Source organism: Kogia breviceps, chromosome 1, assembly GCF_026419965.1.
Source record: "Kogia breviceps isolate mKogBre1 chromosome 1, mKogBre1 haplotype 1, whole genome shotgun sequence".
NCBI lineage: Eukaryota > Metazoa > Chordata > Mammalia > Artiodactyla > Physeteridae > Kogia > Kogia breviceps.
The window spans coordinates 115,629,803-115,773,981 of record NC_081310.1 but is presented as its reverse complement, the minus strand read 5'-3'; the positions used below and the strand labels follow the sequence as shown (position 1 = coordinate 115,773,981).

The following is a 144,179-nucleotide window of genomic DNA, read 5'->3' as shown; positions in this document are numbered from 1 at the left end:
TGAAAGAAAAATCTGATCTTACACTAAAGAAATCAGGCTTTGAGCCAGAAGAGCTGAGATTCACACCCTCAGGTGTATTTAGCATCTCTCAGAACCCCTCATCATATAGATGTCTTCTCCCCAGTCCATTGTGGACCAGATCCTATGTTCTTTGGACACAGGGAAGGTGAGTCACCTTCAACAAGACAGTGAAGAGCTGTTTGGTGTCAGCTGGGCTGCCATGATTTCCAGGATACTTCTAATCAATGTCCAGCCCATAGAAGTTGTACTTCCTCAGAAACTATACGGCTGGATGAAGGTCTGGCAGTTCTCAGCAGTGGCCACCATGTTGGAGAATCTGGAGTCAGTAAGTCATTATGATCTTAGTGGCAGAGATGGGCTTCAACGAGGACTCTTTCAAAGGCAGGATTCTATTATGCGGCACTTGGGGCTGAGGTAGGGGTGGGGTGGGGGGACACAGGAGGAAACAATAGTGGCCTAAGCTCCTGGGTCCTCTGTCTTGTCACTTAGCCTCCTGTTTGTCCAGATGCTTATTCAGTTGTTCAGTCGTTCATTTGACATTTGGTAGTGCTGGGGTATAGCGGTGAATAGAATAGAGTTTCTGCCCTGGAGGAGCTCCTATAGAGGAAGGTATAAATAAGTAGATAGGCAGTTAAAATACAGCGTGGTAAGAGCTGTGATAAAGGAAGGACAGACTTCAAAGAGAGCTCTGACCAGAAGGTTATAGGATATCGAAACTGATACCTGAAGCCAGAGGCCACCCACTTCAGAGAATTCAGAGCCCTTGGAGTTTGGAAGAGACTGAGTAATCTGGGAGCAGCGATTCTTCTGTGAATGCAAAGTCTTACCCCTGGGTTCCAAAGTTCCAGCCCCAACAGATAGCAGGGTTTTCAGTTCCCTGTTGCTAGAGATAGAAAGATCCCAATGTAAATAAAATTCCACAGGCAAGGAGATGTCATCAGCCTGTCAGTCTCTCCACTCTCGTATCCCACACCTGAGCAGCGCCAGGCCTGCCCCATTACCAGTCTCTGATCTCGCACTGAGAGCAGAGCTCTCTGTAGGAGCAAAGTACTGTCTTACTCTGGGTACCTCCAGGACACAGTATAAATGCTCATTGAACAGGTTCCTGTTCCTGGCCTTGCCAGTGGGCTGGTGGATCATGGTTCAACAGGAAGCTTCAGGGGAAGACAAGGCAGGGCATCCTAGGGAGGATGGAAGAACCTAAAAGTAGTCCCTTAGCACAGATGGTAGAGGGGCTGGAGCTGCCAGGATACACTAGGCCAGAAAGCTGAAAGTCTGAGACTCTTAAAGGAAAGAACAAGGAATAGAGGCAGTAGAAGTGTCTACCATTTACTGAGTGCCTACCAAATGCCAGGTACTTTACATGCATTGCTTCTGTCACCCTTACAATCCCAATAGGCAGGAACTATTAATCTCACTTTGCCCTTTAAGTGATATTCAGAGAGCTTAAGCAATTAGTTCCAGATCACCCAGCTACTAAGTTTGGCAGAGCCAGGATTTAAACCTCACTCCTCTATTCCACGGTGTCTCCCAGCAGGCACCCAGGTCCTGTGAGCTTGATCTTAAAACCTACCCACTGGATTCCCAACTGGACCAAAGTGTCAATTAACCTATCTGATAAACTGATCAGGCATTCCTGAGTTCTGCCACTTACTAGTTCTGTGGGCTAAGGAAAGCTTTTAACCTCTCTACAGTGCAGTTTCCTCAAGCTTAAAATATCTTTTAAACTTTACCATGCCTACTTCCTAGTGTTTGTTGTGAGGGTTACATAAATAATAAATGAAAAGCACCTAGCATAATGTCTGCCTCACCCAATTCATTGATAGTCACCCAGTAAATGTGCTAAATGTTTAATTGGCATGAGAACCATCTCAGGTTAAATTGACAGCTAGCCCATAGGTTGGTGTGGGTCTGTACTGCAACATGGCAACCTCCAGGGGACTGTATTCACAATGATTCCCTTGTGGATGGCACCTCATGGGACACATAGCATTCAATGCAAAGGATCTGCTGAGAAAATAATCCAGACAAATGACAGCAACCTGCCTCTCCTAGGGAGAATGATGCCAATAGCTCTGCCAATGAGGCATGAGACTGATTGCAAACAGGACTCAAAGACTAGGCATTCTGGTGTTGGTGTCTCTAAGGACTTCTGAAAGACGCATGTGAAAACCTCCAACCCAGCTCAGAGCCCAAGCCCAGAACTCACTAGTACTTGAGGCCATTGATGCTGGCATAGAGGGTCTCATCATTCCACTCAATGGTTGTGATCTGGTTGTTGGTCATGCCAGTGAAAGCAAAGAATGATGTGTGTGCAGAGACAAGGGTCCACATTCTCGGGCATGTAGCAGGCAATCCCAGGACGGTACTGGCTCCAGTTGGTGAAGTAACAGAAAATTTTGGTTGCTTTGCCTGGAATGGCAGGGAAATAAGAGGTGGCCCCTGCCCTGACTAATATCCCTTGTCCCCAGGGCACCCTGGTACTCCCCATCCTCACATGGGGCACTTAGCCAGCTGCAGCAGGAGGGCCAGCCCTAAAGAAGAAAAGAGATCTTGGTCAGAGGGTAGCAGGGTCATTCTTTCCCTGGCTGACATGGGACAGCACTCGGCAGTAAATGGAGAAGGGGAGCTGGGGCTTGGTACCCCCTCTGCTCTCTAAATCCTTTCCCAACATGGACCGCTGCATGATGATTTCAGGGAACGTAGTTAATGTAGCCATTCGGTGAGCTACCTCGAAGCTCAGATGATAGTGAACAGTTCAGGAACCAGGAACGCTCGTTGTTATTCATTCAACATACTCATATTAAGTACTGGGTTCTGAAGACAAAAAGAAAAACTAGACAAGCTCCCTGTCCTCAGAGAACTCTGAGCCTGGTGCGGAAGTCAAACCTGTAAGCACAACCAAACCTCAGCTCAATGCAATGAGACAAGTGTTAAAATTGAGATATGCATAGGACATTATAGAAAACAAGTCAGGGAAGACTTCCCAAGAGAGGTGACATTTGGACTGGGCTCTCTGTTCTCCCTCTAGGCTCCTCTGGGATTTGTGCTTTCTTATCCTTATCACAGCATGTTTCACCCCCAAAGCACTAATTGTTTATTGGTCTGCCCACTAGAATATGAACTCCCTGAGGGCTTACACCACTGAATCCCCTTTATCCAGCCCAGTGCCTGGCACATGGTCAACTCTCTATCCATATGTATTGAATGAACAGACCCTAAAGATAAACCAAAGTGGTGGAGAAGGGCAGAGGAGGCACCAGAGGTGGAGAAGGGGAGGGCAGGCAGAGGGCCCCCTTCGGTAGCCGTACCCTTCACACCGAGGACTAGAACTCACTTTCCCAGAACCAGTTTCACTCTACTTCTCACCTGAAATTATGCTCCTAAATTTTATTTCCATCCAAGCTACCCAGTTGTACCCAGGATGCGCTGTGCTGTCTGACTCAGTGACCATTCTCGTTGGGCTCCTACCCACAGCTGCGGCGTCATCTCTAGGGATAAGTTAGCACTCGAGGAACTGCATTAGCTCTTTAAGGTCTTGTCTGCCTCTCTCCCTGGAACCCTCACACCTATCCCCAAAGTACACATTCAGAAAAACCACTGCCTCATCCAGTTTTCTGCTAATTGTTCCTGTTAGTAGATTAATCCTTGGTCAAGTGTATGCACTGAGTTCCCGCTCTGTGGCTGGCAGTGAGGAGGCATCACAGAACATCAGAACTAGAATAGCTAGCCCAAGTCCTCCATCACCCTACATAGGGAAATGGCCTTGTCCCGCTTCACCAGAGTTATCCATTTTCTTTCCCATCTGAAGCCCTTGGGTGATTAGCGGGCCCTTTCTTCCTCTTTCTCTCCCTCTCTTCCTTCCTTCCTTCCCCCACTATGTTATGAACCCAAGGAATCTGCAAGAGAGAAAGGGGACAAGGAAGCCTTGGAGCATACAGAGTGAGGGTGGAGGTAGAATAAATGGAGGATAAAAAGCAGATACTCTGAAAGCTCAACTGGGCCGCCTGGGACAGACTCACTGGCAAGAATCAGCAATTTCCCCTTTTTGATGGGAAGTGCTCATTGCGAGTTCCAGGGCTGAATGGGCACTAGACAGCTTTTTATAGGGGGCACCAGAGGCCTTCCCACCCCACACCTGGCTCCCTTCAGCAAGCAAGGCTCCCTTCCTCTGACCCAGGAATAAAGGGGTAGCAGGGGACACGTGGCTCCCATTTATCCTCTGAACCTTATCTGTGTTTTCCTTCTTGGGTAATCAACCCCAAGACACAATGGAGACTTGGTAAGAACAGCCTTAAAAGGTTATTGACTGAAACTACGTTTAGGAAAATGGTATATCTGGCACAGGTATAAGGCCGGCCTAGGGTTCAAAGTCATTACAGGTCACAGTAGGCCCTACATGTCCAAAGAGACCATCTGGACTCTAGGGGAGGAGTATGGACAAGGGAAGTAAGGCTGCCATTTGACCAGGATTTATCCATGGCCAGACAATGGTAGGTAGCCCTGCCCAGCCTCCAACTCCTTGATTCCATTGTAGCAATAGATGTCAGGTAATGGCTACCAGTTTGTGACGTTTCACCAAGTTTGGAGTGAGAAAGCATCACTTTTCAAACTTGCTTCTGTTTAACTGAAGGTTGCCCGGTTTACAGAGGATGGAGGAAATTCACGGGGCACAGACACTTATAGTTAGGCTTTGATTCAGGCGGGAAAAGCAGCAAGGCCTGGGACAAGGCTCCAGGGAGCCATAAAAATCAGAGCAAAGACAGCAGCAAAAATGTCCATGGATCGAGGCACTGAGAATCACAATGTTTTAGGACCTGCCTCCCTCCCTACACTCCACTCCCAGGCTAACTTCCCAGACAGAAGGGGATGCACCTACAGGAAGCCCACTATGAGGCCACATCACAGATGTCCAGACCACATCTCAGGGTCACTCAGCCCCAGAAGGCAATGAGAGGAGCAAAGGTGTGGTTTTACCTCTAGCATTGACACCAGCCCCAGGACACCCACTGAGTCTGACTAAAATCCCAGTTGGGACGGGTGGCTCCAGGCAACACCTGCTGCTTAGAGACCTGCTAGGTGAGTGTTCAAGGTCTTCTGAAAGATGCTGATCAGACCCTTGGGAACTTCTAATCCAGAACCATTTAAGGGCAATCTGGGTTCACAGAGAATACAGGAATTGCTCCTACAGACTTCAATATAAGTATGACGGGCTGCTGGCCCTCCCATGGTTGTTATCTACAGTGTCCCCTGATCCTTCCCAGGCCTTTGACTCAGTTGGCCTCTAGTCATTGACTGCCAAGCACTTGAGGCATTAACTGACTGGAATTGGCCAGGTCTTGAAAATAGTAATAACAGCTAACATTCATTCAGCACATGCAATGTGCGAGGGGATTAAGTCATTTAATCCTCAAATCAACCCTCTGAGGCAGATTATTGTCATCCCCTTTACAGACTGGGGAAACTGAGATTTAAGGGAAATTAAGTAAACTGCCTATGGTCACACTGAGAATAAGTAGAGCTGAGACCCAAGCAGAGACAGCCCGCCTCTGGGGCCTGGGTTCTCTTGCTCCACCATCCCTCACCCACACCACCCCATACAACCCGCACATACAGCTCCTCTTTGGCAGAGGACTCCTAGCAGAGTCTGGGGCTGGGGGAGGGGCGGGTAGGAGGTTGATCTGGGTTCCTCTCCAATCTCAGCTAAACAAAAGGCCCTAACCTCCTTAATCTACTCCTGGATATTTGCAAAGCAAAGGGTTGTCTCCTCACAGCAGGTGTGAGAAAGGAATCCATAGAGTTCAGGGCTTGGAGCCCAAGACATGGACCTTTGATGGACTCTTAGGCTCCATGAGAGGCCAAGGTTACTGTGTTGGACAGCTGTCCATGATAATCAAAGTAACAGCAGACACAAATAATGTTTTTGATGTGTCACGTACTAGCCTAAATTCTTTGCAAATATTACCTTACTTACCCCTCACATCTCCGGCAGCAGGCACGCTTATTATCCCCATTTTTCAGAGAAGACTGGAGCACAGAGAAGGTAAGTAACTTGGCCAAAGTCACACAGTAAGTTAGTGACAAAGCCAGGATGTGAATCCACGCAGTCTGACTCCTGACTGTGCTCTTAATCATTTCACTCTTCTGCTTCTCAAGAACGCAACAACCTGAGGAAGCAAAGGACTGAGCCAGAGTTAGAAAACAAGAGAGGTGCCCCAAACAACGTATACCTTATAGTAAGAAGATCTGAGCTCTGGGGCAGCATTTAGGGGGCCTTGGGCACAAAGTTCCTCATAGTCTCCAGCAGCATTTGCCACCCCTGTTTTTTCCTACGTACATCTGATGTTTTCTCAAACATAAAGGAATAAATCCCCTAGTACTCCCACTCTCTCACCTTCGGATCATGTAGCCACCTCTAAGCCCCTTCCTCTGCAGAAATTCTGGTGCTGAGGCAGGAGATAGATGGGCTCCAGGCTAGGCACTTACAACTAGCCTCCTGTTCATTTTTCTTGAGGAAGGAAGCAGGTGGGCTTTAGACTAGATATTTACAACCAGCCTCCTGTTTGCCCTTCGAGATGGAAATAACAACAGGAACAAGGTACATAGCTGGACTTTGCCTCTTGTGGACACTTTAAGATAACAGTTATTTATGGCAGGGACTGAGAGGGGCTAAACCCTGCTTGAGTAAAAGATCAAGAGGTCACATATTTCCCATCCTTGGGTCAAGGGAGATACTGCATAGGCACAGAAAGTCTCCTTGTTGGTCAAAAAGGAGGGGGTACCACCCCAGAACAGGTGCTGCCAAGGCCCGCCATAGGCCTCTCACCTGGAATCCATCTTGGAAAAAGTAGTGCACACCTGTTGGGGAGGGTCCTAGGACAGGTCAGGTGTGGAAAAAGAAACCAGGTAATTGGCCAAAGGTAAACAAATACCCAGAAGAACTGCCGGATATAAATGACTTAACCACCTCTTTACTGCACTCCTCATTAGGGAGGACAGCCCACACCCTTTCTCTGCTGGTGTGTATCTTTGCCCTGTTTCTTTCTTAACTAAACAAACTGTTTCTCTGTGGGCTCTCCCACTTGTTGTACTGTGTCTCTAATAATAAACTTTGTACCTGTTTTTACAGTTTTTGCCTTGCTGAGAAATACATTTTTCAGTGGGAGCAAGGGCCAGGGGAATTTTGTTTCTAGCCTCTAGCCCCTGGTGGTCTAGTGGCTAGAATTCCTTGTTTTCATCCAGGTTACCCAGGTTCAATTCCTGGTCAGGGAACTAAGGTCTCACTTCAAGCCACCATTCACTGCTGTCTCTCCGAGATCAGTGCTGCCACCACTTAGATATATGATCTTACATTCCCTGAGCCCCAGTCAACTCATCTGCAAATTGGGCTTAAATGCCTCCTTCAGAAGCCATGAGGATTAAATATGCAAATGAACGTGTTGTTCAAAGTTTAGGATAAGGGACTTCCCTGGCGGTCCAGTAGTTAAGACTCTGTGCCTCCACTGCAGGGGACCCTGGTTCAATCTCTGGTTGGGGAAATAAGATCCCTTATGCCACGCACCCAAAAAAAGAAAGTTTAGGATAAAAATCATTTTTCAATAAGGAAAGGATTGTAAGAATAGTGGGAGAATGAGGGGAAATTTATTTATTCTGAAATTAGGGTGTCTGTACTCAGAAACAGCCTTAGACTTCAAGCAGCCTTACTCCCTGCTTCGGGCACCATGCTTTAGAGGAAGAATTGCAAACTTTTCCATAAAGGGCCAGATAGTAATACTTTAGGCTTTGTAGGCCATACTAAATCTGTTGCAACTTCTTGTCCCTGCCACTGTAGAGAGAAAGCAGCCATACACAATATGTAAGCAAAAATGGGCACAGCTGTTTTCCCATAAAATCTGATTTACAAAAACAAGCAGTGCGTTAGATTTCACCCGTTGGCCGCAGTTTGCTACCCCCTGCTTTTGATGGCTCCATTCTTGTCCTCTTCCAGCTGCACCCGTCACCATGAGGTGAGAAGACTGCAGGGCACATCCACCTGAAGCCCACATCCCTGCTCTTTTAACCCTAATCCAGATACCCAGGACTCCTGTCCAAATAGCCCAAACAACCTGTGCCCACTTTCAGGGCCTGCACAACCCTTTTTCCTGGTCCCATAATCCTGAGTGTGAACCACAATGCTAGTGTGAACACAAGTGCTAGAGGATGTTTGTGTGTGTGTGTGTGTGTGTGTGTGTGTGTGTGTGTGTATGTTGTGGTGGGGTGGGGTGTAGATGAACCTTGGATGCAAAGTGTGTATGTGAGGTCCTTGCTCTGTGGGACAGGGATGGAGATGGGAAGAGAAGGGTGCTGCACACGGACTGGGAACCAAGAGCACAAGCTGCTGCATGCTGGTGCAGAATTCCGAGGAGTCGGAGAATTCTAAATTCAAACCTGGTCTTTTAGGTCATTGTGAAATCATATTTGTTAAGAATATAAACCATATTTTAATACTTGGCTCGGGCTTCCCTGGTGGCGCAGTGGTTGAGAGTCCACCTGCCGATGCAGGGGACACGGGTTCGTGCCCCGGTCCTGGAGGATCCCACATGCCACGGAGCGGCTGGGCCCATGAGCCATGGCCGCTGAGCCTGCACGTCCGGAGCCTGTGCTCCGCAATGGGAGAGGCCACAACAGTGAGAGACCCGCGTACCGCAAAAAAAAAAAAAAAAAAAAAAAAAAAAAAAAAAAATACTTGGTTCATTTCAATATTTAGACATATGATATGCAGGCCTCCATTTGTACCCCAGCCCTGGATGCCACAAATCATGAGACAGGACAACCTTATACCAGAAGGTCAAAAGATTGCACAAATGAGGCCACACTGACTGGAGCAAATGCTTTTTTCATTTTGCTTCAGGACAACAAGTGAGCAGCTGCAGGAGAATAAAGCCACGCCCAGTCTGAAGTCTGAGAGAAAGTCAAGGGGTGGCTTGGAGGAGAGACATCTGGAGAGCCTCTTCTAACCTCTGAGAATCTCACTCAGGAATTCCCGCGGAGGAGGAGCAGGCAGCTCCTTGCCTGCTCAGCTATGAGTTAAACCTGGATATAAAAGAAAGACTATTTCAAAGCCCAAGTCAGTAACCTGAGGCCTGAGTCAAGTTACTAAGCCATAGATGTTCAGAGTTGGAAAGCTGTTGCCCAGTCATATAGTCTAGGAGATTTCAAACTGTTCTGGGCCCTTCTCCAGGACAACATGGCCAGTCCTCTCCAGTTGTCTGTCTGCAGTGATTCCCAGTCTCCTGCTCCTCCACTGCACACAGCTGGTTGGTCAGCAGCGGCTCTCACCTGCACAAGAGGATATGCTTACGATTCATCTGGGGAACCAGGCACCCAGGGATGGAGCAGAGCCAAACCACCTGCCGTTAAGGCAATAGTGGGCTTGGTCATCAATGTTGACCATGAGACCTCCTGAATGCCTAAAGTAAGATCAACTGTGGATGTGGAGAGGGAGGGAGCTTTACTAACGACTGAGATTGGATTTCTCAGCAGTGAGTGGGGGACATAAAATCAGATTTATTCTGATTTAGAAAATTAAAACAGGCTGATGATTTTGTGGTGGAGTCAATGTTTATGCTCACTCTATATGAAAAGAAAGCCCTTATCTTAATAAATAGTAAACAAATTATTACTGTTATATTTTTAAAATCTATGGGAAACCCACCAAAAGGACAGAACCAGCCTAATCAATAAGGAAACAAGGCAGAAGGTCCAAAGGACATAAGAATGGATCAATCCAAATATGTGAAGATGATCTCCCCCAGTCTCCTGTGTCCCACTCTGCCCAGCTCTCCGCCCACTCCCAGCCTGTCCTGGACTCTGTTATCTTCCTAGGGAGCCAAGGCTTCTCTTGACAGCTTGAACGAGGGGGTAGGAGCCCTGGCTGCAGGATTTGCTGGTAAAGTCATCCATGTCAATGGACCAGATCATGGCCCCTCTCAGGTTTAGATTCTTTAGGAACTGAACCTGAGGGTTCAGAAGGACATACAGAGGTTACAGGAGACTGTTAAAGGCCCAAGACCCAAGTCAGGTTCAGATGAGGGTTTGAGCTTAGAGTGCAGAAGTAGACTTATAGCCTATGAAGTCATGGATTCCCTGAAGGGAAAGGTCGCTTAAGGAGGCTTATAAAATGAAGAGAAGGCCACCCACTATTAACCACTTCTCATGGAATAACCACACCCTAGCTTCAGTGTTCTTGGAGGCTCTGAAACACTAGAGGCTCCCGGATGAGGAGTAGGAACTAGGAAGCCACTAGCAAGATTTGAATTACAATTGGGTTGTCAATTACATTGATGCCTTTGTCCTGCTTTAAGCCTGGAAGGCAAACAAAGGTCTTAGCAAGATCTAAGAACTGGTAGGGGCTTCCCTGGTGGCGCAGTGGTTGGGGGTCCGCCTGCCGATGCAGGAGACACGAGTTCGTGCCCTGGTCCGGGAGGATCCCACGTGCCGCGGAGCAGCTGGGCCCGTGAGCCATGGCCGCGAGGCCTGCGCGTCCGGAGCCTGTGCTCCGCAACGGGAGAGGCCACAACAGTGAGAGGCCCGCATATCGCAAAAAAAAAAAAAAAAAAAAAAAAAAAAAAAAAAGAACTGGTAGGCTCAGAAATTTGGAGTCTCCTAGAGAGGTAATCCATGAGAAGGACGGAAGGGTTTGTCCTGAGATGATCAACCAGGTGGGTAACTACTCTGTATAGGCACCAATGTCTCCTTTGTTCCCTATCCCTTCTCCTCTTCCTACCTCCTCTCCACTCCTCGCTTCTCCCCTTATTCTTAATTCTTCCTTGCATCTTTTCCACCTCTCCCACATGTACCATAGGTGCTCACAGGTGTGGCTTAGAGTCATTACTAGGTTTGAGCCACAGAGGCCACTGGATCCCATCCAAGAAAGGAGCCCCAGAGGCTTCTTTCCTTCCACATAGACTACTACTACTACTAATTTGACCTCACACCCCATTCCCCACCCGCATGAGTGTTCTGCTGTCCCAGAGCCTCTTGCCTACCTACCTTGGTTTCCACTCTCTCCGCATCATCATAGCTCACCCACTGGTTTCCCTTGACTGCATAGGGAACCTGATGATCCTGGAGCTTCGTGATCTTGGCTCCTTTCAGGAACTGGCAGATCTGGCAGGGGAAGGAGGAACAAGATGGTCAGTAATGGGTTCTTCTTGAAATTTAGAAATAGAAGGGGCAGGTAAGACACTAGGGTCTTGAGGACAACAGAATCTTCACTCCAGGGATCAATGAGAGAAATGACCAGATACAGCATACAGAATGGATGGTCCAAGGTGAACCTTTGGGAACTGTTTGTGCTAGGTCCTCATCAGGAGAAGCCACCAACAGCTAGAGGGCAGACAGTACTTGAGTTCCACATCAGACCTCAGCACTGACCAGTAAATCTTCCCATTTCTTCATTGGCAAAATGGAAACTATTATGATTATGTCTCCTATACACCTATCTTACAATATTGTTGTTAGGATCAAATGAAGTAACACACGTTAGGAAAAACACAACTTTGAAAACAGTAAAGTGCTTTATAAATATGTAGCGTTACAGTGACAATCACCATCATTCCCCCCCTTGTAGATTATCCCTGCTTCAATCCTGCTGCTCTCCCTCTCCCCGTTCCCCTTCCCAACATGCCTGTGTTGGGATCCCCACTTTTATCATCAGCTATTTTCTCTTTCTGTGAGCGTAAGTAAGAGCTACTAAATGAGATAAATCTTCAGTGGAAAAAAATGTATTTTAAGGTCACGTAGAAAACTCATTTTGGATCTTGCTTACTTTTTTTAGATTATTTATACTCACGTTTGCCTCAAAGAGGGTAGAAAATGGAAAGTTGAATATTTAAGCAAATACCAGTTTGTCAAAGTTATGATGATCTAAGGTGGTAAACTGAACAATCAAATTAAATTTTCCATGAAATAGGGGAGTGTGTATCCAGTGGTCCATACTAAAATCCTACCAGCAGATTCTGAGCACTGACTTCTCTTATCCCTTATATTAAATGATTCAGTGAGGACTACCATGGTGACCCATGCCCCTTTGCCCTTACCAGCTGAACAAGGTGCCTCAATCATTCCCCTGTGTGAGAAGAGAGGAAAAATTGAACATTACACTCACTGAGTACCTGAGTGGATGCCAAGTCCCTCAATATGGGTTTATAGCTTGCCCACGCCATTGACAAGAGGCTAGACTAGGACTCCAAGGGGAAACCAAGATGTAGGATATTATTCTTTCCTTACCTGATCCAACTCCTTCCCATCCTTCAAGGGCCAGCATGTATCTCTCTTCCGCTGTTACCCATCTTTGAACTCATGATCCTCCACATTGTCCACTTAATCACATCTCATTTTGCAATACCTACATAATTTTATTAACTATTATAGTTATCTTTGGGGTTTTTTTAAGTTTGTTTGTTTGTTTTTTTCTTTTTTTTTGCCACACTATGCAGCTTGCAGGATCTTAGTTCCCCAACCAGGGATTGAACCTGGGCCCTCAGCAGTGAAAGCACTGAGTCCTAACCACTGGACTGCCAGGGAATTCCCCATAGTTATCCTGATTTTAAACTCTTATTTAACTAGTTATATTATGAATGCATTCTACATTCTTTCCACCTTGACAGTAAGCCCTTTGAGACAAGGATGAAGAATTACTTATTTCTAGCTCTCACAGTACCCAGACTTTGTGATATGGCAGGGTCCCAAGAGTTTCTGTTGGTTGAATTATTGTTTGATTCTTAGTGTTTCCTATGCATTAAAAAAAAACTTTTTTTTTTCTTCAGATTGAGGGGCAGAAAGAAATGATGGTCTAATCAGCCGAACACCTTTGATTGTTATCTCTGTGATGTTAGGTCTGTCTGACTTCCAGACAGAATCTGACACATTTGACCACTTCTCTCTTCTTGAAACACCCTCTTCTCTAAGGTCTTTGGCACAGAACAGTATGGGTTCTGCCTACCTTCTGTTGATCTCGTCAGTTTCCTTAATGGGCTCCTCTTCTGCCTATCTCTTAGGTGCAGGAGGTCCTTGGGTTTTGTCAGGGCTCACGCTTTGGCTTCAAATACCATCTTTATGCTGATGATTTTAGAATCTACATCTCTAGCACAGACTGATCTCCTGTGATCCAAACCCATATACCTAACCACTCACTTTTTATCTATATGTCCCGCAGGCATTGTCCCACTTGCTCCTCAAACTCAGAATGACCAAAACTGATCTCACGATTGAGACCAATGCCCACTCTGCTCCTTCCTATCCCAACTCAGTAAAAATGCCGTTACCATCAACATAGTTGCCCAAGTCAAAAACCTAGGACAGTCTCCCTTTTCAGTCTCCCATACCTGCTCCACCCATCCCCACTCCTCACTAGTTCCACCTCCTCTCCAGATGTCAGCTAACGTCACTTCCTCCAGGAAGTATTCCCCGACCCCCTCCCAAGTCAGAGGGAGGAGCTTCTCTTACATGCTCCAATAGTACTCCATACTTCCCTTCCCAGCATTCAGGATGTGATACTTTATTATTGTCAGATTGAAGCTGGAACCCCTACCCAGAGACGGGGCAGCTGAAGGCACAGGGTGGTTCCAGGTACCTCATAATAAGCCAGGAAGCCTGAAAACTTGGTGATGGGGCCAGCAGCTCCAGGACCAGAGGCAGGGTCCCCCAAGGTGTTTTCTGCAGAGGTCAGTGGAGAGGAACGTCCATACATTGGAATGCCCATGACCACCTTCTCCACAGGCATTCCTTTGTTTATCCAGTATCCCACAGCATATTTCTAGAAAGAGAAGTAGACTGAGGCACAGTGTGTATGGGAAAGAAAGGTGTCAGACCTCCTCAGTCCCAGGGCTTCTGATTAAAAGCCGGGAGGACCCTGAAAGCAGCAGCCCCTCAAGAGCTTTCATCTGAACTAGAATTCTTAAGCCAGGAAGTTGATTCTTAGCTGCCCACACAGAGGGCACCAACAGCATTTAAAATCCAAAGCTATAGACAAGATACTGGTATTTTCCAGAGGACATATCCTTTGACTTGTATCACTTCCCACTTCTCACAACACCTCCCATCCCCAGACAGATTTAGAGTCTTGACTTCATCTGTTTCAATCAATATTAAATTGAGGATTTGGTTCCTGCATGTATCTCAGCAGCACAGTGGAGGAGATAGCAAAACTTGAACTATTATCTGAAAAACATGGTAGAAGTAGGTTTGTAACTTTATTCTTATATTTCAGAAGTGCTCACAGTGATTAGAAGAAAAGCAAAGATATCTCTTTTAGGGAGCAGTTGCATCTGATGTTCTGGGCAGGAGCCTCCAATTTTAGGAAAGACAAACATTCTTTAGAAATTTAGAAGCAGGTCTGTGCATTACACATTTTTAAGTATTGCTGCATAGCACCTGGCACAAAGCCTGGCATTTACCTAATAATAATGACAACGTTAATATACAACAATAATTATTGCAACCATTAGGTCTTTTTTGCACATCAGCACTACCTAAACAGTTTGCTTGCATTGCCTGCCCTCACAACTTCATCCTTAGGTTGATTCTGTTATTTGCCTCATTGTGTAGTTTTTTTTTTTTTTAATTGAAGCATAGACATTTTAAAAATTGCCTAAAAAAGAAAAATAGAGGGCTTCCCTGGTGGCGCAGTGGTTGAGAATCTGCCTGCCAATGCAGGGGACACGGGTTCGAGACCTGGCCTGGGAAGGTCCCACATGCTGCAGAGCAGCTGGGCCCGTGAGCCACGGCTACTGAGCCTGCGCCTCTGGAGCTTGTGCTCCGCAGCAAGAGAGGCCACGACAGTGAGAGGCATGCGCACCGCAACTAGAGAAAGCCCTCGCATAGAAATGAAGACCCAACACAGCCAAAAATAAATAAATAAATAAATAAATAAATAAATAAATAAATAAATAAATAAATAAATAAATAAAATACAAAAAAAAGAAAAAGAATAAAAGAAATTGCCTGAAGTTAAGCAACTTTCATGCAGCTTGCATATAGCTAAAGAGAAAGTCAAACCAAATTTGTTTATCTCCAAAGTCCTACTTTTAACCACTAAACTAATATACAATAAGTACTCAAATTATTTATTGAATAAATGAATGCATGAATGTAAGAATGAATGAATGAAGATATTTTAAATTGAATCAAAGATAAGCAGGTATTAGGAATGAGAGAGAATTTGGGAATCAGATGGATAGTTGCCATGAAAACCCATTAATAATTAAAAGGAGTTCATGGTGAGGTTAACGCAGAACCAAATAAGTTAGGTAGGTTGATCTTTTTTCTTTATGTGTGTAGAAATTGCTTTACTACATATTCTACAAGTTTTGAACTGGTAGAGACTTTAGAAATTAATTAGGTCAGCCCGCTGATTTCATAGATGAAAATATTCAGTATAAAAAAAGGGGAAGAAAAAGACGACACTTACTGGTCGATAACTAAGTCAGGCACATGACATACGTTACCTCATTCGAAGTCTTTGCACGCACCTTATGAAGTAGATGTTGTGATATACATCTTACAGATGGGTAAACTGAGCTCAGAGAGGTGTGTTAACTTTCCCTAGGTCACTCATCTACATAGATCTTCTAATGCTACTTCTTTCCTCTGCTTACTCCAGCTGTAAAGAGTACTGACCTGCTGCACGAGAAAGATGTCTTATCAGACTTCTCATGAAAGCGGAAAGCCTCTGCTGACTGAGATTAAGATCTCTCAACTTTTTAAAATGTTGGCACTTAAAAAAAAATTAAAGCAGAAGAAATTCAAAATTAGATTAACTGCATTTAAAAATTGCAAAAAACGGTGCCTTTCTTCCTTACATATTTGTATTTATTTAGCTCGATGCAAATGGAGTATCATTTTCCTATGAATAGGAATTATAATTTATAATATATGTCTCATATTAATAACTATTTTGTTTTTAAGCAAAACAGATCTGATTGCCCCTATGCTGCTTTGTACTTCCAGGCCATCCAGCTGTACAACCATGACCCATGAAATTGAGGTCCACTGATGGCTTCTGTTAAGGACCTAGTTTTATGTGGGAATCACCTACCTGACCCACCCCCATGGTACAAATTCAAACCCTCAAAACACGTAAACCCTTAAAAAAAATTGCATCTCCCCACAGTCCATTAGGTGAAAAACCTTCATGTAAATAATTGAAAGTTTACCAAATACTGCTTCCAGTTCAGTTTCTCCCAGGACTTAAGTATCTGAGCTTGTGTTAAGCTCCTGCAGAGTTCCTTCCAAGACGCAAGAAAATATAGTGCTATGCCTCAACTTGTGACAAAATTCACATCAGTTTTGCCATCTAAGCCAAGGGGGGACCTTTCTAAAGCCTAATTCAATGTCTCTTTTCAAGAGGAGGAAAAGCAGCGAGGATTAGAAATTACACGGCAGAATAAACAAAAAATAGAGATATTGTGGTCTTACCCTTTGGAACCAAACAGATACCCTCCAACGGACAAGAGAATTTTCAGTTTGGGATTCCTGGAGTAGAAGAATACACTGATTATTTCTTTACTGGCTGCCAGGGAAAACTTTGCCTAAAGGGTTAGGACTAGAATATGGGTAAGTGGGCTCCAGCTGTTTAGCAGCAAGTTCAGTGAAGGGATGAGGCATGGGGGAGAAAAACAGGAAGGATCAGATTATACCCAAGGCAAAACACTTGAATAAACGCACAGTTGAATGAATGGAGCTAGAAGGTCTTAGGCACAGTTTAGAACTATCTTCTCTCCCCCAAAACCCACCCTGGATGCTCCCCACTCCCATCCTACTGACTTGGTTTTGAGACTGCTGATGGTCTGGTAAAGCATCGCATCATTCTTGTCCTTGATGATGACCTTGTTGTTACTGATGCCGGCGAATGAGTAGATGAGGTGAGAACATAGGAAGGGGTCAGTGCTCTCAAAGGTGAACTTTCCTGGTTCCTGCCTGTCCCGTGACCAGTTGGTAAAGTAGCAAACCAGTTTGTAGGCAGACGCTGGAGTAGAGGGAAGAGAGCCAATGGGGAACCTAGTGAGGTGGCCTCAGAGCCCAGAATGCCACAAGTTTCTCCCCAAAAAGCCATGGCCTCCTTTGCTTATTCAGCCAGAGCCTCTGAGGGTCATTCAACCTGGGCCCTCAGTTCTGGCTCTTGAGCATCCAGACCCCAGTTAAGAGATACAATGAGAGACAGAGATATCGTCCATATGGAAAACATCCACAGAGCACTGAGATTCAATGTGGATGGATGGATGAATGACACAGTAATATCAGTGGATTAAAAGAAGAGAAGATACACACAACATTGAAGTGGGTGAGAGAGAAAGACAGAGAGAGAGGCTCAAAAGATAGAAGCAGAGCCATGCATGCGCAAAGAGACACACAGGACAAAAACTCAGAGTCATCAATATGTTAGTGTCAGAACCTGGCAGAGTCATCAAGAGAAACAGAATGAAGCAGAGATACAAACCAAACATCAGAAAGGACACAGCCCAGGGGACCCAGGCAGTGGTGACTCATTGACTACTTGACTTCCTGAAGAAGCAAGACCACTAAAACTGTAAGAGGTGGGTGAGAAGGAAATCTGCTAAGCCACACCTGGTTCTCTGTCTCAGACTGTGGCAATGAGTGTGTGGGTGTGCCTACATGCAAGATATAGCTACACTTCCTCTGGGCACTCCAGGGATAGCTACTGAGGTCTCTTTATAGGGCCTTGAGGTCCCCAGCTCCTGGGTGCCTTGTGGAGTCTACAGCCCTACAGAGAAACACTTTCTCAACTGGGAATTCATTTGCTTATTCATTTATCCAACAGAAATTAATTGAACCACCTGCTCTGTGCCAAGTGTTGTCCTGGATATTGGGGAAGCTAAAATGAGGTTGATGCTGTCCCTGTACTCAGGGAGCTCACAGCCTTGTCTGGAATTGAATATAGTTAAGGTGACCAAATAGTTTATCATCCAATGGGACAGTTTGGAGGGTGAAAAGGAGCATTATTAATCATTTCCCTGGGGCACCAGCTTGAACCAGAACTCTCCTGGGTGAATTGAAATGAATAGTCACCGTGTGTACACACAACTAACTCTTAAAACAAGGCAAGGTGAATTGAGGATTGTGAGCTGCCTCTGGAAGTGCGCTAAGCCTTCATTGACTGAGGTCATGTCCCGCCTCTTCTCCACAGGACACCTCCCCTGGGAGAACTGATGAGACCATTTTATCCTTAATTCACCCTCCTAAAGGGAAGGAAAGGGCAGGACCCTGGTGCTGGAAACCACACCCAAAAGGCAAGACTCCTTGAACTATGAGCCCCACCCTGGGGACATTGTCTAGACTTACCCACACTAGGACATTTGGGGGGGTGTCTGAAAATGGAGAAAAGGGCAGTTAAAAATGAGATAAAACTTTGGATGACAGCTGTTGGGGCTTGTGCCTTCTCCACAGACTTTGGGGCTGGGAAACTGGATTCAAGGGTTCTGTTCTCCTGATTCACATCACTCTTAGGGAACTGGTCCTCCACACACCTGCTAAGTGGGTAGGAGAATTCTGGTTGCCACATCTGCTGTTAAGTCAGTCTCCAGGCCCTTCTTCAAAGTGCCAGCCCCCCTGTGGGCTGCTCCCCCAAGGTCTCAGAGCTGAGACCTTCAACAGGGAACTTAAAATGCTCTTGCCATTTCCAAGTTGGCAGGCATGCCTTGAGACCACAGGCAGGAAGAAAGAGGGAAAGACACGATGAAACGGCTCCTTTTCCTCCATAAGATATAATCCATCTCTGCCCAGAAAACTTCCCTTCTTCACCCATAGCCCTGTTTATTTAGTCTCATCCCTACCTTCATCCAAATTCCCAGCCACCATGAAAGCCAGAGTTTTGGATTAGAACTTCAGAGTTGAAAGGGGGATTTTAGAAAACATTTATCCCAACAGATCATTCTGAAGACAGGAAGTGGTGAGGCTCCCTAAGGTTTTAACATGTGCAGAAAGCAGAGCCCATGAAACATGGGACTCCCAAGACAGTGCTCGTATATCACAATCTGGATAAGAGGCGGCTCTGTGAAAATGCAGACTGAAAACACTCCTGATTGTCTGAAGGGCTCTGACCACGGCTGCTCCCTTGCCCATCTAGTAAAGATCAGATGGTCCCCTAAGGCAGTTGCTTTGACTCGATAGGTTTTGATAAGGAGGTGAAAAGAGAGACTAGTGTCCCGGGAGAAGAAGATGACCACTTCTTCCATAGGTCTATGTTACCTAGGTTACCTCTTCTCTCCTCATTAACTTCCTGCTGAATTTTCAGCCCAGAGCTCACCTGCCCAGAGAGACAGACTTCCGGTCCATGGTGATTTCTCCCATATCCCTGGTCAGCTTCCCTGGGATGCCTCTGGGTCTGTTATGCCCTAGAGGTTTCAACAGCCTCTCTTATGGGAAGGAAGCAGGAAGAAGTCCAGGAGATTCCAGAGACTTCCCTTGGCAAATCTGCCTTATGAAACTTTCTGGCAATGAGACCCAGATTTGTGCAATGCCAACTGTCAAAAAAAAAGCTGCAGTGGAGACAACCACTGAGAGGTCCTTTTCCTCCAGTCTCACCCTGAAGGGATCTGGTCTCTGAGAAGGGAGATGGTACTCTGGGTTGCCTCCTCCTACTGCTTTCTGGCTACCAAATCCCCTTTCTCCATCATCCAGGATCTGTCTCCTTCTTCTTTTCCTCACCTCCCTCCATACTCACATCACTTGCAGCCTGCATATTCTTGATCATCTAATCAGACAGTGCTACCATCCCAGTTGGTTGTACCCTACAGCTCTTCTTTACCTGATACCACCCAATGATGCCTTCTCTATGGAACCGTTTTTGCTTCTCCCTGAGCCCAGGGTAGCTTGCTCCTCTGCTCACAGTGCATTGTATTTCTTCTCATGTCTCCACACTGTACTGTAGTGCACTGGTGTACATGTCTACCTCCCCAACTTGACTGTGTAGTTCTTAACTACAAGAACTAAGTGAAACAAGAAAAACAAAAACCTCAACAAATATTTATTGAAGATCCTCCATTAATTAGAATTGAATTGTACCCCAGATTCTAAGGTGCAGACAGACTCTCAAGGCCCTACACGATCTGCTCCCTGACTACCTCTCCAGTCTCCTGGCTTTCTCTGTGGGTGTGTCTCTGTCTCTCACTTTTCCTGACTCTGTTCCCTTGCTCTGTGTTAGTCCCAGGAGACTTCTCTCTGGCCTTGAGCCTGCTGTTTCTCATATATCAGACATGGGCCATGCAGAAAAGAGAAATGGCCTGGGTCCATCTTAAATTCTGCCCAAGGAAGAGCCATATGACCCCAACAGAAAAAGTCTGCTGTTTGGAGGGACATACTTGAAAAGCAGGGACAGATGGGAATCAGTGGCTGGAGGAAAATGCACACATTCTCTCAGGAGGGAAAAATGTCAGCTTGAAACATCTGCCAGGCCCTGGAGGCATGAAGCCCTCTTAAGCCCACACCAGTTAAGTGACAACTATCCTATTCCTCTTGCCACTCTTCTCCCTCCCCTGGCTTTGACTAAAGCTGGTTCAGAAATCAAAATAGCAAGATGGAAAATGAGGGGGTGGAAGAGTAAAGCAAGAAAAGAGAAGAGGAAGGTGGGTTCAAGCAGCATCCCATAGCAGGCTGGTCTGGGGAAAAGGATCAGATTTAACATTCAGTCAAGTTTGGAGTCTTGGTTATCATCTGGGACTGGCTAGTAAACTGAATTGTGTTTGTAACTTATATTGACTGTAGAACTTTTATTACCTGCAAGTCAGAAGAAAAATCCAGGAAGAGGGTAGAACCATCTCCATTGAGCAGCAAACTTAAAGAGACCAGAGCCAAAAGTAAAGTTGCTTTGATAATTCTAACCGGTACGTCCTGCTACTTCACTGTACCGGCCATACTTGTTCACCTTTTAAGAAATCTAGTGTTATGTCCAAATAGGAGCATAAAATATTCACTTTCTTTACATTTTTCCTATTTAATATACCTAGATATCCTTCCAAATCAGTCCGTATCTAACTCAGTCTTTCTACTGGCTTCATTGCATTCCATTGTAGGGCTATACCTTCATTTACTTAATCACTTCCTATTGATAAACATTTAGCTTATCTCTAGATACTTTTGTTATTTAAAACAAAGCTAAAATGAACATCCATGAAAATATCTATTCTTTATATGTGTAGGAGTCTATCTCTAGGAGAAATCCCTAACCGTAGAATTGATAGGTCAAAGGGTATTTGAATTTTTAAATTTTGAGAGTTATTGTAAAACTGCCTTTCAAAGACTGCACATCTTTCAACTCTGTTATCTCTGCCAATTTCATAGGTGACAGATGTTACCTCATTGTTTTAATTTGCACTCTTTTAAATGAGTGTTATTGTTTACATTTATGAATCATTTGCATTTCATTGTCAGAGCACTGCGTGCATATTTTTTTGTCTACTTTTCTATTGGATTTTCCTTTTTATTTGAAAGAACTCTATACCATAAGTAAATTAGCCCTGACTTTATATATAAAGTTTATTAGAGCTTTGTCAAATGTGTTGCAAATATAAATTTTCTTAGTTTTTTTAAAATTTTGTTTGTGGTGCTTTTGCCCACAATGTTTTTAATTTAGATGTAGTTAAAATCAATCTTTTTTTAAAATTTTTTATGAGTTCTGGCTTTGGTATCTTGCTTAAGCAAACGGGCATTTTAAACCCAAGATTATATTTTTAAAAATTAGTTATGTTTTCTTCTAACATTTTGTCATTTATTTTTTACATTTTGGTCTTTGACCTATATGGAGTTAATTTTTTCTTTAATGCATGTGGATGGAGCTTTTTTCCCAAATAGCTAGCTACATGCTTTAATATTATTTATTAAAATTCATATTTTCTTAACTGATTTGAAATGCTAATTTCAGGTAGCGAACTTACTAGGTAAGTTTCTTTATACTCTGCCCCTATATTCTGTTCATGGATGAATCTGTGCAGTTTAACACTGTAGCACATCTCATATACACTTTTGTTTCTGCTTTTTAAAATATATAACATTATATTATGTCACATGCATTTCTTGAGAACATTTACTTTTGCATGGGTCCACATCTAAAGGGACCCTCTCAGATGAGTTAGATGTGAAATATAGACCCAAGATAATAAAATAAAATAAAATAAAATAAAATGTGAGGGGCTTCCCTGGTGGCTCAGTGGTTGAGAGTCCGACTGCCGATGCAGGGGACACGGGTTCGTGCCCCGGTCCTGGAAGATTCCACATGTCGCAGAGCGGCTAGGCCCATGAGCCATGGCCGCTGACCCTGCGCGTCCTTAGCCTGTGCTCCGCAACGGGAGAGGCCACAATAGTGAGAGGCCCGCGTACCGCAAAAAAAAATAAATAAAATAAAATGTGAACTGGAGTCATTTTTTATGGTTACCAAATCATAGAATATTAAAGCTAACATTCATCATGCCATGTTGTAGAGGGGGAAAGTGTACACTAAAAGCAATAGTTTTAATTTTGGAGGAGTTAATATTGAGTTGACCTTTAAGATACTAATAGGCCAATAGATTAAATGAGTTCTTGAAGCCATCCCTGGATGAAGAGAGGGGGTCAGGATGGAGAAGGATACGACTTGGATCCTGAGAACAGAACAGGATGGAGAAGGATGGTTGGCTTTTCCTTTGGTGCAATCAAAGAATCCAGAGGCCTTGTAATTTCCACGTTTTCCTTAATGATCATGCAGCACTTCTGTGATCAGGAAGAAAACACAATAATTGTCGCTTTTTAAAGTGCTTGGATGTGCCCTGGAACAAGATAACACTTTTAAAAATGTATCTGTGAATTAGAGAAGAACTTGGGCTTGGTCATGTTTTTCTGTTGTATTTTATTTCATTTTTACATATAAAAAGCTGTGCATAATTAATATATACAACTTGATGAGTTTGGAGATAAGTATACACCCATGAAACTATCACCACAATCAATGCCTTAAACTTATCCATCATGACCAAAAGTTTCCTCCAGCCCTATTATTATTACTATATTGTGATAAGAACACTTAACATAAGATTTATTCTCATAACAAATTAAGTCTATGATATTGTTAACTATATATACTGGTCTCTAGGACATACTCATCTGTGTAATGAAAACTTGGTACACTTGACTAATACCTTCCTTTTTCCACCTCGCCCCAGCCCCTGGCAACTACCATTCTAGTCTCTGCTTCTATGAGTTTGACTATTTTAGATTCATTTTATAAGTGGTATCATGCAGAATTTTTTCTTCTGTGTCTGACTTACTTAACTTAGCGTAATGTCCTCCAGGTTCATCCGTGTTGTCACAAATGATGGGGTTTCCCTTTTTTTAAGGCTGAATAATATTTCATTGTATGTACAGACCACATTTCTTTACCTATTCATCTGTTGGTGAATGTCACCTCCTTGTCTCGGCTATTGTGGATAATATTCCAATGAATATGTGAGTTCAGGATCTTCAAGATCCTGACTTCATTTCCTTTGGATACATATCTAGAAGTGGAATTGCTGGATCATGTGGTAGTTCTATTTTTAATTATTTGAGGAAACTCCATACTGTTTTCCATAGTGGCTGCATCAATTTGTATTCCCACCAACATTGTACAAGTGGTCCTTTTTCTCCACATCTTCATCAACATTTGTTATCTTTTAGGTTTTGTAATAAAAGCCATCTTAAGTGTGAGGTGAGGCATCTCTCTTGGTGCTGTGTAGGCTTGGGAGAGAGGTGACACAGGTAAAATAAAACTGTCCCCCCTACCCTCTTCAATGTGTCTTTTTTTCATTTCTGTGTTCTACCCAGGTTCTGTAATCTCCCACCTGGATTCTGGAGCCCTTAGGCAGGTATTTTCATCTATGAATGATTGCCACATAGGTGTTTCTGTGGGGGAATGAGGGCTGAAACCTTCTATTCCACCATTTTGCTGTCTCAGTCATATTTATTAACGTTTACCATGGAACTTGATCTGTCAGGAGTTCATTCCTACCTGCTCTGCTTCTCCATGGCTCCAGAAGCCTACAGAACCTGAGTCAATATGAAAATCACTCAGCTCAGCCCATTGAGAGGGGGTCAAGAAAATGGTGTGGAAACTTTAACTTTCTTCTGGTTTCTTCAGTGAGGTTTACAAAACACAGCAGAGAAAAATATAATTATTATGTATAATATTAACATTATGCATACAAAAGAGTTCATTCTCCTTGCAAATTAAAACGAGACTTTGGAAACATTTTTGTTTGTTTGTTCATCTATTTGTTTAGGAGAAAGCAGTATGGAGATCTGAGGATTTATATAGAAAACCAGTGTGCTTGTTTTTTGGGTGAATACAGAGCTTCATAATTTTGAAACTAGGGTAGATCAATGTTTCCCAGTAGTTGTCATTGGACGAGTGCTGAACTAACTACAGTCAGAGATAGGTAGCCTGGGAAAAGATAAATTTGAGTTTATTCTAAGATAATCACATTTGCTTAGTTAGAACTTGGTAAAGTAGGGGACTTACTATAAAAATCAGAATTAGGTTTCAATAGTTTCAGTAGAAAAAGATATATTAGGACCTTTTCAGTTGCTTATAATTAGTCAAATAAACTAGATTTGACTTATAGAAAATTTCTTATAGAAATTTTCTAGTACTTATAGAAGACTTTCTGACATAGGGCAACCAAGGTGTGAAAAATAACTAACCATGTCATCACTGGATGTTGGTGCCTCCATGTTTCCCAGGCTAAAATCTATGCCCAACATAATGTCTGAATTTGTAACTTTTAGCAACTAATTTTATTAGGGTCCTTGATTTGTAACCAGTCAGAAATGAAAGTGATTCCAAGGATTACCCTGTCCAGCAACTTTTACACTGAGTTTCGAGGAGTCTGGAGTTCCCTGGGTTCCGACCAAAGGCAGCCTTGTGGGAACAGATGGTTCCAGGCACCCATACCAGCTTCAATTAGAGTAGTTTCATTTTTATGTTTGTATACATGGAGCTTCTCTAAACTTACATTTGAAGAAAGTGTTCTGGAATTTTCAAAACAACAACAACAATTTTGAAAACTACTTATCAATTTTAATTTCCTCATTTTAGAGAAGAGAAAATCATGGCCCAGAAATGTTTAATTACAGGTCCAAGATCCTACACCTAGTTAAAGACAGAACCTGGAATCAAAACCCCAACCTCCTAATTTCAATTTGGTATCTTTGATATTTCCACAAGATCACATCACCTAATCTAGTTTATTTGACTAATAATTTATTCAGTTTGAACTGAGGTCTTCCCATCCTATGGTGAGTATTTCCTGCCTTGCTAGAAAAGGTAACCCTAGCATTTTGTGAGTGTACCTGTGAATTGCACACTGGCTTGCATTTCTTTGCACATATTCATCTCAGTATTTTAATCAGTTGGCCAGGCTCATGGACAGTATCCTAAAGAATGTAATTCAGGATTCATCTGTTCTTTCCTGCTATTATGCTTTATTATGTTGGTAGAAGACATGTATCTTTTTTCTCCCTTTATTTTAATTCTGGAAAATAATAAATTTGCCCCCAAGACTAAAAGACCAAACATAGTTTGGTTTTCATTATCAAGGTCATGACATTTGTGTGCAGACCTTCTGCTTAAACAAGTCTCATTTCAGGTCCAAGCTGTGGATTCTGTCCCAAGCAGGGTCTTCTGCTCCATTGTCTATTTTGACTCAAAGCCTAAATTAGAGATATTCCTTACTAGATTCATGCTCTCACAAGAGACACTAGTATGTTCTAAACTCAAAGCTCCACTGTGGAAGAGAAGGAGAATATGGGTGGAAAGATTGAGGCCTGAGCAGGGAGTAAGTTTTGCAGTCACTCACCATCCAACAAGTTCAGCAAACTTTATGTGAAGTCGACACTTTGCAATGAACTTTTAGAGGCCTATAGGGGATGCATGTGATCTGCCTCAAGGAACTTGTACTTATGAAGACAGATTTGTAAATACAGTTGACCATTGAACAACACAGGTTTGAACTGTATGGGTCCACTTATGTGCGAATTTTTTTCAATAAATACATACTACAGTGCTACGCAATCTGTGGTTGAATCTTCGGATGTAAAACCATGGATACAGAGGGCCAAATGTAAGGTTTTATGTAGATTTTTTACTGTGCAGAGGGCTGGCATCCCTGAGCCCCACGTTATTTAAGGGTCAACTATACAGCTAACTATAATACTATGGGAAATGAAGTACAGGAGTCCCTTCTCATCCATGGTTTTGCTTTCCCTGGTTTCATTTTCCATGGTTTCGGTTACCTGTGGTCAACCAGTGTCTGAAAATATTAAATGGAAAATTCCAGAAATAAACAACTCATAAGTTTAAAATTGAGAGCTGTTTTGAGTAGCATGATAAAATCTTAGGCTATCCCTCTCCAGCCCACCTGGTGTGTGAATCATTACTTTGTTCAGCATATCTGTGTTGCATCCGCTTCCACCCATTTAGTCACTTAGTACCCTTCTTGGATATCAGATCAACTGTCCTGGTATTGCAGGGCTTGTGTTCAAGTAACCCTTATTTTACTTAATAATAGCCCCAAAGTGTAAGAGTAATGATGCTGGCAATTAGGATATTATCTTACTGTGCCTCACTTATAAACTAAACTTTACAATAGGTATGTCTGTATAGGAAAAAGAAAACACATAGTATATATAGGGTTCAGTGCTATCCACTGTTTCTGTCATTCACTGGTGGTCTTGGAACTTATACTCCGTGGGTAAGGGGGGAATGCTGTACATCCTAAACAGAACATCAGCTTTTAAACTGTATAAAAGAAAACCAGTTCAAAATAGATTAATGGAAAGTTTATGTCATCTACTTTATAAATATTAATATGATATGGTTCCAGCTTTCCAATAACTTATGTCCTTAGGGGTGGAGACAAATGCATAAATGAATTGTTCCTTTGCACCCAAAACTGAAAATTTGAAAAAAAAATATAATTGTAGCAAATTTACCCTGCACCAAAACCCTAAAGAAAATGAAAGGATATAAGAAAGTATATAAAGCAGAAAATGAAAGTACTTAGTCATTCTCTAAAGAAACCACTGTAACAGTTTAGTATATATCATTCTTTTTTCAATTAATTTTCATTGGAGAATAGTTGATTTACAATGTTGTGTTAGTTTCTGTTGTGGAGCAAAGTGAATCAGTTATACATATTACATGTATCTACTCTTTTTTAGATTCTTTTCCCATATAGGTCATTACAGAATACTGAGTAGAGTTCCCTGTGCTACACAACAAGTTCTTATTAGTTATCTGTTTTATATATAGTACTGTATATATGTCAATCCCGATCTCCTAATTTATCCCTCCCTCTCCTTTCCCCCTCGGTAACCATAAGTTTGTTTCCTACATCTATGACTCTATTTCTGTTTTGTAAATAAGTTCATTTGTTTCATTTCTTTTTTTAGATTCCACATATAAGCGATATCATATGATATTTGTCTTTGTCTGACTTACTTCACTCAGTTTGACAATACTTAGGTCCATACATGTAGCTGCAAATGGCATTATTTCATTCATTTTATGGCTGAGTAATATTCCATTGTATATATGTACCACATCTTCTTTATCCATTCATCCCTCAATGGACATTTAGGTTGCTTCCATGTCCTGGTTATTGTAAATAGTGCTGTAATGAACATTGAGGTGCATGTATCTCTTCAAATTATTGTTTTCACCAGGTATATGCCTAAGAGTGAGATTGCTGGGTCATATGGTAGTTCTACTTTTAGTTTTTTAAGAAACCTCCATACTGTTCTCCATAGTGGCTATAGGATATATCATTCTTAACTCTCCTCTTTCTCTCTCCACACACACACACACACACACACAAACACACACACACACACACACATACACATACATACACTCACCAATTTGTGATAAAGCATCCTTATGTGTCACCAGTGAAGATATATCAATTTATATGCCTTTTTCAACAGCTACAATTACCCACTCATGGATGTTTTAGTTTCCAAATTTCACGATTACAGTAAATACTGCAATGACATGAGTTTGTACCAAAAAAACGTGCATTTACTACTTCTATATTAGTCTTCAAAATGTTCCTCAGTTTACACTCCCTCCTACAATATGTGGAGTGGGCCCATCACCCCCATTCTAACAAATAATAGTTATTATCAGTCTTTTATATATTTTATATTAAACAATAATGCCTTATTTTTAATTTACATTAAAATTAAACATTGATCAATTATGTTATTTGTTTATTGGCCAATACTATTGCCTGCCCATTCCTATTGGATTGTCCTTCTTTTTGGTATTGCTTTTTAGGAGTTTCCTCTCTATTATATACACATTAATCTTTTCTCTCTCATATTTATTTTATATTTTTCCCATTTTGTTCACTTTATATTTTGTTTATATTATCTTTGTGCAATTAAAAATATTTTTTGAAGTCTGATCTGTCAATTTTTATTTATAGCTTCTGCATCTAACCCAGGAAAAAGGGTGTAGGTGAGACTTGTGTCAGATGCAGGATGAAGGAATAGGGAATAAAATACACATAGAACAGCAGTGTAAATGGAATGGAGGACTGTGGCTAGAGAATGGCTGCAGTCCCCTGGGAGGAATGGGGCTGGCTTCTTTCAGAAAACAAGCTTTCAGACAGGATTAGAAAGAGGACATTGGCTTTGCTAAGGTGCAGAGAAGAGTCAGAAATGTGCACTGCAGCCAAATCTCAAGCAAGTCTCCGGGTGGGAACAAGAGTGACTGAGAGACTTTATGAGCATCATAGGAACTGAGAATCACCAGATGGGGGGAGCATGAGGATGTACATTTTGGTTATAAGACCAGATTTCAATGCCAACTCTGGGTCAGCTTGATTTACAGACACTTAGGAAGGGAAGATCTAGCTCTGTTTCAAACCCCAGGGAAGACCTAAATCCCTAAAGGTGGAAATAACTATACTTATTAACCCAAGGTTTGGTCAGAAATATGCTTTTCAGGGATTTGCTTGAGGAGGAAATTTAGAACTCAGTTCTGCCACAGGAGGAAATAAAAATGAAGGATGTATCAAACTACCAATGGCATTTTTCACAGAAGTAGAACAAAAATTTTCACAATTTGCATGGAAACACAAAATACCCTGAATAGCCAAAGCAACCTTGAGAAAGAAAAGCAGAGCTGGAGAAATCAGGCTCCCAGACTTCAGACTATACTACAAAGCTACAGTAATCAAGACAGTATGGTACTGGCAAAAAAACAGAAATGTAGATCAATGGAACAGGATAGAAAGCCCAGAGATAAACCCATGCACATATGGTCACCTTATCTTTGATAAAGGAGGCAAGAATATACAATGCAGAAAAGACAGCCTCTTCAATAAGTGGTGCTGGGAAAACTGGACAGCTACTTGTAAAAGAATGAAATTAGAACACTTGCTAATAGCATACACAAAAATAAACTCAAGGGCTTCCCTGGTGGCGCAGTGGTTGAGAATCTGCCTGCCGATGCAGGAGACACGGGTTCGTGCCCTGGTCCGGGAAGATCCCACATGCCGCGGAGCAACTAAGCCCGTGAGCCATGGCCGCTAGGCCTGCGCGTCCGGAGCCTGTGCTCCGCAACGGGAGAGGCCACAACAGTGAGAAGCCCGCATACCGCAAAAAAAAAAAAAAAAAAAAAAAAAAAAAAAAAAAAAAAAACTCAAAATGGATTAAAGACCTAAGTGTAAGACTGGACACTATCAAACTCTTAGAAGAAAACATAGGCAGAACACTCTATGACATAAATCACAGCAAGATCTTTCTTGATCCACCTCCTAGAGAAATGGAAATAAAAACACAAATAAACAAATGGGACCTAATGAAACTTAAAAGCTTTTGCACAGCAAAGGAAACCATAAACAAGACAAAAAGACAATCCTTAGAATGGGAGAGAATATTTGCAAATGAAGTAACTGACAAAAGATTAATCTCCAAAATTTACAAGTAGCTCATGCAGCTCAATATCCAAAAAACAAACAACCCAATCCAAAAATGGGCAGAAGACCTAAATAGACATTTCTCCAAAGCAGATATACAGATTGCCAACAAACACATGAAAGGATGCTCAACATCACTACTCATTAGAGAAATGCAAATCAAAACTACAATGAGGTATCACATCACACTGGTGAGAATGTCCATCATCAAAAAACCTACAGTCAATAAATGCTGGAGAGGGTATGGAGAAAAGGGAACCCTCTTGCACTGTTGGTGGGAATGTAAATTGATACAGCCACTATGGAGAACAGTATGGAGGTTCCTTTAAAAGCTAAAAATAGAACTACCATAGGATTCAGCAATCTCACTACTGGGCATATACCCTGAGAAAACCATAATTCAAGAATAGTCATGTACCACAACGTTCACTGCCGCACATTTACAATAGCCAGGACATGGAATCAACCATGTCCATCGACAGATGAATGGATAAAGAAGATGTGGCACATATATACAACGGAATTTTACTCGGCCATAAAAAGAAACAAAACTGAGTTATTTGTAGTGAGGTGGATGGACCTAGAGTCTGTCCTACTGAGTGAAGTAAGTCAGAAAGAGAAAAACAAATACTGTATGATAACACATATATATGGAATCTAAAAATTTTAAAAAGGTTATGAAGAACCTAGGGCCAGGACATGAATAAAGATGCAGACATAGAGAATGGACTTGAGGACACGGGGAGGGGGTAAGGGTAAGCTGGGACAAAGTGAGAGAGTGGCATGGACATATATACACTACCAAATGTAAAATATACAGCTAGTGGGAAGCAGCCACATAGCACAGGGTGATCAGCTCAGTGCTTTGTGACCACCTAGAGGAGTGGGATAGGGAGGGTGGGAGAGAGACACAAGAGGGAGGAGATATGGGGATATATATATGTATAGCTGATTCACTTTGTTATACAGCAGAAACTAACACACCATTGTAAAGCAATTATACTCCAATAAAGATGTTTGAAAAAAAGTGGAAAATAAGTGGAATGGGCAATACATATGTTTTTATTGAAAAAAAAAAAAGAAAGACGGATTTTTATTAGCGAGTGAGGAAAGTGAGGCACTGTCACTTGTCTAGGTAGAATTCTGGGTCCAGGCCCTTGCACTTGGGCTGAACCACCACCAGCCTGGACTGGGAGAGTGCCTTGGCAGCAGGAGGCAAGGGGGAGTAGCGCCCTCTGGTGGTAGTTCGTGGGTGGCTCAACACCTGGGCTTGTGGCCTGAGAAGGTGCTGTGTCCCCCAACCCCTCAGTCTCTTGCTGGGATAGAGAATGTCTCCCAAAAGCTGGGAGGGTGAATGGGGATATGAATAGGGATATAGTAATGCGTCCGTGACCCAGATCACTGTGGAAATAGGTATGGACTGAAAAAATGGACGAAGCAGAGGCAGAACGCCAGGAAGTTAGAAGGGAAAAATGTAGAAAAAGGATAAAGAAATGTTCTGTTCTAAATATGGCAAAATGGGTTTTTCTTGTTTGTCCCAACTTGCACACATTCCTGAGGCTTGGCACCTCCCACCTTGCTTTCTGGGACCTGGTTCAGGCCTACACTTGGTGTAACAGAGGGGGCTTTTGTTAATGTGCCTCAAGTCAGAGGAAGAGACAGACTCTTTCAGCACGTCAGCCTGGAGACACATGGGATGTGTGCTGAGAGAGGCCCAACTACAGGGCAGGATGCTGGGAGGGAGGCTAAATGAGGCCAAGTGTCCATGAGGGGGAGGGGAGAGAGCAGGTTCAGACAGAAGTATTTGCTCCTTGGTGAGAGGAACTGGCCTGTGACACACCCAGAGGATCTAAATAGAAAGACTCAGCCCCCAAAAGAACTACCCACCTCTCTAAGAACCCCTTTTGCTTTTAAACCTGAACTAAAAATGTCTTGCCCATTCTTCTGGACTTTGTGTGTGAGACAGGACTATGGTAAAGTAGTTTAATCATGGACTCTAGCCCTTCTCCCTTCCACTAATTGGAGTGTAAGGTCAAGACTGTTTCTTACAGAAAGAGACTCACAGACATAGAGAACAGACCTGTGGCTGCCAAGGGTGAGGGGGAATTGGGGATGGATGGAGTGGGAGTTTGGGGTTAGTAGATACAAACTAGTATATCTCAAATGGATAAACAACAAGGTCCTACTGTATAGCACAGGGAACTATATTCAATAGCCTGCGATAAACCATAATGGAAAAGGATATAAAAATGAATGTATATGTATGTATAAATGAATCACTTTGCTGTACAGCAGAAAGTAACACAACGTTGTAAATCAACTCTACTTCGATAATAAATAAAGACTGTTTCTTGCTTCCCTGCTCTCCCCCCCCCACATATTTCTAGGACTTGTGCTTCAAACAGAATAGGATCTCAGGGCTTCCCTTGTGGTGCAGTGGTTGAGAGTATGCCTGCCAATGCAGGGGACACGGGTTCGAGCCGTGGTCTGGGAAGATCCCACATGCCGCGGAGCAACTAGGCCCGTGAGCCACAACTACTGAGCCTGCACGTCTGGAGCCTGTGCTCCGCAACAAGAGAGGCCGCGACAGTGAGAGGCCCGCGCACCGCGATGAAGAGTGGACCCTGCTCATTGCAACTAGAGAAAGTCCGTGTGTAGCAACGAAGACCCAACACAGCCAATAAATAAATAAATAAATAAAGTCATTATTAAATAAACAAGTGTAAGAATAAATGAACAGGTCATTCATCTGCGTCCTTCCAGCCGGCTCCTGTCCACAGTAGGTCCACCACTGGTAGTGCGTCATTGATAAATGGAGGAGTGAATGAGTGACCTCTTGGGACCCCAAGTGGGTGTTTGCTAAGCTGGAGAGGAGCTGAAAGCTGTTGCATAAAGACTTGACTAGGTTGAACCACTGGTGGGAACTGGGCTCAAATACAGGATGTGGGCTGAGAGCTTCTCGCCTTCCTAGTTTTGAGGGCAGGGGTGGAGCTCTGATAGTGCCTCTGAGTTGTCAGTGGGCCCTGTGCGGGGAGCTGCCAGATCTGAAGAATTGAAAGTTAGGGGAGGTACAAGGAAAAGGACGTAAGCACCAGCCAGACATGAAAGGAAGCTGTTGTGAGGGGCTCATGCCCTAGAAGTTGGGGCCAGATTCCTGGAGGGGGCCTGAGATAATCATACATCACCTGTCCATGGACCTGCCCCAACGTTTTGCAGACACAGGCCAGGGAAGAGGAAAGTCCTTTAGAGAATAGGGACAATAAGATGACCTCTCGTGTGGGATTGCCTGTGGGGATTAAATTTGATCACACATATGAAGCATTTAGTATAGTGCCTGGATCAGAATATACACTCCATAAATATCTAATGTTATTTTCCGATATATTCTGGATGTTCATTTCAATTTTCTGTCACACTGGTAAAGCGGGGAGGTGGAGAGTTGTGAGGGGCCAGAACCTGTGTATCAGGGTGACCTTCCTGTGGGGTCATCACTCACTGCCTGACCTTGAGGTCCTGGCTGCAGGGAACCTGGACTCTATGTAGCTGCCAAAGCCCTGTGGTGGCTTCCTACGTCACAGTTTAGGTAGTCTGGCTACAGATGTGGAGTCAGAGCTTGGGCACAAGTCGTTTATCAGGAATCATCACCTGTGAAAGGAAGGGAGAAGGGGCAGGACTGGACAGAGGGTGAAGCTGAGTCATGACGCAGCCTTGACAAAGCTTCCGCCAACCTGGCCAGGAGCTCTAGAACAAGTGGTGTCCATCTGAGTTGTCCTGCTTCAGACTAAAATACCTGGACCTTTGTCCTCCCACCTAATTTTGTCCCCAGATGTGGGCTACCCTGGAAAGGGCATGACCTTGGGAAAGGGGGACATCTGTATGTGAGGCAGACCCTGAAAAACCAGCAGCAGGAGGTGTCTGCCAGTGCCAGTCCCTTGAATGAATGCTCCTGGAGAAAAGAGGCCTTTCATTTGTGACCCTCAGCCCCTTGGGTCCTGACGCACAGAGGCAGATGTTTATTACTCTGCTTATTTTTTGATGAATCCCATTTGCTTAGGTGTTGCTATTTTTGGCATAATTTCCTTGACATGGGCTCATCTTGCTGCATGTTGGCGTGAAGGGCCTTTGGGGCAAATCTGAAGCAGATGTCCAAGTGGAGAGAATCACAAAGCTCAACCCACTGGCTCATGATGGCATGGGTCTCCATCCTTCTAAATGGTCTGTTACATGTGGGCCTGAAAGAACTTTCCCAGCTAGTCTGAAAGAGGGGTTGGGGAGGTGCTGGAGGGGAGCTGGTTGAAGGAGTCAGTATTCCAAATGTCAGAAGACAGGGACTGAGGGGGAGAAAGTGCTCCGAGGAGCTAAGCTGAGGGGAAAATTATATGGCTTGCGCATAAAGAACAGCCTGAGAATGTAAAACACCTGGACACTCCTCCTGGTACCAAAGACTGCTTTGTCTTAGGCAAATTATCTCCCCGCTCTGAGTTTCATTTCCTCTACCACGTGCCAATGTACTTACACTCAACTTCACATCCTAGTAACTAGCACAGAGGCTGAAATGCACTACACATTTAGGAAGGGTTTGTGACCAAACCCTAGTTATGACTGAGTAACCCTCGTGCCATAAACTAGAGAAGTAGTTTAAATATGTGAAACCATTATTTGCAGGCAGTAGGCAACATGCAGTGCGGGACTGTGAACCCAGACAGAAGGAAAGCAAATGAGGTGAACCCTACTGCTCCCCCGGATTTCTGCCTTGGGACCAATTCCAGATTGCAGCACAAGGAAGGGGGGCCTATGAAGAGCATGGTGGTCTCACTGAGCTGAGAGGACAAAGATTGGAGTTGGAAGAGGCTGGGATGTATGGAAATTGTGCAATAGCATCCCAGAGACAAGGGAGCAATACAGAAAAAGAGCTTCAGAAATCTGTGTGGTTCCCCTGAATCTTTGCTGAATGCCAAGCTGTACGTACAAAGGGTGAAACTCCAGAAGAATGGATGAAGATCCATCACCAAGGAAAAAAACACCACTAGAGAGCTGAAAGTAAACAACCACTTGAGACTATCCCTAACAAAGCCTGAACACAAGTTGCAAAATACTCAAGCCAATCTGCCAGTAAATTGACTGCCTGCCAACAAAATCTACACATTCAATGACATAACAGTTACAGTGTCCAGCATCCAATAAAAAATTACTAGATATGCCAAAATACAGGGAGGATGACTAATAACCAGGATTAAAATGTGTAAATAAAAACAGACCTAGAAAATAGAGATTGACATGCAAAGGCCTTAAAGCAGCTATAATAAGTATATTCATGGACTTAAAGGGAAACATAAATATAACTGACAACTAAAGAATTTTACTCACCGTCTAGCTCTACGATGATTGAGTCATTAGCCACTGAAGTCACTGACCTTCAACATGCCCTGAAAGGAGTTTAGGGCAGAGATCAGGAACAAGGCACACTGTGCTCTGGGAAAACGGGCAGAACAGGCCTTCAGAGAGTCAGATATTTTCAGGAGAAAATTTTATGAACCTGGATTCTTGCATCTTTCCATACTTAGAAAAGCACTAATCATAGCTGTTCCTCTTGACTAGTAGCAACCTTCTACCAAGATGTGTGCTTGATTGCATGTACCCCTTCTCCAAAATCACATATATGCTGGCCTCCCTGCTACCTCTTCCAAGCAGTTCCTCAGAGCCATGTGAGACACTGTCTCCAGGATTATAGTCCTCAGTAAGTCCCCAAATAAGACTGAAACTCACATCTCTCATACTTTGTGTTTTTATTTCAGTCGATGTAATGAAGAGAGAGATAGAAACCGTAAAAAAATGGAACCTCAAGAGCTGAAAAATACAATATTCAAGATGATAAATTCACTGGATGGACATAAAAGTAGATTAGATTCTGAAGAAGAAAATAACAGTGAACTTGAAGGTGACGTAACAGAAACTATCTAAAATCAGGAGTGAAATCATGCAGGTGCCCTGTAGGTCATTCTAAGGAGTTTGGCTTCTAAGCTGAGTAACATGGACACCATTGGAGGGTTTTGATGAGAGGAGTGATACCGTCTGACTTACATTTTATGGAATCACTTTGACTGCTGTGTTGAGAATAGACTGAAGATGCAAAAGAACAGATACAGGTGATCTGTCAAGAGAATACTACATTATTCTGAAAGAGGAGGGTGGCTTAAATCAAGTAGCAGCAGGGGCAACGGAAAGTGGTTGAAATCTGGGATATATTTTGATAGTAGAGCAGATGGGATTTTTTCCATACACTGAATTTGGAATCAAGATTGATGCCAAGATGCATATACATTAATGGCTCTCAAGAGCCATTAAATGTTTCTTGAGAGCAAGAACAATATATCAGTCAGGACTGCATTTAGATACATATGACAGAAAACCTAAGGACATAAACAAATGGAGGCTTGTTTCACATAACTGTTTAGACCAGGGATGGTCAGCTACTCAAGGTTACCATTAGTGTCCCAGGGTCTTGCTATCTTTCTCTTAAACCATACATAAAAGATTGTATCTTTGTCCTTTTTCCTGTGCCTCATGGTCCCAAGATGGCTGCTGTACTTCCAGGCACGATGTCAGTATTCCAGGAAAGAAGCAATGGCAAAGGGACAAAAGGGACCTTGCCAGTTGAGTTTGTCCCTTTTTACCCAAGAAAGCAAAAACTTTCTTGGAAACCCCATCCAGCAAACTTCCCCTCATATCTCATTGGGTCATGTAGCCAACCTTAGGAGAATGAGATTACTATGTTTGATCCAGGCAAATTGCAATTCATTCCTTATGGCCAGAGTAAGAGATCTTCTCTCCCTAAAGTCAAAAGATTTCTACTGGTAGCTAAACACATCGAGGTTCTATTGGCAGAGTAGAAGGGGCATGCTGCAGGAAGGATGTTAACTTGGTGATGGACAATTTCTATCATAGATTGCTTTTTGCAATTTTGTTACAAAACCGCCCCTTCCCCCCAGCCCCCACCAGTGTTTAGCAGATGTATATAATAAACATGTACTGCTATGATGCTGGCAAGATGGCAGACTGATTTTGGAAGACTTCATTAACAAGCTGATTGAAAGAAAGACACAGGAGGAAGATGGAGGGGAGAAGGGTGGGCATATTTGGTTTCAGATTGTTTGAAAAATGGCCTGTGAGGTGTATTCCACTCCTGGGGACTTGGATTAATATGTCTTTCTTGCCAGAAGTTTGAAGCACTGGAGAAATCAGTCATTTTATTTTATTTTATTTTATTTATTTATTTATTTATGGCTGCTTTGGGTCTTTGTTGTGGTGCATGGGCTTCTCATTGCGGTGGCTTCTCTTGTTGCGGAGCACGGGCTCTAGGCACGTGGGCTTCAGTAATTGTGGCACATAGGCTCAGTAGTTGTGGCTCACGGGCTCTAGAGAGCAGGCTCAGAAGTTGTGGCACCCAAGCTTAGCTGCTCCGAGGCATATGGATCTTCCCAGACCAGGGCTCGAACCTGTGTCCCCTGAACTGGCAGGTGGATTCTCAACCACCAAGCCACCAGGGAAGCCTGAAATCAGTCATTTTAGATTTCTGAATGTAGAAATATCTAAGGATCTTCAATGAATTACAAAGTCATACATGATCTTCAGGGAAAAGTCTGTAGAGATGGCACGCCAGTTTGGCTCTCTCATTCATTTTAGGTTATCTTGAGGAGCAAGGGAGATAGGGAAGTGTAGAGTGAAGAACCACCAGAGTAGCCATGAAGAAAAAATAATAATCAATGTTATATTAAAGTTGGAGATAGAATTCCTTCTGGAGAAGAATTTTATTGTTGTTGTTGGCATAACACTTACCTAGTCGCTCAATTCTGAAAAGTTAGGTCTCAGGATCTGGTTTAGAGAGCAAAAAATGAAACAAATAAAACAAAATTGATTTGCAAAATAAAGTGAGAAGAATTTTGAGTTCTGACTGGCTGCACAAGAGGAGAGATAAAGGGATCCTGGGAACTGGGAAGCAAAGGGGAAAAATTAAAATGGATGGGAGATAGTTATGTAAACCTCATAGCCAATGCACTTTATACCCTCTCCCCACACAGCTTTCAAATGGCAGAGCCAGGATTGAAACGCAGAATTCAAAAGCCTGGTGTTCCTTCTACCTGCAGTTTCCCCCAGTCAGCACGAAGGAGTTCAAGTTTGAGCCGGGAGGCGGTTGGTTGGTCATTCGCAAACTCACCCTTCCATCTCCAACTATGGAAAGACTTTGAGGTGAAGGCCTACCTCATGTGTGACTTGAAATTTCAGGTGCTCTGGCAGGAAGCCCATGACCTTGGGGAACAGACAGTTTCCTCTGGTTAGTGCTGTGGGTGAGAGTTCCACCTCCTTGGCCAGAACAAGCTGGTAAACAACCATAGCCCCTCCTCCTGCCCCCGGGTCTCTTGCCACCAGGACTCTGTTGCTAGGGCAACCGATACTTTCCATTTCCTGATAAGCAGGGGACTGATATCTGGGCCCCTATAGAATAAGTACCAATTTGCATTTAGTTTCCTTTGTATATTACAAAAAGGAAAAACAAGAAAGCAAAAATAAAGTCCGTTTTAAGTGCACAGCCCCATTCACTATGGGACCCGGATGCTCCTGGGTTCTCACGTACTCACAACCTGACTGCTGCTCAGACCTCAGACCCTTCATGTGGTCCATGAAGGTGCTGAGTACTGTTATGTTCTGCTTCCTCTCAGCTGCAAGAACACTAGTGAGCTCTGTTATACATACCACTGAAGTATATGGCAAAAATATTAGCTCGGGTATTCCAATTACTCGAAGCATTTTCATAACTAAAATCTCCCTTGGTCCTCACAAGAAGCCAGCAATTTGCATTGGTTGTGGAAACTCCTCTGAGCGCTGAGGGGCTACCTCCTTGGAGCCAGGTTCAAGTTTGTGTGGTTCAATCCACAGCACCCAGAAGCGTGCCTGGGACACAGGAGACACTCAGGAAATGACAGCTGCATGAAGAAATGTTAGAGTGAGATGTAAAGTGAGGAGAGAAGTGGAGAAATGATGAAGTAGGCTGTAGTTTTTTTTCCGCTCTTAGAAGAGTCTAATACAGGCATCCACCCAAGGGGAGGCTGGCCCTTATCCTTGAGTCGATGTGTCATCCCAAGAGTGCGAGCTCCCTGAGGGCACTGAGTTTGAGTGGCTGTATTCAGCAGAGTCGTCTGGGGACAGGTGTCAGTTTGGTATGTATAGCTAAATAGACATGTGGGCACCTATGTGAGTATATGTATGTGTACATACATACACCTATATGCATCCATCTAGTTAAATATGACCGAGACATAAGATAAAATTAATATTTTCTGCAGGAGCCAAAGGGAAGGAAAGGAGAGCAGTCTCTGAGATCCAACTGGGCAGCCTTGGTTGTGAGGGGGATGGCAGCCCTGCCCCCGGCCTCTCTACCCAGCCACCTTTCTCTCTTCCCTCCAGGTCCCTGCCCACTGTGACCTTCCGCCTTTCTTCACATACTTGTCTTTCAAAGCCTTTCATCATTTCCTTAGCTTCCACTACAGGATGGCCATGGTCAAGGTTGTTCAGCACAGCTCCTTTCTGAACTGGGCAGGCATAAGGGGAGAGGAAGAGACCCATGGGGGTGTGGGGCTCATATATTCTTAGGCTCTGTTGTTATGGTGAATGTGGACAGCTGGGGGTCAGTGTCATTAATCAGTCAATGAACAAGTATTTACTGATCTCTGTGTTCTAAGGCTGTGCTGAGTGCTCACTGCTTTCTGTGGTATCTGCTCATTAAGGGAAAAAGGGGGGAAAAATGAAGACAGTTATCCATCAGATCCCTTCATTGGGCTGAAGATCAGGGCTTGGACAGAGCCTGTCCTTAGATAGCCACTAATTAGCTGTATGATGACAAGGCTACACACACACACACACACACACACACACACACACACACACACACACATGCATGCACGCACGCACGCACACACATGGCCCGGGAGGCCACGGACTGGCAGACTCTAAGTTCTCAAGGCGAGGATTTTCCTATTGCTGAGACTGTGCCTGCAGAGGTAGCAGCCCTTGACAGGGCCAGCCTGGGGCATAGGAATGCCTCTGATCCTGTTCCTTCTAACTGGACATTTTACAAGTCTAGGTTCTTTCTATCAATAAATGCCCAGAATATGGTTAATGAGACAAATGAGACGTCGAGAAACAAAGAGGGTATGGAACAAAGAGATTTCACTGCAGGCAATAAAGGCATTTCGTTGAAAACTAGACAAGGAGAAGAGAAGTTCAAATTAGTCAATCAAAATTCACATGGAAGATATCTCAGTAAAAGTGTTATAAAAGGTTACGGTTCAAAATATCAAAAAGGTGATAGAAGATGCACTATATTGCAAGAAAATGTATAGGATTGAAAAGACTTAAGAAGAGTTCAGCTTATTTATGGCTCATCTAGAATGATCTTAGAATTACTGTGTAATCCTTGTTTAGTTATCCAGAGTCTCAGACCAAACTCTGATTCTGAAATGTCAGTTACTGTAGTCATGGAACTGAGGGTTTTTATGTTTCTCTTGGTTGGCTGGGAAAAAAAATGTAGTTCTGGGAAAATGTACAGATAAACAAGGAGACAATAAATAGAAGACGGTGGGATCAGTACTTTTGGTAAATTGTGTTCATTCAGGTAAAGTGACTTATCTTCATGGTGTTGCTCTGGTTATCTTCTGTCTGCTTGCCACATTTAGCAGGTCGATATGTTCGATTTGCAAGACTCATTTCCATGTTTAGAAGATTTGCTTGTTGGATTAATAAGTCTTCCCTGCCAAAAGTTTGAAGCGTTGGAGAACTCAGTCATTTAAAATTTCTAAATGCAGAAATGTCTAAGGCTCCTCGATGAATTACAAAGCTGTACATGATCTTCAGGGCCCCTTCTTTCCCCATACAATGGTGAATGGTGGGCTTATTTTCCTAGCATTTCAGTAGAACTGTCTGCCTTATCTCCAGGGGATCATTCACATCTCTGAGGACTTTTAGTAGCTGTGACACCGATAATGATGAGCCTCTGTCCCAAACAAGAAAAAGCAACAACAATGAAACCCGCGTAGACTTTGGGGAATTCCTCAGTGTGGAAGGTAGGGCAATTTGAGGAGCACTGAGCAGACTGACCTGACTGTAATCACACAGGATATCTGTCTGAGGACATCAGGGAAGGCTTTGAGGGCCAGACCACTTGTCAGCTCCATAGAAGAGTCCACAGCAACTGCTGGTGGACTCATCGGCAGTGAGTGGCTCAAGAACCTGGAGATAACGTTCCCATCTGAGTGTGAATGAAAGGTTCACTTTACCTTGCTGTGTGACCTTGCATCTCTGAACTTGTTTCTTCATCTATAAAGCAGAGATAGTAACACCTAGCTCAAAGGATTATTAATAATGCTGATTTGAAATAATACTTGTAAAATGCTTAGCATTGTTCCTGGAACATATAAAGAGCTCAAACCATGAGAACTGTCTGTTCCTATTAAGTGAATGGCCAAGGAGAACCGGGAAGCTCCTAAGTTAAAATCAAGGTGTTAGGACTGTAGTTCCCCACAGCAGATATGTACTAACCATGTACTAATGTTGCAGTCATAGTATTGGGAGTTTATTCATATTTATTCAACAAATATTTATTAAGCAGATGCTTGTCAAGGACATTGGTTATGCCTATTGGTTGCTCAGAGCCCTAAATAGTGATGAAAGATACTTTCAACTTCTTACTCTTTGTTCTTTTTCTTCTGAATGTATTCTGTATTCAGAGAGGCTTTTAAAATTTAAGTAGATATTGTTAAGTGAAAGAAGCCAATCTGAAAATGCTACTTGCTGTACGATTCCAATTCTATGACATTCTGGAAAAAGGCAAAACTATGGAGACAGTAAAAGGACCAGTGGTTGCCAGGGATTCCAGGGAGGGAAGGAGGCATGAATAGGTGGGAACACAGGGGATTTTAGGGCAGTGAAACTACTCCATATGATACTGTAATGGTAGAGACATGTCATTATACATTTGTCAAAACCCACAGAATTTACAAGACCACGAGTGAACCCTAATATAAACTATGGAATTTAGTTAATAATAGTGTATCAATATTGGCTCACCAACTGTAACAAATGTACTACATATTGATAATAGGGAAACTGTGTGTGAGGGTGGGAGTGAAGGATATATGTAGGAATTGTCCATACTTTCCATTCTATTTTTCTATAAACCTAAAATTGCTCTAAAAATTAGTCTATTTTTTTTAAGTAAGTAGAATTTTCACAACTCATTTTATCTCCCAGTCCTACCTCCTGGAGATTAGATTTGATTCCACAGCTAGAATGCATGCTTCTCCTTCATGTTTCTGGACTGTTCTGTATTTCTCTTAATCTCAGCACCTCTACGTTATATCTTTCCCACAAGAATGTAAACTCCGTGAGGACAGGGACCGTGGCTTATTCATCTTTGTGAGATCATGTCAGTCTTCTCTTCAGACCTCCCAATGCCTTCCCTTACCATGTGCTTTGGGTACATTAACTCATTTATGCATCCTTAAAGCAACCCTATGAGGTAGGTCAGTATTATCCCCATCAAATATGAGAAAATCAAATCACAGAGAGGTTAAGAAACTTGTCCAATGTAACAAAGCTAGTAATTGGCAGAGCTGGGATACCAACCCAGGTAGTCTGGCCCCAGAGTCTGCAGTTAAAAGTACCAGAAAACTCCAAAGTGTTTTGAACTGCAGGCTACACACATTTGGGGTGATGAAATCATTTTAGGGTGCCCTAAAAAAGCATATTTTTAATGCAATAATAGAATGGAAGAAAAAAAGCAGAAATACATTGCATATAGTAGGAGTGGTATTGTTTTGTGAAGCTTGTGTTTTTTGTATATTACCTGTGTGTGTATCGTGTCGGATGCCATGTAAAATGTACTTAGAAAGCTCACCACCTTAATCCGTAGGAAGAGTTGATACCTTGGGTAACAAGAAGCGCAGAGCTGAGGCAGCTCCTGCCAGCCCAGCTGTACCTGGCTCTGGTCCCCTTACTCTGAGAGCTGGTCTGCCCTGTTCTGCTGCATGTGCTGGCTTCATCTCAGCAGTTCCTGTCATCATATCCAAACTCAGTGATGTCCAGAGGCAGAAAAATACCATCCCTTCTAGAGAAACCTATACCAGAAGTCCCTGGCAGATTTCCTCTTGACTAGGACAGACACTCCTTACCTTTTACTGGGCCAGAGCTGAGTCACCTGCCCACTACAAATCATTCTCAAGAAAGGAGACTAGGACCGCCATGATCAGATCCCACTGATCTGATACACCTCTGATCAAAGACTCATCCAGCAAAGAAAGAGTCAGAATGAGTGTTAAGCAATCTAAGTGTTAGCCCTGATAGAACTTGGAAGACCAAAAATGTTTCAAGTAATTTTCTGTCTCCTTAGAGGTAGACACTAAGGGTAGACTACTCCCCTAGTCATTCTCTCATTTATTCAATGTTTACTGAGTATCTAATGTGTGCCCAGCACTGTGCTAGGCACTGGGGACACAGTGTGAGCAAAAGAGACACGACCCATGCCTCCTGGGGGTGATTCTAGAAAGGGAGAGAATAGCTGAAAAACTAATTTCAGAAATCCATGTTTAACTATAAATCATTAAGTGTTTTTAAGAAAACAAAGGAAAGAGTGTGATCTGAGGTTGTAACCGGAGGATATAATTTAAATGGGGAGGAGGGGGGTCAAGGTTTGGTCAAAATTGTCCAAATATAGAGCAGAGATCCTTGTCCAGAAAAGAGGTTTGAGAACTTTGGCTCCAGGATTTCTTTGTGGGAATGTAAAAGGTAGTCTTTGTGGGACTTCCCTGGTGGTCCAGTGGTTAAGACTGCGTGGTCCCAATGCAGGGGGCCTGGTTCAATTCCTGTTCAGGGAACTAGATCCCACATGCAGGCTGCAACTAAAGGAAGCGCATGCCACAACTATGACCCGGCACAGCCAAATAAATAAATAAATGTTTTTTTTAAAAAAGGTAGTCTTTGTTTCCAGTACTCAGAGGTCCTTTGCTAATCCTTGCTATTGTTGATTATTCCTAGCAGAGGCATGGGTCACTGTTCAAATTGTTTCTCACAGGAGATTAGAAACCAAGACTCCAAGGTGGCTTGAAGGACAGATAGTTGAGCTTCTGTGCACCTCAAGCTGTGAAGAAGAACTGTAAAGGACTATGGACAGTGTTATTCTGTACTGAAGGACCCATTCTTTGGAGGTGTTTTGTTGGGTTTGTTGTTGTTGTTCTGATGCTTTGTGCCAAAGGACAGGATCACATTCAGGGGCAGGGCTCCCTCCGAATGTAATAAACCTTGCCACTGTAGATCATTCTGGAATATGTGAACACAGAGACAAGGCTAGACTCAAGGGCATTTCCACTGAGGTCAAGTCTGCTGGTCCTTGCAACATGGGGGCAGCCCTAGGGGCAGGTTGAGAAGTGCCAGGACAGGACCCCTCTGTGGACCCCAAGAGCAGTGATACTTCATTTTTAAGTTCTCTGTTTTGTGATATCCTTTCTTATCAAAGCCATCAGCAAAATCGTAACAAATCTTATTTCCTGACTTCAGCTATCACCATCCTGAATTGGAGATAGGGCCAATGTCCAAGTTTGGCAAAATGGCACAGGGGAGACAAACGCATAACTGAGGAAGGAGGAAGTAATAGTTTGGATCCCTACTATGGACTCTGATGACAAGCAACTACCAGAATTGGTTTGTGGAACGTGTAAACACTTCTTAAAGGTTGCCCGGAAATCCCCAGAAAGGGAAACCTGGTAATAGACAGTACTTCTGCAATTAAAAGAGATGATTTGAGACTACAGTGTTTGGGGCATTAAAGAGATATGTGAAGTTTGGCCATTTGGATTACAAATCTACTCTTTCTAGTTTTCACAAGTACCCTGAAAGTGATTTATTTATTTTAGGAGAGTAAGGTATGGGACATGCCTAACCCAAGGCTGCTGGGCAAGTAAGCATCATCCTGGGGCTAAGTCCATGCACCCAAGGTCATTCTGTTGTGCCATGCTGCCTCCCTGAATAAAACTTACATATGGGCTTCCTTTCAAGACCTTCAAGAAAAGAAGGCTGGCTCATTTTCTTCCACTCCACAGTCAAATTCTGGTAGAACAGGCAGAGGGATAGAGAGGGAGGAAGCAACTGTAACAGGGAAGAGCCAAATCTGACTCCATGTTGAATCTGTTTCTTTTACTTTAACTTTTGCTTCCCGTTGCTTTTGTTCACTAAAAGGATACTGTCTATATACAATGGCCTGCCTCGGGAAACCCTGCCCCTCTGCCTGAATGTTAAACCAGAGTGCCTTTGTTCAGAGAAACATCCTGACCCTGTCCACCTGTGGATGGATGGCTGCAAGAAAGAAGAAATGAACACATTCCCTTCCCAAGGATGGCCATTCCAGGGGACATTTGGAAAACCATGGCCTTTTTACTTTACTTCCTCACCTCCTCCCCATCTCTGTGCTATAAAAGAAACTGGCCTCCAAAGCCAGATAGGACAGTTACTTTGAGACATTAGTCTGCTATCTTCTCGGTCTGCCAGCTTTGCGAGTAAAGTTGTGTTCCCTGCCTCAACACCTCGTCTCTGATTTATTGGCCTGTGGTGCGGCGAGCAGAGCAAGCTTGGACTCAGTAACACAACTACAAGAAGAAAAGGAGGAAAAAAATTTCTTCTAGTAGAAACTGAGGCCTCTTATTTTATCCTTTAACTTCCCACTTCCTCATCTACAAATTAATCAACATCTATACCCATTTCCCACAAATAAAGCTCTTTTTTCCATTAAAAGCCAGTCTTCTGCCAAAGTCTCCAACGTCTACCTTCTCCCCTCTCTCAGATCTTGTTCCACCTGCCACTCTCTTGTACTCTTCATCTCCTTCCCCCGGCTCCTGCCCCTACGCTCATAAATATGCTCTCATCTTTCCCATCTTAACCCACCACTTTAAACCCAAATCTCCCTCTAACTATGGACCAATTTTTCCTATTGTTGTCCACACTTCTCAAAAATGTAGATTTATACTTGCTAACTCCACTTACTTACATCCGAATAATTTCTCACTTCATTCTCAACTAGCTTATGCCTCCATTTATGTCATCCTAATGTCCTGACGGATACTTTAAAAAAAAAAACGATTTAGTCTCATATACATAGAAAGAAGTACATGTAAGCATACAGTGCAAAGAATGACTACACCTATGTATCTGCCAAACCAGGTTAAGAAATAGGACATTGATGGCCCAATATTGTCCTTATATACAAGGGTCATGGTGAGAGAGGAGAGAAAATACTGATTATAAAAATCCTATGAATTCCTAAGAGTCTTTACTACATCGTGGAGAACTCCTTTTTGAATTCCTCTTCTCTGGAAAATGCCTGTTGGCTACCATTTTGTTCTGAGGGCTCTAGTTACCAAAAGAGATAAACTAGAGAAATCAGTAACTTGACTGAACAGGACTCTACTCCCTGCCCCCAGATTCAGAAGTTAAGCTTTATTTATGAGAGCATTTCTCATAACACTACCTTGGTTGCCACAGACAGAAAAAGCTGGGTGGAGAAAAATTATTAAGCCCTTTGGCAGTGAAACAAATCATGATGGGAGCAAGGTTTATATTTCCAACTGGCAAATAACTTCACTATCACAGTATCACCAACTGAAATGGTCGTGGTGAGGCAGAAAACATCAAATAAACGAAGAGAAGACAGGGATAAAAAGGAGCAAGGTAAGGCATGCGAAAGCCACAGCTTGTACCAATGTTGCCCAATTTTTCATTTTCATTGTAATAGTTCATAATCAAAGGTGGACAATAAACCATCTAAAAGATGGATTGTATATACTTTTAAACACAAAGGCTCATTTTGATTCACACTTAAACTTTAAGAGACATACATCATCCTGAAATCCTTTAATAAAAGTGACAGATAAATGAAAGTAAATGGCTTGATGTTTATTAAAGAAAAAAAAAAGAAAGAAATAGGACACTACTAGCACCCCAGAAGCCCTATGGTATTCTCCCAATCATTACTTCCTCCCTCCTCCCTAACATAGCATCATCCTGACTTCTCACTCCATATATTAGTTTTGCTTGTTTTTAACTTTACATAAATGGAAACTTACATTATGTCCTCTTTTGTGTCTGACTGTCTTGCTCGACATTATATTTGTATGGTGTAGCCATGCTATTGCATGCAGTCATGGTTTATTCATTCCTACTGCTGTATCATACTCCATTGTAAGAATATGCTGCAACTCATCTGTGTCATTGTTTATGGACATTTGAGGTTATTTACAGTTTGAGGCTATTTCAAATAAGATTCGACATGAACAGTCTTGTACATATCTTTTTGCTGTACCTATACACATATTTCTTCATATGTTTTTACAGGAAGGAAGTAGTTTGGTTAAGGTCACCATAAAATAGGTTGGGAAAATTAAGGCACAATTATGTTCAACCAGTGGGACAAGTTTATCATGAACAACTACTATACTTACACAGAGATGCAGAAGACATGAATGCAGAGCCAAGAGAAGGTACTTGAGAAAGAGATGTGTCCTCGTGTGTGGAAATTCACAGAGAATAGGGAACAGAAACAGACTGTGTAATTAAGTACAAAATTGCATAGGCCCAGAGTAGAGGCAACTTTTAGAACCTCTGGGCTAAGACTAGACAGTTTAATACGAGGGCTGGATTACTCACTCTTGCTCACCCATAGTCTGTGACAGAAGAGTCACCTGGAGGCCATGCATGGGAGAGGAAGGGGGATGTAGGTCTGGGGGTCATTTCTATAGATCCTAGGCATATTTTTGCCACAGTGTCTTCTTCTCTCTGCCACCCATACCTGAAACAGAGGCTAAAACCTCTGTGAATGGAGAAATTTCAGATGGACTCTGCACTTCCTCTATCTGTCCCACCCTACAGGTCCTGGGAGGCAGAGGGGAGCCAGGGCAGATCCCCCAGGAGCAAGAGGGGCTTATCAGATGCAAATTTTCATTTCTGACAAAGGAAGCTTGAAATTTGGGAGTGTAAGGAAGCCAATGAAGGTGAGAAGAGCAGGGGAAAAGCTAAATGGCTCTATCGGGATTTGGGATTAGAAGAAGGGGAGTGTGGCTAGCTGCAACTGTCATCATCACTATTATCATCATTATTATCGTCATCCCTTAAATTTGTATCATATAAGAGTTTACAAAGAGCTTTCTATTCCTTGACTTTCACGTCTCTGCAGGGTGGCAGGGCAGGGATTACTCTCATTTTGCTGAACTGCCCAAGAGCAGGCTGGATGGAAGGCAGGGTCAAGGCCCTAAGCTGCATCTCCAGTCCCTCCTCAAGAGCCCACAGGGCCCAGGTCCTTTCGTTGGGGGAGTGGAATAGGGAAAAGAGCAACGCAGGGACACGGGCCCCAAGGAGGAGAAGGACAAATATAGCAAGAGATCTGGAAATGTCCAGAGGCTAACGCAGTTGCAGGGGGCGAAGTGGAGAGGTTGGAAAGATTTGCCGACTCCGAAAACTCTGTCTCCTTCTGGGATAAGTCCCCGAGCCACCTGGAAGGTATAGGGATGCCCACCGGGCGGGCACTCCCCGCGCTTGCCGCGGAGGCAGAGGGTGACTTTGTGGCGAACCCGAGCATTTGCGGACCGCGGGGCTCAGAAAGTCAAGCTTCCCGGGGCGCCCCACAGAGGGTGGGAGCCAGGTGGCACCGCCCCTCCCGGACGCGCGTCGAGCGCGCTCTGTCACCCCACGCAGCCCTACCCGGCGCCCAGGGAAGACCGGGCCCGCCCAGGTGCGCCGGGGGTTGGGCCGGAGTCCGGAAGGTGTGCCGCCGCGTCCCAGCTCGTCCCCCTCTGCCTCTCCCCCGCGGAAAAGTGAAAGTGTCTGCCAGCCGAGGTCGCGCATTGGGGGGCGGGGCCGGCGCGGACGTGGGAGCGGGCGCCGGGTACTCCAGGGGCCATGGATGGGCTCGGCCGCCGCCTCCGAGCCAGCCTGAGACTGAAGCGCGGCCGTGGGGGTTAGTGCCGGGCCGGGGCGCGCAGGGCGAGGGCGCGGGCACAGCGGGGGGACAGCGGGCCAGGACGGGAGGTGACAGGGACGAGGGGCCAAGGCAGGGCGGTGAGGAGGGTTGCGATCGATCGGGGAGCAGTCTGAGGGGCATTCCGAGGGGTGCTGGGCAGGGGTCAGGTGAGCTTGAGAGAAAGGGAGCCGGTAGAGGTGGAAACGGGCTGGTGGGGAAGGGGTCGGCGGTCAGAGGAGAAGCCACGCCAGCAGGGGCAAAGGGGAGGTCGCCAGCCAAAGGAAACCGTTGTGGGGCCCCGGGGCCACGTGTCCTACCAGCCAGGAAGTTTGTGGGGCAACCGCAGGGTGCCTGCAGCTCCCGGGCCGCGGAGCCCGCAAGGGAGACACAGGCTCAGCCCCTGGCCGCCCGCCTCCCCGCGCTGCCCCGCCTCCCCGCCCCCGGACTCCATGCGTGGGAGCCCGTGACTTTGCCCCGCACACAGACGCCGGCCACAGCACTGCCCTTCCCCTGCGACGTCACCCCCCCTCCCTCCCCCAGGGGCAGCGAGGAGCCCTGGAGAGTGTGGCCTCGAGCAGAGCTGGGATACAGCCTGCTCAGCGGCTTCCTTAGAGTGTGCGAACCCGACAAGGCAAGCAAGCCTCCCTTATCCCTTGGTCCCCCATTACAGAAGGAAGAATGATTCCTCCCGTATAGGGTTGTAGGGATTAGATTAGAAGTCAATATTCGTTTCCTTTCTTCTCAGCAGGGGCGCTGGGCTTTGGGAGGAAGGGAATTAGGAATTCATTCATTCTTTTTCATTCATTCAACAAATATATATTGCTGCTTACCACTGACCAGTCCGATGGATGAGCAGCCACAACCCTTAGATACTTTGTCCAGAGGTCCCACCTTCTGAGAAGAAGGAAACCAATTGGAAAGTAAGCAGGGTTTATATCAAGACAGTCCACCCCTTCTAACATTGGCGGTCAAGAGACTGAGTGAGACCCCCTCTTACTCCAAGCCCCAGAGCTAGGGAGACCTGGTGTGGGGGGTGGGAATCAGTGCTCCTGTCATTACCCCGGTCCCCCACCCCTAGCCCTTGCTGTCCTCCCTGAACACAGGTTTCCAGTATCTATCTGGTCATTCCACCTGTACTGAGGCGGAGAGGTCTGAGACCATGGGTGGGGACAGATGCCCGGGAGTGTGCCGTGGCAGGAGCAGATACAGGGTGGGGCTGGTGGCCTCTTTTCTGTGGAGAGCACTGGCTTGGTCTTTCCTGGTCTCCCTCGACCCTCAGAAGCCTGTGTGAATGGAAGGGATCTGCTCCCTGCAGCCCATTCCAGTTGTTCCCAAAACAGGGCTGATGACTGTGCCTGATGACAGTGAGGGACTGTAAGATGTGCAGCCAGTATTACCTGTCCTGAGGTCTGGCACCTACCGGGTAGGAGAGTGTGCCTTCTTCACCTTCCATACTATCCTCCACCTTTCCTGGGAGTTCCCCCGCCCTCTTTTGTCCTTTTGGCCCCAAGGTAACTGTGGGGTAGGAGGATATGTGTGTGTGTGTGTGTGTGTGTGTGTGTGTATACACACACATGGGTGTAAATCATCCTGATGGGAGGGTTGGCAGTGGTGGTGGTCCTGGGTCGAGAGCAGCTGAGCTAGAAGAGGAAGGGCCAGCTTTCCAGATCAAGGTTCCAGAAAGTCCCTTCACCTATATTCCAGCTGGTTCTGGGACTTTTGTAAGAGGGCTGTGGGAGGTGCTTCCTGGTGGAGGAACAAGTGTAACCAGACTCCTCACTTCCCTAGAAAGGGCGTCTCCCTCCTAAACTGAAAATTCAGGATAATAATTCCTTTCTAGGGCACTGGGGATTAAATGAGAAGACCCATATTAAACGTGTGTTTGATGGAGGTTTCGTCTTCTGTTGATAACCCCCTTTGAAAGGGGGAAGACTTTTTTCTGGATTTCTTGGTCCTCAGCCCCAAAGTTCAGTAACTTCTTTTGTTTGCCATTGTGAGTTTTGCTGTTATCTTGGCTCTTCTGATAAAGCAGGAAGAAATGGGCTGAAAATGCAACCCAAAGGATTTAGGGAAAGAAATCATTTCCTGAGGTTCTGGAATGCCCAGGGAAAAGATTTTGCTTCTCAAGGCCTTCTGCAAACAGGAGGCATTCATATTTGTGGGATGTTTGGCGTGTGCTGCATCCAGAAGGCAGGAGTATGAACATGAAACTCTCATCATTCCCACCCCCAACAGATTCTGTTGTATTCCCCAAATAGTCCCTGAATTACTCTGTGCCTCAGTTTCCCCATCTGTATCCGGAGATGCTTGTTTCTCAGATTGGTGGCGAGGATTGTGCAGCCAGTCTGTGCAGGTTGCAGATAAGGTGTGGTGACAGATCCGAGTGTTCCAGGTCAGTGTTCTCACCATTGCAGTGAATGTAACGTTCTTTTTTTTTTTTTTTTTTTTTTTTTTTTTGGCTGCATTGAGTCTTTGTTGCTGCACGCAGGCTTTCTCTAGTTTCAGGCAAGCGAGCAGGGGCTACTCTTCATAGCAGAGCGCAGGCTTCTCATTGCGGTGGCTTCTCTTGTTGTGGAGCATGGGCTCTAGGCGTGTGGGCTTCAGTAGTTGTTGTGCACAGGCCTCAGTAGTTGTGGCACACGTGCTTAGTTGTTCCGCGGCATGTGGGATCTTCCCGGACCAGGGCTCGAACCCATGTCCCCTGCATTGGCAAGAGGATTCTTAACCACTGCGCCACCAGGGAGGTCCCTACAGTGATTAAAACATTCTTATTTACTGTGATCCTTGATCTCCCCAGGAGTCATGGCTGGGCCACTGAGTACTGGCTTTTACTAGTCCACAGAAGCCAGGTCTGGAGCTATTAAGAGCAAGCAGCTGTGTCCCCTATTTCAACACCACACTTTCTTCCAGAGGTCTATTAATTCTTTGCAGGAGTGACAGACACTGGCACCAAACCCTTTTGCCTCCTAGCTCCTCTAGGAGGCAACCTGCGCAGACTGGCTGCACAATCCTCCTCTAGAAGGCAAAAGTCCTTCTCTCTTACCACGTGCATTTACACACTCAAGGGTTTATGTGAGAATACCAGGTGATTTACTGCTATTCTGTCTCTCTTCCCCAGCCTCCAGACACAGCACCACTGGAGCCCCAGGGCCCAGCTGCTCTGCTCTTAGCTTGTGCAGAACTGTTGACCTGGACAAACCAGGAAAAAAGACTGAGCAGGAGTGGGGGTGGGGTGGAGATCACCCAGATGCTTTCCACTCCATTGAGTGCCCCTCAGGCTGCTGATGCAACCAGCCCCCTACTGTAGGCCAGGGAGACTGTCCTAAGTCAGTGCTTCCTATCTGAGAGGAGGGATTCTTTGCTGGATCCCTGGAAAAGGTCCCAGTGAGACGTTTGCCTTAAGACATATTGCAGGGGATGAAAGATGCACCATTGTAGATCGTGCTGAGATATCAGGAACTCTCCAACCCAGAGATGGACTTTGCTCTTTATTTCACCACCAGGAGAGGAGGCTTTTAGGTTCATGTTGATATCCAGGAATTCTTCTTGCTAGAACAATTTCTCCACCTAAATAATGAATGAGGTCAAGTCTATTGATTTTAATCAGGGGAGGCAGGGGCAACCTTGCTGCGAGGAGTTTTTGGTCCCATGCTCTTGCTTGCAGCCTTGAAGTCCTGGAAGTCCCAGAGTGCAGCAGGGGGCCATGCAGAGGTTATCTGCTGCCATTGACCGAGTTAGGAAGTGAAAGGTCAGGAATCAGTTATGGAGATATAAGATCCCTGTCCGGGGGCTGGCAAGGCATTCTTCACTGTCAAGAGGTTGTAAATAAACCCATTGCACAACCTTCAGCCCAGAATTAAAAGCCCTTAGCCCAGAAGCAGCTGGGCTCTGGAGGTGTTTGCCTATGACCTTTTCTCTCACCACACCCTGGGGCTCTTGGGAGGAGCTGAGGTCTGAGCTGCAGTACCAGGATGCTGCCTCTGTCAGTGCAGGCGTTCTGCTGCCTTTCTGGGTCCTGTCGCACAGCCTTCTTGCTCAACCATCGGGTGCATAGGATGGAAACTGCTGTCCCCCGTTTGGAAGACAGCACAGGGCTTGGCTTCATAGCGTTGTGGCTGGAGACTGAAACGGCAGCCGCTTTCTCAGGCTTTCTGTAGCCAGTCTGTTAGAGGAAAGGGAAGCACTCCATGCCTTACAGGCCCAAGAAGATGGAAAGACAAATGGTAGGCGGCATACTCAGGCACTTCCGCAACTGGCTGCCTCGACACGGAGCAGGTCTGGACTGGATTAGCTACTTCTTTTTTCCAGCGTGGCCCTCTTCGATGGGGCTGTTTCTTCCTTGAAATACTTCTTTTTCTTCTTTCTTTTATATCTCATCCTTACCCTGGTTCCCCATGTGACTGGGCCAGGAGGTTTCCCCTGTTGGTTTTTAGAGCCGGTCATGCCCTCTGTGGGGTTTGGTGTGGTTACAGCCACGTGGCCCTTGGCCTGTTCCGATTTCTTAAGTCCAAGTCAACTCGGGGCATACTGTTTCACTTAGGCAGAGTTTCTGCTACCCTGGGGCCTCGGGCCTCCCAGGTGACCTCCTCAGTATATTTCCTTGGCTTCTGAATCAGTGACTTCTTTCCTCCTCTAGGCACCCCCCAGTGGTTCCAAATGTCTCAGGCAGGCACGGAAACTGCCCAGTTGGCTCTGATCCCGTGCCGGGACCTGAGGTGCTGGGCAGGCTCCAGGGACCTCGGTGTCGCTATGATGGCCTAGAGGTGCTGAAGATGCTGGAGCCTCACATCCTCCACTCAGGGCCTGGATCAATGAGATACTAATGGGCCCTGGTGTCTTGGTTTCAGGACCTCCCCAGGATAATCTGGGGGAAGTTGTAAAGGAACCAGAAAGGGCCCAGGAGCACTGTCTACCCAACTTTGCCGGAGGGCAGCACTTCTTTGAATACCTCCTCGTGGTTTCTCTCAAAAAAAAGCCTTCGGGGGATGATTATGAGCCCACAATCACCTACCAGTTCCCCAAGGTAAGGATTGAAGGAAGGGGCAATGGGGGACAGAGGATTCGGGTGTTTGAGAGGCGATGGGTGTGGGGGGGTGCCCTCTCCCCACTCCCAGCTCCCCACCCTGCGGGAGCTCCTCTGGAGCTGCCCTGAGCTCACCGTTCCTGTTTCCTTCAGGCCCAGCCCTGTTTTCTCTTATCACCCGCAGAATCTAGGTCTGGCCTCTGTAACGAACTGACCTAGGCTCCCTAGCTGGGAAACTAGGCTAGTTTTTCTGCCGTTTGGGGGACCTCCTAGTTCTTCCAAATTCTATGCTCAGCCACCCTTCTCTGTAGAGAAGCTTACCTTCTGCCAGAGGTCCTTGCAGGAATCCCCTCCCTGGGGTGGGTGGGAGGGAAAGGGTGTGGCAGGCACATAGCTGGTGGCCACAGCCCAAGCATCAGGCTCCTTCTTGTCTGGTCCTGCAGCGGGTGAAGGGGTGGGGTTAGGGCATCTTTCTCACTAACCCTGTCAGTGAGGTTACTGACCTGGCTGCTTCTCTTCTCAAATGCGGTATCTCTCTGATGCGGTCCTCCCAGGAAGCCGGGAGGTCTCTGGGCCTTTCTGTATTCAGCATGGTCCTAGCCCCTTTCCTGACTATGTAGATCCTTAGGATACTGAAGTTCAACTCAGGTTCATGTAGACTTGGCCCGGGAGGGGCTGTTTCAGCCTTGGGGTTCTTCCAGCCAGACCCAGAATGCAGTCTCTGTGCAGTGATGGGCACAGAGGCATGCTTTGGGTCCCACACCAGTGGAAAAGCTTATTCTCAGACTGCTTTAGAGCCTCCAAAGTAGCCCGCCAGCCCCCAAGCCCTCTCCACCTGCTCCTACCTCCACATCCACCTGTCTCTTTTCCCATTCCTTGTAGCGAGAGAACTTGCTTCGGGGACAACAGGAGGAGGAGGAGCGGCTGCTTGGAGCCATCCCCTTGTTTTGCTTCCCAGATGGGAATGAGTGGGCCCCACTCACTGAGTATCCCAGGTAATCGCTCGGCCCTGGGACGGGGGAATCTGGGATTGGAGGAGAAGGGCGTGGTTCCTGCACCCCCCTCAACTGGATTTCTCACCAGCTTCCTTCCTGATGGGGAGGGGCTGCAGCTGATTCATTTCTAAACATCTTGCCTGGGACATCTTGAGGCAAGAGAGCTCAGGTAACCAGGTTAAGCAGTCCCTTCTAACAGAAGGGCAAGGTTCTTTCACTTGTCCTAGGAGCTACTCACTGTGTTTTGACTGCCTCTGGCAGAAGATGGACTTAGAAGAAGTCCTTTGGCCTCTAAGGAGTCCCTTATATGGCAGAGCCCTTTATACCATGAGTCCTGGAATTTGACTGCCTGAGCTCAAGTTTTGGCTTTACCACTTAGGAGTTGAATGACCTTGGATAAGAAACACTCCCTCAGAGTCTCAGTTCCTTTAATTTTAAAGTGGGAATAGTGATTGAACCTACCTCAAAGGGCTGTTTTGAGAACTAAATGTGATGATACATTTAGAGCTTGACACCAATAAGCACTTTAAATAGATTACTGATGTTATGAGTACTCTCAGGATTAATCAGCAGCTCCCCTTTATCCTCCTCACCCGCCTCAGCCCTGCTCTGATGCTGACTGCCTTCCTGCTTTAGAATGTAGTGAGCAGGGACTTCCCTGTTGGTCTAGTGGTAAGAAATCCACCTTACCATGAAGGAGACACGGGTGTGATCCCTGGTCAGGGAACTAAGATCCTACATGTCACAGGGCAACTAAGCCTGAGACACAACTACTGAGATCTCATGTCTCAACTAGAGCCCGCATGCTCTGGAACCTTTGCACCACAACTATGGAGACCACTCACCCTGGAACCTGCGTGCCACAGCTAGAGAGAGAAAACCCAAACGCCACAACTAGAGAGAAGCCTTCTCACCACGACGAAGAGCCTGCACGCCACAACGAAGAACCTGATGCAGCCAAAAATAAATAAAAATAAATAACTAAATCATAAATCTTAAGGAAATAAAAGAACCTAGTGAGCAAGTGAAAACCAGGTCTTGTCTGCTCTTCCTCAGGGAGACCTTCTCGTTCGTTCTGACCAACATGGATGGCAGCAGGAAGATTGGATACTGCAGGCGCCTCTTGGTTTGTGCAGCTCAGAACTGCCCCCTCCTCTCTGCATCCTGTTCTGCTCCACAGCTGGGTTTGCTCAAGCCTCAGCCGCAAAAGCCAAGGCTCCCTGGCAGAGGTGGTTGTAAAGAGAGCACAGCTCAGTACCTGCTGCCATGTTAGTGCCCTGTGCCACCTCACAAGAATGGGGACACACGCCCCTCCTCACCCATCCTGGGCACCTTTGCTGCCATGCTTTGGTCTCTACTCTCCCCAGCTCTGGGGGAGGCTTCATTCTAACCCGCTCCCTGCCCTCTCTATCCAGGCCTCGTTGACTTGGCCCCTGCCTCCCACAGCCTGGCCTGGGATTTGGACCACGAGGCTCAGTCCTTGGGCTCTCGAGTCACTTTCGTAGCGCCCTCCTCCCTAGCTGTTTCCTCGTCTCTACAACACACTCGCTCCCTCTTTGCTCACCCCTGATAGTGTTGGTGCCGATGCAGGCAGTGTTCGCCCTTGAGCCAACCAGCCCCCTCAAGGCCATTTTCTTTGGATTTCGGTGACCGTTCTGGCCTCCGTGCTGCCTCTCCCATGAGTGGGACCTCTGCACAGCCAGGTCTTTCTACCTCCAGCCCACCATTCACCATGGATCCCCAGCCCCAGTCACCAGCCCTGTGCCCCATCAGCCCCAGTTGCGTAGAGGCCCTGGGGAGGCTGCAGCACTTAAGGAGCCTGTCCGTCCCTCCCTAGCCCGCCGGCCGTGGTCCTCGCCTCCCCAGGGTGTACTGCATCATCAGCTGCATTGGCTGCTTCGGCTTGTTCTCCAAGGTAGGGATTCCTCGGGGCGGGTTGGGCCTGTTCAGCCTCCAGATCCGCCTGGCTGCCTGCCCTGCCCGTGCTCCCTGTGCTCCTCCCCCACAGCCGGGGTCAGGCGAGGCACCCTGGGGAGATTCAGGCAGAGAGGTGATTGGGCTTGACTTGGCTTTAGGGAAAAGTAGGAACTGAAGCTAGAAAGCCCACTGCTCCCTGTCTAGTAGGTAAGAATGCAGCTGGAGAGGGACATGGGTAGAGCTCCAGGTTAGGAATTGGGAGTTCCAGTTCCTCATCTGTCAAATGTATGTAATGATCCCTCACTATGGCGAGCTGCGTCTGACCAGCAGAATAACAGTCACCACACGCTAGATTCTTCTCGTATCACACTTTATTGGAGTACAGCTTGGTTATAGAAAGATGGAAGGAAGACGCCGCAGCCTTAACGGCAGCTGCCTATATAAGATTCGGGGTACTGTGCAAGTCTTTGACTGGTTCATATCGGAGGCATGGCCACGCGTCGCCTTCGGACTGGTTACTGCTCCAAAACCTTGTTAGCATATTCCAACGCATGCGCACTGGCTACAGGATGGATGATTCAGCTTTTTCTATCCTGCTTTGCGGCAACACTTTGCCGCGCCTTTGCCGCGCCCCACACCTCACCTTCCTATCTCATGGGTTGGTGTGGGGCTCAGATGACATGCTACATGAAGAAGACAGAATACTAAACAGATATAAAGACAATTATACAGTGGGGCTTGGGGGACTCATGCTGACTCCTTCCAGGGTAGAGGGGGATGTTGAGGTCTCCAGGACTTCTGCTGGAGCTAATTTGAGTGCTAGTACACCTGAGCTGGGATCAGAGAGCAGTCCTTCCGAATGGATGCAGCATGTCTTAGTGGCCAGAAAAGGGCATCAGTGTGCTCTGCCCCAGGCAGGTCCCTTGAAGGATGAAGGTAATGTACATCAGCCTTGGCTTGGGTGGATGGTTCGTTCATCTGTGCAGGGTTCTGTGGATGAAGGCCATCCCTGGACCTGGGGAGTCTCTGGTGGAAGTTGGAGGGCAGAGTGGCACCCAAGAGGCCCAGCTTCTAGTCTCCCACTCCATCTAGCACAAATGAACATGGTACCATCAGGGATGACGAGTTTACTCTAGAATGACTTCCTGGGGAAGGTAGCTCGTGCTGATGTTAGGAGAAGGAAGGAATACGGATCGGTAGAGAGAAGATGGAAAGAAGAAGGCTAGGAGAAAAAGCAGGTCTTGGGCAGGAGGTAAACAGCAGACTGGTTTCTGCCAGGGAGGAAAGAACCAGTTAAGGATTGGCGGGAGCAGCCTCACACATGAGATCTCAGCTACCAGCCTGGGAGCATCCCTTTGAGTCATGTTTCCCGTGGTCCTCTTCCGTACAGATCCTGGATGAAGTGGAAAAGAGGCATCAGATCTCCATGGCAGTCATCTACCCATTCATGCAGGGCCTCCGAGAGGCAGCCTTCCCTGCTCCTGGGAAGACCGTCACCCTCAAGAGCTTCATCCCTGACTCGGGCACTGAGGTGGGTGAGCAAAATGGACAAGCCCCTCCCTGACTGCAGGGGGCTTGTTCCTGTGGCACCTCTCGTCACAGTGCTCCCGTTCACCAGGTTAACATGCCGAGAAACTGAGCCAGACAGGCACCGGGGCTTGGCTCGAATTATTGGCGGCAGAGCTGAAAGTCAAACCCAATGTTCTAATCCTCCCAATCTGATGCTCACAAGGACCTAGTTACTGTTTAAGCCACCAAGACTTTTATTTATAATAAATAAACCATGTAAGCTGAGGCTCCTGGTACTAGAATGGCCTTTGCCGCCAGCCACCAAACTGCCGCTTTTCCCCATTACCTCACTTATCTTCCTGTGTCTGTCCTATATCTCTACTTTATGGCCTCCACGGGTCTTTTCCTTATCACACATCCCCAACCCTGAGTCGCCGCCCATGCCACAATGGGGAAGCTATTGTTTTAAGACACTAAGCAGACAAAGCAGCAAGTAGAACATTTTTTTTAACATCTTTATTGGAGTATAATTGCTTTACAATGGTGTGTTAGTTTCTGCTCTACAACAAAGTGAGTCAGTTATACATACACATATGTTCCCATATCTCTTCCCTCTTGCGTCTCCCTCCCTCCCTCCCTCCCTCCCTCCCTATCCCACCCTCCCTCCCTCCCTCCCTCCCTCCCTATCCCACCCCTCTAGGTGGTCACAAAGCACCTAGCTGATCTCCCTGTGCCATGTGGCTGCATTGTTTTAAGAATTCCAGTCCTGACCCCTGGTACTCTGGACAATCTGTGTGTCCTCTGCTTCCCCCTATCAGAATAAGGGGAGGGGCTAGGCTTGTTCACTTATTCAAAAAATAAGTGTGGCAGGCTAGCTATGCACCAAGTTATACTATTTTCTGGCTACAAAGCAGTAAATAAAATGAATGTGGTCCCTGACTTCATGGAGCTAAAAGTCTAAAGACTTAAATAAGTAAACACACAAATAAATAATTAAAAATTGTATGATTGTGATGAAAAGAAAACAGGATGCTACATGGGAAAATGATGAGAAACACAGGTTGACACCTTGCATTAGGTGGCCAGTGAAAGCCTCTGAGACATAAAGGAGGATAAGAATGAAGAGAGAAAATATTGTAAATCAACTATACTTCAATAAAAAACTCACAAGTTAATTTTTTAAAAAAACAGTGAAAGGCCACCCAGGGGAGGGAAGAACCTCCAGCAAGAAAGAGCATGACATGCTCAAGGAACAGAAAGGAGTTGATGTGGGGAAGCGAGGTGAGGCAGGTGGTGAGAGAGGTGGGCCTTGTGGGCCACGTAGGGGATTATAACAGTGTCATCCTCAGAGTGTAGGGAAACCGTGGGTGGGTTTTTAGCAGTGGGGAGGCACGGTCAGATGTACTCCTTTGGGGAAGATAGGGTGGAGGCTGGTAGAGACCCAGCTTTCTGGGGCTTGTGTGATTTTTCAGTGTGGTGACTCCCCCTCTCTCTGGTTTCCCCACAGTTCATTTCGCTGACTCGGCCCCTGGACTCCCACCTAGAGCACGTGGATTTTGGTTCTCTATTGCGCTGTCTCAGTTTTGAGCAGATTCTTCAGATCTTTGCCTCTGCAGTGCTGGAGAGAAGAATCATCTTCCTGGCAGAGGGTCTCAGGTTGGTCCAGCCACCGAGTGGGGTCACCTGAGCTGACTGGCATCCCTGTGTTCCAAGGTATAGACCGGAGGGTTCTCAAAGGAAATCAGGCTGTAGGATCTATGTGCTCCCCACCCTCCTGCCACCCTGCCTTGATCTGCACTAAGCCTAGAAATTAGCTGTTATAATTCCCTGTATCTGCCTCCAAACTTGATCACTGCCTAAGCCTGAAGGAGGTTTGTGATTTAGCTCTGAGAAGTACATGAAGTATTCCCATGACAGCCCAGGAGGAGACCAGTTAGGGTGGATGCAGACATGATTCTGCTCTTGAAAGGCTGAGGGAGGACAGGGCAGGAAGTCATATAGTGGTATGGAGGTCAATCACACTATCCTTAGTGGCAAACACATGTCATCTGTCCATTTAGTCACTCATTCAACAAACACTTATTGTGTGTCAACTGTTTACCAGATGCCAAGCATCAGGAAGATACAGACAAATAAGACATGGTCCTAGACCTTAAGGGAATGTAGAATTATCCCCATTTGAAAAGAAAGCACAGGTATTGAAATCAGCAGAACAAAGTTCAGGTTCTTTTCCTCTACCTTTATCTACATGGTGTTCCTTAGGTTAGGTTAACTTCTTGAAGTCATGATCTCCTTATCTGTAAAATGGAGATCTGTAGCTACTTCATAAGGGTGTGGTAAGGATTAAATTAAGTAATGCACATTAGGTAACTAGCACTCTACCAAGCACACACTGGTAAGTGCTAGCTGTTTTTCTTAATAATAAGTTCATAGCTGAGTATATCCCTGTGTATAGTTGAAGCAGAATAATATCATGTCTTGGTCTCTACCTCTTAGGGGCTTCAAGTCTGAGAAAGACATGGGGAGATGTGTGACAGAATAGAGAAGGGAGAAAAATCGTAAGACAGTAGAACATTGACCTATTTATGTCTTGGGATGGAGAAAGCTGCTCATATTGGGCTGACAACCCTGGTTTTATCTTTTAGGGAAGAAGAAGAAAAGGATATTAGGGACCCAAGTGTTAGGCCAGAGGGCCAGGTGAATGTCATGGGTTTTAGAGGAAAGGAAGCTTGGGCAGGCAATGGGGGTCTGTGGGTTGAAAATTCTGTAAAAATCAGTGATAACCAAAAAGGCACCAGTTGTAGGCCAATCCTTGTGGGAAGTGGTGTAATCTTTTGCTTTGGAAGTAGCTCTTCCACTCTCTGGCCCTGTAGGGAACTGAGAAGTTTCTGTCACAGCTGGAGCTGGGATTCTGGCCTTTTCCCCCTAAGATCAGTGTTTAGGAAGTGAAGGGGACTCTGGCCTGGACATGGGCAAAGGCCTGCAAGACTCATCTCTCAGGTGTTAACTTTCTTCAGGGAGACTCCACCACTCCCCACTTCCTTCCTACACTGAGTGTTTCAGATCTCTGCAGCTCAGGCAGGAAGGGGACTTCCAGTCAGCCCAAGCCTTGGCGGGACTCTCAGAGACTCCATCTTTCTAACTCAGGAAGTGCGAGCTCCATACCGAGAGCTGAAACAAGGTTTCTGCATCTGTGTTTTTTTGATTGGCTTTGGCTTTGGGGTAATTTGGAGAAATGAAGAAACATGAAAGCCAGTGGAAAATAGAGAAGACAGAAAGGAGGGTTGTGTGTGTGTGTTGGAGGGGTAAAGTGGGGAGGGATTGGGGGAGCTGGGCCCAAGTTGTGACTTAGGCAGTAATTACACAGGGAATGCTTCGTTGGGAAGGGTGGAGGAGCCACTTCTGTGGGACTTTCCGGGTAGGAATTGCTGGTCAGAGGTTCCTGGAATCCAGGAATTTCCCAAGCAAACTCAGGCACCAACCTGGTAACTTGAAATAACCACGAGTGGTCAGAGGGAGCTGTGAGAGCTAAAGACTCAGGATGAGACATAAGGAGGAAATAGGCTTGACCTCTCTGCTGCACCCCAATGTTTACACGTTTGTCTCCTTAACTACACTGAGTTCCTTAAAAGCAGAGCCAGTCTTATGCTTCCTGGTAGCCACATCCTTAGCACAGTGATAAGCATAGAGAAGGGACTCGAACAATGAAGACATTTCTTCTTCCCTTCCCTTTTAGAGTCACTCCCCTGGCACCCCCCACCCCCCGCCCACCACGGAAGTGAGTTGAGAAGACTAACTGGGAAAAGAAGGATCAAACAGAGGCCCCATCCTTGATGAGAGGAGCCTCAGCCTCTCCCAGTTTCCTTACCTTTCCTCCCAGCTACAAGTAGTCACAAGCTCTGTGACAGGCATGGCTCCCAGACTTGCTTTTATAGGCAGCATGAGCAGCTGCTGTCAGTGGTGGGCTGTAGGGGTGGGTCCTTGGGGGTGGAGGCGCAGGGAGGCTCCTCTGACTCTCACTCTCTGTGCCCTGTCCCCAGCACACTGTCTCAGTGCATCCATGCTGCTGCGGCGCTGCTCTACCCCTTCAGCTGGGCCCACACCTACATCCCTGTTGTCCCCGAGAGCCTTCTGGCCACTGTCTGCTGCCCCACTCCCTTCATGGTTGGAGTCCAAATGCGCTTTCGGCAGGAGGTTATGGACAGCCCCATGGAAGAGGTATGATGCCACAAGAAGAGGGCATGATTTGGAGCCAGGCAGACCTGGATCCGGATCCCAGCTCTGCTACTAACAGCTGGGTGATTTTGCTGCAAGTTGTTTAACCTCTTTAAGCCTGACCTTCCTCATCTGTAATATCAGAATGACTATGTTCCGTTCCTAGGGATCCTAAGGGGAAAAAATCTGCATAAAGCACCTAGCCTGGTGCCTGACATATAGCTGATACTCAATAAGTGTCTGCTCCCTCCTCCTGAATGATTTCCTTGGGCTTAAGGGGCAGCACGTGGCTTATTCAGGGCTCACTCAACTGTCCTAGGCCAGCTAGTCCTAATGAGCAGGCCCCAGGTGTCCCAGTTTTCTTCTGAATGGACGAGCACAGCTGGTCTATACAACAGCTGGTCTATACAACACACACCCCACTGGGGGCTGTTCATGGTGCTTAGAAGTGAACTGACATAGCGTTCCTGCAAACAATGAGTCTTGAAACTGCAGATTATTTTTTTGTAGCAAGGGTCATCTTTCTGATTAGCTCAGAGCTCAGTTGGCTAATGAGGATATAGGTCCAAATTCCCTTTGATCTCTGTCAGCTTCTTATTTCTTGGCAGTGCCTCCAGATACACCAGAAAGCTCAGTGGTGAAAATAGGCATTAATAACACAAATCTATCTCCAGGGTTGGAAGAACAACTCAAAACATGTGCTTTGCTTGAGTTATCAATAGGAACTTTCAAGAGATAGCACGTGATTATAATTTCAAGCCAGAAGAGCTACTTAGGTTTGTCTGCACGGGCTAACCACTGACTCCCTCTGTGTAGACAAAGGGCCTACCAAGGGGAGAGGCAGGGCCTAGTAGTAAGCTATTGAAGGCTTGCAACCCACCCTAGTGGGAGGACTTCCTCCATTTACATAAGAAGTATCTGAGGTCCAGAGAACTCAATTGAGTTATCTGAAGCCACACAGGCAAGGATGGAATCTAGCACAGCTAGAACCAAAGCCTTTCTTCCACAGAGTGCTGCTGGGAGGTAAAGAAGCAGGCTCTGTTTCCCTTCCTTGCCTTGCTGACCCGCTCAACCCTCCTCCGGACTGCTGAGTACACATGCCCTTTGAGCCAGTATTTGCCTTGTGACTAACTGGGACAGAGTATCAGCCCCATGTTTAGCAATGACTTAAAATGCCCCATACCCAGAAGTTATGAAACTTCCTGATGCTACAGCCCCATCTCCTCAGAAGCTGTGGCTCTTCCTCTTCCTGGCCTGGCAGGAAGACACCCGAAGGCTCCTCAGACTCCGGCTCCTGCTCTGTAAGAGCCTTTGGCCTATTTTATTCCTCTGCAGCTGCTCCGTGAAATGGGCAGGGGGTGAGGAAGGGAGAGGGCTAGGGGCCAGGGAAGGGGAGGGGGATTCCCTGACTCCCCACGTCCACTCTCTGGCAGGGATCGCTTGACAGACAGTCTTTCCAAGTACTGGAAAGACTTCTGGGAACAACTTCACAAAAAATTTCTTCACACACTCTTACCTCCCAGCCCCCGAAGTAAACAGCCTGCCCTGAGTGAAGACATCTGAGCCTATGTATACAAGTGGTTTCAGGCCTGAACTAGTTCAACTTTTCTCCCTTGATGATGGATAATTACAGTGCTTGCTGTCTCTCGGCACACCTCCCAGTTCCTCTCTTTCTTTTTATTTGGGAGAAGGGAGCATGCAGGGATCACTCACCCACCTGTCAAGACCAAAGATCACAAACTGAAAAGAGGGACCCAGCAGGCATTTAAATGGCCAACACAGGCTTTGGGGGATTATGACAAACTGCTGAGCACAGGCCTTGACTAAAGGGGGCAGCTGTAGCTCAGTTCCATCTGTATGTGGATCAGTGTTAGAGCTCCTGACTTTTCAGGAGAAGCCCCAAATCCAAATTTTATGTGAAATTTTCCAATTTAAATATTGGAAACTAATTCAATTATTTAAATTTCTCTGAGGCAAAAAGAAACAGATCTGTAGGTTGGAATCCAACCAGCAGGATGCCTATTTGTCATCTCTAGTCTGGACTGAAGGCCTCTCAGGCAATGATGGAGCTGATACTAGAGCTCAGGTTTCCCAAGTTCCAGCCCTGTGCTTGTCCTACCTGCAGCCTATAGACACAGGTTACTGCCTTTCCTTCCCTCTTCCTGTTGACCCAGGGCTCATTTCCTCCTCTTGGTGTTTCCTGCTGGAAGGCCCAAAGCTCTGTGGGAGTTTTAAAAATGGAACTCCAGGCAATTGTACATAAAAGTTGTAAGCTTTAAAAAAAATCAAAAGATGTCCATCCCTGTCCTAAAGCTGACCAGAAGGAAGGGAGTTGAAGGAGAGTTGTAGGGAGAAAGATGCAGTCCCAAGGACAGCACAACCTAGGCTTGGAAACTGTTCTATTTGTTAGCAGTATCACCTCAGGCAGCTTAGCTCCTTTGGGTCTGTTTCCTCATCTGCAAAACAGGCACAGTACCTGCCTCTACAGGAGCATGGGGAAGATTAAATGAGATAAAGTGTGCAAAGCATCATGTGTGCCATGTACTAAATGTTGCCTATATAGAAGCCATTACCATGATCAATGTTTTATTAAGGGAGTGACTGGCTATGATTTACCCATATTGTATATTCCATTTTCCTTAGCTCTCTCCTGTTTCCTGCTTCCTACACCCTCACACCCTTTTCCCAGGAAGGAGGGGGTGGTGAGAAAGGAGAGTATCAGACAGGAAATGAGAATCGAAGGTGCTGATTTTATTGCTACTTGGGCTGAAAGTTGCAACCACAGGCAGAAATGGAGAAAGGGGAAGAGATCAAGCAGTTCTGTGTTTTTTTTCAGGTCCTGTTGGTGAATCTTTGTGAAGGAACCTTCTTAATGTCAGTAAGTGTCTGGGTTCAGATCCCCTGCAGACCCACCACCAATTCAATTGCTCTAGTCTCACTGATGTTCCACTTTAACAAACTTTAAGTACTTTTGTTGAGTGAGAATCCATGCTAACAAGATCTCTCCTCTTTCAAGGAGCCCATGACAAAGACAGATGACTTCACAAGGCAGTCGGTGTTAGTGCCTTTAGGGCAAGGATATAAACCAAGTACCAGAGGGACAGAGAAACTTGCTAGTGTTTAGAGTCAAAGCTTCTGTTGCTTCTCTTCTATGTGGCCAATTATCTGGGGGTGGGGGGTGGGGAAAGAATGGGGTATAGAATTCATCCCCATCTCACACTCTCTGCCAATACTTCACTCCACACTTCCTCCCTGACTGCTTAACCTTTGAGCTGCCTCTGTTGTCTCCTAGGTTGGTGATGAAAAAGACATCCTACCACCCAAGCTTCAGGAGGACATCTTAGAATCTCTTGGTCAGGGGATCAAGGGGTCACAGAGTAAGTCCGAGGCTCCTCTTATTTTGGCTTTCTCCTAAGAGCTTGAGGGCATGATTCCCAATAATTTCCTTCCAGAACTAAAACAAATTCACTCAGCAGTCCTGGGCTAGTCCCAGAGGCCTTGATTCTAGGGCGAGTATGAGATTTTATTCTTCTTAAGCAATGGTGAACCCATATCTAGTCTCCCATTTTAATCAGTCAATCAGTAGTTATGAATCCTACCTCACCCCTTCTCCATGAGCTTTCAGCTTGCAATAAAAGCCACTGGAGGTAAGAGTGGGTAGTTTCATCCTTCCACTATCCTGAGATGGTCTCTGTTCCCTGCAGCTTCTGAACAAATCAATGAGCATGTTTCAGGCCCTTTTGTGCAGTTCTTTGTCAAGACTGTGGGCCACTATGCTTCCTACATCAAGCGGGAAGCAAATGGGCAAGGCCACTTCCAAGAACGGGCCTTCTATAAGGCTCTGACCTCCAAGGCCAACCGCCGATTTGTGAAGAAGTTTGTGAAGACACAGCTCTTTTCCGTTTTCATCCAGGAAGCTGAGAAGAGCAAGAACCCTCCTGCAGGTATACAGTGACAGGCCCCTATCAATCCAAGCCCAGAGGGTCACTGCCTCCAAGTCAGGTGTGGCCCTATGATGAAGAGGAGGGGGAGGAAAGAGCATTTCTCTCTAGAGGCCCACAAAAATAGCTGTAATCTTACCAAGTGGGGCTGGAAGGAAAGAACCTGAAGCCTAAGAAAATGCCTCCTGGGCTGATACTTTTGCAGAAGTTGCTGTTCATCAGCCAGCAGGAGGCTGTATGCTCTTTGTTTTAGTCTGGAGCTAATTCCTACTAATTATTATTTGTTTTAGGCCCCCTCTGAGGCCAAATCAAATACCTGTATCTCCAAAGGCCTGTGAGGGCTTGGGCATCCTGGCAGGAATGTGGGTGTAGTCAGGGAACGTGGACAGCACAGAGGATATTCCTGACCCTCACTCCTGAGCTCACCTTAAGTCTGCCTGGCCAGATTAGATGTCTCTAACACGTGTATCTGAACCCACAGGCTATTTCCAACAGAAAATACTTGAATACGAGGAACGGAAGAAACAGAAGAAACCAAAGGAAAAGACTTTGAAATAAGAGCTGTGGTGAACAAAAGTGACTAGACCTATAGGCCAGTTGTGGACTTTGGCCCCTGCCGGCATGGTAGGATGTGAAGCTCTCAGCCCCTAGAATCCACAGCCTTCTTCCGAGTCCTGGTAACCAGGTCTCGCTTCAAGTTGGTGTCTTGAGTTTGGGATCCCTGGAATCAGCTTTCTCAAGACTTTGGAAGGCTCTGACCTCTGTGCTCACAGAGCTGGGCACAAAGCTGCCTTTCCTGCAGAGGTGACACCGGGCAGGAAACAGTAGTAGAGGTGTTGTAGAGTCTTAGAAGTTGCTGTAACTGCCCTCTTCCAGGAACCTCTCTTACAAAATCCTCAAAAGAAGAAAGCAGTTGTGGCCCAAAGGCTCAGTTTCTCCACATAAAAGAAGAGGTCTGTGGACATGTGAGGATAAGAATAAAGACGAAAATCTTCTTGTTCTTTAAATGTGTATCTCTGGCTTCCACTATGGAGAGAAAACCAGGAAAACAAGGCAATAGATGTGAGAATAAACTGCACTAGAAGTAGAGGACCTGGCAATAGTGCCCAGAACTCTGGGACTGTGTTTGGAGTGGTGGAATTATAGGGGTCAGCAGAGCCTTCTAATAAGAAGGGTGAGGGATACTGGTAAAAGCAGCAACAGCACTGGGGACATGACAGCAGTTCTTGGTTCTAGTTCGGTGTGCTTTCCAGAATCCTGGGAGGAAAGGCTGCTAGCCAGAGTGAAGCATTTGCAGTCGAGTAACTTGAGGGTAGGAATTTCAGTTGACAGAAGCCAGTGAAGAACACTAAACTGTTTCCATCAATAGGTCTGTGTGCCCATCACTTCCAGTTTGGAACTTTCCATTTTAGACATCCTACTTCCAACTTCAATATTTTGAGAAGCCCAGTTCAACTCTTTAGCTAAAGGTAGAGGGATCCCCGCATTGACATTTTTTCTCTTTGAAAAAAGAGAATCAAAATCTTAGAAGTCCAAATGAGTTTAGTAGTCACCTGGTCCATCTTCCCTCTGTATCTCTACGGACGGTTTCTGTTTAAACACTGTAAGGGATGGGAAACTTTTAGAAGCATCTTGTTTTTCAAAAATTCCATCTTTTTAATGTGTATATGTGAGTGTGGCCCTCAGAGGCCCCTGCATTCTGTACAAAGAACACAAATGTTATTGGAGGGTGGGATGGGGACTAGGGTTACCAAATTGAAGTTAAAGCCAATATAATTTTATTTTAGGGTCACAGAGACTTACTGCAGGTGGCACATGTTCTACCGTCCACATGCCACCCCTAACTATGCTGCTACTCTTCACAGCTTCCAAGAGTTATTGCACCTTTTTAGGTAGTTTATGGCAGTGGTTCCTAAGCCTAGTTGTAACTCAAAAGGTTTAACAAGGATTGGAATCCTGGGGAGCTTATGAAAATATGAGGCCCTGGGCTTCCCTGGTGGCGCAGTGGTTGAGAGTCTGCCTGCCGATGCAGGGGACACGGGTTCGTGCCCCGGTCCGGGAGGATCCCGCATGCCGCGGAGCGGCTGGGCCCGTGAACCATGGCCGCTGGGCCCACGCGTCCGGAGCCTGTGCTCCGCAACGGGAGAGGCCACAGCGGTGAGAGGCCCGCGTACCGCAAAAAAAAAAAAAAAAAAAAAAAAAAAAAAAAAAAGAAAATATGAGGCCCCATCTCAAACCTACCAAATACCTCTAGAGATAGGACCTGGGAACCTGTATTTTTAAAAAATTCTTCAGATGATTTTGATACCTAATCAGGTATCAAAATCATATAGAATATGATCACAAGAAGAATTAGGAACAGCTGAGTTTACTATAAAAGTACCCTTGATATGATGCGGATGGTTATCTAGAGCTGAAGGAAGCACACACCAAATACCTGAACATCTTCCAGATTTCCTTTACGCTGAAAAAGATTCTAGAACCTCAGTTTGTAGCTTCAGCCCACTACTGTGGTGTAGGAGAGAACAATGGATTAGGATTCAGAAGATCTGGATTCTAGTCCCCATTTGGAAAAGGAGTAACTGTTGTGACACTGGTATGCCATTTAGCTTCTCCAGACCTCAATTTCCACTGCAGGTAATTAACATTTGCTCTATCTAATATAATAAGACAATGACTTAACTTTAGTTAATTATCCCTCCTTCTTTTTCCTTTGTCCTAGCTTGTAACATTTGATTCACCCTAGCATTTTCCTGTATGTACTTCTCTACCCCAGGTGCTGGAGAAGTTGCTAGCAAGCAAAGGCAGTGAGAAACTTCTCCTTCCTGCTACATTCTAGCAAAGAAATGAAAGGTTTCACAGTCATTGCTAATCAAGGTTACATGGAAATGATGAAATCATTAAAAGTGCAAGGAAGAGTTCTGATTGCCAGGCAAGGCAGCACAGCTATTGTGTATCCATGATTACAGAAACAGGGTATAAATAAAAATCAATAAGATACCTCATTTTAGTCAATAGCTTAAACCTTTTCCGCTTGTCTCCCTCTTCATTCAAGCAACTGAATTATATACAATGGAAACAGATCTGGTTTATAGTTACTGTGGTATAGATACTGAGTAGCCAGAAAAGGAGAGTACAAATTTTCAATAATTGCCTAGAGAGGCCCAAGCCTCTCTAATTAAAAATCTGGGGGAAGGGTTTGAGATTCCTAGACCAGGTGACTATTAAACCCCTTTGGACTTTTAAGATTATGATTCTGTTTTCTCAAAGGGAAAAAAAGATTTATAATCTCAAGGGTGACAACCACAACCAAAAAAATCTACCAAGAGGGAAAATGAACATAGCATTCCTATGTTTTAAGTTAAACAGTTTTACACAAGATAGAAAGGTCACAGGACACATAATGATGATGTAGCTGACTGAATTTCCTCATTTATTAAAGAATAGAAATAAATTTTGCTTAAAAATGACATTAAAACTTAGTTTATCTTTCCACTGAATAAAACTGAGAAGAAGACTGGCTTTCAGATCATATATTTATTTAAAAAAATAAAATGGATCGACAAAGTTACCACATTATTATGCATGCTAACAGGATTTCCCAAGCCCATGATACCATTTCTTGAGCAATAAAAAAAATGACTTCCTCTATAATGTAAAGATAGGAAACCTTTCAATCCAAATTCAAGATCTTTATCACTAGGTTCCACCTCACAAGATATATCTGTGCCACAAGCTGAGCTCCTCAGTAAAGAAAGCTTGAGAAGATACTAAACAAGGACGTCACTAAAAGATGATGATTTGTTAAAATTATAAAGCAACCATCTTTTGGCCTGCAAATATTCTACATTAGAAATCTCGACCACTGGGGATCTGCTCCCCATGACAATTTTACTATGAATCCAGGGTAATTACAAACACATGGCATTTTTTTCTTGCATGCTTTCTTGGGCCAACCCTGTTTGACAACATGTACAATTTACGGGATGGAACTTGAAATTCCCATTCTCACACAGGGATAGTTAAGGTGTGTTACCAGTAACAAAGAATAAAAGTTATATATAACGTTGGTTATTATAAATTATATTTGTTCTTAACCACCCCATTCTCCTTAATATGTTCAGATTCTTTCGGGCAGAAAACATGAGCTTCCTATAACATCAATTACATCATTAATGATGATTAGAATGAGCTGTAGAGACCTTGATTCTGAAGACATGTATGTGCAGGTGAGACGCAATCTGATTGCAAACACTGACACAGTAGCGAATCAAATCAAAGAAAGAGAAGACCTAAAAAAAAAAAAGAGAGAGGTACTATTAGATTCTCAGGAATCTGCTTAGGCCATCCCTAAGATTCCTGAAAGCCAAGAGGAGAGGCTTCTTTCTTCTCTTCTTTTGAAATTCACCTTCAATTCCATAAAATTTAATAACTCAATTTCCTCAAAGATGTACTGTAGCAGGGACCTGTAAAGGAAAACCTTTACACCAAGGAGCAACAAACTTAGTGAATATTTTAGGCTTTGTGGACCATACTCTCTTTGTCATAACTGTTCAACTCTGCCACTGTAGCATGAAAGCAGCCACAGACAATACATAAATGAATGGCCATGACTGTTCCAATAAAACTATTTACAAAAACTGGCCATTGGCCCACAGGCTGTAGTCTGCCAACTCCTGCTTTACAGTTAGAAATATGGAATTTATGAGCCGGGATGAAGGCAGGACTAGTAAGAATAATACAAAAAATGACTCAAAGATGAAGCCATGAGGAACTCCCACGAAGTCCCATAAATGTGGCTTTCTAGTATTCTAAATCATTATAATTATAAGATCTATCTCTCAGGACTGGCCCACTGAAACAAGAAAACAAGTAACCTCCAAATCATGAAATAGAACACAGTACAAAACTTACCAGGGCTATCCAAAGTACAATATATTCATCAATAAAGCTGTTAAAATATTGGTCCAGAAACAAAAGTGCTGGACCTATGAATGCTGTGTCATGCAAATGCATTTCACTTTTAGTCATGTGTGCCACCTATGAATAAAGAGAATCGGTGATGTAGGCAGGCATTTTCATATTAAAGCAATTGTGAGCTACACAGTAAATCAGTATTGTGGTCAAATATCAAGTTTCAAGAATTCTTTAGCAATATCTGTTGAATTTTCAAAAGTAAAACAACAACACAAAGTGGGTGTGAAAGCTATACACCAAAGGTATATACCATGTCAACTAAGTCCCCCTAAATATGCTTTTCACAAGGAGCCTTAACTTGAGTGTACAGAATGAGAATGAAGAATGTGGATAGAAAGAAGAGTCATAGAGGTTTAAGGAGCTTCTGGTAATCTCAAATTGTAGCTTCATGTAAGAGTAAAAATGGCTCCCATATTGACATCAAGAGATTTTGATTAGAGGACAGCAAACTCTAGCACTGCTTAGGAAATTATGAAATGAAAACTATGGCCATAAAACCAAAATAAGATGAAAGTTAAAAAGAAAACAGACAAAAACTCTGGTGCTTACCACAAGCTTATTGGTGATTTTGGCAGATACAAAACCAAATGTCAATATATAAAGACAGGGATGCTTTTCAAAAAGCTGAACTGCTGATTTCTTGTAGATCATTGCAGCTAATGTAATTACTGATCCAATATGGAGAAAAGGAGAAAGGACACTTGTTCCCTGTACAGAGTAAAGAGAAGTGAGGAGTTAGTGGTATTCTATACCGATTTGCTTGATGGAAGACAGATCAACCTGAAGTTCTAAGAACCTCTCGGTGTCTGAGAGCCAGCAGTTTTTATAACTGAATACCAGAACAGCTAAGGAAAAGCAGCAGCATGGATTAGTTAGGCACAAACTGAGGATTTTACTTAAGAGGCCACACATTTTACAAAGCAGATTGCACTTAAAAAAATATATATATACATGTGTATAAAAGTGTGTCTGCATGCACAAAAATATGCAAATATAAGCATATAAATGTATACATGTGTAAATAAAACTGAGAAGTTTCAGGGTTATTTTTCTTTAAGACTAAATGGAAACTCAATTAACAATGATTTTAATTAATTCAAATAAAAAACAAAGCGACTACAAAACTAAGTCCTAGCACAATCACTGGAAATCTTAAGCAATACTTACTGCTATCGTTGATCCATTTTTTCCAACACCACCTGTGAAGATTACACGGAAGTAATTTGTACAGGAAAATATGGTCCCTGCTACAGTACAAAGTGCAGGAAAAATTTTCATTTGAATATTCAGCACTGGAATCTTTAATGGGTAGAGAGAGAAAACAATTAATATATATATAAATCAAAATAAAACAAATCAAACATTTGATTCATATTCTGATATATTCTCCATTCCTTCTAGTTTAGTTAATACTTAAATTGATGGAAGTTTCCTTAACCTTTCCATTATAAACAACATAAAGTCTCAAGAAATGAGAGACCACATAAAAATTAACCTGACTTCTGATACCAACTTTAAAAATAATAACTGATCCAACTTTATTAGCTCATGTCCTAGCTAAATAAAGTTCACCTAATGCATACCAGAAATCTGGCGAAAATGAACCAGGCTATCTTCTGGCCTTTTAATAAAAGAAGTGTGCTCTTCCTTTATCTTTGTGCATTTTTTGAGCTCTACTGCTAAATCTATAATTCGTTACTAATTGTTATGAGAGAAAGCATGGAGCATAAAGGACTAGAAATATTTGCAACTAGATTTAAAACATCTGCAAACTAGAGAATTCCCAATTCCAAACTGTTAGAATACAGGCAGCTAGTAAAAGTACAGAGCAACTAAGAAGGCATTCATATTCAAGGAGCTTCTGTAATCTCAAATTGTAGCTTCACATAAGAGTAAAAACAGCTCCCATGTTGATGTCAAGAGATTCTAATTGGAGCAGAGCAAACTCAGGGACAGGACGAAAAATATGTGAAGCACACCCAAGCAGGTACAGCTCTATAATTGTGAATCCCAAACTTTAACATATAAGTTTACTTTTCAGAAGAAGTATATAATAAATTTTTACAGTATACTGGAAATATGAATTGATTTACTACCTAAAGTAAGGCGGCTGAGTGCATTGGGATCATGTATCTAACCTTGTGAACACAATATACCTCATTTAAAATGAAATACACTTGTATAATACTAAACCTTAAAAATCATTTAAGATTTTTCTTTTTGCACATCTCTTTTTAGCTTTTCTGAAGTCTCCAATTTTGTCCAATATGGATTGAAAAGAAAGGAATAGTAAAATGATATATTCTATTAAGTGAAAAAAATGACTCTAGGAATAAGATTCCAAAAGCCCACAGTAGTTTACTAGGCAATGAGTTCTTACAATGAAGACATTTTAATCAGGGCTGTCTACACTTTTGGGGGATGCCATCTGCTTACACTGTTAAAATCAAATAAGAATGTGACACTTCCTATTTTTTGTATGTATAAAACCCCAGTAAAATAGATAGATACAAAATTTAATGTTTAGCTACTCTATTTCTTTAAAACTCTCAAAAACTCAGTTTATCTACACAACTCTATGACCTCTTGCAAAACTGCAGTCTAAAAATAAAGGGAAATCAACTATTCAAATTTCAAGTTGTACTGTGGCAGTGTTTAATTTTCTAAAATGAAATAGGTCAACTTAAAAATTAAGCCCAGAACGTCACAGAGCATCTCAAATTGTCTCCTTCCTTCTCTAACTGATCTCCAAACCCTACAGTCCAAATTCAAAGCTTGTTTTCAATAAAGGAGAAAATCAACACCATGGCTGCTTTGAACTCCAAGAGATTTTTTTGCTCCAGTTCAGAAAACTAAGGATATTACAATCTAAGTCTGATGCACCTGGCTGAAATTCAATATTCTGTCTAGTTTCCTTTTCCCTCCAAAGACAAAGGACCTGTCTGGCAAAGGAGGAAATACTACACTCACTTAGATTTCAAAAGAAGTGAAGCATTAATCCATTACAGGGGCATGCTTGTATTAAGGCCAGGGCACTAAACAAGTGCCAACTCTAGTGTAGCAGTAATCTGTGCCACAATTGAACTGCATTGCATCACAACTGTATTTAAAATTTGGTGAAAATGCTTTAGGATCATGGACATTTTTGCTCTCTGAAAGAACAAAGGATAAACAGCAACATTACAAAAGCCAGGCAAATTAGTAAATGGCTTGGACCACAAACCAAGTAAGCAAGCTATAGACGTAGGGGCAAAGAATCATAAACATTCTTAGGGCCCTCTTCACTTCTGTCATATATGATAGCTACATACACCAAAACATAAGCTCCTGAATGTACGTTTATGTTTGAATTGAATTATATTCTCTCTAGAACCCTGGATATTGTAGGTGCTCAGTATAAACTTATCAAATAGATTAAGATGTTCTCGCTTTCTCTCTCTACGTAGAATGTCTTTTTACTTTTTATTTATTTTTTAATTATTTTTTTTTTTTGCGGTACGCGGGCCTCTCTCATTGCGGAGCACAGGCTCCGGACGCGCAGGCTCAGCGGCCATGGCTCACGGGCCCAGCCGCTCCGCGGCATGTGGGATCTTCCCGGACCGGGGCACGAACCCATGTCCCCTGCATCGGCAGGCGGACTCTCAACCACTGCGCCACCAGGGAAGCCTGAATGTCTTTTTAAAAATGCTATGAAGACACACCTTGCCCCCACATTAAGAAGGAAAAAGGAAGTTAGCTACAAGAAAATCTGAGGCAACGTGAAGAGAAAGCAGAAGTCAGAGGAGCCCCAAGTCTCACCAGGTGATCACTTAAAAATCAGCACTGACTCAATCACTTTTAAGAAGTATTAAAAGTATTGCCATTTTCACCTCACACTCAAGATCAAGGAGGGTGGACACATTGTCCTTCCCAATCTTTCTCTTTCTGTCCTCATCCTCCTGGAACATATCCAGGGTGATCAAAGTGCATCCACTCTATAGAAACAGCCAGAAAGCTGTACTAAAAACACTTTTATCTCAGGCCTACCCAGAATGTCGACAGTCTTTGAGACTGGGAAGAATAAGAACTCCCTTGGGTTGTGGTGTCTGCTCTACAGCTAGGGTAAAATCCTCTGGATTCATGCCATAAAATTATGTAGCCAAATAATATCAATCTAATGTAGTTCATTTTTCAGAGATTAAAAAAAAATCTTAAATTCTCAGGTGTACCAGATTAAATGGACAGGTTTTGGTTTAATCGTTTGGATTAATGCAGAGTATCAGTTACTAAGCTGTTAGACTAGTTTTCTTATGAGCATTTCAGCAGAAACAGAAAGTATCATTTTAAGATTAGATACTTCCTTCCAAAGAATGTGGGAATGCCTGTTTATAATGTCTGATTTAGTTAAGTACAAAGCCACTACTTAAGTCTTTTAGTTTAAGAATGAGATACAAATAAATTACACTATATAGCAAGTCTTCAGTTCTACCTAATGAATTCTGAAACTTCACCTGTAGTAACACCCACCATTTGCCTTAACTGGATTCCAGAAGGTGTCTCCTGGTTTAATACACGTTTAATCAACTACTACTTTTTTTTTTCTTAATTTTTATCTTTGGCTGCATTGGGTCTTTGTTGCTGCACGTGGGCTTTCTCTAGTTGTGTCGAGCAGGGGCTACTCTGTTGTGGTGAGTGGGCTTCTCATTGCCGTGGCTTCTCTTGTTGCAGAGCATAGGCTCAAGGCACGCTGGCTTCAGTAGTTGCAGCACACAGGCTCAGTAGCTGTGGTGTGTGGGCTCTAGAGCGTAAGCTCAGTAGTTACGGCGCACGGGCTTAGTTGCTCCATGGCATGTGGGATCTTCCCGGACCAGGGGTCAAACCTGTGTCCCCTGCATTGGCAGATGGATTCTTAACCACTGTGCCACCAGGGAAGTCCTCAGCTACTACTTTTAAAAGAATCAAACAGGGCTTCCCTGGTGGCGCAGTGGTTGAGAATCCGCCTGCCGATGCAGGAGACACGGGTTCGTGCCCTGGTCTGGGAAGATCCCACACGCCGCGGAGCAACTAAGCCCGTGAGCCATGGCCGCTAGGCCTGCGCGTTCGGAGCCTGTGCTCCGCAACGGGAGAGGCCACAACAGTGAGAGGCCCGCATACCACAAAAAAAAAAAAAAAAAAAAAAAAAAAGAATCAAACAAACATCAGTGAAAGTAACTCTGAGGGGATTTTATGGGTCCCTTTCCAAAGTGATGACATTCTTTTTTTAAAGAGTTATATATATGATAGAAGATAGTTCCAAGACATCCCAAAAGGATATATTCTTTTAGGGAAGCAATACACAAAAAAGTCTTGTTTTTTGCAATGTGTAAACCATATAGTAACTTTTGTGCATGAAAATAATTTCTTTCCGTAAAAAATGGCGGCGGGGGCAACCAAAACACAAACCATGCACACACAAAAAACCCAACCAACCAAAGCCAACAAAAACTAATTACAACCTTTGGTAAAAAAACATTTCTTTGAATTAAAAAAAAAAAGGCAAGAAATGGGTAATCAATAAGCAGTAGATAGAAATCATTTACCTTTGCAAAACAGCTGGTTTTCTAAAATCAGCTTTAAGAAGACATTTGCACTGTTTTTGTTTGTTTTTACTATAAAGTTGCTTTCTTAAATATCAGTAAAAGTCTTTTAAAGAGGATTTGGAAGGCAATTTCCATTTTATGGCCTCAACCTCAAAAGAGATAAAAATTTCACAGCTGGGCCCTAAATAAATATCTTCTCTCCATTTTGGCACACAAATAAATCAGAGCACTGCATGTAGTAGTCTTTCCTGAACTAACACAATGCAATTCAAAACAGCATATTCAGCAATGAGCCCATAGGGCCAAGAATAAAGAAAAAAAGAAATACAATGGTTTGACGTCAATTATAGGAATCTGTACTGAAATCTGCTCAAAGAACATAGAGTATTTCTCTAAGCCTCCAAACATCACCAGAGAAGTCAAGTCCTTTCCTTTTATTTATTTTATTTTATTTTATATTTTTTGCAGTACGCGGGCCTCTCACTGTTGTGGCTTCTCCCGTTGCGGAGCACAGGCTCGGGACGCGCAGGCTCAGCGGCCATGGCTCATGGGCCCAGCCACTCTATGGCATGTGGGAACTTCCCGGACCAGGGCACGAACCCGTGTCCCCTGCATTGGCAGGCGTACTCTCAACCACTGCGCCACCAGGGAAGCCCCTTTCCTTTTATTTTAATGATGGTAACAGTAGAACCAATGATGCTAATAATAAGACAGTGGCCCGTCATCTCTTTCCCTATTGCAACCTCCATTTCAGTCTTGGATCTGAGAGTTCCTCAGATTACTTTTTTAAAATATATAATAAAAAATAATGATTATCTTAATTGCCAATAAAGATAGGACAAAATATTTGATCCTTTTAAAAGAAAAAAATTTATATCTGTTATGTACATGTATAGATTGTGTGTATAAATCCTAATAAAGAAAGGTGACAAGTTTACCTGAAGCAAATTTACTACCAGGCACCACCTAAAAATTATGGATATGTGTATAGCCTGCGTGAATAAATAACTGCACTGAAAGCAATGCTTTCTGTACCTCCATACTGATACAGATAATTATATACCTGATGCTGACTTGATTTTGGATGATTAAGCCAGAAATCCCATTTTTTTTGTTACTGATATGCTGAAACATTAAAGGTAATTTATATGTGTGTAAGATATGCAAAATACTTTTGGAGGGGGAGAGATCTTGGTATAAAACACAAAGCCTATGAAAATAATAATCAATAGAGTGAAGAAATTTTAAAAAATTAAGTGGGAGATAGGCTTTAGGCTTTATTACCTAGTTTCAGGAAAAGAAAATTCTTTCCTTCTTCTACAGCCAAATTGTTTAAAACTATTAACTATTTCATAGTTTTATAGCCATGTATAACTGTTAACTATTTAACCTACACAAGAGGAAAAGTAATAACATTCTAGTGAAATCCGAGATCTATAGATATAGATCTATATGAATACAGTGTGTATGTATCTATAGACCTCAGATTTCACTAGAGACAGTATTGACTTTTGAGACTAATGTGTAAAAAAAGATGTGATTTTGAATGATATTACGTACATGAATGAACAGTTTCAGAATTTTTCTGGCTGACTATGGATTATCTTTATTCCTTCATCTTCTCCCTCCTCACAAAGCTATCCTCCCAACAAAAGGCATTAAACAATTTCTGGTAATAGATACTTAGGGAAGCATGTTAATTACACTTCCTTAAGTATCTAATTTACCATCATAAAGTGAGTTAGGTAAGGGAAAAATCTTGTTCAGTAAATTTCCTTACACTTTAAAATTAATCTGATTTTAAGAACTGTGTTTGTTTAGGAGTAGCAAACATGCCAACTGTAAGAGCAGCAACAACTTCTATTGAGGGCTCGTTATTTGATAGGAACTGGTCTGAGTGCTTTACACATACTCATTTAATACACAAAATAACCTTATAAGACAGGTACTATTATTGTCTTCATTTTACAGAGAAGAACACTAAGCCACAGGAGTTGAATAACAGATCAAGCTCATAAAGTAGGCAGTGGAGCCAGGATCAAACTCAGGCAGTCTGGTTCCTGAGACTGTGTTCTTGGCCCCCGTATTATATATATTATATTCGCTCTTTCAGAAGTTTGTGGAAAAGAACTTGTGTTTGTAGGGGTGACTGTATTTCAAGTCAAGTTGAAAAACAAGGTCCTGGCTTGTGAAAACAATCATAAGGCACTGATTTCAATAAGCACTTATTCTGTTCTGGGGCCAGAGTTAATTTACTACCAAAATTTGTTATTCAGCTTTAAGCATACAATGGAGAAACTAGTAGACTCGTGTAGCTCAGAAAGAGAATAAAGATTTGGTTTAATCTTGTCATCGGTTAACTTGATACACTACCTGCTGTTTCCTCAGCTGTTAAATAGGACGACAAATAATAATTCTGATAGCCTTCAAAAATAACCCTGAAATGGACCTACTGTTCAACATAACTGCAAGTAGTAAAATTCACTATGCCCTAAAGAGAAGTTTGTGTCCTATCACTGCTGTGACTTTTTTGTTTTCAGAAAGAATAATTTTACATATCATCCTTTAATTGGATTATACTATATTAGAAAAACACAAGCAAAAGACAACATGCATTACATGGGATACACAATGTGCAGAGTTACCATAGACTGCCAAAAAGGTGGTCCTCCAATCACTGCCAGCAAATGCATGATTATTATGAAGATTTGCACTTCAGTCACATCAATTCTGATTAGGTACAAAAAATCCAAAAAAGCAGAATTACTCAAAACAATTTCAAGTTAATTACTTGCAAGCTTAGCAGCATTCCTCTATCATGCACAATAGAAAAAAATCTCAAATATTGAGGAAAGGGGAAAAGGAGGTGTCAAAAATTTGTTATGAGCAAAATCAAATAAAATCCAGAGCATTTTAATTTAATTTGATGAATTTCACAGAGCAATAAAAACCCCTCCTTTCTAAAGAAAATTTCTGACTCATTGAATTTGGGCTGAAACTACAGCTTAACCTTTCTCACCAAAAAAAAAAAAAAAAAAAAAAAAAAAAGAAAAGAAAAGAAAAGAAAAAAAAAGTGTGTGTGTATTAAATTTTGAATGTCAAGCAGAGGATTGCATTGTACTGCTATATAATATGAGATCTTGAAATAAGTGCTTTGTAGTATCAAATGGAAGAAATGGTGAGCTTTTACTAAAGTAACATAAATCTCTGAAACCTTGGCAAAACTTACTGCCCTTTAGATATATTCATTTAATGCCTTCTATGATACGGGTGTGAAAAAAAAATTCACCCAATTCTCAATCAAATTCTTATGCTTATTAGGTCAACTACTCTAAGACACCTGGAAAGAAGATACTGAAAGCAGCCAAGAATTAGCTTTGAGGTTGCTGAAAATAATCTTACAGTCAAGAAGAGACAAACCTGGTACAAAAACAGGGCAGTAGAAATTAGAAGCCTGAAAGTCTGAAAAAAGAATATGGGCATATTCTGAAGACTGAGGAGCAAAGCAAAAACTGGTGTTCCTTTCCCTCTGTAAACTAGCACTTTTTATAATCTTGAGATTGTCATTCTCAGATTACTGGATCCAAATGCCTTTTAATTTTACTGATTTACCCTACAGATATGTTTGCACAAAATGTCTGTACAAGGTTATTTATCACAGCATTATTAATAGTTGCAAAACTTTAAAAATATCTCTCAATAAGGGAGTAGTTATAGAAATTATGGTACTTCTATACAATGAACTATTGGGTAGCTTTTAAAAAAAGAGTGGAGTAGCTCTCTAGTGGTGACATGGAAAAATATCAAAGTTATATTAGGTGAAGAAAAATGCTGCAGAATGTGTATATGAACTTTTTGCATAAAAAAAGAAAAATAATATTACATTTTAATTTTTGCCAATAATTACATAACACATTTCTGGAAAGATACATTACAAACTAAGAACAGTGGGTACCTATTGGAGAGGACAGTATGGGAACTGGACAGCTGGCGATGAGGATGAGAAAGAGACTGTTCACTGCATACCTTTTTTATAATGTTAGTTTTAAACAAAGTGAATAATTTCTCTATTAAGAAGGTAAACTTAAAAAATAGTCAATCTAAGAAAACTGATAGCAACAACAGCAAGGGGGTTCAAATCCCAGAGCAGAATAGAGCCCCCATTTCTAAAATTGATACTTCAAGCAGACAATCTATCATGTGAGCTTAAGATATGTAAGTTTTAGGCTCATAGTAACCAGATTGAAACCAGTCTCTCACAACTAAAAAAAATTATCTTTGATTGCTCAAGAATGTTTTTTAAATAGAAGCATATTAAGCTGCAAATATATAGTGATGTAGTTATCTTGATATACACATTTATTGAAAAAAAAATGGACTGAATTAGGCTCAAAAGAATCTGTAGAGCTGACCTGGTGAGTGATGTTGCCAATAAGGGGAATTACACTCAGTAGCAGACTCAGGAGACTAAGCAGGTGTCAAAGATGATCGACTCTGTCTTGGGTGGAGAAGGGTAGACATCTTACAACTTTTTGCTGGATATGTGAAGTAGCCTTTTGGGAGGGGAAGGGCCAGAAGTATAGAATTACAAAATAAAAATGGAGGGAACCTCATGCAATTAATCTTTGTACCTTGGATGAATGTAAGTAAAAGAGATTAGGAAACATGAAAGATCTTTACAAAGCTCAAATTGGGATTCCTGAGAAATTTTTATGGATTAGCCTGTTTGGAAATTTTGAAAGACAGAATTCTGTAAACCGTTCAGATACTATCACTGAATTTAGATCAACAATGCCTTAATGTTAGGAGGGAGAGCCAGGGAAAACTTACTTACCAGTTGGTAATTAGTTAAGAACATTTTTTCCTGTGTGATTAGCTGACTTGGTGGAATACTCTGTATTCCAGGATAAAGCCCTCCTGCTCTGAATCATGAGAATTGCCTATCACCACTTCTGGATGTGTGGCTCTAATCTTGACTGTCAATGAAAAAACGTGCAGTGCGAGGCCATCCCGAAAGAGAGAAGCTAAGCAAGCTAAGTGGGACAGGTGGCAGAAATGATTAACAGTGAACAAGAGTTAACGATTCTGTTTAGAAGAGAAGTGGTTACCTGACAGTCCATTTTTCCACCCTTCCACTATGAAGTCTCTCAATATGGGTTGAATTTACTGTAACACATATTAGGAGGGGGCTCATTTTATGCTTTTTGGCTATGCAGGAAAGACATAATTATCTAGAGGGAGAATATTATATAAGGCAGGAATTTGGCATTTCTGTAGTCACTTGTTATTTTCAAAATAACAACATGGGTGATAATATTTACAAGTGTTGGAACTATTTCTCTAAAACAAAAACAAACAAAATCAACCTCCACAACAACACCCAAAATAAGCACTTCAAGGGACAAGGGCTATGTGGTAGAAAACCACCTAAAACACCAGTGACTTTTTAAAAAGACATGGGAAAACAAATCTCTTAACTATAGCATTAGATTTTCACAGCCTAAAAGTTTCAGATGGGGGGAAATTAGACGATAATAAACATAATTTTGTATCCATGAAAGTATTTAAATATCTTGACTGGTATTGCTTAAATAATTTCTTATTTCTACTTTTGGTATAGGTTTTGTCAAAGGATAAAAAGAACTTCCCCAACTGCTGTGGATAATCCATGAGTACTCTGGTCAGAACACACTTAAATCACTACAACAAGCCAGCAACAAACAACCCATTCTGATGGCTGTCACAGAAGAAAGATGGAGAAAAGCAAACCAGTTGTGGAGACTGAGCTCTCCCATTTTTCTGACAGGGAAGCTGTAAGTGTGGCAGTCCACAGAGAAAATAACCTTCAACACTCATAACAAATCGCTTGGGCCATCACTCCTTACAACATCCTAACGGTCAACTGATTAAGAGGTAAAGATATCAAGGCGTCCTAAATAAATATGAGTAATTTTAACTTCTGAACAAGAAATAGCTTTCTAGTTGGAGTGAGGATCCTAGAGAGGCTTCATAACCAGAGAAAGACAGCTTAAAAAGTTCCACGATCAGGACAGTTATTACATGAGAAGTACAGCTTTTAAAAGTGATTAAGGGGTGCAACAACTCCAAACCATCTAAGTTAGCTAACTATAAAGAAAATTTCTATTTTGAATGTCTCATTTTTATTTCTTAGTGTTCAGAGAGATGCCTAACAAATGCATTTGGTTTGAATTCCAACAAGACTCAGCATTAACTGAGGAATGTGAAGGGATTTAACTGACATTCTGTGAGTGTTGATAAGCATGTTAATCATTTCCTAGCATTTTAAATATCAGAAATAAGAAAATTTAATCTAGTTTTCATCTACATATGGCATATGCATTTCAAAGATATACTTGCAGTTAATTTGGAAACAATTTTTTAAATTAAACTATACATAATAAATATAATTTCGTTGTAACTGGGTTGGCTACTAGCTTGGTTTTAACAGAGTATTAATATGCATTAGGGCTAGATTTGCAATGTCAGAAATTCTGATTTGTACAATTTGACTTGTTAGCTACTATTTTAAAAGAAGCATTTTGCTTAGGAAGTCATAGAAGGGGGCTGGAGTCCTAGTCAAGGATTAGATTGCTGTTAACTACAGATTTGCAATTATTTGTAAATGGATCTGATGTTCTAGGGAACTTATACATAAGCAGAATATGGCACTCATTATATATTTTACCAGGGTGGGTGAAGTACTGGTAGACTGGAATGAAGATTGACCTAGAAATTCAACATACTGCCTTCCAATATTTCACTTCCTACCCTTCATAAGGGGCAAACTGGGCATGACAAGCTTAATGTTAATAACATTAACTATACAGCTGAGTGACAACTATGAGTATTTTAAAGTCAAGTGTTATATACAGAGAAAGTCTAAGCATCTATTTTTGAGATAAGCTGAATTATTTAAAACAGTATTATCTACCACATGAGTGACTATACAGATCTTCAGACTATCTGAGAAGACTAAAACAAAACAACAACCCACCCAGTGACTTTGAATAAGAGAAAAATAGGCAAAAACTAGAACAGAACAAGTCCTCTAAGAGGAACTAAAGTTTAGGTCTCAAATTTAAGGGGGCAGCCTATCCTTATCACCTTTGGAAACAGAAAAGTTAGAAGACAGTCCTCTCACCTCATTTAGTAATAATCTCAGAGTTAAATAAAGGGATCATGGATATATTCTTCCTCTCAAAATAGCACAATCTATTTTTAAAGAAATCTGGAAATTTTTGGGAATTACTAACACAGGTCTTAAAATATAATAATAATGATAATAAACACTATGACAAGCACTGTAGTCAGCACATAACATGTTTTACTCTTTTAATCTTTACAACTATCCTAGGAGGTAGGAAATATTACCACCATTATAGATGAGGAAATCTGGTTAGATAGGGTAAGTGACTTTTCAAAGGTTACAGAAATGATAAGTGGCAGAGCCTTGAAAGGAATTAGTGTTGTTCCCACACAGTGCTAAAACTCTTCTAATTTTTAGTCTGCTAATCAACTGGTACAAACATTTGTCATACGTTTTTAACTTATCACTAAGATGTCTGTATGTTTCAGGATGAAGGTTCTTGCATTCTAACACAGTTTTCCCTAAAATGGCAGAATACCACAGGCAATAGCTAACACAGGAAGTTTAGATGCTAATAAATGAAAATAATTTGGAAACAAATTACAAAGAACAACACTTTCTGAAGCTTATATTTTCCTCTGACTTGGTAAAGAGAAAAGAAAGTACATCTGACAATTTCATTTCAATGACCAAATCAGTTAAAGCAACACACATTAAAAGCAAAGGAAAATCTCTGCAAGTTAGCAACTGATAAAAGTGAAGACAGTATATCTGAAGAAAAAATGTATTTCCAAAACATTTTTCATGATGTTAAAATGCTTTAGTTCTAACATTTTAGTAGGAAGGGCTCTATAAACAGAGGGTACTTTGTTATCATAGACAGACAAGCTGAAGGTAAATAATAGTATCCTGACTATTAATTTCATTAAGAACACTGGTGGAAAAAAAACCTTTTATAAGTTTAATTAATAATAATAAATGAGCTATCAAAAATTATAAATCTAGACAACTTCCGTGAGCATAAAGCTTCAGGTCTTTGGAGAAAGTACCAGAAACAGGTTAAGGGTAAAGGAGTGCTAAAGAATGACACATCCTGAGCTATGCACATTATTCTATGCTGGTGGGAATCCCACAAAAATAATTATGCCAATACATTGTAAATTCAATTGAAAATGGCTTTAGTTTTGCTCCTAAAACATGCCTATAGTACTTTTTAGTATACTCCATATTCCAAGTTTATTTGTAAACATGATGTAGGATATCCCTCACTACTGATTTGTCCCCAAAGCCATCATTACTACCATTGAATAACTGGATTTATAATGCTACAAGATACCTTTCAGAAAGAACTGCTATCAGAGACTATTTCTATCATATTATTGAAGCACGTTTAGGTATGGGGACTCGGTGCACAAAACCTAATGCAGCCTTGTATTGATAGAATGATCTGTAATATGAACAGTTCCCCAATACTCCCTAAACTGCAAAATTTTTTTAAAAATCTATGTTTCTTGTAAATAAACCTTTCCATACTAAAGTGTGAAGGATTCTGGAAAATTCCACTGGGAAACCATTTCTTAATAAATCTTTTTAAACTTTCAAAAGCCATAAGGCCAAAATTACAATTCTAATATGAAAGAAAAAAAGATATTATTGCTTACTCTTAGTATTAATTAAGGAAATAGGTATTTACCAAAACAAAACAGAAAAAGGAGGGTATTCAAAGAATAACTACAGTAACATGAAAAGCAAAGAATACTTAGTTTTTAAAGCAAAACTGAGAGGAAAACAGTAAACAAAACAAATAGAAGTGAGAATAGCTTCTAACATTAAATTTTTTTTAAACCAAGATCATTTAATAGAAGCAGAAAAACTAGTACCAGGTTTCTTAACGATTAAGAGAATAAACAGAATTTTTTTCCTACATTACTATAAAGAGTCCCTCAACTTACCTAAGGAAAACTCTGCTTGCTTTATTTTGTTAAAAATGTAAATACTAAAAAGTTCTGTTTAATGGTGGAAAGGTCTCTGTTTCAAAAATATTTCATAGAGCAAAAATGTTACAAGGTACAGTAGGCAAATGGGAGAGAGAATTGTTTTTAGCATCAAATCACCAGAAATATTATATTTCAAAAATTTTTGTTTAATAGGGTGGATTTTTATTGCCCTATTATATCTTAAAATTATTTGTTTTCTAATAACCTGTTTGTCTGTGAAATACAAGAAGACTTTTGAATTTTTGTTTTAAAATTAGTCTGTGCATGACAAAGGTGCTGTCTTTATTGAGTTCACGCCATTGTTCACTGGACAGCATGAATATTCTAGCAGTTACCGTGAAGTTCCAGAACCAAGGACCCAGGGTTCCTGTGAGAAGCTGGCATATTATAATTATGATCTGGGACTCTGTAACATCGAATCTATGCATAAGGAAAGAAACATTTCAAAATAACTTTACTCAGAGCTTTTGCTAAAGAGCCCTACTAAAACAAGGTAGCAAAAATAGATTTAAAATGTAGCATTCTCCTTATAAAGACATCTAAAGATTCAATGAAACAATTTATACAGTACAATTACTATCCTTATGCATACAGGTATACTTCTTACCCAAATCAAAACAGTATAAAAGTTTAAAATTTAAAACTGTAATACACTGAACAAATGACTTATAAATAGGCAGCTGGAAACACTGGAACTAAAAATGCAGTCAATTCTTAATTACCTAGGAATGGTGAATACTACTTGCCAAATTATCACACTGTCTGTGACATAGGTCCCCTCAGTGCCAGAACCTATCCAGACTTCCCTGTGGATAGAAATGCTTCCCAGAAGCCCCAGTGGACAGTCATCTATCTATGTGCTTGAAAAAACGCTAATCATCTTATACCCATCACTTCTCCACACCTTATCCTGCTCCTACCTCTGCTATTTCAGTAAAATTACCAAATGGATGTGGAAAGGGCAAGAGGGAAAGTGGAAGTATGACTTCTGTTGATATGGCCAAAGCAAAAATCAAATTGGCCATTTCCTTATCCTGTTTCCTGATAACCTCTAGTCTAAGAATCTTATCCTTTTTCCTTTCTCTTCCCTTAATTCCCCATCAGCATTATAACTCTCTACTATGTTAGATTAGTTTATTAGTCATAAAAATAGTTAAAACATCCAATTCAATGGTGACAGAAATAGAGTAGCAGTATAAAACAGGCTTCAAATAAAAACTACATAATCAAAATTAAGAACTGAGGAATGCTAATGAGATAGAAAGAGGTCCATGATTTTACCTGACGATCTGAGAGTTCAAACTACAATCTAAGGTTTTATATTAATACAAATGCTGTAGTTATTTTAGGAGATTATGTATAATAATTTGATAAAACTTAAATGGGCAGAGTCCAAATGAATGAATCATTGCTGAGGAAAAAAACAAAACAGATAAACTAGAAACTAAAAGGAAAATCTCTGGTATTTAATAATTCATGCGATAAATCTTAAACATTTAAAGACAGGCAGATCCTATATAGGAATTCAGTAGGAAACTTCCGAATTCTTTTATTTTTTATTGAAGTATAGTTGATTTACAATGTTGTGTTAGTTTCTGGTGTGCAGCAAAGTGATTCAGTTAATAAAATATAATATGTATATAATATGTATATGTAAAATAATATAAATGTATATATAGTTTGTATGTTATATAACATACTTTATAAATAGATAAGTTATATAATATATACTTTTTCATATTCTTTTCCATTATGGTTTATTACAGGATATTGAATATAGTTTCCTGTGCTATACAGTAGGACCTTATTGTTTATCTATTTTATATATAGGAAATTTCCTAATTCTTAATCCACAGAAAGTGGATTACGTATTGGGGTGGCCAAAAAGTTCATTCGGGGTTTTCTATAACATCTTACGGAAAAACTCGAACAAACTTTTTGGCCAACCCAATATAACAGACAACAGTTTTTAATTACTTGGAAGTAGGAGGTCTTTGAATACTTATTCTTTAGAGGTTATTTGGATATGAAGATGAACTGGATTTGTCACATTACTAGTAAATACATAGCCTATTAACTTTTTTCAATTAACTACAGAAAAGAAAAAGCCAGAAGTTATTTACTTACATAGGAATAAATGTTGGTGGCAGGCTTTTTAGCTAATGTAAATGTGAAACCCTAGATGCATGAATTGAAAAATGTCATAAAGTGAAGATACTTTGCCTGCTATAACTATAAATAATAAGCACACTAGAAATAATATCTGTAAAAGTAATAAGACTCTCAGAAGGAACCTTAGATATCACGTAATCCAAAACTCTTATGTCACAAATTGGGAAATGAGGCCCACAAAAGTCATGGGCCTTGCCCAAGCTGATATACAGATAATTTGGAGATAACACTTGAGGCAAGACACAATGGCCTGAGTTCAATCTATTATAATTCCTTTCTTTTATTCTCTCCCCAAAAGATAACAAGAGTATTTTTTTTTCTGAAATGATAACTTAAGAGTTTCACCTTTCACAGTGTGTAAGATTTTTTAAGACCTATGTTTTACAGAAATATAGTCTTATTGTAGATTGTTTAGGTTTTCTAAGCATTTAATTTATAAAAATGATTCTATACATTAACATCTACAAGTTATATATTTATAAGTACCTGGATATAGAGGGTTTAGGTCTTAAGAAATGTGAACTCTTCCATTTAATATAATCCATAAACATTAAAAGAATATTTTACAAACGTTTACAAATGAGCTTCAACTCATAATTCTTCTCTTCCACTAACTCAATCCTTCTATGCAGTTCTAGCCTCTAAGCCCATATCCCTCCCTCAGTTTTTCATATCCAGGCTAGTAAAAATCCTAAAGGTCTAAGCTGGGCCTGGAAGGTCCCCATGAGCAGTACCCATCTCCATCAGCTCTCTACTTAGTCCAGAAGCACTGCCAGGACAGAGGTCTGTCTAGCTGTGACAGGTGCTGATATTCTCTGTGCAAGGCAGCTTTTAGAAAATCAGATCTTAGTGATCAGAACAAAGATATAGCTCATAATTTCAGGGAAGAAGTATTCAAATCACATTGGTTTTTTCACAATATCTGACTGTGAATGAAAATTATTAAGTTATGGATAAATTATTATGCCAATTTTTGTGCAAGCACACTTAAAAACTAAAAATAGGGACATTAGGAGACTAACAAAAACAAACAAAATTTCTTCTTTGATAAATATACTATTTTATAAGGTTATTAAACATATAACAACCTGGATTTATTATATATATATTAAAGAAACCTTGTGATTTTTTTGTCACTCATGTATAAATATCAAAATAAAACAATTAAAATAAAAATGTTTTAAAATAAAATTCCTAAGATGCCTAAGGCTGCTCTCCCCTAAGGAGGAAGAAAAAGCAAGTGATTTTTAAAAATTTCTTTTCTCAAATTATATTTGAGAATCGACCTTTCCTAATTAAATAAATAAAATTTGGACTTCCACACATATAAACTTTACTTCAATATTTAAACTACTATACATCTGCCTATTATATCTGCTCTTAAAAAAATATGTGAGGGCTTCCCTGGTGGCGCAGTGGTTGAGAATCCGCCTGCCGATGCAGGGGACACGGGTTCGTGCCCCGGTCTGGGAAGATCCCACATGCCGCGGAGCGGCTGGGCCCGTGAGCCATGGCCGCTGAGCCTGCGAGTCCGGAGCCTGTGCTCCGCAAGGGAGAGGCCACAACAGTGAGGCCCGCATACCACAAAAAAAAAAAAAAAAAAAAAAATATGTGAAATCTAAAATGGCATTTTTAAAACTACTTTAGAAATATCTATATTATTCTATATGCTTCCATTACATTGGTATTCTGATAAATATTTCCTTAAATGTAAAGCACTCGCAGTATATTTCTATGAAGGTTGTAGCTTGCTTTTAATTTTAAAAATAACTAAATTCGGTGTTGCTTTAATGTGGATGCAAGATTTCAGAAAATTATATAGTTTTCCCAAATCAAAACCAATTCCTTAGGGAATTCCTTGGAGGTCCAGTGGTGAAGACTCCATGCTTTCACTGCCAAGGGCGCGGGTTTGATCCCTTGTCCGGGAACTAAGATTCCGCAAGCTGCGGCCAATTTAAATAAATAAAGCCAATTTTTAAAAAATCCTTTACAATACAAATATTTAATTTAAATTGAGAAATTAATTCCAACTGGTCTCGATATTTCTAGATATTTTTTCACACCATTATAAGGAAGCACTACAGTCTCAGAGGGAGAGTGTGCTCCTAATCTAGTCCCAACTGCCTGATACTCTACTCCTTTGGGTCCTGCATTTTTAGCAGTCTAATAAGCTCGATAAATCACCCCCCCCTTTCTTCAGGTGTTTTTAATCTCTTTTCTAAGTCAGTCTCTTCTGTATGTTCAAAATTTTCCCATTAAAAGTACAAACCCCTTCTTCCTTTTAGCCCGTGTTTGCTCCTCTAACTGATGCCTTGCTCCTTCCCATCCCAGCTACACATTTTGTAAGTAACCTGTACTAACTGTGTGCTTACTTATTTTGTTCACTTCTGTTCCCTACAGTCTGGCCTCATTGAGTCTTGGCAGCACTTAGCATTGTTCTCTTTTGAAATTCATCCCTCTACTGGCTTTTCATTTTGGTATGCCTCCTCCCACTCTGGCTGTTCAATAATTTTCATGGGTTTCTTTCTAGGCTTGCTCTCTCTGTTTTCTGCTGTTCTCATTCTATTTGGATGTCTAAAATCCCTCACATACATGTTCTAGATAAAACTATTCCTTTGAATAGGTTCCTCTCCCTGCAGGGCCTTTCTCCACCTTCCATCCAACTACTCAAGGAGGGGGACTGAGAGTCATTCCAGTCTCTGCTCTCTCAGTCATTCTCCATAACCAAATACAGACTATGTCCTACAGTTTCTACCTCTTAAGTCTCTCTCCAACCTATCCCTTTCTCTTCGATAGCACTGTCATTGTGCTAGTTCAGATTTCATTGTTCCTCACATTTAATTATGCTGATGCCTCCTAAGGGATCTTCTTACTTCTGTCACAGCCCACTCCAATTCACCCTCCAAATTGTTGCCAGACTGATATTTCCAAAAGGTACTTTTGTCATTTCCCTGCTTTACGTCCTGCAAAGGTTCTCAATAGATTCAGGATAAAAAGCCCTCAGTTCTTGGCAGGACATAGAAGGCCCTCAATTTTCTGGATCTTCTCCAGCCTTATCTCCTGCCACACCCCTATAAGCATCTTATGATTTAACAATATAGAACTGCTTGCAGTTCTTCAAGTACATATTTCATCAAAGGAATACACTGCAAGGGAAATTTTAAGACCAGCAAAAAGAAAGTTGTGATAGCAAATCACTCCTAAAAACACTGTCTATTTAACTCTTCCCTTGCTTGCACGGTTCATTTTCTTTCCTTCCTTCAGTTCCTACACCATGTAGCTGGTCTGCTTTACTTGAAAGGGAAAGAAAATAAATTAGGGCTAGATAAGCTTTCAAAATAAGGGTTTGAAAGTTAACTGTGAGATAATAACCAATGAAACATAAACTATGTGAAAAACAGATACTACAAATTCTGCTATTTTTGAAAACAGTAACATCACTAACAATTAAAACTGAATTAGGGCAAACCAAGTGATCTTAGAAGTCTATCTTAATTTGTGGTTTTTACCTAAAGCAGAAAAAAAACTATGAAAACATTACTGAGATAATGTAAAGGCTATGAAAATATTGAGGAAAAACATCTGCATATATTTTCAATTACTGCTCTTTTTTAATATCAGATATCTTCAATATTTTCTGAGCATAGATCATTTTATAAACTGCTGATGAATGCAAAGGCATACAGTTTTCAATTGGACACTCATGTCCACTATTGTCACTTGAGATGTGCCTTAAACATGTTCTCTAAATCCCTTTATTTTTAAATTCTTCCAAGACATGTCTTTTAGTTAACATCCAAAGTATTGATAATTATTCATTTACTGTCATAAGAACATCTTAAATTCTATTTAAATAAGGTTAGCAAAAATCACCTGAAATGAACTTGTAGGGAACAGCTAAAAATTTCTATGCATTCTGGCTTTTTCAAGGGCTAGAAAACTAAGTTTATCAGTGATCTAAAATTTTAAAATTCATTAATGATTCGCCTTAATGAGAGATTAGGTTAAGATATTCTCCTATCATTTGACATCAAGATTTTTATTTTGATATTCCATGAAGTTTTCAGAGTCTTTTCTCAAGTTATCTTTTAATCCTACACCGTGAAAAAAATAAAAGACTAACTTGAGCAGTGTAAATAGGATCTGTGATACTTAATTAAACACCAGTTGGTGAATTCCATCCTTAACCTTGTTCCAAGACTGGTTTACTCATTAATATTTATGGAAAAGTACTAATCACCAGGTAGAAACAATTCACTTCAGAGTTTGAAGAAAGTTTCTATTTCATTTTTTAATTGTTAGGCATTTTGTTGGCAGTAGTAATCTATATGGTGTGCTCATATCCACTAAATTATTAAGAGCTTAGATATTTATAGATTCATAAATAAAATGATGTGAAAAGAATAAAATCTAATTAAGCTATGATATTTAGAGATAAGAGTTGCTCTTTGCTTTCATAAACTATCTTTTCTTTCCTGAAAATACACTTTCATGTGTCAAAGTAAAACATACTGTTAAGGTGAATAACAGTGGGGAAAAAGAAAAATGAATTTGTCTGAGGGAAATACAGTGGATATGAGTGAAGGGCCTACTGTTTTTCATGTTACTTTAAAAATATTTGTTGGGAGGTTCTAATATTTCCTTTTAAAAAGTGTGACAGAAGGACACATGATTGAGACCGTTACATAGTAGCTAAAATAATGAGAGTTTTAAACTTCTTTTATTTACTAAACTAGTGATTTAATCAAGTCCTAATACTCAAATAGCTATAGGCAACACTCTACATATTTGAAAGAGAAAACAAAATCACCATTAAGTGTTACTTACATTCCAAATCGCAATGTTCCAGAAACATATGTTTGCCAATGTGCACAATAGAACATGAATGTCCCAGCAAAACAACAAAAAAACATCCAGTCAGGGTTTGTCCCCAGTTGCACTGCAATACAAGTTCCAAGAACCACAAAAACTGAAAAAGAAAGATCACAATGCAAACTGAAAAATCTGAATAACAAACATTAACTGAGCTGAAAATGATTTTACATGAGGCAAAAAGAAAACATGCTTTGAACGTACAATCTTCTCTCAGTTATCTATGCAAACAGGAAAGTAGGATATAATCTTTTACATTATCATTTACCCTGTAATTTCAATCTCTTCTTTCACTACACCACTTAGTGGAACCAAACTTCTTGAAAGCAACTAAAATACTTTAGCATTTTTTGGAGTACAGGCATATCTCATTTTATTACACCCTGCAGATACTATACTTCCAGATACTGCATTTTTTTTTTTTTTAACCAGTTAAAGGTTTATGGCAACCCTGCATTGAGCAAGTCTATCAGTGCCTTTTTTTTCCAACAGCATTTGTTCACTTAGTATCTCTGTGTCACATTTCGGTAATTCTTAAAATATTTCAAACTTTTTTCATTATTATTATATTTGTCATGATGATTTCTGATCAGTGATCTTTGATGTTACTACCGCAAAAAGATTACAACTTGCTGAAGGCTCAGATGATAGCATTTTTTAAGCAATAAAGTATTTTTTAATTAAGGTATGTACATTGTTTTTACAGACATAATGCTACTGCACAGTTAATAGACTAAAGTGTGGTATAAAAATATCTTTTATATACACTGGGAAAACAAAAAAATTTGTGTGTCTCGCTTTATTGCAATATTTATTGCAGTGGTCTGAAACCGAACCCACAATATCTCTGAGGTATGTCTGTATTCCCCCAACTCTATAGTACCAGTTAGTAGTGAAAAATTACAAGGCAGAAAGTCAAAAAGAAAGAAAAACAAAAGACCTAGATAATTCACAAAGGGACCTACTAGCTTTAGATAGATAGTTGTCTTTTCTTATTTAGCAGATTTCATTATGGGTAATATATATTTATAAAAAAAAAAGACTTCCTATAAAAGTCTGGAACTCAAACTACTAATGTAAAAATGACTATCACTTAAAAAACAGGACACCTATCATTCTACTGCCAACTAATTAAATTATAATAGCCTTTCAAGATGCCCAACTAGCCTTTATAAGAGCTTAGCTGTTCCTTCCCCTCTACTAAGCAAGCTGCTGTCAGGATACACTGAAACAATGATTTTAACATACACCTACGTCTGTGAATCTGAGTTCACAAGGTAAAACCATCAAGGGTTTTTGTTTGCTTCTTTTAAAATATTTTAAATGCTATGCCAAATGACAAGAAACCAATTGAGCTGCTAAATTAAAAATAAGTGTGTGCTTGTCGGGGTTGGGGGGGCGGGTGGGAAGTCAGGGTGAGGGGATTTCTTCAAAGGAAGACTAGTTAGAAACTGTCACTTAATTTCTAAATTTCTTTTTTCCCTCTAAAAAACTACCGAAATATTGTTTTTTAAATGGTACAAATAAAGACATACCACATGTAATCTAATTATAGTAACTTATCTATTGCTAGCACCTTAGTGTATTTTTTCCTAGTCTTTTCATCCAAGCCCATTATCACAGTTATACTCCAAGTTTACAACGTAATTTTTGTGTGTGTGTGTGGTACATGGGCCTCTCACTGTTGTGGCCTCTCCCGGTGCGCAGCACAGGCTCCGGATGCGCAGGCTCAGCGGCCACGGCTCACGGGCCCAGCCGCTCCGCGGCATGTGGGATCTTCCCGGACCGGGGCACGAATCCGTGTCCCCTGCATCAGCAGGCGGACTCTCAACCACTGCGTCACCAGGGAAGCCCTACAACGTAATTTTAAATGTCTACATAATATCCATTTAAATATAAAGACTACGAATTTCCTAGTCTCCCATTATTGAACTCTCATCTATAATTTATGAGATTTTTTCATGATAACAATTATGCCCTTAGAATTTAAAAACAACAGGTGCCAAAACAATAATATTTAGGGTTAAAAATAACTTAAGTAGAAATTAATTTCTAAACTTCCAAAATAATTAATTTGAATTAATAATTAGTTTAAATTAATTTCCAAATAATGAACAAATATTACTCTGTTAATCATTAATATTAAAAAATCAACAATACCTGTTGATAGTGAATCACACCCATGATCAAAAAGTTCTCCCAAAGGAGAACTGCTATTGGTTCTTCTTGCCTGCTTCCCATCTATAGCATCCAAAGACTGGTAAATGAAAAGGCCACATGCACAAGCAATATACGCCCACAGAGGTGCCTGTGAAATAAAATAAGAAAAGCAAGAGTAATAAGACATGTTAATTACTATATCTGGCTAATATATTTTTACTTGCAGATATTTTATCTTCATGTTCCAGAGAAGTTGGAGGCTATGGGAGAGAAGATCCAGGTGCTACATAATGAAAAACTTCTGTAAATAATCAGAATTATAAGAGAATTAAAATTCCTTGCTTTGTAGGGGTACTCAAACAGATGCTGGATAACTACTTCACAAGGATAATACAGAAATCCCATGAGAGATTAGGCTAGGTAACTTCTATAAGATGTCTCCTAACATTTAGATTCTAAGAATCAATTAATGAATAATCCAGTACACTTTTTCCCAAATTGTATCTTTCAAGATCCTTACAGGTATTACACGAAAAGAAAATTTCCATGCTAAACTCACTTGGGAAACATTGGATTAAACAATGTTAAACAGATTTCTCAACTGCCGGACTTCTTCCAGCCCTTAAGATTGCTAATGCATATTGTGATTATTCACTAATGCATATTGTGCATATTCAAGGGGGATACAGCATGCTGCCATTTCCCAAACTTATTTGAACATGTAACTTATTTATTATTTTTTATAAATTTATTTCATTTATTTTTTTAAATTTCTGGCTGTGTTGGGTCTTCGTTGCTGTGGGTGGGCTTTCCCTAGTTGCGGCGAGCGGGGACTACTCTTTGTTGTGGTGTGCAGGCTTCTCATTGTGGTGGCTTCCCTTGTTGCGGAGCACGAGCTCTAGGCACATGGGCTTCAGCAGTTGTGGCATGTGGGCTCAGTAGTTGTGGCGGGCTCTAGAGCGCAGGCTCTGTAGTTGTGGCACATGGGCTTAGTTGTTCCGTGGCATATGGGATCTTTCCGGATCAGGGCTCGAACCCACGTCCCCTGCATTGGCAGGCAGATTCTTAACCACTGTGCTACCAGGGAAGTCCCACACGTAACTTATTTTTAAACATATCTCTTCAACGTTCCATGAAACAACACTAGGAAAATAATGATCTACTTACTAGACAGAGTGCTTATATTATTTTTCAAATATTTATGGTCACGTTTTCAAGGAATGGTTTCTCTTTTCCCAGACAGAAACTGAACCACTAATATTGAATTTAAATGTAGTGAATTAAAAAAGGAGAGCTTTGGGACTTCCCTGGTGGTGCAGTGGTAAAGTATCTGCCTGCCAATGCAGGGGACACGGATTCGAGCCCTGGTCTGGGAAGATCCCACATGCCACAGAGCAACAACTAAGCCCATGCGCCACAACTACTGAGCCTGCACTCTAGAGCCCGCAAGCCACAACTACTGAGCCCGCCTGCCACAACTACTGAAGCCCGCATGCCTAGAGCCTGTACTGCACAAGAGAAGCCACTGCAATGAGAAGCCCGCGCACCACAACGAAGAGTAGCCCCCAGTCGCCGCAACTAGAGAAAGCCTGCGTGCAGCAACAGAGACCCAATGCAGCCAAAAACAAATAAAATAAATAAATAAAAAAGGAGAGCTTCTATTTGGTCTGCTCTCCGTAAGAATGTTAGAGTGTTTTGCATCACTTTTTACTATTTTCCCATGCCCAGGCCTTGAAAAAAATTTTAAAACCACAAGATATTTCTCAGATATTGGTTACCAAGTTAACCGTATTAAATGCTCAGGGCTGCAAATTAAAACTGCATAGAGCTGCAAAAAATATTCAGTATATTCTGCACTGCAAAGAGATACCTCTCTGACAGAGGTCTATTTAGATTTCAGTTATTAAAGGTAAAGATCTTCTCTTAAATGTTTTCTTGGAATCTCACATTTTAAAACACAGAGGTTGCTAAAAGGATCATCGTACATACCTCCCCCAGGCTTGAGTTACAAACCTGGAAAACAATAACTGTGGTTATGTAAACATAGTTTACATGCCAACACACTGGACTAAGTGATTTATCTTATGTGACTAAGAACTCTACCTTCCTAGACTTTGGGTCTACTGCTTCTTACTCTTAGAGGAATCCAGTAACTCTCTAGAGCTGCACTGTCCTATACAATGGCCATTGGCCAGCCATCTGTGATTATTTTAGTTTAAATTCATTAAAATTAAATAAAACCAAAAATTCAGTTCCTCAGTTGCTAGGTACATTTCAAGTGTTCAATAGCCTTAGAAGTATCCATGGCCTCCATATCAGACAACACAGACACAGAACACTGCCATCATCACAGAAATTTCAATTGAACAGTACTGCTTTAGGGGACTAGAAAACAAGGAACTTCTTGGGGGTTTTAGGATTTTAATGGGGAAAAGTGTTACTCTGGAACAGAGACAACTTCAAGTATTAGTATATACATAATCCTAGAAAACAGTAAGATGTTTATTACATATATGAGAGAGCAAAGCCTTCTTATCTTTGGACTTATCTTTCTTCCGGTGAATCTGTAGAACGCTAAACTAGTATTTATATATTTCTTCCTTGTTTCCATTATTTCACAACTCTCATAGGTGTTTTAAGAAGAAAGCCTTCTCATTCAGGAGCCAGTATGGTCTCAGCTGGGTTAAGAGCCTGATACACTGAATGTATCAATCAGGAAACTATTACTGTACAGTCACATTCCACCTTGAGTCCTCCCAGCAGCATTGTGAAAAGTTCTCTGTGATTAATGTAGTTCCTATTCTGGAAGTTTCCCCAAAGATTTAACTAATTCTAAGGTTACTCTAAAAATTCCAAATCACTTAAGAAGAGAGGATGAGGAAAAGTATTATAGGGAACATGGTGCCTGGTATACTCTGGGTGTTGAATAAATGAATATTCGTGGCCAAGCTACCCTCCACCCTGCTCTCATTCCCTGATCCCCATCCTGGAACTAGTTTAGGACTTAGAAGGCTTCAGCTGGAACCAGCCCAGTTCCCTGTTCTTCTGTACCTCTAAAGATGTGCTAGATCTGGACCAGATTCCTCTGGAAGTATATGTCAGGTCCTCAAGTAAGCCACGAGTAAAACAGCCTGAAGAATGTGATAAAGAATCCCAGGACATATTTAAACAATTGTATTGGTGTTTGTTTTTAAGTTTATTAATTGATGTAAAACAAGATAGTTAAGAAAATGAGGGGAAACCAGAAATATATTCATACAATCTGTATAAACTGTACCTGTATAGTAAAAGAGGAATTAAAATAAAGGTATTCAATGGTGAGGGGAAAATAAACATCTGGCAAAAGACAAAAAACAAAAACAAAGTATGTTTTATAGGTAACTGTGACCCTCAATAGCTACTTTAAGAGCTATATGTGGTAACAAATGAATTAATGAAAACAGAAAGGTATAAAGGATTGAATGGTGATAATTTTATCTCAAAAAATCATCTGAAAAGACTACATTAAAAAAAATTACTTCAAGCTTAAAACAAGACAAGGAATGTTGTGGCCATTATGATTTACATGGTTCTGTCATTTTTAACAGCTTTAGTTGAGGATTACCTTCTATCTTCTTGGTTTACCTGTGGCTTTTCATTCTGATTAATACAGGAACAATAAATGTTTTTGATTCTCCTTCATCTACCTAACTACCTTAGTTCACTTTTGGACAAGAACATTTTAAAATCAATTAAACAGGGCTTCCCTGGTAGCGCAGTGGTTGAAAGTCCGCCTGCTGATGCAGGGGACACGGGTTCGTGCCCCGGTCAGGGAGGATCCCACATGCCACGGAGCGGCTGGGCTCGTGAGCCATGGCCGCTGGGCCTGTGCGTCCGGAGCACAGGCTCTGCAACGGGAGAGGCCACAACAGTGAGAGGCCCGCATACAGGGAAAAACAAAAAAAAAAATCAATTAAACATCAATTTACCCATTCAGATGAAGGGCTCTAGTTTCAGTTTTGGTTTTAAGAAGTGAGTAGAGAAAGTAAAAGAGGGAATAGCAGTAGACAGACTTATATTTGAGAAGGCCAAGGGACAGTCTTTGTAAGCAATACCACGCTTCCTTTTTTTAAATGGCAGCCATAGCAGGATACAGAGCAGGAAATACTATACTGTTTCTTTCTTACACTTCTTTTGCCTTCTTAGAATAAGAGAGATACTCCTGAGGTTATGAGCCACATATGTTTACAGGAAGGGAAAAGGGATATTCAATAACTCTTACTGGAATCAAGAGAATACTTTTGATAAGACTGATTTATAGCTGTGCCATCTTACTACCATAGACTTTCCTCTCTGATCATTTTAAACTTTGCTAAGACTTTATTAGCCATTTTTAAAAAATGAGATAAAACTCTTTTTAAAGAATTGAGACTTACTGATTTTAAAGGAATATTTTACATGTTAATCTCAACTAACATTAATTTATCTACTGGGATCAGAGTCCACACTTTGCTTCTGGTTTCTCATAAGCATAGTGTATATAAAGTAGGTTGTAGCTATGAGCTTTATTAACAATATATATGATAGGATACTTTAAAACAGCTGACAAATAGCTGTCAGATTATCTTACTTTTTAGTTAAATGACCTAAAAATCCCATTTATAGGATTTCTGGCATGCAATAAATGTTTATATCTGTTATTAAAGAAATTCCTCTTACCTGCTCTGTAGCTGTAGGACAGTAGAAGACTAATAAAACAGTTGTACAGATGTTTATTGACAATCCAATGATCGTGATGAGATTTGGGGCAATCCAGGAGGGAACTCTTCCAACTAGCCATTCCCAATACCCTTGCATTAAGGGCTCAAGCAGGGACCGTCCAGCACTCTGATACCTGTGTTCTTCTAGCCGCTTAAGTTGGTGTCTTGACAATGGTGGTGTAGGTAACTGAAACAATTTATTTAATACACACCCTGGAGTACTCATATGCCCGAAGCCCAGAGGGGACTCCGGGTGAGAATCTCCACATCGTCTCCTTGTTGACCGATGCCCACTCATGGATCTTGCCTTTTTTAAATTTAGGGAGTATAATTTATCTTGTTTTATAGCTTTTTTGTGGATAGTCTTTACCTGGGGGAAGAAAAAAGATATATTCATCAGCCACTATTTATATCAATGTCAGTAAATTAAACAAAAAATCAAACTGGTAATAGAATATTACATATTAAATAGGGATCAGAAAACCAGGGATCTGTTTTTAGCTCTAATTCTTATTGATGATGTAAGCCAAAAGAAGTCATATTACCTCACCTTTAAGTGAAAAATATTAAGAATTTTAATAATAATATGCTTCCTGTTACCTTATAGATTATCTGACTTCGAAGCTCGTGATCTTCTTGTTTCTATCTCACACTGCTTTCAGTAGTATAAATGGAAAAAAAATCCTAGAAATGACCTAATCATTTCACATATATGGAAACTGAGGTCCAAGGCATACCCAAAGACAGCTAGCAAATTAGTCTTAATAGTGAAGGAATGACTTGAATCAAATGGGTCTTAAACTAGATATTTATTTAATGTGAATAGCTAATATTTATTGAGCACTTACTATGTACTAAACGCTTTAAGCAAGTTTTATATATTAACTCATCTAATCTTCACAACAACCACAGAAGGTAAAGACTATTAATTATCCCTAGTTTTACAGAAAATGAAACTAAGGCACAGAGAGGCTAATTAACTTGTCCAAACTCACACAGCTGGTAAGTAAGGTTCAAACAAACAAAGGTTTCTGTTTAAATTAAAAGATAAAACTTATTAGTGGAAAGGGATATAGATGATATTCCAGGAGGGGATAAACAACAATGAAAAAAATTAACTTTAAGAGGACACTATTTATCTGTTAGCAGTGACCTGATAAATTGAAGTAGTAAGAAAAAACTGTAACTGCATTAAGTGATGACTGTTCATAAAAAACCTTAAATTTAAATCCCTGAAGTACTTGCACTTGACTTCGAAAAGATCAGAAATAACATAATTATCATAAGTTATTAACCAATGTAAGAAAACAATGACAAGTTTAACACTTAAAAATCAGTATGGTGGGGCTTCCCTGGTGGCGCAGTGGTTGAGAATCCGCCTGCCGATGCAGGAGACACGGGTTCGTGCCCTGGTCCGGGAAGATCCCACATGCCGCGGAGCAACTAAGCCCGTGAGCCACGGCCGCTGAGCCTGTGCGTCCGGAGCCTGTGCTCCGCAACGGGAGAGGCCACAACAGTGAGAGGCCCGCATACCGCAAAAAAAAAAAAAAAAAAAAAAAATCAGTATGGTGATATCAAAGGTATGAAGTGGTGAGGGCCTAGAGTAGGGTGGTAAAAATGGAAATATGAAAGACAGTCAAATCTATAAGTAATTTCTACTTAGAAGGAAGAATCAAGAGGACGTACTTAGGAATCAGATATGAGGGGTAAATTAGAAGAAAAAAAAATCAACAGTCAAAGACTAGTGGTACTACTGTCAAAATGGACAGTTTGGAAGGAAAATCAGTTTGTTATTTTGGCTTTAGGCGGGTGTGGGTGAGAGGGGATCTTGGGACGGAAAGACATACATGCAACTTTTTTTTTTTTTTTTTTGCGGTACGCGGGCCTCTCATTGCTGCGGCCTCTCCCACCGTGGAGCACAGGCTCCGGACGCGCAGGCCCAGCGGCCATGGCTCATGGGCCCAGCAGCTCCGCGGCATGTGGGATCTTCCCGGACCGGGGCACGAACCCACGTCACCTGCATCGGCAGGCGGACACCCAACCACTGTGCCACCAGGGAAGCCCCATGCAACTTTTAAGTAGAGATGTTTTAGACAAAAATCAAATGACTGGAGTTTGGGTAAGAGATCAAAATGTCAAGTTTTCAACTTGGAAGCTAAAGTCTAGTTAAAGACAAGAAAGTAGAAAATTTCTTGAAGGCATTAAGTATGAAGAGAAAAGGAAAAGAATAAAGAACCTTATAGGAAACTCATGGTTAGTGAGCAGGAAGAAAAGCCATAAAAGGATTAAAGAAGGAAAAAAAAAAGAAAATCTTAACAGAACTAAAAGGGTAGTGGCATTGAACCAACACAGGTGTACTCTGATCTCCTGGCAGAAAGCTATCCAGAATGCAATATGAAATTCCCGGAAATGCTGCACTGTGGGAACACAGAATGTGATACAGGGTCTAGGACATCTCAACAATGGACCTGGTAGCAAAACATGCCCACGACTTCTCTCTATTCCCCAAAACAACAAATTCCAAAATTTCAATGTCACGAATGATCTAAAGTGGCATCCCAAACCTCAGTCAATCATGTTTCTCAATAATTGGTTTAGAGAATAGTTATTGTAGTCATTAACTGACTTAAATAAATTTTCAAAAATCTATAAAGAATCATCAGTACCCCAATTTAACTAACTGAAGTGCTCTGAAATAAAAACATTCTAATAATTTTCAAGCCAAGTCAAATGAAAGCTAATTTCCTACTGTTTCAAAGAATTCTTCCACACACTCAACTGTACCAAAAGCAACTGATTAAAACTGTTTTAAAGTAATATTTATACAATGTCAAACAACTGGTTACAAAATCATTTTAGATGAAATGACAGACTGATAACCACCAAAATACTGTACTATAAAGCAGCCAAATTTTCCAAAGTCAAATTGAATTATGTATTTTCATAATTGGTGAGCTATAATCAATCAGCTCTTATGGATTTCCACTTAAAATGGTAATAAAAAGTTTAGCCAACTCAATTTATATTTTATTATTGCAGTGTTCCATTCTCCTATAGTTAAAAAGTGACATATTGAGGATGCTGGCCTGCTTTTGGCACTAAACAGCTACAAGCAAACTGATCCTAATGGTTTTAAATTTGAGCATTTGGCAGGACTATTTGATAAACTGATACTTTCCTTCTAAGTGTTTTCCCCTTCTGACCTAGATTTTTTTTCCTTCTATTTCTCTTTTAGAAAAATCTACATTTTGACAAACCTTTCTAGATCTAGTCATTATATAATTCATACATTAAAAAAAAAGAATATTTCAATTTGGAACACTGTCTCCATGAAGCTTATTAGTAACAAGATTTCAAATAAAAATTCAGATACATGTTGCCACTGACATATAGTTAGCTACTGTGCTTGCAACAGGTAGCCACAGAGGTTGCTGTCACTACCACAGATCCATCTCCACTCTTCCTTCCTCCCCTCACCTGAGACCAGGAGGCTATTGCCAGGAAAACCGTATCAGGAAAGAAGAGGCATTTCTGAATTTCAGCAAGTGAAAAGCAAACATACCAAGGGAGCAGGACAGTGTAGGTTGCTACAGTAGAAGAGCAGATTCTATGGAGAGAAAGAGGAAAAGGATGTGAGATGGGAATATGGAAAGGAGGTACAAACATTACAAAAATTACTTTAGCCACTTGAGATTTTTATCTAACGTCAAGCTTATGCCCAAAAGGTTGAGGAGAAAATGACATTTTTCTACCCACACTATAAGGAACTAAAAAATTAATGCAAGAAATTAAAATTATTGCTGGTTAGCCTAGAAACCTAGCCACCAGTCGTAAGTTTTTATGAGAAAATGGATTCCAAGTTTCAAACACATTCAACCAACATCTGAGTGCAGTAAACAAGACAGACATGGTCCCAGCTCCCATGTCCAATGGGAAAATAACTAAAAGAAGGTAAACAAGCAAATAACATCACACACTGTGATGGGCACTATGGAAAAAACAAGGTATGGAGTCAGGAAATAGTTGAGGGTGCACATTTTATTAGATAAGGTGGTTGAAGACTACGAAGATGAAGCATTTACACCAAATTCAGAGGAAAAGAAGGAGCTAGCCATTCCAAGAGCAAGAGGAAGAACAGTCCAAGAAAGGGAGAATAGGTCCTGACCCAAGAGTGAGCTTATCTTTCTTATTCATACCTCTGGGATCACTATGGCTGGGCAGTAGTAAACCATATGAAAGAGTGGGATAAAATAAAGTTTGAAAAGCCAGACAATGCAGAGGTTTATAGACTCTGGCAAGGAGTTAAGATTTTATTCTCATGTTATAGAAAGCCATCAATTAGCTTGAAAAGATTCCTATAATTTTGTAGTACAGCCTATTTGTTAACTGAGGAAATGTTTTGATAAATTGTAACAGTAAAAGTGAGTATTTTAAACGTTTAAAAATTCTCATCACCTGGAATTCAGTTTATGTTAATACTGATCACTGTCCTATACCTACTGTAACCTTTCCACTTGTAATCAGCAAATTCCCCTCCTCTGCTATAACCTGGCTCAAATGTGATACTCCTTTCATAGCACTTAACCACATTTTGAACTTTTTTTGTTAGATGTTGTTTTTCGGTCTTTTCCCCACACTGGTATGTAAGACACAGGAGTGCAGGGGCCTTGCATGTCTTAATATTCTTTTCCCAGAATCTCAGGCCATACCTAACATTAGGTAGGTAATCAGTACTTATTTGTGGAACAATGAACAAATATGGTTCATCTAGTATTTAATGAACACCTAGTTGTTCTAGACCCTTGAGGAAACAGAAGGATTGAAATATGCCATCCATACACTCAAGCTCAAAGTAGTGGTAGGGAGTCTTGTAAACAGCTAGGTTATACTTGAACAAAACTGTTGTGGGAGTCCAGAGGAGGGGGCACATATGGTCTACCCAAATTCTTCTTTGTGCAGGCACGAATATTTATGTGAAAAGTCCAACAAAGGTACAAAAAATAAAATCAGAGATATTTAATGGATACCTTTACTAAAATTATACAAAATTCATGGACCTTAAATCTATGATGTAGAACATCTGTGCTTATAGCAGCTGAGGATAATAGCATGCTGCCTACATTATTCCTGTGTTCAGCACTGGGGAACACCTGACAAGTATCACACTAAAACAGGAATCTCCAACTGCTCAGCAGAGCATAAGGTAAGCTTACACAATATCCAACCTGTATTGTGAAATTCCAGAATTCCCATCCTCCCGTGTCTAAGGCTTCCAAGTTTTGAGCTGTGCTGATTCAGCAGTATGTCTACAGTCCTCTCACAGGAATTGGTGACTACACAGCTCTTTCCACTTTTATGGCACGACTAGAGGAAAATACTAATGGCGAACAATACTTGGGAGGCAGAGCAAATTATAAAAAGCAAGTTAAAAAAAAAACTAATAGGATCACAGGATTACATTCAGCATTATCTAACAAGTGATACATAGAACAAGTTAGCAAAAACAAAAGCCTTTTCAGCAGACTTGGAAGCTAAAACAGTACTGTGTAACACAGTTTAGATCTACTGTTTTGCTGAAGTGAAGTCTTGCCTTCCTTAAAAAAAAAGGAAGCAACTTCCTCCAGAAACAAAGCCAAAGCCTAGCATTTTGTGGATTATTTTCCTATTACCTTGCAAGAGACAGCACAGCGTGACCCTCAAAAAGAACATCACCAGCACTTTAACCAGCTTAAAGAAGTCTACTGCTGCCTAGAAAACACACTGACTATGCAATAAAATATAACTGGGGTTATAAAACAAGTTTACAGTTAAATATCAAACATATAATAGTGTTTATAATGTAAATTTTAAGTGACTGGGTGTGGGAGAGGAAGAAGAATGAAGTTATGAAACCACAGTTGTAAATATTCAATAATAATCTATTAACTGTACAACAAATAAAGACACCTCTATCAGAAAAGTTTAATACAAGAGGCATATTTATCTAGCTTATTTCTTAAATGGCAGGGTTGTAAAGACAAGTTGTACAAGGGGCTTCTGACTAGCTTTTGCTCAGCACAAAACGAATATGTAGCAAACTGCTTTTAGAACTTCAATTTCTGGAATTTTACGTGAACGCCAATGGTTCTAAAGTCCTTACGCCCTAAATGCCTTCACCAGTCTTACTTGGGTTGTTAGTCAATTCAACACCTCCACTAAACACATGCCTACTAGTATGAGAGTAGAAACCGATTCTTTATTCTTTGTTCACTTACAAGACACTAACATTTGTTTAAAGATAATTATGAATTTTCCTACTACCGTAACAAGGATTCATCAATGAACGGACACTTCAAGCAAAATTATATATTAATACCAATGATGCAAAACGTCAAAAATGACATAAAAACGCCAAGCACCGAATTGGAGAAAAAACAAGTTAAACGTAAAGACTCCATTCATCCAGTATTCTTGGAACACCGGCAAAGACTAGCAAACCCTCCTGTCCTTTCTCCTTCCAAGAATACTGCTGAAATAAACCCTAGCTGGCAACCTCAGAGCTTGTCAATATATCCTGAAATTTCTAGAAAAGTTGCTGACCAAAAAGTGCGGCCCTAGCCACGAATCACCAGCACAGTATTCCAAAGGGAAGGCAAATCCGGCACAGGATGTAATAATACGTTTGTGAACCTGGCAGCACCTGAGCAGGAGGGTGTGGACCTGAGAGCCAAGGTCTGTTCCGCGCGGGCAGCGCCCTTGGCCCGCCCAGTCTGGGCCGCCGAGGTTTTCCCTACCCCGACTCCCAGCACAGCAGCCCCCGGACTCTACCGCTGGCAATGCCCCACATCAATCTCTCCCATAGGAGCAGTCGCCCCTAGCCCTCCCCACAAGCGCGCGCGAGGCAGGACTGCGTTTGCCTCGCGCGAGTCCATACACAGCTATATTCCAATGCCCCACCCCAGAGCTTGCAGCCATCTCTCCAGCCCTCTTGAGAGTCGTGCCCCCGGACATATCCTTCACACCCTGGCCGTTTTCCCAAGACCGAGCCCCGCAGCCTTACCCTGGCCCCCAAAAGCACACCCCTGGAAACAGACCTCCGCCTCCAGCCGACTGGGTGACTCTGATCCGCGGCAGCACGTTCACGACACTTTCGCGATTGCCGTAAAGGGATATCGGGTCGGAACAGGCGGCGGCGCGAACGTACACCTCCGAGTGGTGAGCGCGCCCCGGGGCCGGCTTAGCTGCTCGGGTGCGCGCCTCGGGGCCCTGCCGCATCTCTGTCCTGCCGGCAGCCTCCGGAGCCGGCAGTCCGTACGGGCAGCGTCATCCAAGCAAGGTAGGCCCAAAAGGGGATGAGGACCGGCCCCAGTTCCCACTAAGGGCTGTGTATCAGAGAATGGGGTCGGGCGGGTAGGGACGCGGACGCTGCTGGGAGCCCCCCACCCCCGTGGTGGGCGCGCGAGTCGCGTGCCAGCTCGCCCTGCCTCCAAAGACTACGCTGTGCGACGCGCGAGAGAGGGACCAGGTGCTGGCCGGAGCCGCGGGCTGGCTGCGAGGGGGCGTTGGGGAGGGGGGCGCGGGCCGGGAGCGGGTGCAGGCTGGATTCAAGTCTCTGCTAGTCACCTTTACGTCGGGGTTCTTGTTCTCTCTCCCCCAGCTCCTCTCCTCTCCGCGCCCGTTTGCCCCAAGCCCGACCGAGCTCCGCCTCCCGCATCTTTTCCCGGGACCAAACAACGCGTTAATCCAGCTCTTCGTCCAAGTGCTTCGCGCTTCCGGAAGAAGGCAGCGGTGGGTGTAGATAATTCTTTGGTTTTATTTGTTTTAAGGGTTACCGAGAACCTTATAGCCCCAGTCCCACGAAACACTGTGGTTGAGTATGCATTCCCTTTGTCACTCCTGGGCTCAGATTCCTTTTTGCGGGTGGGTGGGGGAAGGGGGAGGAAGGTTTGAAATTGAGGTATGTGGTGACTCTTGTGTTTACGCGAAGCTCAAGTCTACGCGGAGTTTTGTCGCGGGGCGACCAATACAGAAAGGTAAATGGCTGGTCCTTTGTATCCTCACAACCGTGCTTACATTAGGATACATTTACAAAACACCACATTTTTCCAGTTCTCCCAAATTTAAATTTGTAAATCAGTACCCAAATGCAGCTTTAATTTGCCGTGCATCATCAGATTCTCCCCGACTTCTCTCCCTGTAACATTTGATCCAACTTGTAAAACAGTTACTTAATTTTCTAGACTATTTAATTTTTAACCGTTACGAGAATATTACATTTGTTAGAAGGACAAATTAGAGTTTAGAAAAATAACCATTTACTATTATGCTTTGCATTGGGCATGATTCTGTGTACCTAGGGCTTTATTTCTTCACTTGGAATATCCAGAATTTACTTTTTTATTGTTCCTAAGCAGTCACCACTTAGAGGAGACAGCCTAAGGAATTCATCTTTTTACCGGTGGCATTTAAATATTTGTGAAATTCAAAAATTGTAACTGCAGTTCTGATTCACGGATCTTCAAGGAAAGCAGAGATAGGTGAGAGAGGCAAGAACATTTTGTTATACACTTTCACTACTATATAAAGGTTATTCCTGCATATTTTCAAGTATCTTGAAAAGTTTCTTAAATTGTTAACCATTAAAATTCTAATTTTGCTTGGCTGGCAGTTAGCCAGCCATGCTTCCAGCTTTCCAGTGTGATAATACATAGGCAATAGTAGTCTTCCTCACCTAGTCGGTGCACTTAAATTTCTCAGTAGTCCTTAGCAAACTGGTAAACTATTTCAAGCCCTGCTTTTCCTCTAAATTGTCAGTTTAGATACCTAGAACCCTCAAAGCCTAAGGAGATAGGAATCCAAGATGATTCATATATCCAAAGAATGAAGTGTTGTCATTCCCCATCCCTGTGGCTAATTGTGGTTGTACAGAATTGATAAATCACCTTTTATTATTATATTGTATGTTTACTCTGTACTACTCTAAGGAACAGCTACTTTACAGATCAGAATACTGAAACTCAGAGAAGCTAAGTAACTTGCCAGAAATCATACAGCTGGGATGTGATAAAGCTAGGATTTGCACTTAGATAAATCTGATCTTACAGCTGTGTTCTGTCCATTGCGTCACAGGGACTAGTCAGTGCTGTATTTGGCTTAATAATAAGCTATCATTCTTTCCTCATTATTGTCTTTCCTTCTATGGGAAGGAACTCAGTGTTTTTCATTTTATTTTATCCTTTTTGAGATCAGCGAAAGATGTCTAATGTGAGAAAGGATGAGAAAATTGATATCCCAGATTTAAAATATTATTTAATTCCAGATGGTACATCATTATGAAATACACAAGTATCAACTCTTTAAAGAAAAAGAAAAAACGTTAATAATGCTATGGCATAGTGTTCTATTCATGAACAATATTGGTGCATTGACTTGAAATTTTATGTTTTAAAAGTCTGTGGGTCGAAACAACCTCTATTTTCTTTGTATTTGGATTTCAGGATTTACAAAAGGTGCAGGTTTGGGCAGATTTGAAGACTGGTATTTTGAAAACTTGTAAAATAGGTAATTTGTCTTTTACATTCTAAAAGAGGAACAAACATTTATTGACCACCTATGAGAGCATCTTTACATATATTATCTTATTTAGTTTTTGAATAAACCTCTCTGAAGCGGGTATTATTTTAGACCATTTACTAAAAGCTACCGGTATCAGCAGTGTGTTTAGGTTCTTTACTTGTGTTATGTCAGTGTCATTCCTGCAGTAATTATCCAGCTCAGTCCAATAGAACTTTTCCACGATGATGGAAATGTTCTATATTTTCACCATCCTATATGGTAGCCACTAGACACCTGTGGCTTTTGAGCACTTGAAATGTGTCTAGTACAACTGAGGAACTGAAATTTTAAATTTTATTTTAATCAATTGAAATTTTAATTTAAATAGCCACATGTGGCTAGTGGTGACTGTATCAGACAGTGCAGCTTTTACCAGTAATGTTATTGCCATTTTTCAAAGGAGAAACTAGTTCAGAGAAATTAATGAAGTTTGCCTAAGTTTGCCCAATTTTATTTAAAAAAATGTTTTTGAGCAGAAAAATGTTTTAGGACTGTTAATTTGGCAGTGCACATAGAATGGATGGAGGGGAAGAAAAAAATAGGCCAAGAGAATTGAGAATCTGATTTGAGTGTTTACACTGGCAACTAGGAAGAAGAATGGTTGCCAATGACTGAAGGTAGAAATGCCGTCATTTAGTGACAACATGTGAGGGCTTTGGATGAGAGAACCTAAGGTTACTCTGAGGTCTTAGAATCTGGATAGCCTGGAAAACGGTAGAACGAACAGATGTTCCTCCACTTACAATGGGGTTATGTCTCAATAAACCCATCGTACACTGAAAACATTGTAAGTTGAAAATGCATTTAATACATATAACCTACGGGAGCATGGTAGCTTAGCCTAGCCCACCTTAAACGTGCTCAAAACACATTAGTCTACAGTTGGGCAAAATCATCTAATACAAAGCCCATTTTATAATAAGGTGTTGAATATCTCATGTAATTTATTGAATTCTGTACTGAAAGTGAAAAACAGAATGGTTTTCTGGGTACAGAATGGTGGTAAGTGTATCAGTTGTTTACCCTTGTGATTTTTGTGTCTGCCTGGGAGCTACATCTCGCTGTCACAAGAATATTGTACTGCATATCACTAGCCTGGGAAAAGGTCAAAATTCAAAGTAAGGTTTCGATTGAATGTTTATTGCTTTTGCACCATCATAAAGTGGAAAAATTCTAAGTTGAACTGTTGTAAGTCGGGGATCGCCTGTACTGTTAACTGAAATGGAAAAATAATGAACCTTTTTGGGGTTTATGAGGATTTGATTTGGGTTATTGAGTAATTTTTATAAGCAAGGCCCTCTTCTCTGCTTAGGCAGAGAAGTGAAATCCCTCATCAAGGATTTTATCCACTTCAGACACCCTCCCAAACTTTTATACTATAGAAGATAATGAGCTGTAAGAGATGCAAATCAAATGTTCTCCGAGGAAGGGGTGATTATTTCCAGATGCAAAGAGATTAGGGAAGATTGTGTGTGGAAGATGGTATTTCGGCTTGATTTTGAAGAATAGGAAGGATTTGGACATGAAAAAACAAAGGAAGAGGTCATGTGGGAATTCCCTGGTTGCCTCATGGTTAGAATACCCGGCTTTCACTGCGGTGGCCAGGTTCAATCCCTGGTCGGGGAACTGAGATCCCTGTGAGCTGTGTGGGATGGCCAAAAAAAGTAAAATAAAATAAAATAGGCTCTCCCATTCTCCCTAGAGGAAGACAGTGCTTTCCCCCAACTTTGAAATGAACCATTGCCTACTTGTCCCTCCAGTGAAATCCTCTGACATCTATCTACACCACTCCCACTCTCTGACATTATCTCCTACTCTGGAACCTGGCTGGGACCATACCTTCCAACATACCTGAGACTAATGCGACCCACAGAATTCTGGGAGTTGTAGTATTTTTTTTGTTTTTTTGGTTTTTTTTTTTTTTAAAAAAAGAGGTCATACTTCTAGCAATGGGGTGGACAAAATGTTTTGAAAATCCCTTTTGCCAGAACACCAAAATGCTGAATATATTAGCCTTGTAAATGCATAGCAGTTCACGTAGGAAAGAAATGGAAATTCTCAGGACTCAGAAGTCGAAGAGAGCTGACACCAGAGTAGTAAACCAGTAGTGTGTCTCTTTTGGGGCCTTTGAAATAAAGTACAATCAAAGATAAATGATAGGCTCCCCCTGCTCACCACCCATTGTACAGAGATAGAATTCATACCCCTTTGACCTCCCAGGTGTACAGCTTCCAGAGACACCATTCACATGATACAGTTTGTGTAGATGATGCCTGTGTGTTGGGATGACTTTTTCATAAAAATTAAAATGTAAATATTTCTACTTGAAATTGTACAACTCATGGCCTTGTAGAACCACCTCCCTCCAAATCAGCCAGGACCCTCAAAAATCTATACACTCAATGAAAGGTGGACTAGGAAAAATACCTCCTTCCTGGCAAAGGGGGATCACAAAGAAATTTGTTCATTTTCACCACAGCTCCAGGTGGGGGAGTAAAGATACCACATAAGAACTTGAAACTACAGGGCCTGTCATCACTCAGATTCAGGGTTCAAATTTACTTATCTACATGGTCTAAAAAACCTGGAAGCCAAGAAATTAAAAGTCGGCCTAGGTTCGTAATGTGCCAGAGTGCCTGGCAAAAGTAAATACAGACTGTCCCTGGAATGATTTACCCTTAATCTAAGCCTCTTAGAATACTCCCAGTTATCATCCAAACAGGAGCTCGTAGTCAAAAACAGAAAAACACATGTACAAGGGCTGGCAGAACCAACAAATACGGAACTAGACTCCTAAAGATTTTAGAATCAAATTTATCAGAAACAAAATAACATTTAAAGAGATGAAAGGAGAAACATGAAAGATTTTAGAAGTTAATCAAAATTTATTGAAATTGAGAATTATGTTGGGGAAAGTCCTATAGGAACTTGGCAAGGAGCTGTCATGATTAGCTAAACAGAAGAGTAAAATTGATGGAATGTTAAGGGCTGACAGGAAAAAAAAAACCAGAAAAGAAGAGATTATGACAATTCAGGCAGGAAATTACTCAAATCGAGTGTATAATGGTGACTTTAGGGATAAAGGAAAAGAAACTTATTTGGCAAGATTTAAATGTACATTTTTAGCAGCAAGTCAAGAGGATCAGAGTAAATGACAAGTACAAGTCAAAAATGGCTGAGGTTTTATTATCTGGAAGGTCAGTCTGAGATGAGGAAGCTGAGCACATTGGAGGATTGTGGAGATTAGACTTGTAAGTTTTTACAGAGTCCATGGGAAATACTAAATTTCAGTCCATCACACTATGAAAAAATACTCCAAATACGAAATTATTTTCACATGCGTAGGAGTAATTTCTTATAATTTGAAAATATTTCTCTATTTTTTAAATTAAATGCATGAAAATACATTAACAATTTCTAATTCTGTTGACCTCATATTACTTACTAACATCGTCAGTCTGGAATTTAAGGGAGAAAATGGTGATGAGTGGTATGTGTATATGTAGGCCCTTTCAAGTTTATTGAGGAAGATAAAACCAAACAAGCAAGTAACAGTTAAGTGTGATGAATGACCTGGTTGGGAAAGTGAGCTTGCTGTTGGGAGCAAAACAAGTACACTCAGCTGAAGCTAGAGGAGCTGAGACTTGAAAATGTATAGCAGTTAACTGGTGGTAGTGGGACAGGAGGGGTGACACTGTAGTAGTCTAGTCATCCAGGCAAAACAACGTGCACAGTTTCAAAGGTGCGCAAGAGGGCATGACACACTTGACGATCTGAAAGAAGTTTGCTGTGGCAGTATAGCATGGTGATTGGTGTTAGACTGGAACTGCCTGAGTTTGAGTCCTGTCTCTACTGCAGCCATATGCCCTTGGGCAATTCTCTTAACCTCTATAATTCTGTTGTGAGGAGTAAACGAGATCATGTATTTCAGATGTTTAGTAGCCTTGCTGACACAGTAAACACTGTGTTTGCTTTTGTAATGATGATGAAGATGATGATAGCTAGGGCAAGGAACTAGGAGCAGACGGAGAACTGGCTGGAGAACTGGCCGGAGAGGAATACAGAAAGGTTAAGTAGAGATTGGACAATAAAAAGACCTTATAGACATGTTAAAGAGGAAGGACAATTTATAAGGGCATAGGAGAGGCACTAAAAGGTTCTTTGGAGGAGAATAAAGTGGTCAGGTTGGTATTTTAGAATTAGAAGGCTCATTCTGATTTTAAAGTCAAGTCTAGGTGGTTATAATTATCTGGTCAAGAAATGATGGTGATTTAAGTAGGGTAGTGGCAGTGAAGATGCGGGGAAGGGGTAGATTTGAGGAAATTTAGGTGGTAGAATAAACAGTCCTTGGTACTTGGTTATGTGTGGAAAGATGGGGGAGAAAGATAGTGTCTAGATGTGGCAAGTGGGGTGAATCTTGGTTCCATTAACTGAGAAACTGAAGGAGAGCAGGTGTCAGTAAGATGGTGTGGGGGGGCCCCCCCCCGATGAGAAGTGAAGCAGCTGAGGATGATAAGTACAAGGTTGTGGGATGGGATGGCTAAAGTAGAATAGATGAAGTATGTGTGAATAATCTTTTCTAATTTGTTTTTCTCTGCTTCAGGAGACGTGTTTGAGATGTGGTGGTTTCAGCAAGGCCTCAGTTTCCTTCCTTCAGCACTTGTAATTTGGACGGCTGCTGCTTTCATATTTTCATATATCACTGCTATAACACTTCACCATGTTGACCCTGTTTTGCCTTATATCAGGTCAGTGAAATGTATTCTTTTATGGAGAATGGTATGTCTCATTCATATGTTAACATTGAATCCAACATTTAATTTTAACATTTTAAAATTCAGCTTTTATGTTTGGTATTACAACAGTAAAAGGAACATAAAAAGGAAGTTGTATTTGGCTCTTTCTATGTGATAGAGAAATGTGGAGACAGAGGGCTAAGGTTCATTTGTGAATTGTGACACCTCAGTGCCTTGTCTTCCAAATAACTATTTGAGGTCTCAGAAGATAGACTTGGAATTATTTTCCCCTTACCATTAAAAAATGCTAGAGCAACAATAATAATATTAAAAAATAATGGTAATGACAAACATTAATGGATCCACTTACTGTGTACAAGGTAATGTTCTAAGCATTCTTCAGGTCTTAAATAATTGAATCCTTACAGCCACCCTTTGAGGCAGGAACTATTACACCCATTTGGTAGAGGAGGAAATAAGGTCCAGGGAGATTAAGTTGTTTGTCCAAGGGCACATGACTCAGTAATTAATGGAATCAAGATTCAGTTTGACTTGGCCATTTGATTCTAGAGACTGTGCTCTTACTCTTTATGACATGTTGCCTCGATCTTTCTGACACATTAAGTATCTAAATTTATTGATAATAGTTTTGAAATTTCAAAACTACTCATGATATAAGTATGGGTACTCAATTGCATGTGCTATGTCCATAACCCTCTTCCCAGTTATAAAGGCAATATGTGCTTATTATAACAAATTTTAAACAGTACTAGAGTGATTATAAAAATAAAAAGTGAAAGACTCTTCCAGCCTCCCTCTAGTTCCTGCCCTTCCAGAGTTGATTAATTGGTTGATTTCCTTCCAGAGTTTGTTTTGTTTTGTTGTTTGTTGTAGTTGTTTCATTTATTTATTTGTTTACCTTCTGAAAAATAACCTTTGCAACACAGAAAATAGTGAACTTTTAAAGGATGATAAACCAAAAGCCTAAATTTACCTTTTTTAAATGTCAAGAAGAGGTCAGGGCATTGCCATTACATTTGTTGTTACCACAATGGTATGGTGTGGCGCAAAGGACCACCAACAAATTGAGTCCACTTTAGGAAGATTTACAAAATCCAAAGATATTTTAGAATTTAAGTTTCCAGTTCTAGGAATAATTTTGATAAGTAGTCACCTCTGTTTACCACTCTGCTAGAGGGACATGCAGCTTAAGGAGCCAGTTCATTCTTTAGTAACTCCAGGAGAGCATACATATTCCTGAGCATCCTTCAGCATTTTTATTTCCCCTTAGAGAACTTGTCTGTTTGAGTTCTTTTTCAGTTTCAGTTCTCTGATGGTACTGCATGTGATTCTTTGATAGATATAACCCCAGGCACTTCCTTTTCTGTCTCTGTCCTTCTACCTTTTAACTTTTTCGCAAATGAACCTAGTATTGTTGCACAGGGAACTTTCTCCAACATTCTAATATATTTAAACTCAATGGTACTTACTTTTACTTCTCCTAGGCTCATTTTTTTCATCTGAAAAATGGTTGAGTTATACTAGATACTCTGCAGAATTCCTTTCAGTTCATAGACTCTACCTAAAAGGCTTAATTATTAAAGTCCCCAAAGGACATAACCAAATATAAATTTCACTTCAAAGACAATTCACAATTCAAAGACAATTCTACTGCAAGTGTGCTTCAGGTGTTCTCTTAGTTCAAGTAGTGAATGCTCAAGTAGGGTGCATGAGACTAGCCACTGGGGTATAAGAAGAATTTTTTAGAACTTCTATGTATTTTTTATTTAAAAATATTTAAACTTATATTTGGGAATTCCCTGACAGTCTAGTGGTTAGGACTCCACACTGTCACTGCTGAGAGCCTGAGTTCAATCCCTGGTCAGGGAACTAAAATTCCACAAGCCACTCGGTGCGGCCAAAAAAAAAAAAAAACCTGTTTAAACTTACATTTAATATGTGTATAATAATATAAATAACAAAATGGTGATCAGACAATTTTATTTTTGACGGTGTGTGATCAAAATAGTTTGGTGACTACTGGGTTGAAGTGCAATGCTGTTGGGTGTTTTCACTTATAGGCCAGTTTGTCATTCTGATCCAGAGAGCACTTAGCCAGCCATCTCAGAAGTGCACGCTGTTATTTACTATGGGGTAATCCAAAACAGGAGCATCTTTTGGAATATGACTGTTAAAATTATGGATTTTTTTCTGATTATAAGAATAATACACATACATTATTCTTGAAAACTTGAAAGGTAGAAGGAACAACAACAACGAAACATAATCCCCACTCCCTGAAGATGATCAAAGAGTAACAAAATCTTTTGTGTCTGAAGAAACATTTTAGAGTGGGAAGGAGCAATCCTTAGAATTCATATTTGGTGCTTTACTTTCCCTAAACCTAATCCAAATGTTTGCCAAATCTTATTGATTCCTTAGCAGATATGACTTCCCATTTCTTTTTTATTCCCATTACATTGTCTGAATTGAGATCATTCTTACCTCTTTCCTATAGTTCTTCAATTTGAAGCTAAAGACTTTGTCTTTTTAATCTTTCCAGTAGTTTGAGAGAAGGGGAAGGAACTGACATTTACTGGGTGTCTCTTATGTGTCTGCTGCTGTGCTAGACACTTCACATGCATGACCACAGTTTCTTTTCCTCATGTTGATCTGATGAGGCTGGGAGGGAATTGATAGCCCCATTTCACAGATAGGGAATCATCTTAGGTATATAAAAGAATGTTCTCAAGTTTCCCCAGTTAGTAGTAAATGGTGGGCTATTAATCAGGATCTATGCATTTCACCCTGCGATGAAAGACAGGCATGTAACAGACACATTGCAGTACAGCGTGATCTGTGATTTTAGTAGAAGTCTGGACTAAAAGCTGTGTGAGTCAGCAAGGCTGTCTTGAATGGAATCTCTAGAAGGGCAAGGGCTTGGTCTCTTGTACTTAAACCACTGTGTTTCTGTCCCTAAAATGCTGTCTGACAATGCTGGTAGGTGCTTGATAAATATTTTTTAAAATTAATCAGGAAACGATTAGATGTTAATTGAATTATAGGCAGAGAATAACAGACGCCAAAAGAATCATGAAAGGTCCTTTGGTGTTTAGGGAATATTCAGGTGAGACAGGTAAACACACTGCCTGACTGATGTAAGTTAATAACGCAGCCTTAACATAATAAGGATAGCTTTTTTATCAATTCATAGTGATTTCTAGTATGTGAAAAAGAAATAACCCTAAGTAATATAAGAAAAATTGAACAAGGCAAGCTCAAACTATCATGTTCTTATTATAAAATGATGTAAGAGTTGAGCTCATAGATTTATAAAAAGATAAAGTATTTGAAATAACCCCTTTTGTTTCTTATCCCTTAGAAGAAATACATGTGTATACTAAATCTAATATGAGAAATCCTCATACCTTTTGTTTTTTTCTTTCAGTGACACTGGTACAGTAGCTCCAGAAAAATGCTTGTTTGGGGCAATGTTAAATATTGCCGCAGTTTTATGTAAGTAGTGAGAGTGGTTTCAACAATCAAAATTAATAGCTCAATTGCCCTTTTCTTCTTTCAACACTGTTGGGTTATTTATTTTACTTTCTAGTTACAATTGAAGGAATGTTATCACTAAATCATTGATCACAGATGTGTTTCTTTTTAAAGTAAAAACAATTTCTAGAAATGCTAAATTATGGAAATAAATCTTTTAAAAATACCTATAAGGCTATTTGACTACTATAGAAATAGAAGTTGTAAAGTATAACCAAATATACTTGCTTATAGAAGTTGTAAAGTATAACCAAATATTTCTTGAGGCCCTAAGTGGATTTCTTAAGCAACCAGTAAAGGACAAAGAGCTGTAAACACACTGACCCAGCTGACCCCAACAAAATTCCTTTAAGATAAATATTTCAGAAGTTTGAGAATAGCTGTGGAACCACGTTTTGATTTTTGAGTGATATTCTAATGCCAAAGAAATGGAGTATTTTACATTCCTGTTCATTATTTTTTGAAATTAATTAATTAATTAATTTATTTATTTTTGGCTGCGTTAGGTCTTCATTGCTGCACGTGGGCTTTCTCTAGTTGCAGCTAGTGGGGGCTACTCTTCGTTGCAGTGCGTGGGCTTCTCACTGCTGTGGCTTCTCTTGTTGCGGAGCCTGGGCTCAAGGCACATGGGCTTCAGTAGCTGTGGCACTCAGCCTCCATAGTTGTGGCTTACAGGCTTAGTTGCTCGACGGCATGTGGGATCTTCCCGGACCAGGGATCGAACCCATGTCCCCTGCATTGGCAGGTGCATTCTTAACCACTGCGCCACCAGGGAAGTTCCTGAACCAATTTTTAAATTAATGGTTTACTAAAATAATACTTCTTCCATCAATTGTGATTGTTTTAAATATTTGCATTTTTCCATATATGTTTATTATTTGGTCAGGTCAAACATTGAAGTTAAAAAAATGATTCTTAACCAATAAGGACAGTCAAGTGGGGTTTTTTTTCTGTGTAACTGACTGCTATATCTGACTGAGCCAAGTTGTAGTAATTTGAAATAAAATGAAATGGGAACGAGGTGAATAATCCTTCGGTGTTTTTTGCCTATGTTCATTTTATATGTATTCGAGAACTAATTACTTTAGACTTTAATGCTAATCATATAGAATATTTTGTGTTTTATGTAAAATTTATTACTAGAGATCTTCAGAAAACATCAAACTTATCTCTTAAATTTTTGCTAAATTTTTAAAAATAAATTATTTATTTATTTTTGGCTGTGTTGGGTCTTCGTTGCTGCGCGTGGGCTTTCTCTAGTTGCGGCGAGCGGAGGCTACTCTTCATTGTGGTGCACGGGCTTCTCATTGTGGTTGCTTCTCTTGCTGCGGAGCATGGGCTGTAGGTGCACAGGCTTCAGTAGTTGTGGCATGCGGGCTCAGTAGTTGTGGCTCGTGGGCTGTAGAGCACAGGCTCAGTAGTTGTGGCGCACAGGCTTAGTTGCTCTGTGGCGTGTGGGATCTTCCCGGACCAGGGCTCCAACCTGTGTCCCCTGCATTGGCAGGCAGATTCTTAACCACTGTGCCACCAGGGAAGCCCTTTCCTAAATATTTTTAATATGAGGGCTACGGGAGGCAAATGACTTGCTCAGTCACACAGAGATAGCAGTAGTTTCACAATGCAACCTTAAAAGTTCTTTAAAATCTGCAGCTGTTTTTTTGTTTGTTTGTTTGTTTTTTATTGTTTTTTCTTCTATCAGATTAGCTTTAAAAGGAAACTCTTACGTTTCTGGATAGCAGTGACCTTTGTGAGCTCTTTATTAGCAACTTTATTCCTTAGTTATTTATTACTTTGTTGTTTTTCCAATTATCTCTTCCCAGGCATTGCGACCATTTATGTTCGTTATAAGCAAGTTCATGCTCTGAATCCTGAAGAGAGTCGTATCATCAAATTAAACAAGGCTGGCCTTGTACTTGGATTACTGAGTTGTTTAGGACTTTCTATTGTGGCAAACTTCCAGGTGTGTGTTTTAGCTCAGCACTGGTATTTTCCTGAAGTACATAAAAATACATGCCAGGAAAGAAAACCTGAAAGATTCAGTTACATGTAGTTATTGTTTTTTGCCTTAACAAAATGGAATCCACTGCCTTTAAATTACTTGACCCTCTTAGAAATTAGAAAAATTCATTCTCAGTAATCTCCTAAATAAATACAAATTATTATAACTTTTTAAAGATCCTCGGGACTCTTTACTTACTAGATTCTTTATTACTACTTAGTTGGAGATTACTCTAAGACCAGAGAGAATTGACATAAATTATCAGGGACACAATTACAGACTTAAACTCTTTTTTTATTATGCCTAACAAGTTAAACTCATTTACCTATTTTATATTCTTGTTTAGATGTTCCTGTTTATTGCCTGCATCCCTAGGTGCCCAGCCACTTATATGAGGAAGTATAGGGAGGAGCTATAGCTTTTCCAGTTTTTTTCTCAGGGAATTCTTTATGTTAAGGTAGCAGTCAGCCTTCAGCAAATATTTGCAAAGTCTCCACATTCCTTTCTACTGACATTCTTTCAGAGGAGTCTTTGGTAATTCCAGCTGCATCCTAAGCATATGGTGCTTTTTTTATTAATCCCTGCAGTCTTTAGAGTTTCAATTTATATATTTGATAACCTGTTTAGACATCTAGTAACTATTCAGACATACAGACACACCCTCATCATACAAATACATGTATAAAGGCATATTCCATCTCTCTTTTTTTATTCAAAGTTCTCCATTCCTATAATGCTTCTGATTGAACGCTCCTATTTTTCACTTTTTTAGTAATGGTTAATACTAGTAAATTCTATAAGTATAATCCAAGTGGATATTAGGGTAATGCTTGATGCTATAACAAAGCCCAAAATTTCAGTGTCTTAACACAATTGAAGTTTGTTTAATTTTTATTGGAATATGGTTGCTTTATAATGTAGTGTTAGCTGCCACTGCACAACAAAATGAATCAGCCATACACATACAGCACAATTGAAGTTTATTTCTTACATACATGCCTGCAGTGCAGGTATTTTTGGTTGATAGATGGCTTTCCTCCCAGTGATTTAAGGCCCAGACAGTGTCCATCTTTGGGCCCTGCAATTCCCTAAAACTCTGTGGTCTTCTGCATCTAGCTGCCTAAAACAGTCAAAGAGAACATGGAAAATTCACCCCTACTTCTTAGAAACTTGCACCTGGCAGTGACTTGCATCATTCCACTGACATTCCTTTTTGCTAGATGTAAGAGGGGCTGGGAAATGTAATCTTGCTGGGCATCAGTTCCCAGGGCAACTCTATACTATGGAAGAGACACAAAAACTTTTGTGGACAACTGGCTAGCTGTCTACCACAAATAGGGTCCTGCCTTCCCTAATCAGTTTGTATAGCTCAGTGTTTAAAAAATGCATTTGGGGGTTTTTAGTATATGGATAGTGATTCTTTTCTCCAGTTATCCCTTGATCAGTTTAACAATATCTCTCATGACTGTATGGTAAAAATGGATTCCAAAGTGACCTCCACATATAACATACTACTTCTGTTAGTAACTGATACTTTTTTACACAGCCCAGTAAATTCCAGTGGCAGTTCCTAATAGCACACATGCAAACTGCCTTTCTCCCTTTCGATAATCAGCTACTAAAACAGTTTATATTTATATACATTCTTCGTTTTGTTTTCAGCTTTCATTCTAATTCACATTCATCACAAGGGTCCCATTGATCTTGTAATTTTGAATCAAATTAGTTTTTCCTCTTGAAAACATCTATTTTCATGCAGCTTCGGACCTGTTGAGTGAATATGCTCTACGTCATTTACTGATGGATTCATTGCTGGACCCTATTTATAAGCAGACCCTGTAGCATTACCTACATGTCAAACAGTTCTCCTTCCTTCCTAATGTAAACTTTCACTGCTTATTTAAAGTGGTGAGTGCATTGTCTCTTTCTCCTGTCCCCACTTCTGTCTTGCAGAGACAAACTCTAGTTGATTCATATATGGAAAAATTGTACACAAACCAGGTCTGTAAATGGTTTACAGTTAGAGAGCTTAACTTGGAAGAGAGGCAAGCACTTTGTTTTAAAGTAGGGACTTGTTGGTTTTATCTCTTAAATATTTCTTGAAAGCATCTGCTTCTCTCCATTTTCATTTCTGTTGTCTCTACCATCTCCTTCTCAACCAGTTTAGATTTCATCACCTCTCCTCCGGATTACTTCCCTAGCCTTCCTAATAGTTCCTCTGCATTCACTGTTACATCCCTTTAATTTGATGCCTCAGCCAAAGTAATCTTTTGGAAATATATGTACACCTCATTCTGTTTCCTTGTAACCCTGCTTAAAGCTCACAGGTCCAAGGTCACATGAAAAGAGATAGAATCAAAAGAGCAAAAAATAATTTGTTAAACTGCCAAACTGCTTAATTAACTCAAAGGTCTTTTGTGATCTGGCTACTATCTACCTGTCTGGCCTCATTCTACATCATTCCCCCTCCTAATATTGTACATAACACGGGTCTTTCTGTGTTCCTTAAATAAGATGGGTTTACTGTGTTTCATACATTGTTTCTTCTGTTGCACATTCCACAGCCCCAAGCCTAAATAGATGTAGGCAGACTATATTTCCTCAGGGAAGTCTTTTTTTGTCAATAGATTTCCTCCTATATATTTCAAGTTTTCTTTCTTTGTGTTCTCCAAGCCTCTGGAAACTAATTCTGTGCAGCACTTCTTATAGTCTAATTTTTAATCTATGTTTTTTAGATTTATTTTAAAAATTTTTAGTTGATATATTTCCATTAATTATAGCTCAGTGGTTTTGTTCACCATTGTATATCCAGCACCTAACATAGTACTTAGCACAAAACTCTGACTTAAAAAAATACATATTTAATTTCTTTGAAAACAAGTGTGTATAAAAACACGCAGCAAGGGACTTCCCTGGTGATCCAGTGGTTAGGACTCTGCACTTTGACTGCTGAGGGCCCGGGTTCGATCCCTGGTCGGGGAACTAAGATCCCGCAAGACGCACGGCCAAAAGAAAAAAAATACATGCAGCAAAACAAATATGTGTCCTCAGTGCCTAGGAATATTTCCCTTCCTAATGTCTACTGAAATAAAAACGTACAACATGAGGGATGTGAATTGCAGTTTTATCTGGGGACTTACTGAGGACAATAGCCCAGAGGCAGCCTCTGAGATAGCTCTGAGAGACTGCTCCAAAGAGGTTAAAGGCGGAGGTCAGCATATATGTGTTATTGGATAAAGGGTACGTGCTGTCCAACACACATCTCAGTAGAAGGTCGCTGCTAGTCACAAGGCACAGATATCTTAATGATTTTAGTGCTTTTCTAAGTATGGGAAGATGCAAGAAATTGGGTTCATAAAATTGTCTCCTGAAAAACATCTAACTGTCTGAAGGCGTGTTCTGCCCGTTTCCACAGAGCAGAGTGCCTCATTCCTGATCTCTGCCCTGAGTTCCTTTCAGAGTTTGTTGAAGGTCAATGACCACCGTGGCTAATGACTCAATCCTTGTAGGGCCAGATGGCGAGTGACATCCTTTAGTTGGCACTAGGATATTTATCCTCAAGGAAACTTGAAAGGGATAACTAGGCAGAAATCTATGCTAATTTTCTGGGGCTGTCATAACAAAATACTACAATTTGGGTGGCTTAAAAATAACAGAAATCTATTCTCTCAGAGTTTAGGAGGCCAGAAATCTGATATCAAGGTGTTGGTAGGTTGGTTCCCTTTTGGGGGCTCAGAGGGAGAATCTATTCCATGTCTCTCTCCCAGATTCTAGTAATTCTTGGCATTTCTTGGCTTGTGGCAGCATAACTCTATAATTTATGCCTCTGTTGTCACATGGCATTCTCCCTTCCTAGAAAATTTACCCTCATGGAGACTTTGGAAGGAATAAAGATTAGTTCTTAAATTTCGTTAACTGCTTTTAGATGAAGATTACAGGCCACTCAATACATAGTTTTTAAGTTCTATAGCAAACATTTGCCCCTGACCACACATATCTCTGTAGTTTCTCTTGTCTTTGTCAAAGAATACATTTTTGTCTTTGTTAAATGGTATATTTTTAAAGAAGATAAAATCGTGACTTTTGTACATGTCAAAGATTGTATTTAATTTATTAATGAGAGGAATAGTGGGTAATACAAACCAGTTCAAAAGAGAAATCAAAGTACCACACATTTATAGTCAGATAAGAAATGCTCAAATGAATTTACAGATAGATGCAAAGCTAGCAAAACTGGTCATTATTCACAGAGTGATAGTCAATTTCATTCAATAGGACACAATATGCATTTCTATTCATATGGATTATTTGTGTTATGCATTTTCAGTAAGTTAATTTTTGTCTGTACACATAATGTCCATCATTGCACAAGTTCTCTCTGCAAAATAGCCTAATCAAAGACAAGTAAAACTCACACTTCTGTAGAACCATTCATTCCCAGAGGCTCTAGTATTCCAGGGAAAGAATAATCTCTTGGCCGTTTCAAGATCTTTTGCTGTTTTCCTAGTCTCTAAAATGACAGAATTGAGTGGACTAAGCAGAAGTGCTGGCCAATTAAAACCAGTTTTATATACCTCTTTTGATTATAAAAATACAGTAGTAAATGCACTCCATTCTTTATTTTTCTTTTTAACTACAGGATTTTGTTGATGGAACTGTGTACTGATCACATGTGGGCATTGGTCAGGCTATATCTGTATTTAGCTTCATCAATATGTGAATGAAAAATGCTGACTGCCATTTCAGTAAACAAAGGGTATTGCAGCCATCAAGCCAGTACAGCCACCCGGGCCGTGAGCCCTGATGGAGACAGATGGGCGGCCTGCAGCCACCCACCAACGGTGCACCCTGAGGGGACTCAGGATGGGGCTGGATACTGGCCCTAGACAGCTAAGGTGCTTATCAATGGAATGATTTCAGTGAGCCCTGACTCTTGCATCTTCCCAAACACACAAAAGCACAAAGTTAATTTGAGATACCTGGTTTTCTTTAATTAACAGTAATCTTCTTTGTTGCAATACTCCTATATGTCCTGGCTCCTCCCTTTTGTCTTGAAGCAGTGCCTTAGAGCCATCTGAGAGGCTGCCTCTTGGGCTTGAAGTCTTCAGAAAGTCTGCCAAATAAAATATAATTCTCAGCTTTTAGGTTGTGTTTTTTTTTCCTCTTCAGTCGACAAATATATGTGAGAATTTCTTTTTTTTTTGCGGTACGTGGGCCTCTCACTGTTGTGGCCTCTCCAGGTGCGGAGCTCAGGCTCTGGGCGCATAGGCTCATCGGCCATGGCTCGCTGGCCCAGCCGCCCCGCGCATGTGGGATCTTCCCGGGCCGGGGCAGGAACCCATATCCCCTGCATCGGCAGGCGGACTCTCAACCACTGCGCAACCAGGGAAGCCCCAAGAATATTTTTAAGGAGAAAAATTCACCCATATTCTTGCTCTTTGCCCTAAAATAGTCAATTTCATTTTTGCAGCCTTTATCCATATATCTATATATATAGGTAAATTCACATGAACCAAGAAGATATTACCATTTTGTATTATGTTTTATGGGTGCTGAATGTTTTTTTTTCTCTGTAACCAGAGTGGTAGTAACAATGACTTTTTTTCCCTTCCCAATGCTCATAACTTATTGCCAGTTAAAATACCCCAAACCTTATCAAAGTAGCACTTTCTCCAAAAGGAAACCAATGCCATCGGCAAATAAATTGTTACCTTTTATTTCTTTATACTAGAAACTTCTTACACCTTCAACTAAAAAAGTAGACTCTGAATTAGCACAGTTGATTGTAGAAGGAGGGAACCAACCCCTAACCTAACCTCTCTTCTCTTACCTTCATCATACCCTCTTTACCAAGTGCTGCATAGTACCTTCTCAAGCAAATGACATACAGACAGCATCAGTTTAGAAAAATACAGTTCAACCAAAGGCCTTTGATAGAATTTTTGGAGAACTACTGTCACCACTTTTAAACGGGCATATAGAGTAAAAAGTAAAATGTAAATGGATACTGATAAGAGTAAGGCAAAGGAAAAAAAAATAATTAAAAAGTAAAAACAAAGAGTAAGGTAAAGGAGAAGATAACTACAATTTATGGTAATCCCTCATTGTATAATTTATCAAAAGCAATCAAACTAGAGACAAGGGGGGATGTTTTAATTTCTTGAGCCTTTAAATTGCATTTAGATTTTAATTAGGTTTAAGTTGAGACTCCCTACTCCCTGCATTCCCAAGCATCCTAGTCCTCTTTAATTTGTTCTACTCTTTCTATAACCCGTATCACCATTTAGTATACTATGGAATTTACTTATTTCTAAAGTTTATTATTTAATGTGTAAATGAATAATTACTGTCATGTTTTCAGTAGTAGCATATGAAGTAATTTGGATTACTGTAATTCTCAGGTTTATGCTGAGTACTGAGGGAAAATCACTTCAGGAAATAATTTGTAGAATCTGCAGAGCTTTTCCACTCAGTGAATGTCCTATTGAAATCGCTGGGCTTGTGCTTTTAAATATTGTGTTGTCGATGCGTTTGGGGTTTCTTTTATTTACTTATTTCTTCCTTTTACTTCTCAGAAAACCACCTTTTTTGCTGTACATGTATGTGGAGCTGTGCTCACCTTTGGCATCGGCTCATTATACATGTTTGTTCAGACTATCCTTTCCTACCAAATGCAGCCCAAAATTCACGGCAAACAAGTCTTCTGGATCAGACTACTGTTGGTTATCTGGTGTGGAGTAAGTGCACTTAGCAGTATCCTTTGCTGTAAAATGTGGCTACACTTGGAATTGAATAACAAAACTTAAGTGAACATTGTTGGCATATCATAAATAGGCCTTTTGTGGGTGATATTCTTGGGTTTAGTAAACTCTAAATTAAAGAATTTGAAACATGAAATTCAAATTTTTACATGAGACCTAGTGACTGAGCTAGAAACAAAGATAATGTCTAGCCTAATCATACTTCAAAGGTAGGAAGGATGAGTTAGTGTCCTCCTTGAGAACAATTACGTAGCAAAAGCTTATGATAGAACTAATGAATTATTGAGCAAAGAGGGATTGACTATGCATCATAGTAATATGGGCACATTTTAAATTTTACTACTGCCATGTAACATGAAGTCTTCATGGGTTTGGACCTTGGAAACAAATGTATGTGTAATCCTTTTAGATCTTTAAAAAGATTTTTGTTTTGTTTTAAATTAAACTTACAGGTCTTCCCTGAGATTCTTCCTTGACTTACTTTTTTTACAGTGCTGACTTGTTCATCACTTTTGTACAGTGGCAGTTTTGGCGCTGATATAGTACAGAAACTCCATTGGAATCCTGAGGACAAAGTAAGAACTGAGAGTCTATAAAACTTAGTTTTATAGTAAAGATGATTGTTCTGGCTGATTTTGATGTATTTTTCATTTCACTACTAACAATGAAAGTTTTTCAGTAGAAAAATCATTGAAGTATTAGGGTTATTTTCTATAAATGATAGAGTTTATGTAGAGCCATCCATATTCTGTCATTTTGTGGTCTGTGAACATTTTCAAGATCTAAAGAGAATTGTGATGGCAAAGAGTTTTCTCAGAAATTGACTCCTCTAAAGGTGGATATAGTATGCAATATACCTGACTGAAATCTTTTATTAGTAGAATACTTGTCTTCTGAATTGAAGAATATTTCTTTTCCTACTTTTTGTTATCTGGAAGTTTATTATTATGGACTCCGCATTTGGGTTCCAATATAGTGGATATCTGAATGGACATAGCATCTCTGATACTGAGAAAAAGCTAGGTGGGACATATACTTGAACAGGTAATAAAACGAGTTCATCTGTTTTCACAAACCACTCAGATGGCATTTTATTTTAAATTATTTTTAAAGAATCAGCCCTAGATAGGACATGTTTGTGAGAATGACTAAATGAAATAATTTACTAGGTTCTTCTAATTAGAATCCATATACTATTTAGTGCTCAAAAAATAGCACTAAGTTTATCATGAGCATCGTTTACTTAAATTTTTTTGTGTGGCATTTAATGACTCGTGGCTTTGGGAAACGTAGTAACTTCTTGGTTGTAGAGTAGAAGTTCTCCTGTCTTAGTTATTCAAATGAAAATTTTATTTGCTATGGATGAAACTATGATAGATCATTTAGGACTTTTTCTAATGTCTGCCTTTAATTCTAGAGATATGGTAAATAAACCAGGGGTTGATATTCAGAAGACAGATTGGTTTATAAATATTATAGGTTTTTTATTTGAGAAAAATTATAGATCATTTGAATGAAATTTCATGGAATTATTCTTTTTTGTTGTCACTTAAGGGTTATGTGCTTCACATGATCACTACTGCAGCAGAATGGTCTATGTCACTTTCCTTCTTCGGTTTTTTCCTGACTTATATTCGTGATTTTCAGGTAAGAAAATGCATAATTAGATTTATGCAGTCAAACCTCCTTCAGGTAGAGTAAGAAAGCTTTCTATAGCAACTCTTGCCTTTTCAAAAATTAACTTCTTAAGCAGTGATACTGGAAGAGGAACTTCTCAGGTGAATTGTTTCTGTGTTTCAAGAAATAGTGTTTTGTTAGCAAGGTCCAGTCTTTGCAGAATTTGCAGAAATTCAGAGAACTTTTATCAACTCTGCCTACATTTACATAGGCCATCCTCAACATTTAGTTTTACCGATTCCTCATAGAAACCAAAGAACACCAAGGAACTTCTGAGGAAAGAAGCTTATTTTTCCCAATTCTGTTGGTACTACAGCAGTACAACAGCTGTCTCTCTCTTGTTACTCATGAGAATTGATTTACATTCCTAATCCCAAAAGATATTCCTCAGAAAATATTGAACTTGTGATCTGTCTTTAAGGAGCAATCTTCTGTATGTAATGTTCTTTTCTGTTCCAGAAAATTTCTTTACGGGTAGAAGCCACTTTACACGGATTAACCCTCTATGACACTGCTCCTTGCCCTATTAACAATGAACAAACATGGCTACTTTCCAGAGATGTATGATGGAAGGACAAAATATACCTATGGTGATTATGATTCTCAGGGATTGGGGAAATATTCATGAAAGTTACTTATTCTGCTCTGAAATTTTCAACCAGTTAATCAAGGCTGACAGTGACATCAAAGAAACCTGATAATCAAGAGACATGAATTAAGCCATTTGATGTTGTTTTAAAGGATATCTTCAAGAGGACCATGAAAAAACATTTATGCCTATACTTTTTTATCCCAGAAAATAAAACCAAAGGACTACAAAATTGTAGATTTTTTTCTACTTTTTTAAGAGAAACAACCAGAAGTACACCAAGCAGTCTGCAAAATCCAGCTTTTCACATTTTTAAAAACATTACAAACCATGTTTTGTTTGGAGCACTTATGTGAGATATGTTTCAGGACCCCAAATAATCAGCAATGCTCAACAACTCCTTTAAAATTGGGTTTTGAAGTAATAGTTTTACCATATTAATACATTTCTTATAGTCTTTATAAAATGTATTTCCTCTGGAATCCAACTTTAAAGGGAAGCAGACCTGAATTCATGTGAGCACTTTTATTGCTTAAGCTTTGCACAAGAGATTCTGTAGATATTGATTTGATTCCTGCCACAAGGCCAGATAGTATGCTAACTGGTCTATACACATGCTTGTGATAGTTTTATGAAGCTTAGTCTCTGACATGAGATTTTAATTACTAATAAATGAGAAAAGTAGCTATAGGTAAATTTACTCCAGTTGTGTTTTGCATAAAACAATGGTTAATGTTCCTACACAAGTCTGAGAAGTTTGTGAATAACAGCAAGTATAATTAAAATAAAAGTCACCTCAAACTGCACTCAAGAGTGTCTGAAGATTTTCATTTAAAGTAAATTATAATTACTTGAAAAAGTAGCCTTGAACAGGCAAATGGTGAGCCTTTTTTAATGGGATGTGATCTTTGTATTATACAACCCAAATTCTAAAGGACAATATCAGCAATCTAGAAAAACTAGGTACAGAATAATTGTGATACATGCATCTACCAAAATAATTTTCTTTCTCTTTGGTCATGCAAGTGATTGGATAGCTTCTACTTGGATCCCTATTTGTGCAGCTAGAGAATGGTTTACAGATCCCAGATAAAATTCAAAAGAAGAAAATGCTCATCTGGAAGGTGCCCAGTGACAAACTGGTTTGCAAAAGAATCTCTGACGAAGATTAACAAGGTTTATCTTTTTAGAAGAATTGGGTCCCTGGCCAGAATAAAAGATGGTAAGAAAAAGTTTAAAGTGTAGGAGGGAGCAATTTAAGGAAAAATGGTTATATGGTAGAAACGTAGATCTCAATTATGAAAAGGTTGCTAGTTATAGGACTCTAAATAATATTTCTGAAGACTTCTGGACTCATAAGAGAGAAAATGGAATAAAATACTGTTTAGCTATATCAAGCAACAGTGAACATGGGAGACATTTCAGTAAACATTGATTGAAATCTGGCATCACTAGAAAAAAATTGTCAATACAAACCATAAAACATTTTTATCATGCCTCTGAAAATCATGGTGCAACCACATCTGGGAAGCAGCATCTAGTCCTGATTGGTGTCCCTCAAGGAAATGTATTTCCAAGTTGTGAAGGTCCATGGTATGGTAAGAGGGAAATTGATAGAATCAAAGTTTATAAGATTATAAATTATGCGTGGGGGAGATGGCACAGGGAAGCACATGGACTTGTACATCCATACTAGAATATTAGACTTAGAGGTATACTAACAACATTAAATTATTTTAAAACAAAAAATATTACTTGGATGGTATTTTAATTCCATTATTTAACTTTTACGTTTAGAAATAACATGGGCTGAAAATATGAATAAGTTCGAAAAGGGATTATAAATAAAGAGATTTTTGAATGTGCCTTCATCCCTCATCTTAAGCCTGAATTAGTGGAAGACAACCATATCCTACCTCAAAATATGCCTTGCCAACACTGTCAGAGTAGCTTGGATGAACGGTTAAGGTAGTTCAATTCAATCAATTTTGTTTTGAATGTTTGGCTTTAAAAATAGGAGGTTTTTTTTTTTTTTTTTTGGTGGTACGCGGGTCTCTCACTGTTGTGGTCTCTCCCTTTGCGGAGCACAGGCTCCGGATGCACAGGCTCAGCGGCCATGGCTCACGGGCCCAGCCACTCCGCGGCATGTGGGATATTCCCGGACCGGGGCACGAACCCGCGTCCCCTGCATCGGCAGGCGGATTCTCAACCACTGCGCCACCAGGGAAGCCCAAGAATAGGAGGTTTTAAGCTAACAAAATTAGCAGATATTTCCTATGTCCTTGGAGACACAGCAAGACTACATTTCCCTTTTAATTAAGTATAGGCATAAGACCAAATTTTAGCCAGTGAAATGTAAATGAAATGGATGTGTTTGCTATTTTCGTATTACGGTTTTGAAAAACAGGAATGCTCTTTCCCAGTTTTTTCTCTTTACACCATTTGTATATTGATCACAACAAGATTTTTAGGAGATGGCAGAATCACACGTAGGAGCTTGAACTCATCCACTTTTAATCAGATTTTAGAATACCAAACTAAAGATCTAACATAATTTAAGAACTCTGTTTTTATTTTTCCTAATTCCTAAGATTATATTGTATATTTCTAGAATAGTGTCATATTGTAAATGCGCAATGGATTTATGAATGAGAAAGACAACTTTTCTTGTCTCTTGTGCAGTGTTCTGTACAGATTCACTGAAATGAAGTTGAGTAAATGTTAGATTACTGTCTTTAATCTTGCCTTTTTTCAACCAGCCAGAGTGCTGGTTTTAGAAACAGTGTACTCATTTATTAAGAAGACAAGAATGTAGAATAGACCTAAAACAAAGGAAAACTTTCTGAGGCATTATGGGTCTTAACAATGTAAACAGTTGTATCCTCCAAAAGGCATGGTAATCTGAAATAGAGTTCACCTGAGAGTTCACCTACACAGAAGGCCTGATCAGAGTATAAAGAGAATGCCTCAGACATTCTAAAATATGCAGTTGGAATGTAGTACAGAGGGAAATTCCCCATGTTTGGATAGCTGGCAGCTCAACTGAAAAGCACAAAGGTTCTAGTAGAATCTCATGACCAGATCCCAATCCCTGCTGAAAGGAAATCCTGTTCACTTTAAATGTTTGAAGCGAGTAATAAAGTGAATCAAACTAGAACAACAACAAAGCTCATCTCCACCTCAACTGCAAATCGTATTAACTCAGCCTCCCATTCTATAAGCCTGACAAAAAAACAGGCATAACCCTTTTGAGAGGCAACTATTATTTTTATACCTACTGTTCTTTTATAGAAAATATGCAGCATACAGTAAGAAATGATAAAGACATGCAAAGGAGCAAAAAAATTTCATCCAGACAGGAAATAGTCAATAGAAGCAAACTCAGAGATTGTCCAGATGTTGCAGTTATCAGAGGTAGATAACTATGATAAAAATGCTGAAGGAGCTAATAAAAGGAGTGGAAAACATGCATGAGAAGATGGAGAATTGCAGCAGACATGTAGATTTTGAAAAACAAAAAAAATTCTAGAATTGAATATAATATGACTATGCAGAGGAAAGGATTGATAAACTTGAAGACAGGGCAATTGAAAGTATAAAAACTGGAAATCAGAAAAAATGAAAATAAAAAGAATTGACTATCTGAGTTTTGAAGACACAATTAAATGGTCTTAATCTTATAATTGTGTTTCAGAAGAAGAGGATAGAATGGTATTGAAGAAATGTTTGAAAGATATTGACTGAGATCTTGTGCTGAATTGACGGAAATTAACAGAAAATCAACAAAATCAAAAGTGAGGTGTTGGAAATTATAAAATTGATAAACACCTAGGAAGACTAATACATTGTGTTGAATAGTATTCCCCCAAAAGTCATGTCCATCCAGAAATTCAGAATGTGACCTTATTTGGAAATAGGACATTTGCAGATGTAATTAGTTGTGATGAGATCATACTAGATTAGAATGAGCCCCTAAATCCAGTGACTTGTGTTTTTATAAGAAGGCTTCATAGAAACAAAGAAACAGAAAAGAAGGCCAAATGAAGACAGAGGCAGAGATTAGAGTTATGCAGCCTCAAACCAAAGAATGCCGAAGATTGCCAGAAACCAGAAACTAGGAAGAGGCAAGGAAGGATCCTTTGCTACAGCCTCTAGAGGGAGCCTTGATTTTGGATTTCTATCCTCCAGAAATGTGAGAGAATAAATTTCTTTTGTTTCAAACCACCCTCTTTATGGTGACTTGTCATGACATCCTAGGAGGCTTTAAAAAAAAAAAAAAAAGAAAAAAGAAAACACATGACTAATATTGGGAATGAAAAGGACATCACTACATAGCCTATTGACATTAAAGATAGGAAGAGCATGTTATGGACAAGTTTATGCCAATAAATTCAACAACTTATGAAATGGACAAAAGCCTCTTGAACTGTAACTTGTCAAAAGTGATGCAAGTAGAAAAAGAAAATCTAAAAAAAGCTCCATATTTTTTAAAATTTTGAAGTTATAATTTAATATCTTTCCCAAAAGAAACTCCAGGCCTTGATTATTTCACTGTTGAATTCTGTCAAAATAATTCTGTAAAAATAATATTAAGTTCACAAATTCTTTCAAGAAATAGAGAGTTTTTAAACTTGTTTTATGAAGCCAGCATAACCCTGGTAAAAACTTGACAAATGTGAGAAAAGAAAAAGATTAATGTCTCTTATGAATATAGATGTTAAGAATACTTAATAAAATAGTAGGAAATAGAACTTAGCAATGAATAAAAAGATAGCATGACTAAGTGGGGTTTATTCCAGCAATATAATTTGCTACATTAACATAAAGGAGAAAAACAGACACAAAAAATTGACAAAATTGAACATTCTTATTAAAAATTTCCAGCAAACTAGAAATAGAATTCCACCAGTTGATAAAGTACATCTGTGAAAATCTAACTGCTAATAACATAATTAATGGTTTAATATTAAATCCTTTTCACTTAGGATTGGAAAGAAGGCAGTCTTTTATTTGACATTGCAATAGAAGCCGTAGTTAATACAAAAAGGCAAGAAAATGATTAAGAGACAAGGAAAAATGGTTGTATATTTACAAAATCCTGTGTAATTTTCAAAACTAATTTTGGACTAATAGGTGAATTTAGAAAGGTCACAGGTTAGAAGTTCAACAATAATGATAAACTGCAGTTCTATATTAACAATGAACACTTGAAAATTAAAAGAATGCTATCTACAATAGCATAAAAGTCACATACCTCAGAATAAATCTAATGATCTATGTATAAGATCTTTACACTGAATACTACAAAAGTTGCTGTGAAGAATTTTAAAATCCCGAAACATTTTTGCCGTGTTCATATATTAGAAGACTCAATATTTAGTTAAGATGCCCACTCTCTATTTGTTGATCTGTGGGTTTAATGTAACTCCTGACAAACTTCCAGCAGGATACTTTGAAGATTGACAAGCTGATTGTAAAATTTAGAAATTCACAGCATCTAGAATAGTCAAAGCAGTCTTGAAAAGATTGCACATCTCACACTATCTGATTTGAAGATGTATTATAATATTAAAATGTGGAATGGGATAGAGTCCTAAAATAGGCTGCGCATACATAGTCAATTTATTTTCAGCCAGGGTCCAAGAAAATGCAATGAGAAAAAGTGTTCAACAGCTTATGCTCTTACACCAGAATATCCAGACAATGATCTGTAACATCTCAGTCCTGTACAGACATACTGAGGTTCATCACAACCCTACAAGAAAGATCCCAAACCATATATATTCTAGATTAAAACCTGGGGGGATATCTTTGTGACATCAGGGGAGACTTTCTTAGAAACACCGAAGAAAATGATATTAAGGACTTTTTCAAAATTTAAGATTTCTGTTTATCAAAAGATATCCCTAAGAATCTGAATAGGCAAACCACAGACTGGGTGAACATATTCACAGTATGTATATTTTATAAAGAAGTTGTATGCAGAATATATAAAGAATATCAACAAATCAAAAATAAAAAGTCCACGTTCAATTAGGTGTGCAAAGGACAGATATTTCACAAAATAAAATATATGAATAGACTTGAAAAGGATGTACAACATCAGAGTAATGGAAATAAGTTTCACAACCACTACATATACACTAGTATGGTTATAATAAAAGATTGACAACACCAAATGTTGATAAGACTATGAGAAACTGGACCTTTTGTCTTGCTGATAAACCAGTTTGGAGGATGGTTTGGTAGTTTCTTCTAAAGTTAAACTTACATTTACTCAGTGACCCTGAAAAATCCATTCATAGGAATTTACTTAAGAGAAATAAAAACATGTTCACAAAAAGACTAACAAGAATCCTTCCAGCAATCTTAATAGTAATTCGAGTGTGGCAATAACCTTGGTGACTATCAATATGAAAATGGATAAACAAGTTGAGGTGTATTTATGCAATGGCTTACTGCTTGGCAGTAAAAAGAAATAAGCTAGATATGCACAACAGCATGGATGAATCAGAAAAAGCATTGTATTGAGAAAAAGAAGCTACATGCAGACAGAAGTATATAAAGTATAATTCTATTTATTTGAAGCACGAGAGCAGGCAAAAACTATGGAGATAGAAGTCAGAAAGTGATCCTTATGGGAAAGATTTACTGGAAAGGGGCATAAGAGATTGTCATGGGCAGAGTTACATCCCTCCAAAATTTAGATGTTGGAAGTTCTAAGTCCTAGCACCCCAGAATATGAATATGTGGAGGGTGTCTTTAAGTAGGTGATTAAATTAAAATAAAGTCATTAGGGTGTGCCTAATCCAATACGACTGGTGTTATATAAGAAGAAATTAGAACATAGACATATACAGAGGGAAGGCCATAAGATGGCACAGGAGGAAGATGGCCATCCACAAGCCAAAGAGAGATCTTAGGAGAAACCAACCCTACCAACACCTTGATCTCATACTTCTCGTGTCCAAGACTATGAAAAAATAAATTTGTTTAAGCCACCTAGTCTGTGTTACTTTGTTATGGCAGCCCTAGCAAACTAATATAATAATTTTACTGGGGATGATGCAGACATTCTCCATCTTGAAGTAGATGTGTGTGATAGGTGTATACAGTTTTCAGTTCATTATACTGAACACTTAAGATCTACATGCCTTTATTTTATTTTAATTAAGAAAAGATAAAAGAAGAAAATAGAAAAATAAGACAATTAGCTGATGCTTTGGGGAGAAGTCAGTAAAATAGATAAAATTTTAGCTAACCTTTTTTAAAGTAAAGCACAAATGTACAAAATGAGAACTATTAAGGAGAAATAGTTGAAAAAGCAAAAATTTTAAGGAACAAGAATAAATTTATAGAAATAAATTTGATATTTTCAACAGTTCTCAAAAATATATAATTTATCAAAATTGATCTATTTCAAAATAGAAAATTTAAACCAACCAATTTCCGTAGAATAGAGAACCTCAACATTATGTGTTAATTTGGTAGAAAAATAAAATAACCAAAATTTTGTGTGAGGTATAACATAAAGACATACACTCCTGTATTAGTTTGCTATGGCTTCCATAACAAAATACCACAGATTAGGTGGCTTGAACAGCAAATTATTTTCCTAACGATTCTGGAGGCTAAAAGTCCATGATCAAAGTGTCAGCAGGTTTGGTTTCTTCTGAGTTCTGTCCTTGGCTTCCAGTTAGTTGCCTTCTTGCTGTGTCTTCACACATGTTCTCTATGCATTCACATCAGTGGTGTCTCTTAGTGTGTCCAAATTTCCTTATAAGGAAACCAATCAGATTAGATTAGGGCCCAAACTAACAGCCTCATTTTAATTAAATCACCTCTTGGAAGGACCTATATCCCAAAACAGTCATGTTCTGAATTGGGGATTAGGATTTCTTTTTTTTTTTTTTTTGTGGTACGCGGGCCTCTCACTGTTGTGGCCTCTCCTGTTGTGGAGCACAGGCTCCGGATGCACAGGCTCAGTGGCCAGGGGTCACAGGCCCAGCCGCTCCGCGGCATGTGGAATCTTCCCGGACCGGGGCACGAACCCGTGTCCCCTGCATCAGCAGGCGGATTCTCAGCCACTGCGCCACCAGGGAAGCCCAGGGGGATTAGGATTTCATATGAATTTTGAGGATACAGAATTCAGCTCATAACACGACTCTTTGGACCCCTGAAAATCATGTTCTCTTAGGCAAAATACATTCATTCCCATCACAACTGCCCAAAGTCTTAACCATTCCATCATCAACTCTTAAGTCCCAAGTCTTATCTAAATATCTAATTCAGGTGGGCAAGAGTCAAAGTATGATTCATCCTGAGGCAAAATTCTTATCCAGCTGTGAACCTGTGAAATCAGATAAGATCTGCTTCCAAAATGCAGTGCTGGAACAGACATAGGATAGACATTTCTATTCCAAAAGGGAGAAATCAGAAGACAGGAGTCATTGGTTCCAAGGGAGTTGAAAACCTAGCAGGGAACATTCCGTTAGATTTTTAAGACTAGAGAATAATTTTTTTGTCTTAATGCTCTGTCTTCAAGGCCCACTGGGAAGGTAGTCCAGCCTGAGGCCTTAGGTGTCAGCCCTGCCCTTACAACCCTGGGCAGCAGTCTGGCCTACTGAAACCCTGGAGGTGGCTCTGCCATTTGTAATCAAAGAGGAAACAGCCTTGGCACCTGGACCTGTACCCTATGATCCTATGGTGGCAGTGGCAGCCCTGTACTGATCTCTGAGTTACCTTCAGAGTCATTCTTCCCTTTTCTTGAAGGATAGAACATGTTCCAATTCTGTAGTATCCCAGAAGTCTGATAGCCTGCCTTCACTTTGTCCCATCTCTGTCCCCCTTAGTCCAAGCTAGCAGTGTTTCTGGGTGTAACCCCATCTCTATTCCTGACTTTTGCTGAGACAGCTAATTGGATCCATGAATAACACTGGTGCTCTTAGTCCATTTAGGCTGCTATAGAAATACCATAGATAGGGTGGTTTATAAATAACACACATTATTTCTTACAGTTCTGGAGGCTGGGACATCCAAAATCAAAGTGCCAGCAGTTTGGGTGTCTGGTGAGGACCATTTTCCTGATTAATAATTGACTGTCTTTTTGCTGTGTCCTCACATGGCAAAAGGGGGAAGGGAGCTCTCTGGGGTGTCTTTTTTACGACACCAATCCCATTATGAAGGCTCCACCCTCATCACCTAATCACGTCCCAAAGACCCTAACTCCAAATACCATCATGTTGGGGATTCAGCATATAAATTTGGGGTGACACAAACACTCTATAGCACACCTGTAATCTCTTTCTCAAATGACTGTTCAGCCGTACCCTTAACGTTCTCTCAAAACATGCCTGTTATTTTTTGTTTTTTGTTTTTGCAATATGGATGAGCTGAGAATATTCAAAATGATCAAGTTCTGGTTACTTTTTGCTTATCAGCTTCATCCTCAATTTATCTCTCTCGTCTCACATTTTACCGTAAGCCATAAGGAGGAACCAGCCCATTTCAACATTTTGAGTAGAAATCTCCTCAGTTAAATATCCAAGTTCCTCCCTTACAAATTCTACTGTCCACAAAATACTAGAAAACAGTTTAGCCAAGATGTTTGTCACTTAATAACAAGAATCATCTTTCCTCTTCTGTATAATAACATTCCTTATTTCCATTAGAGGTCTTCTCAGAAATACCTTTATATATATATATATATATATAAAATATATATATATACACATATATATATATATATATATACACATTTATTTATTTTTGGCTGCGTTGGGTCTTCGTTGCTGTGTGCGGGCTTTTTCTAGTTGCAGTAAGCGGGGGCTACTCTTCATTGCAGTGCGCTGTCTTCTCATTGCAGTGGCTTCTCGTTGTGGAGCACAAGCTCTAGGCTCACAGGCTTCAGTAGTTGTGGCATGCGGGCTCAGTAGTTGTGGTGCCTGGGCTTACTTGCTCCATGGCATGTGGGATCTTCCCGGCCCAGGGCTCGAACCCATGTCCCCCGCATTGGCAGGCGGATTCTTAACCACTGCACCACCAGGGAAGTCCTTAGAAATACCTTTAATATCCATATTTCTATCAGTAGTCCTTTCACAGCAATCTAGGCATTTTCTAACAAGAATCTCAAACCTCGTCAAGCTTCCACTTATTAATTAGTTCCAAAGCCACTTTTTGTTTAGATATTTGTTGTAGAAATACTCCACTTCTTGATACTAAAATCTGTATTAGTTTGTTAGGGCTGACATAACAAAATACCACAGACTGAGATCATACAAAGTATCTTTGACCACAATGGGGTGATGTTAGAAATTAATAACAGATAGAAAATGAAAATTTGCAAATTGGTGGAAATTAAGCAGCATAATATGGGTCTACAAAGAAGTCAACAGGGGAAATTAGAAAACACATAGAGATACATTTTTTAAAAATTATGGGGCCCAGAAAAAAGTGCTAACAGAAATTTATACCTGTAAGTTTTATATTATAAAATGTAATAAAGTACTCTATTAAAACAAATCAATAATCTAACTTTACAATGTAAAGACTAGAAAAAAAACTAAATCCAAAAGTAGCAAAATAAAGGAAATAAGATTTAAGCAGAGCTTAACAAAATAGAGACTAGAAAACCAATAGAGAAAAATCAATAAAACAGTTCTTTGGAAAGATCAAAACAAAATTGACAGATCTTTATCCTGATGGACTGAGAAAAAAAGGGTAAAGATTAAAATTACTAAAATCAGAAATGAAATGGGGATATTACTATTGATTCAGAAACAAAAAGGATTATAAGAGTACTATGAGCAATTGTATGCCAACAAATTGGATAACCTAAATGAAATGGACAAATGAACTTATCTGTAAAACAGAAATGGAGTCACAGATGTAGAAAACAAACTTATGGTTACCAGAAAGTAAGGAGGGGTAGGGATAAATTGGAAGATTGGGACTGACATATACACACTACTATATATATAATAGATAACTAATAAGGACCTATTCTATAGCACAGGGAACTCTACTCAATACTCTGTAATGGCCTATATGGGAAAAGAATCTAAAAAAAAGTGGATCTATGTATATGTATAACTGATTCAGTTTTCTGTACACCTGAAGTTAACACAGAATTGTAAATCTACTATGCTCCAATAAAAATTTTTTTAAAAAAGAAATGGACGAATTCATAGAAACAAAAAACCTACCAAGACTAAATCATGAAGAAACAGAAAATCTGGATAGACCTAAAAGTAATAAGTAGATTGAATCAGTAATCAAAAATCTCTCAACAAAGAAAAAGCCCTGGACCTGATGGCTTCACTGGTGAATTCATCAAACACTTACAGAACTAACAGCAATTCTTCTCAGACTTATCAAAACAATTAAATAGACTATACCTCCTAACTTATTCTATGATGCCAGCATTCCCCTTATATCAAAGAAAGACAGACAGTACAAGAAAACTATGGGCCAATATCCCTTATGAACATTGATACAGAAATCCTTAACAAAATACCAGGAAACAGAATTTGGCAGCATATTTAAAAGATTAGACACCATGAGCAAATGGAACTTATTCCTAGAAAGCAAGGATGTTCAACATGAAAACTGATCAATGTAATACATAGTATCAACAGGCTGAAAGGGAAAAAGCCCACATGAATATCTCATTTGATTCAGGAAAATCATTGGACAAAATTCAACACCCCTTTTTTTAAAAAGATTTTTTTGATGTGGACCATTTTTAAAGTCTTTATTGAATTTGTTACAATATTGCTTCTGTTTTATGTTTGGGGTTTTTTGTTTTGCTTCTTTGGCCTCAAGGCATATGGGATCTTAGATTCCCCAACCAGGGATCAAACCCACACTCACTGCATTGGAAAGAGAAATATTAACCACTGGACTGCCAAGGAAGTCCCTCAACACCCTTTCGTGATAAAACCACTCAGCAAACTAGGAGTAGACGGAAGCTACCTTAACATAATAAAAGCCATTTATGAAAAACTCACAGTGAACATTATACTCATTGGCGAAAGACTACAAGCATTTCCTCTAAGATCAGGAACAAGGCAAGGATGCCCTCTTAACACATCTATTCAAAATAGTACTGGAAGTTCTAGCAGAGTAATTAGGCAAGATAAAAAATAAAAGGTATCCAAATTGGAAAGGAGAAAGTAAAATTATTGCTTTGAATATTACATAATCTAATGTATAAAAAACCCTAAACATTCCACAAAAACTCAGAACTAATAATTTAGCAAAGGAACAGGGTGCAAACCAACACCTAAAAACCAGTTGCATTTCTAAACACTAACAATGAACAATCTATAAAGGATACTGCAAAAGCAATTCCATTTGAAATTGCATTAAAAAATACTTAGTAAATAACATAGTCAAAAACATGAAAGAGTTGTACACTGAAAACTACAAAACATTGCTGAAAGAAATAAAGGAGACATCAGTAAATGGCAACATATCCTATATCCATGGATTGGAAGACTTACTATGCTAAATTGTTGATACCACCCAAAGTGATCTACATATTCAGTGTAATCCCTATCAAAACGCCAATGACATTTTTCTTTTTCTTTCTTTTTTTTTTTTAGAAATAGAAAACCCAATTCTAAAACTTACATGAAATCTCAAGGGACCCTGAAGAGCCAAAACAATCCTTAAAAATAAGAACAAAGTCAAAGTCAGAGATTTCAAAGCTTACTACAAAGTGACAGTAATCCAAAACAGTGCTGCGTTGGCATAAGGACAGAATTACAGACCAATAGAACAGAAGAGAGAGCCCAGAAATAAACCCTTATATATATGGTCAAATGATTTTTGACAGGGTGCTAAGACCATTCAATGGGGAAATGTCAGTCTTTTCAATGAATGGTTCTGGGAAAACTGGATATCCCTATATTAAAGAAAAACATTGGACCTTTAACTAACACCATATCAAAAAATTAAAATGTATCAAGAACCTAAATGTAAGACCTAAAACAAAAAATTCTTAGAAGAAAACAGGACAAAACCTTCACAGCATTGGATTTGGCAATGATTTCTGGGATGTGACACCAAAGGCACAGGTATCAAAAGAAAAAACAGACCAGTTGGGTTTCTTAAATTTTTTTTCAAAAAAATGATGCATTAGAAGACACTACCAACAAAGTAAAAAGACAACAGACACAGTATTAGAAAATACTTGCAGGTCATATACCTGATAAGGGGTTAATATCCAGAATATATATAGAACTCCTAAAACTCAACAACAAAAACCAATAACTCAGTTCAAAAATGGGTAAAGGACCTGAATAAACATTTCTCAAAAGAAGAAATATGATATTTTCAATAAACAATGAAAAAATGCTCAACACCACTAATCATTAGGGAAATTTAAGTGAGATACCACCTCAGACCTATTACAATGGCTACTAACAGAAAACAAAATGTGCTGGGACTTCCCTGGTGGTCCAGTGGTTAAGACTCCACACCAAAAACAAAACAAAACAAAAAGTGCTGATAAGGCTGTGGAGAAGTTGGGACCCGTATCATAGCATGACCCATTACTTCATCTCTTTCTTTTATTTTTTTGGCCAAATGATATTGCATTGTATAGATATAACACATTTGTTTATCCATTTATCACTTGATGGAAATCTATGTTTCCATGTTGGAGCTATTATAAATAATGCTGCTATGAACATTTGAATACAACTTTTTTGGGGGATGTATGTTTTCTTTGTTCAGGTGTACAATTAAGGTATGCTGGTTTATGTGGTAAGTATGTTTAATATATTTAAGGCCTTCCAAAGTTTTTTTCAAAGTAGCTACATTATTTTATAATCCTACTAACAATAAATTAGGATCTTAATTTTTCCACATCCTCCTCAACACTTGTATTATCTGCCTTTTTAAAAAAGTCATTCTGGTGAATGTGAAGTGGTATCCCATTTGCACTTCCCTAATAAGTAGTGATGTATTATATCTTATCATTAGGTTATTGTCCATCTGTATATCTTTTTGGAGAAATGTCTATTTCAATTCTTTGGCCATTTATAGACTGAGTTATCATTATTGTTGAGCAGTAGAAATCCTTCATATAGTCTAGATACAAGTCCTTTATTAGTTATGTGATTTTTAAATATCTTCACCATTCAGTGGATTATTTTCATTTTCTTAATGGTATTCTTCAATGTACAAAGTCTTTAATTTTTATGACATCTATTTTATCTATTTTTTATTCTTTTATCACTTATGCTTTTGATGTCATTTGTAAGGAATCAATGCCTTACCCAGTTACCGATATTGATTTCTAAATTTTCTTCCAAGAATTTTATAATTTTCGCTCTTAAATTTTATCATGCAAAATTAATAATTGTTTTATATATGATGTGTGAGGTACAGGTTCAGATTCATTCCTTTGCATGTGAATATCCAGTTGTCTAAGCACCATTTGTTGAAAAGACTACTCTTTCCTCATCGGGTGGTCATGGCTTCCCCATTGAAAATAAGTTTATGATACATGTATGGGTTTATTTCTCTACTTTTAATTCTATTCCCAATGAGATAGATAGATGACAGATAGATAGATAGATAGATAGATAGATAGATAGATAGATAGATAGATAGATAGATAATCCCTGTATCAGTACTTGAGTACTGTAGCTTTGTAGTAAGCTTTAAAATTGAGAAGTGTCAGTCTTCCAACTATGTTCTTTATTTTAAAGATTGTTTTGACTATTCTGGGTCCCTTGCATTTACTTATGAATTCTAGAATCAAATTGTGAATTTCTGCTAACAAACAGTTGGGATTTTGATAAGGACTGTGTTGAATCTGTGTATCAATTTCAGGAGCACTGCCACATTAACAACCCATGAGCATAAGATATATTTCCATTTATTTAGGTGTTGTTTCATTCCTTTGAGCAATATTTTGTAGTTTTCTGTGCACAAGTCTTACACTTGTATGTTAAATTTATTCTTAAGTATTTTTGATGCAATTATAAATGGAACTGTTTTAAAATTTCATG

General features: G+C 40.7%; 5 protein-coding genes and 1 non-coding gene across 21 annotated transcripts in view; 3 read left to right on the top strand and 3 right to left on the bottom strand.

Annotated features, from left to right (window-relative positions):
• Positions 1-2,307, bottom strand: part of LOC131762535 (acidic mammalian chitinase-like) — an 8,815-nt gene extending 6,508 nt beyond the window's left edge. Inside the window, 1 exon segment of the mRNA XM_067025531.1 lies at positions 2,231-2,307. Within this exon segment, the coding sequence (XP_066881632.1) occupies positions 2,231-2,307 (77 nt within the window).
• Positions 2,308-9,873: 7,566 nt separating this feature from the next.
• Positions 9,874-19,371, bottom strand: CHI3L2 (chitinase 3 like 2). Its single transcript, XM_059074075.1, has 7 exons — positions 19,332-19,371; positions 16,828-17,029; positions 16,480-16,536; positions 15,473-15,482; positions 13,637-13,819; positions 11,053-11,169; positions 9,874-10,017 (listed from the first exon to the last, which is right to left on the bottom strand). Exons 1-7 carry the CDS (start codon positions 19,369-19,371, stop codon positions 9,874-9,876), a joined length of 753 nt encoding a protein of 250 aa, XP_058930058.1.
• A 29,458-nt stretch (positions 19,372-48,829) lies between these two features.
• Positions 48,830-67,669, top strand: DENND2D (DENN domain containing 2D). Of its 2 annotated transcripts, none has more exons than XM_059081832.2 (12): positions 48,830-49,059; positions 53,910-54,085; positions 54,968-55,080; positions 56,137-56,206; positions 56,918-56,995; positions 58,388-58,528; positions 60,014-60,162; positions 62,547-62,724; positions 65,558-65,599; positions 66,014-66,098; positions 66,426-66,665; positions 67,144-67,669. In XM_059081832.2, the coding sequence occupies exons 1-12, from the start codon at positions 49,002-49,004 to the stop codon at positions 67,218-67,220; spliced, it is 1,407 nt and encodes a 468-aa protein (XP_058937815.1). In that variant the 5' UTR covers positions 48,830-49,001; the 3' UTR covers positions 67,221-67,669. The 2 variants fall into 2 exon arrangements, with proteins under 2 accessions (XP_058937815.1, XP_058937811.1); XM_059081828.2 differs by lacking the exon at positions 48,830-49,059 and adding an exon at positions 53,048-53,337.
• A 2,511-nt stretch (positions 67,670-70,180) lies between these two features.
• Positions 70,181-107,985, bottom strand: CEPT1 (choline/ethanolamine phosphotransferase 1). Of its 14 annotated transcripts, none has more exons than XM_059081847.2 (10): positions 107,319-107,985; positions 103,808-103,852; positions 100,205-100,615; positions 95,507-95,654; positions 93,302-93,443; positions 79,843-79,927; positions 72,807-72,938; positions 72,189-72,347; positions 71,577-71,702; positions 70,181-70,954 (listed from the first exon to the last, which is right to left on the bottom strand). In XM_059081847.2, exons 3-10 carry the CDS (start codon positions 100,541-100,543, stop codon positions 70,835-70,837), a joined length of 1,251 nt encoding a protein of 416 aa, XP_058937830.1. In that variant the 5' UTR covers positions 100,544-100,615; positions 103,808-103,852; positions 107,319-107,985; the 3' UTR covers positions 70,181-70,834. The 14 variants fall into 14 exon arrangements, with proteins under 14 accessions (XP_058937830.1, XP_066897775.1, XP_066897774.1 ...); XM_067041674.1 differs by lacking the exon at positions 79,843-79,927 and adding an exon at positions 86,638-86,722 and having other exon boundaries at positions 103,723-103,852; positions 107,285-107,578; XM_067041673.1 differs by having other exon boundaries at positions 103,723-103,852; positions 107,285-107,577.
• On the top strand, positions 107,376-129,388 carry DRAM2 (DNA damage regulated autophagy modulator 2). 2 transcript variants are annotated; one of them, XM_067041699.1, is made up of 11 exons: positions 107,388-107,560; positions 107,882-108,012; positions 108,639-108,761; positions 109,722-109,785; positions 114,443-114,587; positions 118,024-118,091; positions 119,951-120,090; positions 126,705-126,882; positions 127,383-127,465; positions 128,445-128,537; positions 129,027-129,388. In XM_067041699.1, the coding sequence occupies exons 5-11, from the start codon at positions 114,457-114,459 to the stop codon at positions 129,132-129,134; spliced, it is 801 nt and encodes a 266-aa protein (XP_066897800.1). In that variant the 5' UTR covers positions 107,388-107,560; positions 107,882-108,012; positions 108,639-108,761; positions 109,722-109,785; positions 114,443-114,456; the 3' UTR covers positions 129,135-129,388. The 2 variants fall into 2 exon arrangements, with proteins under 2 accessions (XP_058937941.1, XP_066897800.1); XM_059081958.2 differs by lacking the exon at positions 108,639-108,761 and having other exon boundaries at positions 107,376-107,560.
• TRNAQ-UUG (transfer RNA glutamine (anticodon UUG)) lies at positions 123,039-123,111 on the top strand. The gene has a single exon. It is a non-coding gene; the product is annotated as a tRNA-Gln (tRNA).
• Positions 129,389-144,179: the final 14,791 nt, after the last annotated feature.

Coding starts and splice junctions, on each gene's coding strand:
- DENND2D (XM_059081828.2), top strand. CDS start 53,250: ATGCCTTACAGGCCCAAGAAGATGGAAAGACAAATGGTAGGCGGCATA. Junction 60,163..62,546: donor TTCCTGGCAGAGGGTCTCAG/GTTGGTCCAGCC, acceptor CCCTGTCCCCAG/CACACTGTCTCAGTGCATCC. Junction 65,600..66,013: donor AAGGAACCTTCTTAATGTCA/GTAAGTGTCTGG, acceptor GTTGTCTCCTAG/GTTGGTGATGAAAAAGACAT.
- CHI3L2 (XM_059074075.1), bottom strand. CDS start 19,371: ATGGGAGAAATCACCATGGACCGGAAGTCTGTCTCTCTGG. Junction 17,030..19,331: donor CCGGAAGTCTGTCTCTCTGG/GCAGGTGAGCTC, acceptor CCTCTACTCCAG/CGTCTGCCTACAAACTGGTT. Junction 10,018..11,052: donor CGGAGAGAGTGGAAACCAAG/GTAGGTAGGCAA, acceptor CTGAACCCTCAG/GTTCAGTTCCTAAAGAATCT.
- CEPT1 (XM_067041674.1), bottom strand. CDS start 107,499: ATGCGGCAGGGCCCCGAGGCGCGCACCCGAGCAGCTAAGCCGGCCCCG. Junction 103,853..107,284: donor GTGTGCTTTTGGGGGCCAGG/GTAAGGCTGCGG, acceptor TTCTCTCCATAG/AATCTGCTCTTCTACTGTAG. Junction 95,655..100,204: donor GTCCTACAGCTACAGAGCAG/GTAAGAGGAATT, acceptor TTTATTTCACAG/GCACCTCTGTGGGCGTATAT.
- DRAM2 (XM_059081958.2), top strand. CDS start 114,457: ATGTGGTGGTTTCAGCAAGGCCTCAGTTTCCTTCCTTCAGCACTTGTA. Junction 118,092..119,950: donor AAATATTGCCGCAGTTTTAT/GTAAGTAGTGAG, acceptor ATCTCTTCCCAG/GCATTGCGACCATTTATGTT. Junction 120,091..126,704: donor CTATTGTGGCAAACTTCCAG/GTGTGTGTTTTA, acceptor TTTACTTCTCAG/AAAACCACCTTTTTTGCTGT.